Consider the following 103,126-nt stretch of genomic DNA (forward strand, 5'->3'; position numbering starts at 1 on the left):
CCCTAACCCTAACCCTAACCCTAACCCTAACCCTAACCCTAACCCTAACCCTAACCCTAACCCTAACCCTAACCCTAACCCTAACCCTAACCCTAACCCTAACCCTAACCCTAACCCTAACCCTAACCCTAACCCTAACCCTAACCCTAACCCTAACCCTAACCCTAACCCTAACCCTAACCCTAACCCTAACCCTAACCCTAACCCTAACCCTAACCCTAACCCTAACCCTAACCCTAACCCTAACCCTAACCCTAACCCTAACCCTAACCCTAACCCAACCCTAACCCTAACCCTAACCCTAACCCTAACCCTAACCCTAACCCTAACCCTAACCCTAACCCTAACCCTAACCCTAACCCTAACCCTAACCCTAACCCTAACCCTAACCCTAACCCTAACCTAACCCTAACCCTAACCCTAACCCTAACCCTAACCCTAACCCTAACCCTAACCCTAACCCTAACCCTAACCCTAACCCTAACCCTAACCCTAACCCTAACCCTAACCCTAACCCTAACCCTAACCCTAACCCTAACCCTAACCCTAACCCTAACCCTAACCCTAACCCTAACCCTAACCCTAACCCTAACCCTAACCCTAACCCTAACCCTAACCCTAACCCTAACCCTAACCCTAACCCTAACCCTAACCCTAACCCTAACCCTAACCCTAACCCTAACCCTAACCCTAACCCTAACCCTAACCCTAACCCTAACCCTAACCCTAACCCTAACCCTAACCCTAACCCTAACCCTAACCCTAACCCTAACCCTAACCCTAACCCTAACCCTAACCCTAACCCTAACCCTAACCCTAACCCTAACCCTAACCCTAACCCTAACCCTAACCCTAACCCTAACCCTAACCCTAACCCTAACCCTAACCCTAACCCTAACCCTAACCCTAACCCTAACCCTAACCCTAACCCTAACCCTAACCCTAACCCTAACCCTAACCCTAACCCTAACCCTAACCCTAACCCTAACCCTAACCCTAACCCTAACCCTAACCCTAACCCTAACCCTAACCCTAACCCTAACCCTAACCCTAACCCTAACCCTAACCCTAACCCTAACCCTAACCCTAACCCTAACCCTAACCCTAACCCTAACCCTAACCCTAACCCTAACCCTAACCCTAACCCTAACCCTAACCCTAACCCTAACCCTAACCCTAACCCTAACCCTAACCCTAACCCTAACCCTAACCCTAACCCTAACCTAACCCTAACCCTAACCCTAACCCTAACCCTAACCCTAACCCTAACCTAACCCTAACCCTAACCCTAACCCTAACCCTAACCCTAACCCTAACCCTAACCCTAACCCTAACCCTAACCCTAACCCTAACCCTAACCCTAACCCTAACCCTAACCCTAACCCTAACCCTAACCCTAACCCTAACCCTAACCCTAACCCTAACCCTAACCCTAACCCTAACCCTAACCCTAACCCTAACCCTAACCCTAACCCTAACCCTAACCCTAACCCTAACCCTAACCCTAACCCTAACCCTAACCCTAACCCTAACCCTAACCCTAACCCTAACCCTAACCCTAACCCTAACCCTAACCCTAACCCTAACCCTAACCCTAACCCTAACCCTAACCCTAACCCTAACCCTAACCCTAACCCTAACCCTAACCCTAACCCTAACCCTAACCCTAACCCTAACCCTAACCCTAACCCTAACCCTAACCCTAACCCTAACCCTAACCCTAACCCTAACCCTAACCCTAACCCTAACCCTAACCCTAACCCTAACCCTAACCCTAACCCTAACCCTAACCCTAACCCTAACCCTAACCCTAACCCTAACCCTAACCCTAACCCTAACCCTAACCCTAACCCTAACCCTAACCCTAACCCTAACCCTAACCCTAACCCTAACCCTAACCCTAACCCTAACCCTAACCCTAACCCTAACCCTAACCCTAACCCTAACCCTAACCCTAACCCTAACCCTAACCCTAACCCTAACCCTAACCCTAACCCTAACCCTAACCCTAACCCTAAACCCTAACCCTAACCCTAACCCTAACCCTAACCCTAACCCTAACCCTAACCCTAACCCTAACCCTAACCCTAACCCTAACCCTAACCCTAACCCTAACCCTAACCCTAACCCTAACCCCTAACCCTAACCCTAACCCTAACCCTAACCCTAACCCTAACCCTAACCCTAACCCTAACCCTAACCCTAACCCTAACCCTAACCCTAACCCTAACCCTAACCCTAACCTAACCCTAACCCTAACCCTAACCCTAACCCTAACCCTAACCCTAACCCTAACCCTAACCCTAACCCTAACCCTAACCCTAACCCTAACCCTAACCCTAACCCTAACCCTAACCCTAACCCTAACCCTAACCCTAACCCTAACCCTAACCCTAACCCTAACCCTAACCCTAACCCTAACCCTAACCCTAACCCTAACCCTAACCCTAACCCTAACCCTAACCCTAACCCTAACCCTAACCCTAACCCTAACCCTAACCCTAACCCTAACCCTAACCCTAACCCTAACCCTAACCCTAACCCTAACCCTAACCCTAACCCTAACCCTAACCCTAACCCTAACCCTAACCCTAACCCTAACCCTAACCCTAACCCTAACCCTAACCCTAACCCTAACCCTAACCCTAACCCTAACCCTAACCCTAACCCTAACCCTAACCCTAACCCTAACCCTAACCCTAACCCTAACCCTAACCCTAACCCTAACCCTAACCCTAACCCTAACCCTAACCCTAACCCTAACCCTAACCCTAACCCTAACCCTAACCCTAACCCTAACCCTAACCCTAACCCTAACCCTAACCCTAACCCTAACCCTAACCCTAACCCTAACCCTAACCCTAACCCTAACCCTAACCCTAACCCTAACCCTAACCCTAACCCTAACCCTAACCCTAACCCTAACCCTAACCCTAACCCTAACCCTAACCCTAACCCTAACCCTAACCCTAACCCTAACCCTAACCCTAACCCTAACCCTAACCCTAACCCTAACCCTAACCCTAACCCTAACCCTAACCCTAACCCTAACCCTAACCCTAACCCTAAACCCTAACCCTAACCCTAACCCTAACCCTAACCCTAACCCTAACCCTAACCCTAACCCTAACCCTAACCCTAACCCTAACCCTAACCCTAACCCTAACCCTAACCCTAACCCTAACCCTAACCCTAACCCTAACCCTAACCCTAACCCTAACCCTAACCCTAACCCTAACCCTAACCCTAACCCTAACCCTAACCCTAACCCTAACCCTAACCCTAACCCTAACCCTAACCCTAACCCTAACCCTAACCCTAACCCTAACCCTAACCCTAACCCTAACCCTAACCCTAACCCTAACCCTAACCCTAACCCTAACCCTAACCCTAACCCTAACCCTAACCCTAACCTAACCCTAACCCTAACCCTAACCCTAACCCTAACCCTAACCCTAACCCTAACCCTAACCCTAACCCTAACCCTAACCCTAACCCTAACCCTAACCCTAACCCTAACCCTAACCCTAACCCTAACCCTAACCCTAACCCTAACCCTAACCCTAACCCTAACCCTAACCCTAACCCTAACCCTAACCCTAACCCTAACCCTAACCCTAACCCTAACCCTAACCCTAACCCTAACCCTAACCCTAACCCTAACCCTAACCCTAACCCTAACCCTAACCCTAACCCTAACCCTAACCCTAACCCAACCCTAACCCTAACCCTAACCCTAACCCTAACCCTAACCCTAACCCTAACCCTAACCCTAACCCTAACCCTAACCCTAACCCTAACCCTAACCCTAACCCTAACCCTAACCCTAACCCTAACCCTAACCCTAACCCTAACCCTAACCCTAACCCTAACCCTAACCCTAACCCTAACCCTAACCCTAACCCTAACCCTAACCCTAACCCTAACCCTAACCCTAACCCTAACCCTAACCCTAACCCTAACCCTAACCCTAACCCTAACCCTAACCCTAACCCTAACCCTAACCCTAACCCTAACCCTAACCCTAACCCTAACCCTAACCCTAACCCTAACCCTAACCCTAACCCTAACCCTAACCCTAACCCTAACCCTAACCCTAACCCTAACCCTAACCCTAACCCTAACCCTAACCCTACCCTAACCCTAACCCTAACCCTAACCCTAACCCTAACCCTAACCCTAACCCTAACCCTAACCCTAACCCTAACCCTAACCCTAACCCTAACCCTAACCCTAACCCTAACCCTAACCCTAACCCTAACCCTAACCCTAACCCTAACCCTAACCCTAACCCTAACCCTAACCCTAACCCTAACCTAACCCTAACCCTAACCCTAACCCTAACCCTAACCCTAACCCTAACCCTAACCCTAACCCTAACCCTAACCCTAACCCTAACCCTAACCCTAACCCTAACCCTAACCCTAACCCTAACCCTAACCCTAACCCTAACCCTAACCCTAACCCTAACCCTAACCCTAACCCTAACCCTAACCCTAACCCTAACCCTAACCCTAACCCTAACCCTAACCCTAACCCTAAACCCTAACCCTAACCCTAACCCTAACCCTAACCTAACCCTAACCCTAACCCTAACCCTAACCCTAACCCTAACCCTAACCCTAACCCTAACCCTAACCCTAACCCTAACCCTAACCCTAACCCTAACCCTAACCCTAACCCTAACCCTAACCCTAACCCTAACCCTAACCCTAACCCTAACCCTAACCCTAACCCTAACCCTACCCTAACCCTAACCCTAACCCTAACCCTAACCCTAACCCTAACCCTAACCCTAACCCTAACCCTAACCCTAACCCTAACCCTAACCCTAACCCTAACCCTAACCCTAACCCTAACCCTAACCCTAACCCTAACCCTAAACCCTAACCCTAACCCTAACCCTAACCCTAACCCTAACCCTAACCCTAACCCTAACCCTAACCCTAACCCTAACCTAACCCTAACCCTAACCCTAACCCTAACCCTAACCCTAACCCTAACCCTAACCCTAACCCTAACCCTAACCCTAACCCTAACCCTAACCCTAACCCTAACCCTAACCCTAACCCTAACCCTAACCCTAACCCTAACCCTAACCCTAACCCTAACCCTAACCCTAACCCTAACCCTAACCCTAACCCTAACCCTAACCCTAACCCTAACCCTAACCCTAACCCTAACCCTAACCCTAACCCTAACCCTAACCCTAACCCTAACCCTAACCCTAACCCTAACCCTAACCCTAACCCTAACCCTAACCCTAACCCTAACCCTAACCCTAACCCTAACCCTAACCCTAACCCTAACCCTAACCCTAACCCTAACCCTAACCCTAACCCTAACCCTAACCCTAACCCTAACCCTAACCCTAACCCTAACCCTAACCCTAACCCTAACCCTAACCCTAACCCTAACCCTAACCCTAACCCTAACCCTAACCCTAACCCTAACCCTAACCCTAACCCTAACCCTAACCCTAACCCTAACCCTAACCCTAACCCTAACCCTAACCCTAACCCTAACCCTAACCCTAACCCTAACCCTAACCCTAACCCTAACCCTAACCCTAACCCTAACCCTAACCCTAACCCTAACCCTAACCCTAACCCTAACCCTAACCCTAACCCTAACCCTAACCCTAACCCTAACCCTAACCCTAACCCTAACCCTAACCCTAACCCTAACCCTAACCCTAACCCTAACCCTAACCCTAACCCTAACCCTAACCCTAACCCTAACCCTAACCCTAACCCTAACCCTAACCCTAACCCTAACCCTAACCCTAACCCTAACCCTAACCCTAACCCTAACCCTAACCCTAACCCTAACCCTAACCCTAACCCTAACCCTAACCCTAACCCTAACCCTAACCCTAACCCTAACCCTAACCCTAACCCTAACCCTAACCCTAACCCTAACCCTAACCCTAACCCTAACCCTAACCCTAACCCTAACCCTAACCCTAACCCTAACCCTAACCCTAACCCTAACCCTAACCCTAACCCTAACCCTAACCCTAACCCTAACCCTAACCCTAACCCTAACCCTAACCCTAACCCTAACCCTAACCCTAACCCTAACCCTAACCCTAACCCTAACCCTAACCCTAACCCTAACCCTAACCCTAACCCTAACCCTAACCCTAACCCTAACCCTAACCCTAACCCTAACCCTAACCCTAACCCTAACCCTAACCCTAACCCTAACCCTAACCCTAACCCTAACCCTAACCCTAACCCTAACCCTAACCCTAACCCTAACCCTAACCCTAACCCTAACCCTAACCCTAACCCTAACCCTAACCCTAACCCTAACCCTAACCCTAACCCTAACCCTAACCCTAACCCTAACCCTAACCCTAACCCTAACCCTAACCCTAACCCTAACCCTAACCCTAACCCTAACCCTAACCCTAACCCTAACCCTAACCCTAACCCTAACCCTAACCCTAACCCTAACCCTAACCCTAACCCTAACCCTAACCCTAACCCTAACCCTAACCCTAACCCTAACCCTAACCCTAACCCTAACCCTAACCCTAACCCTAACCCTAACCCTAACCCTAACCCTAACCCTAACCCTAACCCTAACCCTAACCCTAACCCTAACCCTAACCCTAACCCTAACCCTAACCCTAACCCTAACCCTAACCCTAACCCTAACCCTAACCCTAACCCTAACCCTAACCCTAACCCTAACCCTAACCCTAACCCTAACCCTAACCCTAACCCTAACCCTAACCCTAACCCTAACCCTAACCCTAACCCTAACCCTAACCCTAACCCTAACCCTAACCCTAACCCTAACCCTAACCCTAACCCTAACCCTAACCCTAACCCTAACCCTAACCCTAACCCTAACCCTAACCCTAACCCTAACCCTAACCCCTAACCCTAACCCTAACCCCTAACCCTAACCCTAACCCCTAACCCTAACCCTAACCCCTAACCCTAACCCTAACCCCTAACCCTAACCCTAACCCCTAACCCTAACCCTAACCCCTAACCCTAACCCTAACCCCTAACCCTAACCCTAACCCTAACCCTAACCCTAACCCTAACCCTAACCCTAGTTGTCGAGAACGACATCTCCCAGTATGCTCCGGGCACCCAGCATGGCCTCCCGGAAGTCCAGAGTCCAAGGACTTCATTTCCCGGTATGCTCTGGGCACCCAACATGGCCTCCCGGAAGTCCAGAGTCCAAGGACTACATCTCCCGTTATGCTCTGGGCACCCAACATGGCTTCCCGGAAGTCCGGAGTCCCAGAACTACATCTCCCGGTATGCTCTGGGCACCCAATATGGCCTCCCGGAAGTCCAGAATCCAAGGACTCCATTTCCCGGTATGCTCTGGGCACCCAACATGGCCTCCCGGAAGTCCACAGTCCAAGGACTACATCTCCCGGTATTCTCCGGGCACCCAACATGGCCTCCCGGAAGTCCAGAGTCCCAGAACTTCATTTCCCGGTATGCTCTGGGCACCCAACATGGCCTCCCGGAAGTCCAGAGTCCAAGGACTACATCTCCCGTTATGCTCTGGGCACCCAACATGGCTTCCCGGAAGTCCAGAGTCCCAGAACTACATCTCCCGGTATGCTCTGGGCACCCAACATGGCCTCCCGGAAGTCCAGAGTCCAAGGACTACATCTCCCGGTATGCTCTGGGCATCCAACATGGCCTCCCGGAAGTCCAGAGTCCAAGGACTACATCTCCCGTTATGCTCTGGGCACCCAACATGGCCTCCCGGAAGTCCAGAGTCCAAGGACTACATCTCCCGTTATGCTATGGGCACCCAACATGGCTTCCCGGAAGTCCAGAGTCCTAGAACTACATCTCCCGGTATGCTCTGGGCACCCAACATGGCTTCCCGGAAGTCCGGAGTCCAAGAACTACATCTCCCAGCACCGCTCAGGCCCCGGGCCGCGCGTGCGCGTGAATGCAGTCGCGCTTATAGACGTCACCGCCGGAAGCCCCGTCGCGTCGTTTCCGCCCGTTGCCGCCGGCCGGTGTCGCCGACCGCGATGAGCAAGCGGAAGGCCCCGTCCGGGAGCCCCAACCAGGGCATCACGGACCTGCTGACGGGTGGGCGGGCGCTGGGGGGGCCGTGCCGCGCCTCGGCCGCTCCAACCGCGTTTCTCCCCGCAGAGCTTGTGAACTACGAGCGGAACGTCAACCGGGCCATCCACAAGTACAATGCCTACAGATACCGCCTCCCCCCCCCCCCCCCGCCCTGCGTGGGGCTGCAGGGCCCCGCCGGGGCTGGGCGCTGAGCCCTGAGCCGAGCATTTCCACACGAAGGCTGCGTCCGTCATCGCCCTGTACCCCAGCGAGATACGGAGAGGGGCCGAAGCCAAGAAGCTGGTAGTAGTCCGCGCCTTGCCTCCCGGGGGGGGCCGGGGTGTCGCGGTGGGGGGAGGTTCCCGGGGGGGGGGGGTGGCTGCTGCGGGGGCCTCACAGAGCCAGCTGGGGCCTGCAACTGTCTGCGTGCCAAGGGCTTCTGTGGTGGCAGGTTTCCCCTTCGTTGCTTTACTGCCCTGCTCAACTTGGAGGGCAGCAGAAATCAAAGCCTTGTCTAGAGTAAGTAATGCAGTCGTCAAAGTGCTGTGTTTATGCTGTTTGTGTGGAACCCTGCGTGCTCTTGTTCCCTTATGGAGCAATGTTTTGTTGTGGTTTAAGTGACATCATAGTTCTTCCTGCGGGGCTTTCTTTTTTTCCTGGCTGTAAGTGATCTTGAGGTTAACTGGTGTTTCCTTCTCGCCCAATATTTAGGATGGAGTTGGTGCTAAAATAGCAGAGAAAACTGATGAGTTTTTATCTACTGGCAAACTACGCAAATTGGAAAAGGTGTGTTTCTTCCCTTGTACTGTATTTCTCAGTAGTTGATTTTCTTTGTACTTTGCAACGTAGCCTGCTTACTGTGTGCAATTTTTGATGCTCTCTGTGGTGAGACTCGAGTCAAGCATTAGAATCACAGAACGGTTTGGGTTGGAAGGAACCTTAAACATCATCTAGTTCTAACCCCCTTGCCGTGGCCAGGGACACCTTCCCCTAAACCAGGTTGCTCAAAGCTCCATCCAACCTGGCCTTGAGCACTTCTAGGGATGGGGCATCCACATCTCCTCTGGGCAGCCTGTTCCAGTGCCTCACCACCCTCTGAGTAAAGAACTTCTTTCTAACATCTAGTCTGAATCTATCATCTTTTAGCTTAAAGTCATTACCCCTTGTTCTATCACTACACTCTCTGACAAGGAGTCCCTCCACAGCTTTCCTGTAGGCCCCCTTTAGGTATTGGAAGGTCACTAGAAGGTGTGCCCAGAGCCTTCTCTTCTCCAGGCTGAACCACCCCAGCTCCCTCAGTCTGTCTTTGTAGATAGGTGTTCCAGCCCTCTGGTCATCCGCATGGATGTCCTCTGGACTCACTCTAATAGGTCCATGTCCTTTCTGTGCTGGGAGCCCCAGAGCTGAATGCAGGGCTCCAGCTGTGGTCTCAGGAGAGAGGAGCAGAGGGGGAGAATCACCTGCCTTGACCAGCTGGTCATGCTACTTTTGATGCAGCCCAGGACATGGGTGGCTTTCTGGGCTGCAAATGCACATTCCCAGCTCTTTTTGAGTTTCTCATCAACTGACACTCCCAGGTCCTTCTCTTTGCGGCTGCTCTGAATCCATTCTCCACCCAGCCTGTGCTTGTGCTTGGGATTGCCCCCACCCAGGTGCAGGACCTTGCACTTGGCCCTGTTGAATGGTTGACGTGGAGGCTGTGCCGAGTCCAAATTAAGGAGCTAGAAGTTCTGCCAAAGTTTCAGTATTATCTATGAATGTGAATATAGTTTGTGAATGTTGTCCCTGAGAAGTGGAATTATGACTCTGGAAGGCTGTTGAATTCTGAGTTTTAAGCATGCTGTTCACCTTCACATGGGAAGTTAAGATAGTTTGTAGGCATGGTACATATGGTACTGTAGTAACGCACAGTTCTACTGTTGGTGCTGTTTTGTTCCGATTTATAGTAGCTCTCCAAAGCAGAATCTGGCCAAGTTGTTTTATCTTCTTAAGCTTCCTTTTTGTACTACAAATGGAGCAAAGAAGATTTGGTTTGTGTTATTTTGTTTTTTTTGCAGATTCGACAAGATGATACAAGTGCATCTATCAACCTCCTGACACGAGTTACTGGCATTGGGTAAAGCTTAGTTATTTTGGTGGTGTTTTGTTGTTGCTTGTTCACTTGCTTGTTTGTTCTTGTTTGTTTTATTTGGTGGAGTTATAAACAGAAGTTGTGTGATTATAAATTCTGAAAAGAATGAGTTTGGGCTGATGCTGTAGTACCCACACCAAGACCTCAGAGTTGCAGAGACAATTGCACAAGAAGAAAAGGCAGTTGTCAATTACAGACTTTGCAGTAGAGGAATAGAAGTTGGAAAGCTCCTGTGTGCAAGCTGAAAAGGGAAGGAGAAAATAGGTGATCAAAAACCATGAAAAATAGAGAAGAGTAGAATTGTTTAGGTGAAGACTTGTAACAGGCCAGCAGCTGTGTATTTTCTGTGAAGCACCAGGTAGAGTATGAACCTGGATTGCACAGTTAATGGGGAAACAGGGGAGGGTCCTGGTGCCGGAAAACTACACCGACCAGCACTCCTTGGACAGCCAGCATAGCCGATCACAGGCCGAGTGTTCGAGAATTACATTTACCAGCACTCACTGTAACCCTAGCCCTTACCGCCCTTACACAAAAAAGCCTCAAGCCCTAACCCTAAAAATCCTCGAAACCCCTACAGACCTAACCCAAACTATTTACTACACTAAACCCCTGAAGACCTATGCCTAAAACACCTAACCCAATAAATTAAGACGCTCAAATCTCAAACCCACAAAATTAAGATGCTCAAATCCCAAACCCAAAAAAATAGGACTCTCAAATCCCAAACCCCCTTCCAAAAAAGAAAAAGAAAATAAGAAAAAAAAACAAACAAAACAAAAACAACAAAAGGGGTAGACCTGGTGGCATCTGCCCTGTAACCCTGCAAAAATCATGAGGGACCTAGAACAACAAAGCAAACACACAAAATAACTTTGACATCCTATCCATAAAAGTGCTATAACAATTAATCACCTCCAAAGAGCTTCATGCAATAAATGCACATACTACTAGATTGGTTTCCTCTAAAAGATCGTACAAGACTCTGACCCACTAAAAGAACCCTGCATGTAGCTAACAGAAGAATATACAAAGCACCGACCACAAAGAGCAGCCCAGGCAGAAGGAGCTCTCTGATAGAATGCCTAGGGCTCAACATTTGGCCCCGTCCAGCACCCAAACCCAATCACCTGGGAAAGAGGAGTGGGCAAACCACAAGAAAGAGCAGGAGCAGCAGCAGCTGTGTTCTTTTATTTATTTATTTATTTATTCACCTATCCCTAGTTTACAGCATGCGGAGTGCAGACAAAAGAACTGTGGTGTTTCTAGAAGCAAAATTTACCATATTTTTGCCTCAGCTTTGAACATAGAAAGGACAATACTACCAAGAAAGTTAATGAAATATTTTCAACGGGAATTAGCACGAACCTTTCATTTATGAAGAAAAATCTAGGAGTTTAGGAAATTACACATCAAAAAAAAAAAAGACGGAATAAGCAACGCGCATGCGCGGCGCCCGGCCGCCAGCAGTACCCCATTGTGTTCAGCAGGTGGCGGCAGAGGGTGCCCGCGGGCGCCACCGCGCATGCGCGGAGCCCGGCAGCCTGCAGTACTCGTTCTCCACCAGGAGGTGGCGGCAGAGGGCCCCCGCGGGCGCCACCGCGCATGCGCTGCCACCTTCCGCCTGCTGTACCCGATTACCACCAGCAGGTGGCGGCAGAGGGAGCCCGCAGGCGCCACCGCGCATTCGGGGAGCTCGGTTGCCTGCAGTACTGGATTGCCTCCAGAAGGTGGCGGCAGAGGGCGCCCGCGGGCGACACTGTGCATGCGCGCTCCCCGGCCGCCTGCAGTACTCGCTTTCCACCAGCTGGTGGCGGCAGAGAGCGCCCACGAGAGGGCTTGTCGGGCGGATTACAGCTCGCCTACTGTGCCATTCATTATGGCTGTATTTTTTCCAACGTATTTGCTACCCACACCACGCATGGCAGCTTGTCTTACAAAGAATTCTCTCTGTTAATATTCTCTTTAACACGGGCATGAAGCATCCACTGCTCTTCTAAGCAAGCAGCCTTCCTTCTGTGCTCCATTTGGGATGCAGGACTACATGCACTGAGATTTATTCCACTCATTTTTCTTCGTCTTTTCATTGGCACAGTCTCCAAAGACGTCTGGCTTTCTTCTCACAAGAACTTAAGTAAGAACCTACTAGAAGAAAGAAAGCTGTCTCCTCTTACCACCACCTATTTAAAAGATAGTGTAGTAGAGGCAGTTCTACGCGCATAACCTGGCATTTCCAAACCACATACACACAGCACACCTGACCTAAGTAAATTCCCTCTTAGAAGTCCACCATTAGGCAAGAGAGGTGTGTTGTGGTGACATACAGCTGCCGTGTAATGATCCTGAAGGGATGAATTGCCGTATGTATTCCAAGGTATTACTGTGGGGTTTTTTTAAGTATGTTCAACGGTACAGATAAGTACATTACTGCTAAGAAAAGAGTTCAGAATTGTTTATAACGAGTTCTTTCCATGTGTCACTTTCTCACTTAACATATGCTGCTTTTGGATTTTATTTCCTTCTTGAATCTCACTGGTGTAATTCCAATGGTCAAACCACCTCTTCCAGAAAGACAAGGCCACTGCTTCACAAGAGACGGAAAAGATGTCTCACAGGCTGGCTAGTACTAAAAATAGTAATAGGAAGAGAAGTTCAGGCCATCAACTTAAATATGTTTCCCTGTCTCTTCTGCTGGCTGATCAAGTGGAATCCTCAGGACAGTCGCAGTACTTTGTGAAGAGCTTGTTAACACGAGCACAACTTCAACCTGTCTTTTAAAAGAAAGCTGTTAAAGGAGCAGGAGAATGTTTTTAAATGAGAACAACTGAAAATAAAATTATCTGAAGAGCCACTTACTACTGGCATATTACTGTTTAAAATGAAAAAATTAATTACGTGCAGGTGCTTCAGCCTTCGTTGCATTTTCTGTGATTCGCAACATTACCTTTGAATATAAGTGTAACAGGAACGGAGGAGAGGATATTAACTCGGGTAACCAAGGATTTGGTAAGCTGGAACTTGGTGTCTTTAATATTTTAGCCTTGGAGCAAAAATGTACACCCTGTACAGGCTGAGCTGACTGATGAGGCAGGTGCTCCAGGGTACATGCTACTGGGAGGTAAGTACAAACACATTCTGCAGCTATTACCAGAAGTGGGGTTTCAGGATATGCAGACTGTTTTCACAAAAAATATTAGCGGTCTGTTGGTAACAGACAATTTAAGGAATTCGGCGCTGCCCATTACAGACTCCTCAGATCAGCACTTAATAAGAATTAATAAAACAGTTTATTTTATATATATATACACCTATGTTCAAAAAAATGTATACAGTTAAAATATCAAATTAGTGATCCAGTAACAATACTGTTCAAAAATAATCTCTTTTGTATGAACATTAAAATGCACACTTTTAAAAGCATTTTCTTTTTAGTGCTTCCAAAGCACAGCGTGTGCCCGTGTGCCAAGGCCACCTGAAGAATCTCCGTCCTCCTCACGGGATGAAAGAGAACTGAAGTCAGGGACCTGGGAAGCCTCAGGTGCACTTTCATAATGTCTGCAGACAAAAACAGAAGAGAGTCTGAGGTAGATTGTTTAGTAACCACCAAGTGGTAACAGTCACAGGGCTGTCTTTAGCTTTCATTAACACAATAGCAGTTTCTTTACTCTCAATCTACACTGAATCTCAAGTTTAAAGGAATGGCTAGCAGTTCTCGGGAACAAGACCCTTGTCTCTGTGCTGGCAACATGCAGTATTACCAGTGCAGGTGTTTCTGTGAGTTTTTGTTTTTGTTTTTGTTTTTTTTTTTATTGGGGGGTGGAACAACACATGGGATCTCTCCACAATGCAGACACTGTGTGCATTTGACAGTACCCCATTTTAGTGTGATCCACTGCCTATAGCACGTAAAACGGCTAATGACAGTATTCAAATGAGTAAATTCTCACCACCTGCAGGAGGGGCAGCAATGGTTATTTTCTTCAGCCTGTTGAGCAAATAGCATTCTCCACAGGAAAAAAGCCACACCTTTCATAGCCCATCCTTAAGGTTACAGCCCAGCTTCTGCCGATAGAGGTTCGTAAAGTTAAAGCTCTGCTGCTTCTTCTCAGACTCTGACAGTAAAATCACTTGACTGCCAGGATGGCGAGGGCAACAGCTACATCCTCTTCCACTCTTCTGTGGCACAGCAAACTCATTCCTGGTCCATATTCCTCCAGCTGGTACACTGTTATCTACTGTTCACCTGATTAACTCTGTTGGGTAGGCTGCTGAACTCTAGTTCCTCTAGTGTTCTCTCTAAGTGTTGTATTAAGACACGATTTTTAAACCTAGGGAAGAGAAGGGAAGTAATTTCATTTTTTCTTCCAAAAATAGCAGTTAAATAACTCAGTATTATTTTGCCACGACAAACAGTATTAGCAAAGGCTCTCTGTTTCCAGCATGGAAGAGCTTCCCTCATTTCTGACATCCGAATGGCAAATTTAATTTGATACAGCCATCTTTTCCCAACCCACGCAAATTCTGGGTCTTTCTTCCATAACCACCCATATCTTTCTATCTCACATTTCAGCTCTAGGTAACAACCATTTACTTCAGAAAATACAATGGCAGTTTGACCACTAAAACTGTAATAATTTAAGTATGTCAAAACAAAATACTTGTTTTGGAGAAGATTGAGATTTACTATCATGAACAATGTTAGCATTTAACTCTGAATCATTTGTATCTATACAAACCTTGCTCCTTCCTTTATAGCAAATTCAATGAAATACTTCTGAATTTCCATTGGTCCTTGTACCTCCTCAAGAAGAGAGAAGATTTTTTCATGATCTTAAAGAAGAGATCCAAACAGATATTAGAAACAGATCTTGTAAATGCATTTTCAATAAATCTTAACAGCCAAAGGAAAAATAACAAAGCCTAGAGTTTCCCATTTCTGCATACAGTAATGCACATAAGACAAGAAAAAAGCCAGCATACCAATAATCTGAAGTGATATTGATTAGCTGATATTCAAATGTAGCGCTGAATTTTGTTCTCTTAAAAGAGCAGTATCTAGAAACACCTGCCCTTGGAAAATGCAGTCTAGGTTTAATCAGCAGAGAAGCCTTGTATCTCCATGAACACACTGCCATGATTAGCAGTTAATAGAAACAAAGGGATACCAAGCCATGTTTCAACCTAGAGCTGTCAGTTTTGAAAGCAGAGGTTTAAGATAACTACTCTTTACAAGATGACTAATCTATGTGGAGCATGAGCACAATTAATATGATTGTCTCGTATAAAGTTTAACAAAAAAAAAAAGTAGTGCAAAAGAATGAACCGGACACCTTAGATGTGAAACAACAGTATTTTTTCATTGGTTTCTGTATTTTCTTATCTGAACCGTCTATGAAAACATGAATGGTGCTGTGACTAAGCCTGCTTAAGAGTGCTGCAGTAAGTATGGTGAGGATATAAAGTTGGACTGTGAATACATGTACTTACTTTCTTGTTCTTCCACTATTTGTACACGAGTAATCAAAAATCATTCAAAATCTGAGGTTTTATTTTCAAAATAGATCCTCATTTCAAGAAAAGTCTTCTGTATCCCTAGCCTATTTTTAATACACTAATAAAGAACTTACTTCTTCCAGGTTTGCGAACCTCTTTCATCACTCTAATTTTAATACCAGCATTGCTTCCCTCCAACATTGTAGGTGTTATTTTAAATGAATTTCACACAGATTCCGAAGTAGACTCCATCACTCGTTTTTGGTCATCTCCAGCCACACTGTAATTTAGAGGCCCTTGAACAAGTGCATTGGTACCAGGTTTATGATCCAAGCCATCTTTGCATCATTTAAGCAATTGAACTCATCATGTAGAGAGTCTAAGTCACCAGGTAACATTTCATCCTCTCCCATAACAGCTGGAACCAAAGAAGCCATTTGCACAGACAAGCCATCAATTTGCTTTTCCAGCAACTGACAATTTTCTGCTTTCTTCTCTCCATTACCGTCTTGGACAGTACTGTTACCAGTGTCTGAAAATTAAGAAGGAGCTTAGTAGTGCATAACTGCAGTATCAAAAACACAGAAGGAAATTATTCTGCATCCCTTCTTGTTTAAAGTACTGTGTAGAGAGTTACTCAGCACTGTCAGATCACTTCAGTAGTTTTATTCACCCTTTGACGCAACCACAGGAATACCTCCTTTTGGACTGCTACCGTCTCACATGACTGTCGTTAAGTTATTTTCTGTATTCCCATTTCAGTGTTATGACTTCCAAGGAAACTAAAGTTTCCCCTCCTTCCCCCAGTTCCAGCAAATTTTTCTTTTGACTCTGCTGCAACAGGTGGGTAAATTACTATTTGTGAGAAATTTAAAACTTTTTTTTTTTTTTACACTTTCCTTCCCCACTTCTCCCTTCCCCACTATAGAATACACAAATGAGAACTAAAAGCTGAAATGAAATCCTTGCTACCACCAAACCATCGTGGTGAAAGGTTTCAGCACTTTTTAAAAACAGTTCAAAATTATTGTTCATTCAGGACTTCATTAGCTATAGCAACAGCCTGTTTGTCTAAGCCAACCAAAGAAATTCAGTCCCAAATAACTCTTAAACTTATGTGCCCTTTTGAATTTACATAGAAAGCACAGAGACCTTTTTTTTTTTGCACACATATTTCCACTTATGACCACACAAGCTCCTGTACTACAACAACTCCAACAGACCTTTATTTGTTGGCATGCCTTTCAGGTTCAGATATGATGGAGATCCAGCAGCACAGGGTGGCCCTTTCCCACCAACATGGTTTGTCACAACAGGTAGTGACTGTGGCCGTCGCAATAGCGGTGACATGCTATGCCTTCTCTTTAGTGATGCTGGAGTATTGGGCTCTCCAGGACGCTTGACCTTATTCTGAGGCCCAGCAATAAATTTATCTGCTTCATCTATCATCATACCCTGAAAAGACATTTTTTTTTAAGTAAAAAATAATTGCTTTGTCAATTCACTACTGGAGTAATTGCCTCTGTGTTACAATTTAGTTACTTTTCAAATAATGATACAGCAGATAGCAAAACTTCTCCTGCCTTCTTATCCTGTTTGAATGGATTGCCAAATGTATGAAGCCTTTTTGGTTGATCTGGATCAATCTCCCGAAGGGGTGAAGGCATCATTTTCAACTACTCCTGATAATTTCCCATTTGAGCAACAGGAACGCTGTGAAGGCAGTCTGCAGCAGAACAAGGTATCTAAATTTAGTCTACCTTAAAACTAAGGAAATACAAGCCTCACATGCTTCCATTTCAAGTGTTAGCGTTTAAGAACTAGAAATCACTATTTCTTCCCTCTACAAAGGAAAAGCAAAAGGCAAATAAAGCCCCTCTTTCCTTTCACCACCACTACAAAAACATATACTGCATCCTGTTGCATAGGAAAGCTCACCCATGAAATTTATTTTTCAAATTCCAAGCATGTACAACATGTTTTGTGACAGAAGGCAGAAGTTTCATTCTTTTCCTTCAGAATTGAGAAAAGGACAACTGACCCAACAAATGATGCGAAGTCTACTTCCTCTCCCACACCGAGGACAGAAACACTACTTAGGTGAATCAAATAGCTGTACCAGACTGTTAATAAATAATTGTAGTGATTTACCTTCATCCTGCCCCACAATATGCCTGAGTGTTTTCAGAAGATTGGTTCTCATTCTAGTTAGCTGATCTAGAAGATTGCGACGAGGAGTATCATATGCATTTCTGAATGCCTGTGGCTTCAAATCCTAGTTTTATAATAAAACAAGTAACTTTCAGTTAACCCACGAGTTCTCATGCACAAAGAAATTGCTCTATGGACCGTAATACCATTAACTACTAAAAAAATATTCTGAAACAACTTCAGACCTTCCTAACTGGATACAGCAGACTCAACCCTTTTTAGCACAATCTTATTCAGCATTCTCTCTTTCAGCTTTATTAAAACTAACTAGATTAATTCCTGGACTAACAATATTAGCTGTCTTTTGGAGAGGTTGTCACTTTCATCACAGTTGTCTTTGACTACTACTGTGGGATTTTCAAACTCTGTCACAAAAACATATGCAAAAAATTGCATTTGCTCCTCTCACTACTTATGCCTATGGTACATTCTTCACAATTCAGCAAAAAGTACTTACTTCCTTACTTCTATGTTAAGTCCATAAAAGATACCCATTTAAAACAGATCAGCTGCTTAATCATGCAAGATCTCTATCCTGTTTACCTTGTTTAAGAGTCCTATGTGGAAGCCAGCAAATTCTTTAACATTAATTTCCGCCAGTTTCAGTGGAGATTCCCCAGTGATCCCTTGCAGCAGTTGCTGAAAATCCCTACTGTGTACCAAGGAGAGGCCACTGGAGAGATTTTTCACTTTTATTCCAATTTCTTGTGGAACTTTCTTACCCACTGAACCTATTATTCGTTCCAGCTCTATTTTTGTCTAAAATGGAATCACATTGTGAGTTAAAGAATCACCATGCATTGCAGATTTCCAGTATAAAACACATAGTACGTGAACAGAATAAAACTACAGTTTAGTTCCCAACCACTCAACTACCTGCCCAGGGATATATTGGATATAAAGTAGAATAAAATCCTTATGCTAGCATACAGAAAAAATATTTAGCCAGTGCATCTAAATTTATATGCCAGTAGGTGGTCTGTGAACATCCCTGATTTTGCTGCAAGTCTGTGACTTTCCTTATGTGCTCCTAAAAAATCATCTTTAAAAGGAAAGAAATAATGAAAAGGGTGATACCTTAGGTTACTGTCAAGCTACATCTAAAACCGTATTCAAATGCAGTAACATCAGATTTCATTTTGGAAACAATCTATGTACTAAGGTTTGCAACAAGATAAACAGTAGTAGAACCCACATGTAATTTGCTTCATCAGTAAGTTTCTAAAAATTGCTCTTCTTTGCATTGTTCCTAGCCATGACAGTTCTCATTGAACATGACTAGAGCGAGGGTGTGCTACGTTATTAGGTGAATCCATGTCCATGATAGTTCAGTACCTTGACTACAACCAGAACCGTAACAGTTAGTCAGCTACGCCCCTTAACGGGACAGCTTTTCATAGGGAAAAACATAAAGCCTAAGATTTCTCATGCCTAAGGCCCTGGGGAGCACACAGAGAAGGAACCCGAGACTCTTAGCCATGCGACGCCTGAGAATCGCAGCTTACAGTTAGTTACTCAGTGTCTTCTGGTCTCACAGGATGAGGCAGAGGTATAATTAATTCCTTTTCCATCTCTCTGGAAAGAACTTTCCTCCTATCTGTGACAAAGGAAAAAAAAGAAGTTGTGATCATGGAGTCGTTACACAAAGCCACACTCTGTGAATTCACTACTACAGTTAAGATCATTTTTAGTCAAAAATACATCGGCAGCAATGCTATCACTGCAAACATAGCGCTGCAAAAAAAAAAAAAACAGCTCAAGATACAGGAAAGGGCGAGCTAAAAGCACAAATTACATGACGGATGGAGTCTGCAACAACCACCTGGTAGATGGTTGTCCACAGCCCTCGGATTTTGTGGTTGTCTTTCCTGACAAATGAATACTGGAAGAACAGAAAAGATACACCATGTGTCCACAAAAGACTTCGGGGAGACTACTGAAAGGAAAACCAAACCAAAAAACTAGAAACAGCAAGTGGTGTGTACGTCGGTTTTGTTAGAGCTGTGAGGAATGTGTTAACAATTCGTGTCCATAAAGAACAGTCCTGTTTGCCTCTGGGCCCTGCACTGGCAGTTTAATTCTTGAACCACAGATGCAGTGTGTCCCAGTCTCCCCCTCATTCTAGTCAATTTATCATGTCTTCAGAAAACACTCCTTAAATTTGTGAACCTGTTTGCTTTTGTTATTCCAAACTTCTATTTCTAACAGTTACAGCCTTTTTTCCTGTCTTCTTCAAGATTAACTTAACACTGCTATAGATGTGTCTGTGAATGGCTGGGGAAGAATGTTTTAATTACTCGTGAAGCGTCAAATAAGAAAGCTGTTTGTGTTTGATGTCTGGGAGTTTCAGAACAACTGATAACAACTAGTGACTGTTATGGGATACTATGTGGATCTTTAGTATCTGGCCAGGGGGCCAAGAGATTTAGAAGAAGGAAAAAGAAGCTGAAGGAAGGTTGGGAGACAAGAACTGCAGAAAGTGTTCTATAAACTTGGAATTGTGCCGAGTGAGTACAAAGGTGAGAGGAAGACTACGAGCCTTCAGCATGAAAGACCCCTAGAGACCCCCAGAGGAGACTGATGCGCATGCTCCAGTAGGAGGGACTGGACCCCGGAAGCTAATTATAATAATCTATTTTTTTAGAAATAGTAATGAATATGTATTAGTCTAGGAACATAAAAATCAGCTGCTTGATGTAACTGGTGTGCGTCCTGGTGGAGGAGAGACTCCCGGTGCACCCAGCGCTGTTTGCTTACCTCTATTCCTTTATATTCTTTTAATAAATCCTATTTTTTTATTTAATCCTAATTTGAATCCTGAGCCATTTATAACAGAGCACCACTAACGTACAAGGAATTTCCACATTCTTTGTCCTCCTCTACCTTGAAAATGTCACCCAATTCTGTCAGTGTGTTCACCATCAGCATTTTTTTTTTTTTTAATTTTCACGTGGATATCCGAGGAAAACATTTCGAGTGCCTGTCATCGAGGGAGAAGAGAAAACAAAACAAACAAAAAAAAAATAGGGATGAGGGGGGAAGAAGCACAGCCATTCCTTTCCTCGGTAATGTGAGCAAAAAGCTCAGGCGCTCAGCAACAACGTGCTTTGAAAGATAAACACAGAAGAAACTGCACGTTATTTAATCTCAGCTATAGAGTCACGTGTATTTGTACCTGCTCATTTGTTCATCTGTCAGTGTATTTTGCTACAGACGCTACAGAACATAGAAACCGCAAGGTTACTACTACCTTTTGTGACCGATGCGATCTTCTGCAGGAACAGCTATCGAAACGAACCAACAAAATCCCCTTCGTCGACAGCCATCTGAACTTTTATTGTCTAACAACAGTCCTACAAACATCCCCCGGGATGCTCAACTTCTGAAACTTTCCATTCAACTTGAGGCAGAACAAGCCCTTACCCTGGGCACCTTCACCCGGCTCTCCACTGCTAGCAGAGTAGCACTCTGATACTGTCCAGCATGCGCTGCAGCCTACTCGCTTACGTATATTTACTGTAGCCTGGTTCGAGACACGCACAGAGAGACCCATGAAAAATCCACCCTTTCCTTCAGAGAAGTAAATAAATACATACATACAGACGACACAGTAAGGAAGAAAAGCTGAACATATGGCACATGGTCCTTTACCGAGGGGCAAATCCAGCATCAGCACGAGGAGCTTTGGGGCACGTGAGCGATCATCTACACCAGCCATCGGGACAAGCCAAATGCACACACACGAGCCTCGATTTAAAACAAAACAAAACAAAACACATTATGTGTTTTGCTGCCACAAAAGTAGCTTGCCACAAAAGTAGCTAACTGTATTCAGAACTGCATTATGTAAAGCATTGCCAGCAAGTTGAGGGAGGCGATCCTTCCCCTCTGCTCAGCACTGGTGAGGCCACACCTGGAGTGCTGGGTCCAGTTCTGGGCTCCCCGGTACAAGAGAGATATGGATGTACTGGAAATAATCCAACACAGATCTACCAAGATGATCAAGAGCCTGAAGCACCTCTCCTGTGAGGAGAGCCTGAGAGAGCTGGGACTTTTCAGCCTGGAGAAGAGGAGGCTCAGGGGGGGATCTTGCAACATCAGAAACAACTGAAGGGGAGGTGAAAAGAAGATGGAGCCAGGTTGTTTTCAGTGGTGCCCAGTGACAGGACAAGAGACAACAGGCACAAACTGGAAGACAAGAGAAGCCATCTGAAAGTCAGGAAGCATTTTGTTATTGTGAAGGATGACCAAGCACTGGTACAGGCTTCCCAGAGAAGTTGTGGAGTTTCCTTCTTTGGAGACCTTCAAAAGCTCTCTGGACATGGTCCTGGGCAACCTGCTCTAGGTGGCCCTGCTTGAATAGGTGGGGGTGGACCAGGTTACCTCCAGAGGTCCCTTCCAACCTCAATGATTCTATGATTCTGTGATACTGCCAGTTGCTGGACCACTCTCAAGCATATTAGCTTGCATCCTTCTTGCAGTGATCAACCAGCCCGCAGACACCATAATTCTCTGGGCAAATCCAGAATTAGCATTACCATATTCTCTAATTTTCCCTACAAAAATCAGAAAATGCATCCCAAGCTATCAATTTCCTTTTAAAAATGAGGAACCCCTCCATAAATAAGGAGCTCATTTGCAAAAATCCCTTCTTTAATCTACTTTTGAAATGTCACAAATACTCCTTCCCCACATCCATCCCTTCCTATCTTTGTGAAATATAGAAATGTTTGCCAACCTGTTGGAAAGAAAACCCAAATATAGGGACCAGAAATGCTTGAGTAGATACTGGCATCTAATCCTCAAGGACAATCATGGCTTAAGACATACCTTTTCCTTCAGCATACATGTGTATTAGTAGGTAGCTGAGACAGTTTCCCTGTTTATATAGTGGCCACTAAAAATCACACTTTTATAAGCCAAAGTGTCCTCATGTGTCTGCTAAATTAACACCAATTTAATTAAACGAAGAGCTTCACAGTCAGGCTTCACAACCAAGCCAGGAACTGAAAAGGCTCTGAGAATCTCACTACTGAACTTCTCTTGTGACTTCGCGGTATTTCATCACCATGGACACACACAGCTTACTAACACCACCATTGCTCAGTGATCACAGTTTAGCTATCTGCAAACGCCGTCTAGTAAACCAGAATCAGCAAGCCAGAAGGAGCTATCTGGAAACTCTGTGAAGACCACAAAAGCAGGAAAGGTCAGTATTGTTGTTGTTGTTTTGTTTTTAAACACTTTTTGTATAATAATTTTAGCAAGGCCTGTTTTTTTTTTCATGCAGATTTAGTCATTTCTCTAATATTTATACAGCTCTGCTATTTTCTTTCCCATAAAACCACATTAACTAGCATTAACTCAGTTCTACTACTTTTCATTGTGACACCCTTTTAACTCTTTGGAAACTCTGTTCCCCAAAGCACTACACTGATTTCTGTACACATTCTTATGTTTCCCTATGACTACCCTACTTCTGATGCAGCTGCCACATTCCTAGCTTGGACACTGTTCTGCTGTTACTATGACAATAGATTAATACATTTTTTCTATTTTGTTCACCTATCCACTCAAATTTTGCATATTTTCTTTAAAAGGGACTACCAGTTCTAGTAGGATACAGTAAGCTTTAGTTTAAAATGTTAATTAAAAACATTATACTTCTCAGACTTCTCTCCAGTTCTAAATACTTGATTGCACTGTTCCTCTTTTGAATAAGTATTTTAGAAATTCTGTATGTAAAGTACAATTCACTCCTTTATTTTCTGATTATATTTGTAAGGACCATTAATACTGGTGCTTTTTCCTTCCTTCGGTATCTGTTGTGGACTTAACTGACCCTCTTATATTGCAGGTATCTCAGCAGTTTTAAAACTTAATGTTGTATGTTAAAAAATGAAACCTCTGATAAAACGACTGCTGAAAAATTAGCAATTAGCTAATTAAGCTAGGTAAGCTTTAAGTAGAATTGTAGCATAGTGCTCAAACTGTCTGAATATATATTCAAATAACTATATTACCAATTACTGTTATTTCAACAGTTCTCTTCCTCACTGGTATCACAAAAATTGCGCATAATTTCTAGATATCTATTTCCTATGATGTATTCTCTTTTCATCATTGGATACATACAGAAGATGAATTTTTAAGAGCAATATAGGGCATTGACCATATCCCATCATCTTCACTTGGTATCTCCCAAACAGTACAAAACATGTCTTCTAACTTATTTCTCAGCTTCAGCATGTGCTCAGCTATACTTACTGGCGTGAACTTGTGCCACACAGACAAGATCAACAAAAAAAATTATTCTGAAATTAAAGGAAAAAGCGTAGATTTCAGACACATTTAGCTTCTATATTTCTATTGTGCCTCAACACTGTTATTCATGTTTGTCTCTTCTGGAGAAATATCCTCTGTTCCAAAAGTGCATATTACTCTGGTCAATTTTATTAACTTGATAAGTCTTATCTTTATTAGCACCGCACGTTTCCTCGCACTGGGCTCTGACCTGGGATGATGTTCTCTTTCCATGAAAACCTGGGTTTGTATCTAAGAATAAGAAGCACAGAGGTCCTATGCTCACATTTCTAGTACCCATTCCAGAACTGGCTCTTCCTCTCACCTGCAGCCCCAACCTGCCTGATTGGTCAAAGTAATCTCACTGTCTTTTGCACTCCATTACGTTACCCTCCTAATTTCACAGAATTCCAGAATGGTTGAGGTTGGAAGGGACATCTGGGGGTTCATCTGGTTCAATTCTCCTGCTCAAGCAGGGCCACGTAGAGCAGGTTGCCTGGAAGGGAGTGTGCAAAGATGAAGGAGCCACACTCTTTTTATTAGTGCACAATGACAGGACCAGAAGCCACAGGCACAGACTGGAAGACAGGAGGTTCTCTGAACGTCAGGAAACACTTGCTTACTGTGCAGGTACGGCAGCAAAGGTGTGATTTGGTCTCTATCCTGTAAGAGTGCAAGTTTGGCTGAAACTTCTGTGTGTCTTGATTACCCTGGTAGGGCTGCAAACCCCACAGGAACTGGAAAGGAAACTATCAGCCACAGTGCCTATGCATGCTCTAATAGTCACTGAGGACACACCTCATGGGGACACGAGTGTTGGCCTGTACTGCATATAGGGTGCCAGGATTCTGGAAAACTCAGGTGTTGTGCTTCAGTAGTACACAAGATGCTTTTTTTCCTTCCTTATGAAAGAATAAGGCTTAATCTGTATTTCTCTCCTTAATGTTTTCTATAGACTAATATAGACAGCTTCTAGTCTAGCATGATGACCTAGCAGTCACATTTTAGAATTTATCAACATTCATGTTTGTAAGCTTCAGGCATCCCTTTATTTAGCCTTCAGTGCTTACTTGCTGGCTGAAGTTTTATACAGAAGATCTTCCGCCTACAGAGAATGTACTCATGTAATAATTCCTCAGTGGACTTTGACTTTGTTCTCCAAAGTACAGAAATAACACAACATTATAAAACAACAACAATTTTAAAAAGATATGTATTTTTCAATTAGTAGAACTACTTCTCGTCAGTTACCTACTAATGTAAAAATGCACATGCACATTACGTGCCTGTGTTCTTCAACTCAACACACGGGTGAGATAAGAGAAATTTTAGGTCAAACATTTTGGCTGCTGTAATGAACAACTGAAAACAAAAGGATATAAGATGGCATGATTGGGGAGAAAAAACAAGGTGACACAAAAAAACATGTGACACAAATGCTCACTAAAAATTCATAATTTCCCTTTCCATTACAGTTTGCCAGAATTGGATACCCCATTGTGGAATATGGCATCCGTTACAAAGCAGATTAAACAAGACACCACTGGTGGTGGGAAAAATAAGCAAGGAGTAAGAACCAAGAATGGAGATATATCCAAAGGAATAAGTGACATGGAGACACTTGTCAAAGAGAGGAAGTCATACTTGCAGAAGGAATACAAAATACTTACCGAACATATGAACACATACATGGGAAAAGTGGAGTATTTCCTGCAGGAGAATAAATTCCTGGAAGAGGAAGCCCGACGGAATCGGGAAGAGAGTAACATTTACCTCTCCTACATAACAAAACACAGCCAGAAGTGCCAGAATCTAATAATAACACTAAATGACCAGAACCAAATTGATTTGTCTCAGGTCTGGATGCAGAAAGAGAAGCTAATCTCGCAGTATACAGAAAAAGAAAAGGAGGTAAAAACCAGTCTGATGAATATGGAGGAAAAGTATTCTCTTATGAACAAGGAAGTTGAAGACTTGCAGCCTTTCAAAGATCTGCAGTTAGAACAGATTAAAAAGATTAAAGAGCTGGAGAAGGAATTGTTGGTCACAAAGATCCAGCATTCAGAACAAATGCACAAAATCAAGAGCAGATTTTTGCAGGCCAAAGCTGACTGTGAGGTGGACTCTCATCAGAAGATCCAGGTTCTCACCAAGAGAGCAGAAGAAGCAGCAATACAATCTCTAATTCAGCATATCAAACAAGTAAAAGCTGAGAATTGGCAACTGCGCCAGGAGTTGCTCAGACTCATCCAATGCTCAAAAGTCCTTAAAGAAATCAGAGTTCAACTGAGAGAGCAGCAGCAGCAGCTTCTTCGGGAGAACCAATGCACTCAGGATATGGCATGCATGCGCCACAGGTTACATCGGCATGAGGCACACAATGCAAACTGGAAAACCCACAGCTCTGACAGCCCCTCCAGATGTGGCCATTAGCCTAAAGAAACATTTCTCTATTGCTCACTCATGACTCTGTATCACTAAACCTAGCTGGACCATCAACTGTTATTACAACTAGTTAAGTAACAGAGTATACATAAGTAACCTGAATAACTGACATGTTCTGTGGGTTGATGAAAGGATTCATTTACATAACTCATGCTCAGCATGCAATCTAGATGAGATCTTGAAAGCAACATCACCTTTTAACTTCCACAACATTTATACCAAGACAACTGGAACTGCACTCCTTTCATTCCCCAAAATAAACAATGACATTTTCTCTTTGAGATCAGACATCAATTAATAATTTTCCACACACAAATTATACTCTTACACATAGTGAGACAAACTCTATGTTAACCTTCACTGCAATCTACATCTACTGTTACCGTAAAATGAATTGATGTAGGCCAGCTCCGCCTTCCTGCACTTTTTTTTCCAAACCTTCAACACAGCAAAGACTTTATTAATTTTATCTTTTGTTAGTCTCCAAAAAAAGAGAAAATAAATAAGCAAGTAACCAAATGCTTTAAACAATAGATGCAGTTAAGGTATTTGATCTTTCGTCATAACTATCAATAAAATATATTCATACTATTTATAAATACCTGGAGACAGAGGGATTTGGCCAACCTCTTTTCAGTGCTTTGTGGGGATAGGACAAGGGGTAATGGCCACAAAATTGAGCCTGGGAAGTTCCGCACCAACATGTGAAAGAACTCCTTCATGGTGAAGGTGACGGAGCACTGGAACAGGCTGCCCAGGGAGGCTGTGGGATCTCCTTCTCTGGAAATATTCAAGGCCCATCTGGACGCCTACCTGGGCAGCCTGCTCTAAGGAACCTGCCTGGGCGGGGAGGTTGGACCCGATGATCTTTTGAGGTCCCTTCCAACCCCTACAATTCTGTCATTCTGTGATTCGATATAAATTTTTGCTTTTTTCTCATTCTTTTCTTGCTTCAGTGTTTCACTGGAGAAGCAAAATTCTAGTAGCCTGCTGTTACATTCACATTTCAAGCTGAACACTTCTGGATTGTGATTATCTCATCAGCAATGATATTAGAGGTCACCCTTACTCTAAGTTTGAGTAGGCACAAAGGGATATTTTATAAATAATCAAAATATAGTTGAGGATGCAATCTCACAGGAGTGTCAGAGCAGGGACACCTTCAGCAGCTTTTGAACATGTGCAAGGATGGAGACTCCACAGCCTCTTTGTGCAAACTGTTCCACTGCTTGACCATGGTCACAGAAGAAAAAAAAATCTTTCTTATGTTTAAATGGAATTTCTTAAATTTCAATTTCAGAAGAGTATGGCTCTGCCTCCCATCACCCTCTCCACCATTTAAACACATTGGTAAGATTCCCTGGAGCCTTCTACAGGCTAAACAATCACACTCTCCAATTATCACAGATGTTCTAAGGCTATATCTCTGTGGCCCCTCGCTGGGCACACTTCTTTATGTTCCTGTCTTTCTTGCACTTGGTAGGCCAGAACTGGACACAGTACTCAACAAGCGGTCTCACCAGTGGTCAGTAAAAGTGAAGAATTACTTGCCTCAACCAACTGGCAAGTCTCTTCTTAGTGCAGCCCAGGATCACAGAATCACAGAATCATCTAGGTTGGAAGAGATTCCAAGATCACCTAGTCCAACCTCTGACCTAACACTAACCAGTCCTCCACTAAAACATATCACTAAGCTCTACATCTAAGCATCTTTTAAAGACCTCCAGGGATGGTGACTCCACCACTTCCCTGGGCAGCCCATTCCAATGCCTAACAACCCTTTCAGTAAAGAAGTTCTTCCTAATATCCAGCCTAAACCTTCCCTGGCACAACTTTAGCCCATTCGCCAGGCACATGGGAGAATCAACCAACCCCCATCTTACTACAGCCTCCTTTAAGGTACCTGTAGAGAGCGAGAAGGTTGCCCCTGAGCCTCCTCTTCTCCAGGCTGAACAACCCCAGCTCCCTCAGCCGCTCCTCGCAGGACTTGTTCTCCAGGCCCCTCACCAGCTTCGTTGCCCTCCTCTGGACTCACTCAACCACCTCAATGTCCTATGGATGTTCTTGGCCTTCTTTACTGGAAGGTCACATTACTGGCTCATGGTCATCTTACTGTCCACGAGGACCTCCAGGTCCTTTCCTGCCACGCAGTTTTCGAGACCATCTGTTTCCAGCTTGTACTGGTGGAAACAATTACTCCTCCTCTAGTGCAGAACTAGGCATTTTTCAGTGCAGAACTTCATGTGATTCCTCTTGGCCTGGTTCTCCAGCCTGTCAGGGTCCCCCTGAATAGTAGCACAACTATCTGCTGTAATAACCTCTCCTCCTTGTTTCATATAATCTGCAAATTTGCTGAGACTGCGCTCTAGCCCGTTATCGAGGTGATTAATGACGAAGCCAAACAGTACTGGCCCCTGTATTTACCCCTACTTTAAAGCATTACAGTGACTGACCTCCAGCCGGTCTTTGTGTCACTGATGACAACTGTCTAATTCCAGCAGTTGAATTTTCACTCCACCTAACCATCCACTTAGCTAATCCATACTTAGATCAGTTTGTCAGCATCGATATTATGGGAAACAATATCTGCCAGAGCATACTGGAAGGAAGGAACGACTTGCATTGTAGGCATTTACACTAACAACTGATAGATTAAAAAAAAAAAAAAAAAAAAAAAGAGAGAGAGAGAGAGAGAAACGTTACTGTGCATTGGAACAGGTGCAGCGAGCAAGTCGGACAGCTCCCGCTCACACCGGCACGCTCATTACAAGTTTGTAAGACGAAGGCGCAGGGCGGGATACGCTGAAGACCTTTTACACTCCTCCGCCGCACCCCTGGGAGCCGCGAGCGGCACCACGGCCGCAACCCGCCGCTGCCTGAGGGGAGCCCTCCGCCGGCGGCCGCGCTGCGCTCCACCAGCCGCCCCCTCAACCAGCAGCCGCGGCGCAGCCACGGCCCAGCCCGCGGCAGCTCCTCGCGGCCACACCGCCGAGGGGCAGCGCGGAGGAACGGAGGCAGCCTGACCGCCACAGCAGCCGCTGCCCGCCGGCCGGCCGGGGTCGCGCTCTGCGCCTGCGCCGTGCGGCGCGGCTGTTTCCATAGCAGCGGAAAACAACGGGGCGGGCGCGGCGCGGCGCCGTTTGCTGCCTCGGCTGCCCCGCCATGAGCGTGCCGGAGGTGGAGGCGCTCGTCTCCCAGAAGTACGAGATCAAGAGGCGGCTGGGCAAAGGGGTGAGCGCCTCGGGGGCCCTTGGGAGCCTGGGGAGATGCGCGGCGGGGTCCTGCGTTGCAGCGCGGGCACGCCCCCCTAGGCCGGTGCCCAGGCCGGTGGCGGCTTTGGCTTCGGTCTCGCTTCCGGCCCCGGTCCGTGCCGCTGACCGGAACCGCGCCTGGTGTTGGATGCCTCAGAGTGTACCAGTTGGAAAAAAAAAGGGCTTTGTAATGCTTATTAAACCTTAAAAATCACAAATCGTATTGCAAATAACAAATCGAGAACTTTCTGGGGCTTCTTTTTTCTCTTTTTGTTCTTAAAAAAATCAGCAATTAAAATGTTGTGATTGTAGCATATGAAACTGAAGATAGGTGTAAATTTCGCACCAGATTTTTTGTTTTGTACTTTACTGAGAACCATTCCCATGTTTTATGCTATACTTCTGTGTTTCCACACAAAGCAATGCTAGTACACTTAGTACACCTTAGTACACCTAGTTTATTAGTGAAATGAGTCTGAGCCTCAAAAAGATTTTCTGTTTGTGTCTGTCAAATTCTTTCACATTTACTGTAAATCGACTATTTAAGGTACAATGCCACATCAAGTAATTTTTTTCACATAAAATTACATATTTTTATGTGAGCCAAAGCTCGTTTGTAGGCTCTTTCTCCTCAGTCTCTAAGCCTTTATTGATTTAGCTGTTTTTCTCTATTCTAGCAACTCTTTGCCGTTGTTTAGCTGTGTCGATACCAGTAGTTACAGATTTCATGTGCAATTACATGGGGGCACTTGAGAGAGGCACATTGTCATCCTTATCCACTAAGACAATGCTTTGTCTGTTCTCATTTTGAAATCAAGATCTTTCCTGTGGCTGTATTTCATTCCAGGTTTGCCTCTGACTTGAGGTTTGCTGCCATACTTTCAGTGCTTATCAGCTTTCTCCCTCTGACTGAATGTAATATATCTTTTAAGGTGTTACGTTCTTTGAACAAAATTGGCATTATTCTTTCATCTGAAAAATTAAATTGAGGATTCCATTTGGAAACTGTTTCACAAGAATACAGTGGCATCCTTAAAGGATCTTAGTGGCTTCAGGCCACCACTGACATTATGAAAACTGCTTGTCAAGCTCTTAACTCAGGTAGTGCCAGTCTCCTAAATGCTTGCATTTCCTGCCTCTCATATGCAGAAAGCTCTATATGTATTGGCAAAATTCCACAGCTGATGAACTTATGTGAGTGTTTAAAAGACTGTCAAAAGGCCCTGAAACACGTGAGCACTGCCCAGAAAAATAGAGCAGAGAAGTGCAGCAGCAAGGGGGATAAGCTTCACAGTAAGGGAATTCAAACTGTTCATAATCTTTTCAAGTTAAAGGCTGTGTTGTCTGCTGAGGCAACAGGAAATTTAACTTGAGTTTTCCTTATTCTAGATGACTGTTTTAACTAGTATGATACTTGCAAATGGTGATTACTCAGTTTACCTTGTGGTACAGATCCATTTCCATAGAATCATAGAATATCCCAAGTTTGAAGGGACCCATAAGGATCATCAAGTCCAACTCCTGCCACCACACAGGTCTACGCAAAATTTCAGACCATGTGATTAAGTGCGCAGTCCAAACGCTTCTTAAACTCCGACAGGCTTGGTGCAGTGACTACTTCCCTGAGGAGCCTGTACCAGTGTGCGACCACCCTCTCAGTGAAGAACCTCTTCCTGATGTCTAGCCTAAACCTCCCCTGCCTTAGCTTGACACCATTCCCTCGGGTCCTACCACTGGTGACTAAAGAGAATAGATTGGTGCCTTCCCCTCCACTCCCCCTCGTGAGGAAGCTGTAGACTGCGATGAGGTCTCCCCTCAGCCTCCTCTTTTCCAGGCTGAACAGGCCAAGTGATCTCAGCCGCTCCTCACACGTCTTCCCCTTTACGCCTTTCACCATCTTTTATTTATTTATTTATTTATTTATTTATTTGGGGGTCATAGATTTAAATCTTAAGTTTCCACATTCTAGGGAATGCCTTATGTCTTCACATCAGGGTCATTTGTCACTCAGTTGCCCAGTTAATGTTTAAATATTTTTACAAAGTAAAACAGCTCCAATATACGATAGTGAGTGATTTTTGTACTTAAATACTCAGTTAGTGACATCAAGGCAGACTCCCAAGAATATTTGTGGTTCTGCAGTATGGGTTCAGGTCCTTGGCTATGCATCATGAAGTGCAAGCCACTGGAGTATATGTACATCAAATAAGTGTTTTAGTGCTAGGTTTTTAGTACTAGGTTGTTGGTGATTGTATCTTTTTTTTTTTTTTTTTCCATTTAATTTTCAGGAGAGGATATGTTTGTTCAGGATCTTAAGCAGACAAACTTTTTTGTATGCATGACAGATGTCTATTTCTGGTCACATCAGCTGTGTAATTGGAAGTATCCTTTCTGTTTTCTTATATTATTTTAACTTCATTTTGCTATACTCTAGATTTCTCTCCTTTTGCCTGGTTCCTGCAAATAGGAAGTTCAACTGTTTTAGGAAAGACATTCTTAATATGGCAAACCTGTGTCTTGCAGCAGAAGTTCCATTAGTTGATAGGGCAGTTTAGGATTAGCCATAGCAGTGCTGAAACAGAACAGCGATAAGTACTTCTGAAAATACAGTGCATGGACACCTGTTTAATACAATACAGCTAATGAGATGTATTGCTATTGTTGTGTGTGTTTGCTGTATGTCATGGGTCTGATGGTTGAAGATGATTTCTTAACCAGCAGACACTAAGAAGATATTTCCCATACAATGAAGTTATTCCACAAGTTTTTACCTCGTGGTTGTTTTATAGTCACTAGAATCATCTTTTTATGTCTTTATTTAAGATCATAACCCAGAAATAGGAAGAACATTCTATTGTGATCTGATCTAGTGATTCCTATGTCACAACAAGGTTTCTTTCTTAAAGGTGAAAACATTCTCCTTGGAACAGCATGTTGTTGTTGATATTTCAGCATGGGGTGAAGAGGAAGTTGTCATGTTAATGGAAGACACATCTATGGAGACTTTGTCAAATACACTGAAACCATCTCTGGCTCAGGTAGAGCCTCAGCCAAAAATAACTAGAGGCCAGGAAGCTGTAAAGGGGGATCATTGTTATATATTTACTCATATACATCTGCTATTGGCTGCTTTGGGGGCCAGGATGCTGGACCTTGTGGTCCTTTGGTCAGACACAATATGGATGTTCGTAGTTCTCAAATCAACCAAGTAGTACTTATTGGCCTAGTTTCTCTTTCTTCTAGGTAGCTGGTGATTTGAAGCTCTGTTGAGTTCATTCTGCTTCTGTGCTGAAGGTTTGAACTCAGTGTAAGATGTTGTAGTACACTATTAATCTGTCCTTCTTCCCTCCCTAGGCTTATGGCATTGTATGGAAAGCAATTGATCGCAGGACAGGAGAAATAGTTGCTGTTAAAAAGATTTTTGATGCCTTCAGGAACAGAACAGATGCTCAGGTGAGGTATCATTCTTATAACATGTCCTGAGGGAAAAGGAATTCATCATTACTTTCAGGATTTATGTCTCCAAAAGATACTAGTTATTTGACAATTATGTAGTAGTATAGTCTACAGCTGCAATAGGATAAAAAGGAGCAATAAATGTCAGGCTTTGTATATCTTAATAGCTATAGACTACTTTTTAATGTCACTGAGGAAAAAGTGTCTTTATAGGCATGCACAATTTGATTCTCCCTTATAATGATGTTCTGTAGTGTCCAGACTTCCATAGCCCACTTGTGACTCTATAGAGAGCAAACAGTTTTTTCCAAGCCTGTCTACCACATGGAGCTTCCATTTACTGTAGAAATGAGAATGGGTTTGTCTCTGTCATTGGAAGTCCATACTCTCTTTTGTCATTCTGTTGATGTTATAATAAATGTTTTTTGTTTATTTCTAGAGAACATTTCGAGAGATTATGTTCCTACGGGTAAGGTCCATTTTTCCCTCCTACTCTTTGATTTTTAATTATCTCTGTTCACATATTTTCTTCCCATCCTTTTTCAAAATGATCATCACTGACGTTTCTTTTCCCTTCTTTTCTGCAATGTCTTGACAAGCAGTCTTTCCATGACTGGGCAAAAGCACCGGAATGAAATGGAGAGTTGGTCTTGTTTTTCCCTTGAGACATGCCCTGCTTTTTCACTTTTTTTAGCAATATACCTTCTTTGTGATCGGCATATAGACTAGCACTTTCTGTCACTTCTTCCTTCCTTGTCGATGGAAAGTATTTTTCTTAAATTTTAAATGCCACTACTCAGAGATGGGGCTGGGGCATTTAAGAAGATTACATGACAAAATGTTTTTCCTCCATCACATGGAAAGAACACATCACATTGCCTGAAGCATCTTCCCAATGAGGAAAGACTGAGAGACCTGGGTCTGTTCAGCCTTGAGAAGAGAAGACTGAGAGGGGATCTTATCAATGTTTACAAATATCATAAGTGTGTAAGACAGTGGGATTTAGCCAACCACTTTTCAGTGGTTTGTGGGGATAAGACAAGGGGCAATGGTTAAAAAATGGAGCACAGGAAGTTCTGCACCAACATGCAAAAGAACTTCTTCACGGCGAGGGTGATAGAGCACTGGGACAGGCTGCCCAGGGAGGTTGTGGAGTCTCCTTCTCTGGAGATATTCAAGGCCCATCTGGACGCCTACTTGGGCAACGTGCTCTAAGGAACCTGCTTTGGCAGGGCGGTTGGACCCAGTGAGCTCTTAAGGTCCCTTCAAACCCCTACAATTCTGTCATTCTGTGGTTCTGTGTGAAAGAAACTTGACCACTTGAAGTAATCAAAGCAAAACTGAAAATGTAAGTTCTGTATGAAATTACTTACAGCTGCTCATGTTTGAATATAGTTAACCACACGCTGGGCCTAATTACCTTAGCAGTGGCATTAAAATTACTTGTCCATTCCTCCATGGACTTACCATGTAGAAACATCAATGTTTTGGAATAGTGATAATGTTGTTAAAATATGATTAGCTAAAGACACAAGCAAAGCAGGGCTCACAGGCTGTTTCCTGTGACTGTCAAGTTTAAGTACAGAAGATATGAGATTTTTAAGTTTCCTATTATTCTTTAAGCCTGAAGTAAAAGCAACAGTCTTAAGAGCAAAGTGAGAAAGTGTTCTCACAAACGTGAGAACAGTTCCTAAGAGGTTGATTCTGAGTTAAATCATCTCTGAAAGTGTAGCACTTCTGGAGTAGATGGGTGGAGAAAGAGCTGTGAGAAGAAAGAGAAGGTTATCTCTCCTGAATGAAAGACCGAGATGTTTTGGGAGAAGGTGGTTAATGTACCATTAAGCCCTGACTTTCATGGCTTTTGGTTCTCAATAGTCTTAAGAATTTGAGTTTACACCTTCTCTTTTTGAAGGTTTTTTAAGCTCTAACTTAAAATTCAGGACTGAGAGAGCACAGGGTGAAAGTTGTAAAAAATATTCTTTCATTGGTAACTGGATGTTTTTCTTAAATTGTTTGCCTCTGCAAATTCCTTCCTGTACGTAATGATTCCTTAGTTTCATCTGTATGTTTATCATAAAGACAGTTAATGCACTTGATGAAGTTCATTATATTTGAGAAATGTTGATTCACAATCTGGGCATTTTGATGATTCTTTTCTAAGTGGTAAGTACTATTTTCTACAATGGGTAGCTCATGAAAATATTGGCATATTGTGAAGTGCTCACAGTGTCTCTGGCTGTGAAGAGGTGTTAGAGAGGTGTTAGCTATAGGAAGTAAAAGCTGTAAGGTTGAGGACAAAGTAAATGGTCTTGACAGTATTGTCAATCTGCAAGTGTGAATTCATTCCCAGTTTAAAATACTTGTATTTCTGTATCTCTGAGTATGGTAGCTGCCTGATCTCCCATTACAATCAGTTCAATCACTGCAGTCTGTGTAGTGCTTCAGCCTGCCTTCAAGTAAACCCTTTCTGGTTAGTTAGGATTTTTAATTATGAATGGTGATGGCACCTCTGTTAAATTTGCACTACCACAATAATTCTTTACATTCAGTAGGAAATATAAGATGCATAATGTTGACTGGATTTTATCCATACATGCTGTAGAGGGATTTATAGTACTAATGTATATATCATACAGAGTTTTAGACTGATTGGTTTCATACTGGAGCAAGCTTAAATACATTTTCAGTATTACAGTAGAAGCATAATGAAGGAAATAACATGTTAATGTTTCTGCTAGAGAATTATACAAAATGAAATGAATTACAGTACTTCTGGTGATTCACGAGAAAAACACTTGATTTTGACAGTTGGGTCTCTTCCCTCTGCAGGAATTTGGAGAACATCCAAATATCATCAAGCTGCTTGATGTTATCCGTGCTCAGAATGACAAAGACATCTACCTCATCTTTGAGTCCATGGGTGAGACTTAGTGTTGTGTCAGCCATTTAAATGCATCCTGTCTTATGAGTTATCTTTGTTCCTGCCTGTGGTAGTAATGTGTTAATGATTAACATGAATATTCATGTAAGTAGACTTGTAAGTTGGAGCAATACAGGTTTTTTGTGTATACCTGTTGTGATTAGGTGGGAATAGCAGTGAACCTTTGAAGGGAATAATAATGAGAGAACTAGCTAGTTGAGATGGAAGAAGGAAGGCAGCGAGCAACTGATTAGAAGACTTACAGAGACAGAAAGGATAATAGAATAGAATATAGAAGAGACTACATGCAGTTTTACTGTAAGAAAAATATGCAATAATGGAACAATTACTGTGGCATAAGCGGCAAGTTGAACTGACAATACAGAGACTGCAGTCACTGACTCATACTGATTCCAGTCCCTAGTGAGGTTCCTCAGGGCTCCTTTTTAGGGCCAGTTCTCTTTAATGTTTTCATAAATGACTTGGGTGCTGGACTCGAAGGTGTACTAAGTTTGTGGACAACACTAAATTAGGAGGAGCTGTTAACTCCACTGAGGGTAAAGAGGCCTTGCAGAGAGATCTCGACAAATTAAAGGTCTGGGCAATTACCAACTGCATGAAGTTCGACAAGAGTAAGTGTCAGATTCTGCACCTGAATATATGTACAGACTGAGGGATGATAAGCCTGGAGAGCAATCCCATGGAAAGCAATATGGGCATTCTGGTTGACAGCGAGTTGAATATGAGTCAACAGCGTGCTCTGGCAGCCAAAGGGGCAATTGTATCCTGAGGTGCATCAGGCACAGCATTACTACACACCTAGTCAAAGGAAGTGATTGTCCCACTCTACTCAGTGCTGGTGCAGCCTCACCTTGAGTACTGTGTGCAGTTTTGGAAGAAGGACATAAAGATATAAGAAGGACATAAAACAGAGAGTGTCCAAAGGAGGGCTGCAAAGACGGCGAAGCATCTGGAGGGCAAGATATTCGAGGGGCGGCTGAGGTCGTTTGGTTTGTTCAGCCTACAGAAGAGGAGACTGGGGAGCAACCTCATCGTGGTCTACAGTTTCATCGTGGGGGGGAGTGGAGGGGATGACCAGTTGATAAGGACTGGAAGGAACAGCATGAGGCTGCATCAGGGGAGGTTTAGATTGTATATTAGGAAAAGTTTCTTCACTGAGAGGGTGTTTGAGCACTGGAACAGGCTCTCCAGGGACATCCAGTGTTAGAACATTTAGACAATGCTCTGAAAGATGTGGTTTCATTTTTGGGTGGTCCCATGCGGAACCAGGAGTTGGACTTAATGATCCTTGTGGGTCCCTTCCAACTCAGGAGAGTCTATGATTCTGTGGTTCTGTTGGGGTACTATCAGTCATGTTAACTTCCACTGAGAATGCACTCGGGAGGTTACAGTTTGTACAATGGTCTATTCTGGCCTTGTTTTGAGGTACATATTCATAACTTTATAATCCTTTACTGATGTGTATTACAGAGACAGATTTACATGCTGTGATTAAGAAGGGAAATTTACTGAAAGACATCCACAAGTGTTACATTCTCTACCAACTTCTGAAAGCAACTAAATTCATCCACTCAGGAAATGTTATTCACAGAGATCAGAAGGTATATTTCAGTCACTAGTCTTTATCCTTCACTCAAGTTTTGTGTTAAACACTAAATGGAAAAGTATGAAAAGAATTAGACTAGTATAAGAACTTTGATAATAACCTAATGCAATTCAGAGAGTAAAGAGCTTATTAGTTTTCCTTTGTTCAATTCAGCCTTCCAATATCTTGCTGGATGCAGACTGCTTTGTAAAACTTTGTGATTTTGGACTGGCCCGTTCTCTGTGTCACATGAATGAGGATCAAGGCAACCCTGCCTTAACAGAGTATGTGGCAACACGCTGGTACCGAGCCCCTGAGATCTTACTTTCCTCTCGGAGGTAACTGCTTGTTATGAGTAAAGGGATGGGACTGTATAATTTCTTCACTGCTGGGAAAAGTAATTGACTGGGAAGTCTTAAATCTGTTAATTTCAAATGTTCTCAGATGCAATGTCTTATCACAGGTTCAGTTCCTCAGCATGCATTTAAACTTCTGTTCTGCAACAGAAAAATCTCTCATTTCATGTACATTTCCCCTCTGGCCTCTTAGATTGCCAATTTACCTACATTATCAGCTCATCTGTTTGTTGTCCTTTCTCCCACCAGACTTACTCTTTATCCCATTTAAATCTGCATCTTTACAAAATTTTTAATACTTCAGTCCTCTTTTTCCAATTTTTTCTTTAAGGACTCCGGGAAGCAGGTTTTTCCTCTTCATTTTGTTGCTTGTTTTCAAGCACTACTTTTCTTTTCCCTGCCAACGGAGTTGCAAGTTTTAGCCTATTCTACTTTTCCCTAAAGAGGATTTTCCCTAGAGTATTGCTGATACTTCTCTATTGTTGTAGGTTTTTGTTTGTTTGTTTTTGAGGGGGAGTGTGGGTGGTTGGGGAAGGTTGTTTTTTTTTTCTTTTGAGTTTTTGCTTGTTCATACTGTCTTTTATGTTTGGTTGCTCACTTGCTTAAAGAACTCTGCAGTTTCTGCTCTCCTTCTAGGACTAGGGAAAGAAACATGAAGTGAAAATAAGTTTGTCTCAGCTGTAACAGCTGATATGGCAAGAAGACTGCAGATACAATCTCTATCAATTTCAAATGAGGGTGATGCATAGCTAGCTGAGGGAAATTGGAATTATTAATCTTTTGCTTTCGTTGTAGATGCTTCATTTGGGATGATACCACTCCTTCTCTGCTTGCTGCAGCAACAACAGAAAGCAGAATAAGCATTATGGGATGTTCCCATTCTGTTATGTGATGCATGGGCACACAGCATAACTGTCTTTTTCTTTACAACTCACTGAAGCATATTTAGCCATCAAGCTATGAGAACAGACCTACTACTAACACTTCAGAGTTTCTCATCCCATTTCTAGAAGTGGTATTTAGTCTTCCAGAACTCTTCATACATATTTTGGCTTTGTTGGATGACTGCATAGTCATCCACAGTCCAAATGTCTTTTTGAGTTGGCTGACATAAGCTAGCTTCTCTTTATCAACTTCTCATTTGAAAGAGCTTTTGCTAGGTTATGTTACAGAACATTTGAAGATTCTTACTTTCTAGGAAAGAAGTGAGCTGCCTGCCTTAAAGGTAGGTAAGATGTGAGATATGAATCTATACATGGACAGTTACTGCAGACCAGTTACTGTATAGTACCTAATTGGTCCATCATATGATCTGTAGCATCTAAGTCAGTATCAGATCTCATATTTCCAGATGAGCATATGTAGTCCAGCATGTAGCAGAAAAAAGAAAAAACACACACACACACAAAAAAAAAAAAAAAAAAAAAAAAAAAGTGAGAGGGTAAGCACAGAACAGAGAATCTAAAGTATGTAGGAGAGTGTGGGAGAAAATGGTCATCAATTCTGAGTCTTCACTTGGAGAGATGGAGAGTTTGAGAGCAGAAAGTATATAATGAGATGGCATTCAAAAAAGAAGAGCAGACTGCATGGAGCTGAAATCGTGTGTGTGTGCAGCTTGGTACAAATACTGCTAGGACATATGAATATATCTAGTAGGCAAAGAGGTAGGATCATTGCCTTATATAAGGTAGCTTTCACCTTTCATTTTCTTAATGATTTCTGTTTCAGAAATTTCCTCCTTCGGGTGCAGATCTATGTTTCAGATTATATCTCTGTATAGCTTTTGAGCATGATACAGCCTTTAGACTATTACCCACTTCTCCTCTTTCATGTGGGTGCCAACGATGTAACCTGGCGGGATCCACTTCTGTCAATGGGCGAAATGTTTCTTGGCCTGTAACCTGGCAAGACCGATTGAGAAGGCTTTAAACTAGGATTGATGTGGGAGTACCATTAGGAATACTGTGGTTAAGCCAAGTAATGGCACAGCACTGTTTTAGGGTGGCAAGGTTAATAGGAGCATCTATGCCACTCCAGGGAGCACTGCAAGTTCAGGAACACATCTGAAATGCTTGTAGAAGAGTGCACACAGTAACAAGAAAAAATGGGATGAACTGGAAGCTTTGGACCTTTCGTAGAGTTATGATATCGTCGATATTAGTGAGACTTGGTGGGATGAGCTCCATGACTGGAGTGCTGGGATGGAGGGCTATTGGCTGTTCAGGAGGGATAGGCAGGGCAGGCAATGTGGAGTTCAAAATTTTGGGGGTAAGGAGAAGAAAGGTCAGCAGACTTGCCACTCTGGACTTTAAGAGAGCAGACATTAAGCTTCTTAGAGAGCTAGTTAGCAGTGTTCCCTGGGAATCGGATTTAGAGAGTCCAGGGGCCCATGAGAGCTTCTTCCACAGTCACCTTTTAAAATCCCATTGTGCCACAAGTCAAGTAAATGGGGCAGAAGACCGGCCTGGCTGAACAGGGGATTCCTTCAGGAAGTAGGGCAGAAAAAGAAAATACATGAGCTCTGGAAGCAAGGTCGGCTTTACAGAGAGAGTGCAGAGGTGCAGTCTGCATCTGCAGGGAGAAACCAAGCAAAGCCAAACCTTTCTATGATTCTTACCAGTTGTTTCTAAACAGCAGCTTATATCTTCACTATTGATCATGTGAAATGTATATATTCCCTTATCCTATTATTCACCTTTAATATAGTTCCTTTTCTGGTTTTATAGAGTATACTTTTAATGGGATAAGCCTTTTTTTTTCTGTTTTGCTCTTGCCACTTTCATAATTCACCAGTGTCATTCACTCTATAATCAAAACCTGTTCATACTCAAGGAGTAATCAAGCTTATTTTTCTAGCAAAATAAGGTAATGTAGACAATATGAATACCAAGTACTGGAAAAATAAACCTAACTCTGTTCTTCTTTTATTTGTAGCTACACTAAAGGGGTAGATATGTGGAGCATTGGCTGTATTCTGGGGGAACTGCTACTTGGGAAGCCTCTTTTTCCTGGAACATCAACAGTGAATCAAATAGAGCAGATCTTGAGGGTCATTCCTGCCCCATCCCGAGAAGGTAAGACTCTTCTATGGAGAAAGGTATGTAGAGAAGAGATAAAAAGAGTGAAAGCAAGCAGCCTGGCTGGATCAGGAAAAATATATCTGTGGTAGGTTATTCTACCATCTTCCCAATGAAGCTGAAGATTATCTGTGAAATGTTAGTGTTGGAGGAACATAGGCCTGTACTTGATTAGATGAGAAACAAGAACCAGGGCTTGAAAACATTTTTGAGATTTGTAAGATGGTAACAGTTTAAAACAGAGTATCATACTGCAGAGGGACTTCTGTAATAACAGTAAATTGGGCTTTTTGGTCTGGAAGTCTAAATACAGAATTGAAAGCTGGAGAAAGTATATTTTAAATCCAAAATTGATTATTATTATGATTGTCTTCTATAGCTTCTAGTCTAACAGTCCATACAGTTTACTAACTTTTGCAACATAACGTTCTGACTGAACTAACAAACAGTTTTTAGAAAGATAGCTAACTTTATTTTAAGAACATGTTTTGGATAATTCTATTCTAGTTTAAATGTATGTATGTTTTTTCTTGGAGATTTCATTGCTGTGAATAAAATATGGATGAAAATGTATATGAAAATACCAAAACTAAAGTTAGAATAGCCTGCACTAATAACAAAAATGTGAATAGCATTTTAGGACCATTCTCAGCAATATAATTGAAAAGTGTGTTGCTAATGTTATGACCGGAAGGCTTGCACTCTGATAAGACCACAGGGCAAGTGACTCACTATCAGAAAGTCCTGTATCCTAAACACAGCAAGAAGGTTGTGAGACACATTTCTTTTTTTGCTAGACAAACAAGTACAAAATAGACATATGTTCAGAGTATTCCAAATGTGGAAAATCAAGCTAATAACAGCAACTTAACCTAAAATCCCCTTGCAACTGTTCATTGTAACCCCAATGGTGCAATGAAGAAATTGATAGCTGGTATTCCTCGTAGTCTGTTTAAAACACAAGTGATTCAGGCCAGATCATTTTGCCTCAGATATCCTAGTGTTTCTAAGTATGTAGGTATAAGAGTACACGTTTCTGAAATCTACAGAGAAGTAAATAGGAACCATGAAAGAGCGTTTTTAAGTCAATATTCCACCCCCCTTCCATAGGATTTCCTACTGAGCTTTCTTAGGCTAATTTCTTCTTTCAACGTGTACATGGGCAGAGGCCAGTGGGATGAGGTTCAACATGGCTAAGTGCTGATTCCTGCACTTTGGTCACAACAACCCCATGCAATGCTACAGGCATGGGGCAGAGTGGCTGGAAAGCTGTGCAGAGGAAGAGGACCTGGAGGTGTTGGTTGACGCTCACCTGAACACGAGCCTGCAGTGTGCCCAGGTAGCCAAGGAGGCCAACGGCATCCTGGCTTGTATCAGGAACAGTGCAGCCAGCAGGACCAGGGAGGTGATCGGTCCCCTGTGCTCAGCTCTGATGAGGCCACACCTCGAGTATGGTGTTCAGTTTTGGGCGCCTCACTTCAGGAAAGACATCAAGGCCCTGGAACATGTCCAGAGAAGGACTACGAAGCTGGTGAAGGGCCTGGAACACAAGTCCTGTGAGGAGCAGCTCAGGAAACTGAGGTTGTTTACCCCGGAGGGTCAGGGGAGACCTCATTGCTCTCTACAACTACCTGAAAGGAAGGTGTGGGGAGCTGGGGGTCGGCCTCTTCTTGCAGATAACTAGCGATAGGCCTAGAGGGAATGGCCTCAAGTTGTGCCAGGGGAGGTTTAGGTTGGAAATTAGGAGAAATTTCTTCTCAGAAAGAGCAGTCAGGTATTGGGACGGGTTGCCCAGGGAGGTGGTGGGGTCACCGTCGCCGGCGGTGTTTAGGGAAAGGTTGGACGTGGTGCTTGGGGACATGGTCTAGTGGGTGATATCGGTGGTGGGAATATGGTTGAACCAGATGATCTTGGAGGCCTTTTCCAACCTTAATGATTCTATGATTCTTATGTTAATGTCAAACACTTGCTTTCCTTCATAAACTGTATAGCTCTGGTAACCCTAATCTTGGCATTAATGGTATCTTTTCATTATTCCAGATATTTTGGCTATGCAATCAGATTACAGGGCCTCAGTTATTAGCCGCATGAGTTCCTGGTAAGCTGGGTATATTAAATATGTCTCAGAAGTCAACAATCTACTGTATAATGTGGACAAAAAAATCACCTGTTGTTCACCTTCCAGAGTTCACCAGTAGAAATGCTTTCTGCTCTCTGCACATTCACCTGACTTTAGGGAGGGGATGTAAAGTTTAAAAAGAAAAGAGTGATGAGAAGAGTGATGACATTGTAATCTGGGAGTAACAAAGCAAAAATGAGGTTGGACCTACATTCCAAGCTATTGTCATGTGTACTTTCTCAAAATTATAAATTTTTCTATCCTGACTTTTTTAGGTATCTAATGTCATTGATTCACACATGGAAAGCCTGATAATTCTGCTTAAGTAAATTAGTCAGTTATTACATACCTGATTAGTAAAAGTTAGGAAACTTAACACTCTTAAAGCCATAGCAAGTTAGTCACGATTCTCTGTACTCAGAGAGGCTACTTCAAAGATCCAAAAGGGTACCAGTGTGCTTTTGGTGTAGCTGATATGGTTACAGAGATTAAACAACTGTCTACAACTTCCTAGCCTCTCAGTGAATCCTGTAATGGGGCTGCTGCATGTCAATAAGCAGGAAGTGTAGAGGTGGGGATGTGAGTAAGCAAGCAAGGGACTTAGCTGCCAACTAGGGTCAACCCAATGCAGTACCTCTGAGCTGTCTTGTTTCTATAACCCTTCTCCACAGTGGAATAAAACTACTGGAAAACTCCATTCATTCCTAGCTGAAATGCACTTTTTTTTGACAGTCCTGCTCCTAGATTTTATGCTTCTTTTTTTTCACCTGAAAATATGGAATACAAATGGCTAGGTTCTGATAGACAGATCCAGCTAGGTAAAAGAACAAGTGAAATCTTGTTCATGATTTTTTCTGAGCCATTCAATCCAAATCCAAATTCCGTGTTGGATCATTTTTCTAAACTAAAAATAATGTTGTCATGGAGTAATAAAATGTTTTAAAATATGAGTAAAAATAATGTTTTAAAACAGTTTTTTCAAATGATTCTATGATTCTATGAAATGCATTAAATATTTTCATGTTTGTTATGTTAATAAATATCTTCAGGATTTAAAAAATGCAAAACCAGATTTTTAAACTTCATCTTTTCATTGCAAATGATATAGAAATATATTTATGTGGTCTTAGGGTTGGATTCATGGAATCAGCATTTAAACTGAAACATGCAAGTTAGGAGTTTGGGCTTCCTGCATTGTCAAAAGAAGAACAGAAGTACTTCCACAACACTGATCATTACTCTGTGTTCTGGCATACTGACCTGTATCTCTCTTTCCACTGAAACAAGAGAAAGACTAGTCTTAAAAGTTAGGCAGGCACTTCACATAGGTTCATAGCACTGAGAGGAAGGAATCCAAACCTAATCAAAGAGGTAAAAGTCTTTGTCATACTCACAGACCTGTGCTTTTGAGTGTTCCAGAATTATGACACACTATTTGTGAGTGAACTCTGGAGACAGGTGTCACCTTGATGAGATTCCCAGAACTATAATTCATGACTTACCTGTGAGTTAGACATTGGGTTCTTATATCATTGTTTCCTGACTTCTAGGCAACGAGTAACTTTTGAGGAGATTTTACCATCCTCTACTCCTTTGCCTGCCTTGGATCTTCTGAAGAAACTTTTAGTGTTTAACCCTGATAAACGGCTGACAGCAGAGGAGGCCCTTCAGCATCCTTACGTGAAAAGGTGAGACTAATATCATAGAATAATAGAACAGTTTGAGTTGGAAGGAACCTTAAAGATCATCTAGATCCAACCTCCCTGCCATGGACAGGGACATCTCCCACTAGACCAGGTTGCTCAAAGCCCCACCCAACCTGGCCTTGAACACCTCCAGGGATGGGGCATCCACAGCTTATCTGGGCAACCTGTTCCACTGCCTCACCACCCTCAGAGTAAAGAATTTCTTCCTTACATCTAATATAAATCCACCCTCCTCTAGTTTACTCCTTGTCCTATCACTCCACTCCCTGACAAAGAGTTCCTCCCCAGCTTTCCTGTAGACCTCCTTTAGATATTGGAAAGTTGTTATAAGGTCTCCTTGGCACTTTCTCTTCTCCAGGCTGAACTATCCCAACTCCCTCAGCCTGTCTTCTGAGGAGAGGTGCTCCAGACCCCTGATCATCTTTGTGGCCCTGCTCTGGACTCGTTTTAATACTTCTGTGCCCTTGTGCTGGGGGCCCTAATGCTGAATGCAGTACTCCAGATGGGGTCTCAAGAGAATAGAGCAGAGGGGAAGAATCACCTCCCTTGATCTGCTGGCCATGCTTCTTTTGATGCAGCCCAGGATATGGTTGACTTTCTGGGCTGTAAGCGCACATGTATCAATTCGCCGTTTCTTCTGCTGTCTGCTGAAATGGTATAGAGCTGCTTTTGGCACAAGTTTCCTTTATATCCATGGTAGAAAAAAAGACAAAGCTAAATCCTAACTGTCTCTAACCCTATTTAGACTAGAGAGAACACTAGGTGATCTGACAATCCTTTGTAATACTGTATTAAACTGTAGAGCTGTTTTTAGTCTTAGTGACTTATGTTGTGTTGTCATCTTAGGTTTCATTGTCCTGCCAGGGAGCCCTCTTTGGATTATGATGTGATTCTTCCTTTAGTTGATGATATCCAGCTATCTGTGGCAGAATATCGAAATAAATTGTATGAGGTACATTCTTCTATTTTCTGAAATCTCAATCCTCCAGGTAACCTGTAATTCTTGACACACTGATTTCTGTCATTTTCTTCTATTTCCATTCCCCTTCCATGCTTACTTACAGGTACAGCTTGGTGCTTCTTATCATACTGTCATAATTTTTTAGAGAAGTGTTTAAATCTAGATTCCCACTGGGAAAAGTCTGTAAAGCCTGGTGTCTGAGAAAGACTGTGTTAGAGGAAAATATATTAGGCTGGATCCAACAGCCTAAGAAATGAGGCTGTTGCCACTTGGTGTCCCCAGGTCCAGACACTAGAAAGCCTCAAAGTATTCCGTGTAGGCTCAGGCATACAGAGAACGTAGGCACACTACATATATACATACATAAATGGACAGCCACACAGGTCACAGACAGACAGAGCACTCACACAAACATAGCACCAATAGCCTCATCCTGCTCACTTCTCTGGCTGAGCAACTGGTCTCAAGCACTGTCTGACCAGTAGCTGTCCCCTCCATCCCAGGCCCCCCAGTTACTGCACTTGAACATATGAGCCCCCAAGAGAGCAGCCCTACACAGATTGCTGGTATAGACCATGCAAGCATACATATACAGCTGCCCTGGATTTTCTAGGCCCTTTAGCTGATGTTCCTTGTGCTCTCACACCTAGAGATACAGAGGTGCTCTCATCCCCTTAGAGACCCACTCACCTCTGTGCTCCCAGACTATTTGAGCCATTCACTGACTAGACTAGACTGGCTTGATCTGCTAGCCATTACATCACCATTAAAGGCTGATGGCTTTGCTGAGACAGCTCTTGGAGTGGCCCAGTCAAGGTGTCTGCTTCCCCAGAGTCCTTAATTTGAGTTCCCATTTGCCATTGTGCACTTGTGTTCCTCTCAGTTTGTGCAGATGTGTCTTTGACTGGCTGGTGGTTCCTGTGAATTGGCTTGAGAGCAGCTTGGCATGGTATTATTTGGGGTCCCCATCCTGGTTCTCTTTCTGAGCTCCTTTATGGATTTACATGTAAGCTTTTATGACATATTTATGTTTATTGCTCAAGAGTAGTCAAGTGCCATTGCATGATGCACCACATACACAGAACAGTCAGGTTTCAGAATTACAGAATCACAGAATATCCCATGATGAAAATGACCTACAGTGAACATTAAGTCCCTGGCTCCACACAAGACCACCCAGAAGTCAAACCATGTGTCTCAGAGTGTTGTCCTAATGCTTTTTAAACTCTGGCAGGCTTGGTGCCACAATGACTTCACTAGGGAGCCTGTTCCAGTTCCCAAAAACTCTCTCAGTGAAGAACCTTTTTCTAATATCTAACCTGAACGTTCCCTGATGCAGCTTCAAGCCATTCCCTTGGGTACTGTTGCTGGTCACCAGAGAGAAGAGATCAGTGCCTCCCCATTCCCCCAGTGAAGATTAAGCATAGATGAAGTGCTAATAATAAAAGACAGTGATATTTTAGTAGCCATATTGTGAATGCATTAATGTGGGAAAATAGTAGTACTTGAAAAATCAGAAAATAGTGTAATAATCAGGGAAGAAAAAAAAAAGCTGATACTGGACTTTTAGCTGTACGGGGGAGAAAGGAAAGGTAGTATTTTGATGCTATTTGGCAGACATGTTAAGATCAAAAGGAAAATAAAAAGCTGACAGTAATTTGGCAGTGGAGCTGATTTGGCATCTTCAGTGAAATAATATGAGTAGATGAGATCTGCTTTAAAAAAACAAAGCAAGAGAGAAAAGATGAGAAAGACTTAGAGAAACTTCTGCAGAGAACAGAAGTAACTAAAGTAACCGTTTAAATGTAATGTTTAAAGGAATGAAAGAAGATCAAAATTAAGATAAATCAGATTTAATTGTCGGACACAATGGACTGAATTGAATGGTGGTGTGAGGCAGTAGGAGGAGGATAGCAACAGTGAATGCTCTAACAATGAAATAAAACGAGCAGCAAAAGTGGAAGTAAGTCAAGACTTCAGGATAAGAAATTGTTTTGGGCTTTTTTCCTTATTTTTTTTCAGTGAATATTTTGTGAATATTATGAGGCAAAGTATCTGGAAGATGGTGAGAAAAGCAGGAGCTGGAAAGTGAATGTAGTAAAACAGGCATTGGAAAGAATGTCAGTGGGAAGAAAAGGTTGAGAAGGAAGCTTAGAGATCAGAAAATCTCAGAATGAGAAAGATTGATAAGGGTGACCAGCTTGCCAGGGAGAGAGAAAAAGCATTACTGCTTCTATGAACAGCAATTAAAATTTTTAAAAAGGAAAAAGAAAGTTGTTTTTTTAAAAAAGGTGAACATAGTGAACATTTCTTTTAAGGTCTTTAAAGGAAAAAAAAACTCTACTGTGAAAAAGTGTTAGGAGTCATGAGCAGATGACTGAGAAAAATGAGTACTGAGCATAAGTAGGAAAGGTATTACAAACATCAGTAGATCATTCACAGATAATCTAGGTACAAGGTTAAGAAACACATTTTGACTAATCCTAATGATAGTGTGCCAAGTTCGGCATGACTGTGATCAGAGGAGGGTGAGAGCAGGTTGTCTGTACCAAGACTCCAAACCTCAGCAAGGATTCTAATGCTAGATAATAGCCATGTAGAGGTAGGTGAGATTATGAACTAACTGCAATGTATGTTCCTCTGACAATTTAGAAATTGACTTGGCAAAATTCTAGAAAGAAATGGTAAGAAACAGCATAGTGTTAACCATCTTTTGCCATATAGATTCTGCCTTTCCTGTAGCTAATGGCAACTTTATGTAGTGGTATTCTCCCTAAAGATGCATTGAAGTTGCCTGTTGACCCAATCCTTTTTCTTAAGGCTTCAGCCCATTCTTTCTTTCCACTAAGAATATTATTTCTATCTTCTTTCCAACCCTAAATTACTTTTAAAATTATAATTTTTACATATCCCATGAAATAAATTATTTGCATGTTTCTCTCTTTTTTTTTTTTCTTTTTTTTTTTATTCCTCTGCTTTGCTGTGTAGAGTGTTAAGTCTAACTGACTTTTCCTTTCTGTAGATGATCCTTGAAACGAAAGTAAATAGCCATCCAAAGGAGCAAATGCAGAGAGAAAACATTCAACTAAGTCAATCTCAGTCCAGGCCATTTCTTCCATATTCCAATTCTATGACTTTACCCACCAGGAAGAGCCAGAAAGAACCAACACCACCTCTTCTAAAAAATCCACAAATGCATAGTGGAACTACAACTGCTGTCCAGCCAGAAGTATCCATCCAGAGTGAAGATTTAGCAAGATCTTTATGTCAGAGATCAAGGATCAATGTGATATACAATCCCATAACACACATTGCTATTCAAAGTAGGTACTACCATCCTGCAGTTGGATGCAATGCACCATAATGAGGCATTATTATGGAGAAGAAAGAGGAAAATAGATTGAATGAGGAAAAAGAATAAACAGGGCAAAATGAGAGTGAAACTGTGGGAGGAAAATGACATAAGAGCAAAACACTGTTGAATGACTTTTGAGTGTGTAATGTTCTTTTTAGCTCTTGGCTGCCTCAGTCTTGACCCTTTACCTTTTCTGTTTTCTCTTCAGTTACTTCTCTGGTGCTGTTTTCTTTTCCCCTGCTCTTTTGAACTGGTTTTGTTTGCAACTTCTTTCTAATTTTATTCGGAATATTTTTGTCCAGTTAGTGAGATTAAGTGTTGTGGCTGAGGCTGACTCACTGTTTATACTCTGTCCCTGCTTCAGTTAGTGTGTTCTGTGTCCTCATGATTTTCCTACTTTCTCTCATGTTTTTTTTTCTCCTGCAGGTAATGCAAATTCTGGTGCTGTGATCAGGAACCATTCTGCACCACATCATCAACAGGCAAAAACTTCTAACAACGGAAAACCAGGGAGACAAATCACATGGACAAATGCAAATACTCAGCTACTTCCTAGAAGTGTACAGAACCTCTGTAATGTAAGTAGCAGTCTTGCACAGAAAACAGATAACTTTTCAGGGACCGAAATGATGTAGACAAAAAATATCTTGATTTGCAGCTTCGTAAAGATACTTACATGAGAGGCAAGTCATATTGCTCTGATAGTTACTAAATTACTGTCCATCAGTTAAAATTACTTATGATAAAGATACACACTGCAATTTCACTGCCTGTATCTAGTGTCAGTCAAATGGTATAGGTCTTGTACTGAGTATGTTCCCTTTACTAGAGCACTGAGGAGTGTGCTAACTGATGTTTCTGGAAATAACTGGTCATAACTTACCTCTAATATGCAGTGGATTGAGACGGAAGCTTGAATATTCTAGTCGTCTGTGTTGCAATACCTACATTTCCAGTGTTATGTCTACTAATGAAGTTTACAACCCTCAGTTAAGTTCTGTACAAAAGGCAGCATGTTGAGAGGAAGACCATGTAATGACCAGGAAACACCAAAGACAGAGATGTGTCTTAAACCTTACATCTCCAACATATGTAATGCTGATCTTCAGCTACTCTGGGTTTATAAACACAAACTTTCTCCTGGAATTTTAAGTCTAACCGCAGTCTTTCAAATGAATCCATTGTCATCTCTGAATTGAATAAGAGCATTTCAGTGCTTATAGGTTCATGCAGGAGTTCTGTGAATGACCGTTGAACTTAAATAAAGGATTTAGGCACTTTAGAGAACATAAAGTAACACAGCCTTTTGTAATACTAGGTTTCTGCTTCATAATCAGGACTTTTTTTATAATCAGCAATGTGTACTGGCAGCCAAGAGGGCAAACTGCATTTTTGGGGTGCATTGAATGTAGCATAGCCAGCCAGCCAGAAGAGGCATTTCTCCCACTATACTTGGCATTGATGCAGCCTCACCGTGAATATTGTGTACACTTCTATGCTCCACAATATACAAAATCTATTAAGATACTTGAAAGCGACTAAAGCCACTAAAAGGGCTGGAAGGCATGTCCTGTGAGGACACTTGGGTTGTCTAGTCTGGAGAAAAGAAGGCTAAGAGGTGACTTCATTGCTCTCTACAACTTCCTGAGCAGGAGAAATGGAAAGGGAGGTATAGGTTTCTTCTCCCTGGTAACCAGTGATAGAATGCAAGGGAACAGCACAGAAGTTCACCAGTGGACGTTCAGACTGGATATTAAGAAAAATTAACCACCATGAGGGTGGCCAAACACTGGAGCAGACTTTCTGGACAGGTGGTTAACATGCCAGTCTGTGTTCAAGAGACATTTGGATAATGCCCTCTCTAATTATAGGATCATAGAACACCTTGGGTTGGAAGGAACCTTAAGATCATCTAGTTCCAACCCCCCTGCCATGGGCAGGGATGCCACAGGAGGTGGCAGATCAGATTACTCAGGGCCTCATCCAGCCTGGTCTTGAACACCTCCAGGGTTGGGGCATCCACAGCTTCTCTGGGCAACCTGTTCCAGTTCCTCGCCACCCTCTGAATGAAAAATTTCCTCCAAACATCCAATCTAAATGTCCTCTTTTTTAGTTTAAAACCATTCCCTCTTGCTCTGTCATTGTCTGACCGAGCAAAAAGTTGCTCTCCATCCTTTTTATAAGCCCCCTCTAAGTATTGAAAAGCTGCAATAAGGTCACCTTGGAGCCTTCTCCAGGCTGAACATCCCCAGATCTCTCAGCCTTTTTTCATAGGGGAGTAATATGCTTTAACTTCTGGTTATCCCTGAAGTGGTCAGGTGGTTGAACTTGATGATCTTTGAAGGTCCCTTCCAAGTGAACTATTCTATTCCATTCTAAATCTTAATCACAATGGATCATAACTATCAGATAACTGTAATAAAAAAGGTAGAAATTTCTCTGCAAATTCTCTTCCTGTTTCTTTTTTCCATCTTGAATTTTTAATGCAACTTCTTTTGAGATGTGCTGAGATCAATGACCATACTTTCCTTTGCCCTTTTTGTAGAGGACAGGCTAATTTTGACTCCATTCTGCTTTCAATTTTATCACTTCAGACAAGTGGGAATTTGAATACCATTTCAAATCATTGCATTGTTCAGGTTATCATCAACTCCCTTTGACTTCAAGAATCACAGATCAGTTGCTTTTAAATTCTCTTCAATAATGGTGTGTGAAGTCCAGAGCATGTAGGTAGCATACTCCTTTTTTAACCTGATTGTCACAGTTGGATATTCCAAATTTAGCTGGAGAATTTGTACTACCTTTATTGTCAGCCTAACGGACTGCTGTTGCTTAACAATGAAGGTTTCAGTCCTGTCCCCTGCTTCTTCCTCTTCTCTCTTCCTTGCTTTGCTTCTTTGTGCAAATTCCCATGTTCATTGGGTTCTTAAATGACTCTGTGCCCGTGCTTTTTCTTTATCCTTGAGCTAGTTGTCTGCTGACAAACTCAAGGAGAGCCTAGCCAACACAAGGTGATCATGGCAAAAGAAGATGGAATAAGGCACCACAAATTACCCTTTTTGTGACAGTAAAGATTGAATTATTTATTGTGAGACTTTCTCACATCCCCACAAAAGAATACTTGAATATCTACATGCTGGAGCTCCAAACCATTCAAAATGTATGCTGAGTGCAGTTCAGTTGGATGAAGAGACTTCTGACAGAAATTCTGACAGATGACACTGTCAAAGAAGAGTCAGGTGTGATCAGCTGCTTTGTATCAGCATGCAGTATCATACCTTAAAAGAGACTATTTCCCTGAACACAGCTCTGAAAGATTAGAACTATTTCAACCTAGAAACAAGCTGAGGACAATGTTAAGCATCAAGCTTGTTCTTATTAATAGCATCGATAGGTGATTACTCCCAGGCCTATGGAACTGTATGTAATTCTGCAGTGCGGAGTCTTCCAATTTCAAATTCCTCCCAGCAATATGAGTAGCAAATATGAAAGAGTTCTAACCAAGTGAAATACAGCTTGTCTCATCAGTCCCCTAACCTAGCCAGTAACAGCAATCTGTTGTGATTGATTCAAAAATATATACGAGTAGTTGCTCAAAGGAGACATGATTTCTACAAAGTTCAATGTAAGTCCACATGTGCACACTAACAACCCACCTTTCAGCCTTTCTGCCTTGGAATCCCATTCAAAGCTTTTTGAGATTAGTAGAGAACTATTTATTCCACATGTGAGGAACAAGTGTGGAACCATTAATGCCACAATGTGAGATTGTGGAGATTATTGCATGTGCAAATATGTATATAAACAATGCGTTTTGAAGATTCTCTAGGCACTTGTGACTAACTTCATGCTACTGGAAGCACATAAGAGGGAGAAGATCATGCTACACGTGCTTTGTATTTGTTCCCTGAGAGGCTAACACTGACCATTGCCAGAGACAAGATATTGTGGTGGGTGCTCATCAGCATTGTGGCTAATCATGTGTTAAGTGAATTTTGATTTTTCCATCTTTCTTGGTCAGCCTCAGCAGGAGCTGAAAAGTTCTGACATTCCAGCTTGCTCTGCATTCATTTTGCATTCATTTCTAGTATCAAGTCAGGCTCATGAAACTCTTGTTCTCTGCCATTTGACTCCTATAATGGCTGGGATGACAGCAGTCAGTGCCACTCTTAGTGTCTTCCAGTTAACTAAAGCGGTTCACTAAGCATAAGCTGCAGTGAGACAGCTGTCCTTTAAAGCTGCAGTAATATATACAGTAATGTATTATGCATTTTAAAGCATTAATACTTGGTTAACTTTCCCCCACATGGGCTAATGTCCATAAGCAATTTCCAACTCAGACACTTACCAAGCCATTTGACTGGCAGAAGCCAGGAGGATGTACTGGGGAATGATGAGGATGACCTGTCTTTTGTACATTTATTTAAACCATTCACTACCACTGAAAACAAAATACTAGCCAAACAGACCTTTGAACTTTTGCTCCAGTGCTCCAATGCTGCTAACTCATTCCTGATACTCCCATTTTAAAACCCTTCTCCCTCACATCATTCTTGCCACCCTGTTCCTAATACTATGAAACACTCTATTTTGTTAGTTAGTCAATTAACATTCAAGATCTGTTCTACTCCACAGCCGAAGCAAATTCTTTGTTCCTTACTTGTATTTTAGAATGCCGATTACAGATTTCTAGCTGTCTTTGTTTTTCTTTCTCACACAGAATCCAAGAAATACTCAGTTTCACAGCAAAGATGTCCGTCCCCTTCTGAAATCCAGTAAAAAGATGTTCCAGGTTACTGCAAATATGGGAGCTGCTGGTGATCCAAAAGCATCAATGGGCAGTTACTCCCAGGCCTATGGAACTATATGTAAATCTGCACTGCAGAGTCTTCCAATATCAAATTCTGCACAACAACATGAATAGTGAATATGAAGAGTCCTAAACAGGTGAAATACAGCTTATCTCATCAATCCCCTAACTCAGCCAGTAACAACAAGTAAGAGCCAAATATAACAGGCATTTGACAGTTACCCCAGCTGAAGAGAAATGCTTTATTCATTGCATGGAACAATGTACCACCTTCCTTTGGACAAACCAACAGGGAAAAGAATCTAATCTCTTTGCCTTACAGTCTTCCCAGACAAGGACACAGAACTATTTGCTCCCCTAATCTGAGAACACTGAATACTGTCAGTTCATATTCCTCATTTTAATTATTGCAAAAAAATTACAGAAGGTTGCAATGTTTTAATGCTTGACTATCTTTAGACATATTCAGCTTTCTTTAGCAGCTTCAGGTGCACTGCCTAAGTCCAGACTTTTTTTGAGCAGAATAAGTAACTAACTGTTTGCTGAAGGCCAAGAAGACTGAACAAACCCTTCGCAGGTAACATTAAAGCCCTTCATACACTAATTTCTATAGGACTCTTTCATGGTAAATGAATGAACCTGAATAAACAAAAAGTTAATGGTGGCCTACTTCAACAAAATCAAGTAGATAAGTATTTTAAATATATGTGGATTCTGTTAGAATATTGAATACCCTACCTACCATGCATTAATATATTTTGTAAGTGTTGCAATAATAAATTCTTTATATTGCACTACAGAAAAAAACCTGTCTTTTAATTGATGTTTGCAGTCTGTTGAAGGGGGAGAAATACAAGGGTAATTTTGTTCAGTGAATAAGATTATGGTATTTTTTTTCTTACAGAAAGCAATGTTCCAAGGGATGTTATTGCTGCAACATCGTTAAGCTGTCATCAGGCAGCAGTAGGAATACAGTAAACTTTAAAACTGTTTTTGTGGTTTAATGCTGATTTTTAATATATTCTTTTTATTTAACTCCTAAATTCTTATAAGAAGTCTCTGTCCCTGAAACTTCACTTCACCTTTGATAAGTGATTGCTATTCCAGAACTTTGGGACAGGGGTTACAGTGGGGATTCAGGCACTAAACTGCAAGATATGAGTATTATTGCCATCGATAGCATATCCATTTTATCTTTTAGTACATAAACACCAAAGTCTAATTAAATTAAAAAAAAAAAGTAACGGGTTCACTTCTGCTATGTAGTGTGCACATTTAAATCTGGTAATACTAGGGAGCTGGGACTGCAACTCACTGGGAAGCCCTGGTTTATATTCATAAAATAGGCATTTCCTGTCTGTCTCAGGTACAGACAGAAATAGTAAATGACAATGACAGGGTTGTATGGGCAGCACTTTGCACAATGTGTTGGCTCTTGTGAGTTTAAGATGACAGTTCTCATTCACTGAAAAGTCAGCCTAATGCTTATTTCAGGTTTGTGAGTTCCACTGAAAGCCTAGCACCTATCAGTTTCATGGTACAGTGAAACATGTAAGACCCTCTGTGAACCAGGTCTTAGACTGACAAGTGATGGGCTGTAACACTAACTTTTTATCCTTAAAATAGCTTTTGTTATTACCAAGTGAATTAGTTATTCTGCAACATTTGTATATACACCACAACAGCTGGTAATCAATTTACCGCTAAAAGAGATGAGTCATTCTGGTTCTAGTCAGGAACATACTGTTACACTGAAAACACTATGCTGATCAAGATAAAATTCTAACAGTCTAAACAAATGAAGAAAAATTCTAAAATGTTCATGTAATTTGTCATTACAGAAATAACTACATTTCCAACATGTCTATTACAGAACGATACTAGAGCAGGTAGGTTTGTCAAAGGCTGGTGAAGCAAGAGATTATATGAATTACACAAAATAGGGCTTGCATATATTACTTATAAGATATATAACTATGAAGAGTGTAGAGTAGGATTAATATCTGAATCACTGGACACAGAACAATTGATAACTTTAGTAAGAACCTATCTGTGACTGGATCTGATTCAATATGAAAATGAAATAAGCATACATACAGTATCAATTTATGAATTTGTGCCTGTGTAACTGATTATAGTTTGTATCTGAAATAGTATACATATATGGAATGTGGAATAAGATCCACTTCAGCTTTTTTTCCAGATTTGGTTGATTCCTCCCTCCTTATTTATTTACAGGGAAGTTTATTTTTAGGTTTAATTTCTCATGTTAAAAAAATTCTTTTGTTTCTTGCAAATTTATCCATACCATCTATAATAGTATGGAAATTGGCTTATTTTCTTTCAGATCAGCATCTTCATTTCCCAAGATTTTCAACAAACCATAAAACTATCATTAATTGTTAAAGATACGCAAATTATATAAAGCCTGCTACCATGGGAGCTGGCATCCTAAAAAAAAAATCTCTGAGTTTTAAATACCCTACTGATTTACCTTCAGGAACTGTTGCAGCCTTCTGCTTCCATCTGTCAGCTACATACCTGAAGAGGTTTGCTGAGCTTGCAGCCAACACCACAAGTGGATAGTCATGAAACCAAAGCTTATGGAAAGAAGAAATTCAGAAGTCTAGTTCCATAGAATCATAGAATCATTAAGGTTGGAAAAGACCTCCAAGATCATCTGGTTCAACCATATTCCCACCACCGATATCACCCACTAGACCATGTCCCCAAGCACCACGTCCAACCTTTCCCTAAACACCGCCGGCGACGGTGACCCCACCACCTCCCTGGGCAACCCGTCCCAATACCTGACTGCTCTTTCTGAGAAGAAATTTCTCCTAATTTCCAACCTAAACCTCCCCTGGCACAACTTGAGGCCATTCCCTCTAGGCCTATCGCTGGTTATCTGCAAGAAGAGGCCGACCCCCAGCTCCCCACACCTTCCTTTCAGGTAGTTGTAGAGAGCAATGAGGTCTCCTCTGAGCCTCCTCTTCTCCAGGGTAAACAACCCCAGTGCCCTCAGCCGCTCCTCGCAGGACTTGTGCTCCAGGCCCTTCACCAGCTTCATAGCCCTTCTCTGGACACGTTCCAGGGCCTCGATGTCCTTCTGGTACTGAGGGACCCAAAGCTGAACACAGCACCCGAGGTGTGGCCTCACCAGAGCAGAGCGCAGGACGATCACCTCCCTGGTCCTGCTGGCTGCACTGTTCCTGATACAAGCCAGGATGCCGTTGGCCTCCTTGGCCACCTGGGCACACTGCAGGCTCGTGTTCAGGTGAGCGTCAACCAACACCTCCAGGTCCTCTTCCTCTGCACAGCTTTCCAGCCACTCTGCCCCATGCCTGTAGCATTGCATGGGGTTGTTGTGACCAAAGTGCAGGAATCAGCACTTAGCCATGTTGAACCTCATCCCACTGGCCTCTGCCCATCGATCCAACCTGTCCAGGTCCCTCTGCAGGGCCTTTCTACCATCTGGCAGATCCTTCTCATTCATCTCTTTAGATCGAAAAACAAACAAACAAGCAGTTTGGCAATCCTGAGTAATGCCAAGCAGAGGCAGTCCAAGTTAAGGAAAAAAAAACAAAACTTTATGTTCAATGGTTTCTTGGCCTCTGACTCTAACTTCGATCTTGTGAGACAGTATAACACATCAGCATGAACCTACAGATTAATCTGGACTGTGTCTAATACCACGTGCTTAAGCTTGCTACCAAAGCCATACAAGAAAGTTGGGTGATAACACACTTCTGAGTTCGAACATTCCATCAGGATTGCCAAACTGGGAAGGTGTGCTAACAAATGACCCTCCCCCTCCTCCTTTAAGGTATTGGAGTTACATAGTCAAGTAAGTTACTGCTTGACTAAAGCAGCGTTTTACAGGCTATAACACCCAACTCAGCTGAAAAGTAGTTCTAAAACCATCTCTTTCTCCATTAATAAATTGTCAGTTTCTTCTTTTATGGCTTTCCAGCTTCTTCTCTCAGCTCAACTTCTGATGCAATGCTTCCATTATACATAAGGATACAAACCAATAACAAAGCACAACCAATAGGCTTGTAAAATGGTAAATATAAAAACTGGGCATGTTCTGCCAGACAAGATCATTAACCATAAGTAAAGGAAAAAAGTTGCTTATGATTTTTTTTTTTGTCCTGTAAATCTTCAAAAAGGTGCCTCCTGTATTAGATTAGGCATTAGATTCAAAGAACCTGAAAAACACCTGTTTTTTTAAATACATGTATATGTATATTTTTCTTTCTTTGATTGAATTCAAGTATTGATTTTCCTATTTTTTGAATTTTTCTTTACTGAAAGAGGAATTCTTTTTTCATCTACTGAAAACATTCCCTGAGCCTGACATAAAGAGACTCTACTTTATTTCCATGGTTTAAGCATGTTGGCAATTTAATAACTTTATTTTAAACATATTGCAATAAAGTTGACTGTTAGCACATGACTTTACTGGGCAAAGTGTGCCATAGGAGTCATAGGAACATATTTCCACTCACTACCCCCAAAGAGCATTGCCTATGGTATTATAGCCATCATAAATGTGTTACCTCCTCATTTGGTTTTGACAGTCAGTGATTATATGGTATTAAATAGTATTTCTATGATCATTTTTTGGTCTTGAAGGTCCCCAGGATTTTGGGCATGAATTTTCCCATCTTCTTATCTTTGGCATCTGTGTCATACTCCTCTTCGCTCTGACTTGTATGTTCATCCTTTTTGCAGAAAACCTCAAATCTGCTGTAGACTCTCTTCTCCTTCCGCATGTTCTCCATTTTTTTCAGAAGGGTATCTCTATCTTCTGATGGTTGCCGCTGAAGATTTCGTTTTTGGCTTCCAAAACTCTCTGACCTATGGATGTTACAGCTTTTCTCCTTCTCACCTTTCCTTTCCAAGCTCGTAGTTGACTTAGAAAGATCAGGATTACTAGTGGATGGTAGTTGCTTGGCGAGTTCAGCTCTGTTCTTCTGACTGTTTGCAGAGATTTGTTCCAAAATTACCTTTGTATCATCACGGAGATTGCTGCTGTACAGGATATTAGCTGTGGAGGAAGGAAATCTCCCCTGTGTTGGTTGGCTGCTTTTGGGAGGAAGTGGTGTTGCAAATTTATGGTTTTTTTCTTCCTCCATCATTTCCTGACAGTCCCCTATGGAAGATCTTTTGAGCCCCACAGGCTGTTTGTCAGATTTTCCACTCTCAGAAGTGGGTTCTTCCTCCAATTTCTTATCACCTTTTGGGTTCAAAAGCTGCTTCAAACGTAGTGATCCTTTTCTTAAAAACTCAATTGGATTTTGTTCCTGTTTTGAACAGTCTTCCTCAGATTTATTGAGAGAGCTGTCAGATCCTTGACTTTTAGATAAGTTTTCAAGAGCTGATGCAGTACTTGTCCTAATCTGTGGTTTCTTCAGTTCTGTACTGACTAATTTTTGAGTGTCTTCTTTGAATGTCACTCTTTCCTTCTTTTCTGGAAGAGTCAATTTCTGAGTGTCTCCTACAAATATAAGACTCTCCTTCTCTGGAAGAGTGGGTTTATTCTCTATTGGGTAAAACCGAGATGATAATTTGTCCACCTTACTGCTAATATGTGCTAGGGGATCTTTATTCAATGTGTCAACGAGCTGGGGGGTTGATGAAGCCATTCCAAATGATCTGTCAGCCTCTCCATGCATTTTGTAAGTACTGCAGGAGTCTTTGGCGTCTAGTACCCTACTCTCCAGAATCTTATATTGCACAGATTTGGTACATTTCTTTTCTGTGTTCTGTGATTCTTCCTGGAGAAAACTGGAAACAGCTTTGGTGTGAGTGACTGTAGCTCGCTCTGTGTCTTTGCCCACAGCTTTGTACTTCTCTAAAAGTTCTGCCACTTTAGATGAGGTGGCTGTCTTTATAGTTTCATTATCTTTTGTCAGTTCACTAGACATTTGTTCTTTTTGGATCATCTGAACCTTTTCTATTGTTGTGTTAGGCTGATCTAACTTGGCAGCACTAAAAATCAGAGAGGACCTGAGTCTTGAGCTCCTCTGGATCAAAGGATTTATTCTGGACCTAAAGGCATCTTGTTTCATTATAGGGGTTTCTTCACCTACTCTATCAGGATCTGCAAATTCTTTGGCACTGTCAACTCCCAGTGACTTGCTATTAAAAGACATAGGGGATTTGAATGCTGAGATGAGGTCAGTGGAGTGCTTTGTGAGGTTATCCCCCAGAACATCATTATATGCTTCTGATTCCATAGGCATTGGGAGACCTTCTTCTGGTTCTGACTGATATGCACTAAGGTATGACGAAATCCTCCAGTTACGTAAACCTGTTCTATTTTCCTGGGTGTTCTTGTCCTGATCTTGGTCCTCATCTTTGTCTTGTAGGAACAGGCGCTGTTCCAGGCTTTGCTTCTGTGTAGGAGAAGTTTGGCAAATAAATTTCTGTCCTATATTCTGCCTTCTTAACATCATTCCCATTGGACCATTGCCTGCAGGGTTCAGCTGATCAGAGCCATGTCTCACTTCCCTGGAAGAATTTGAAGGTACATAATCCAGCCTTAAGGGGAAACCCTCCTGTGGAAAACTGGATTCAAGTTCAGGGTATCTGGGTCCCTCTCCATAGGAAAGAGGTCCTCCCTCTTCCAGTTCATTGAATCCTGGCCTACCACCTCGGATTCTCTCAAAGAGTCCCTGAGGTCTGCCAGAAAGATGGGGATGGTCAAACTGATACTGGTAGAACTGATCCTTCTGAAAATGGCTAGACTGAATTTTAAATTCATCCATATTGTTCATGAACATCTGCCTGGCATACTGTTTAGAAGAAGCAAAATTTTCATATGTTCCTTCTGCAAAACTGTGTCTCTTAAAAGCATCTAACTCTAACTGCTTGGAACGGAGAAAACCCCTGACAGGATCCATTTGGGCATTCTCCATTTCTACCTTTTTATACATTCGCATGGCTGACCCCTCCACAGTATGGCGCAACATGTCATCCCGCCTGAAATTTGACAGGAAGTACCTGTCTGGATCAACTCTGTCCATAAAGGAGGGAAAAAGATTGTCATCCCTCTGGAACATCAGGGGTGCTTTTTTTGGAAAGAAGGGCATGTTATTGCCAAAGGGAGTCATGGCAAATGGGTTCTCTGCCTTTGCCAAGACATTGGCTGGAGGAACAAGAGGTTCTGACTGTGCAAACAGAATTCGGAATTCTTCATCAAAGCTGGCCACTAGCTCTCCCTGGAAGATGTGTGCAATGCTTCTGTGAATCTTCTCAAAAGACCACATAAAACTACAAAGAGAAACAGAAGTAAAAATACTGTTAGCATCAAGTAACTCAGCTGTACTACTTCACATTAAATGATAAACTTGTCTGAAAAAAATTCTCCCGATACTATGTACTGCTCAGGCAGCCATTCATTACACACTATTGTTCCCAACCTCTGTAGTTATAAATTTATTGGGCATCACAGCTTGGAAGAGTATTTTATCAGGCAATAAGTGACTTCTGTTCTAAAAAACAAAAACAAAAACAAAACAAACAAAAAAAAAAAACAATTATCACTAACAACAGCAAGACATCTGATGATAATCCATATCAGTGATGTGAAGTAGATGTTCTTGCAAATACTTTTATTTTTTTTTAACATCTAAAATGTTGTGCCCATCTTTAAAAAGGGCAACGGGATGAACTATGGAACTATATCCAGTCACCCTTACCTCAGTCAGAGGGAAGATTGTTGTCATGGTTTTGGCTGGGATAAAGCTTATTTTCCTCACAGAGGCTTCAATGATGCTGTGTTTTGGGTTTTTGATGAAAATAGTGGTGATAACACATTGATGTTTTTAGTTGATGCAAAATACTGCTTTCACTTAGTCAAGGATTTTTCTATTTATGCTGCCCTGCCAGTGAGGAGGCTGGGGGTGCACAGGAAGCTGGGAGAGGACACAGACAGGACAGCTGACCCAGACTAACCAAAGATACCATATCGTATGGTGTCATGCTCAACAATAAAAGCTGGGAGAAAGAAGGAGGTAAGGGGAGACATTTTGAGTGATGGCATTTGTGATGAGCCCCACTTTCACTGAAGTGACTGAACATCTGCCTGCCTATAGGAAGTAGTGAATTAAGTAGTGATCAGGTTGCTCAAAGCTCCATCGAACCTGGCCTTGAGCACTTCCAGGGATGAGGCACCCACAGCTTCTCTAGGCAACCTCTCCCAGTGTCTCAATATCCTTATCATGAAAAATTTCTTCCTTAAATCCAATTGAAGTCTATCATCACTCATTTTAAAACCATTGCCCCTTGTAATGTCATTACAGGCCCTGGCAAAAAGTCTTTCTCCAACTTTTTTATGAGCCCTGCCTTTAGTTCATCAGCCAATAACCCCAGTTCCTTCTCCTCCCGACTGCTCTCATTCCAGCCACGGCCCAGCCTGTATTTGTGTTTGGGATTGCCCTGACCCAGTTGCAGGACCTTGCACTTGGCCTTGTAGAATTCCAGGAGGTTCACACAAGCCCAACTCTCAAGCCTGTCAAGGTCCTCAGTAGTGGCCTCAACAATATGGTTTAATTTTTGGTTAGCCCTGAAGTGGTCAGGCAGTTGGACTAGATGACCTTCTTTGAAGGTCCCTTCCAACTCAACTCAACTCTTCTATTCTATTCTGTTCTGTTCTGTTCTGTTCTAATTTACTCTGAGACTGAATTACAAATGGTTTCTAATTTCAGCATAATAAAGGTTTACAACTGCCTTGCTATATGACGCTATTTGAGGAGGTTTTTGAGGCTGTGGTAGGGTAATATTAAAAGACTAAAGTAAATTTTGGTTATGAGCAAAGATGTAACATAGGTTTCCCTCTAAGAACAGGAAATGGGATACAGTAACATACAACTCTTGATTGATATACTTGGGTATAACATGATTATAGTCAAGTCATTAATAAAGAAGACATGGGTAATTCCGTTAAAGTAACTTGCTCTTGAAATGTAAAGGCATACTCCTTGGTCTCTTTAACTTTTCTGCTTTGGAATGAGTTGTTGGGTTAGGATTGGTTTGTTGGTTCGGATGGCTTTTTTTGTTGACACTTTTTTTTTGAGGCAGGTTTAAAAATTCCTCATTTGAAAGTCTAAAATACTGCTTTACCCACCAAACAGCCTATTACTCACTGAGATTGAGATATAACATTGCAGGGATTCTCACCTGTAGTTGCCGCTCAGCACCACCATGCAGTCCACCAAGAGGAATTTCTCTTTCACATGACCTTTGAAAGACATCCCTGTGCGGCAGTAGTAGGTTGGGCCAGAAACTGTCCTCACCCTTAGGAACTGGAAACCAGACAAGGCACTGACTCAGTTGCAGGCTGTTACTTCACTCCCCCTGTCCCTCTTTCTTCCCCTTGCTCTTATAATGTCCCTCCTGCCACCATGGTTGTACTTCAGCACTAGCAATTCTGTCTGCATACACAGTGGTTAAACAACCCTCTTTATCACTGTGTCCCCAGTCTTCAGTCCTGTATTGTTGTGCCATCTCTCCTGGCTCCTCTTATATTTCTCTAGCCTCTGGCTCAGCTTTCCCCCTTCTCAGGTCTTTACTGTATTGACAGCACAGTGTCCCAGGACATACCCTCCTCAGGATGGGAATTGGCGGTGGGGAGGGGTCTTTGGTTTTCTCACCTCTATGTAGTTAAGATTGACTCTGCATTTAGCAGCTGTATCAAGGAAAAGCTGAGAATTCATTTCATCAAGCAAGATGTACACGGGCACTCTGCGGGCAGCAGCATCCAACACCTCAAACAGCAGATCCACATCAGTGAAAATGTCCATCACTATGGCTACCACCTAGGAAAAGAATGCAAGAAAGTCTTCAGAGAGCTGTGCCTGTCTATGGCCTGCCTATTCATGTCCCACAGCCCTCACATTCCAAGGCTGCACTGCTGCAATGGCTCCACTTCAACTTCCTATTTAAACACTGTGGGCTCCAGAACTGGAAACAGAATTGTTATCTGATGTACATATTGTGTATATAAAGGTGCGAGGTGACAGTAAAACCTCACTGCAACGGATCATTCCCTTACTTGTTAATCCCATGATCACAGCAGGCATTTTCCGGCACCAGAACCACATTGGAAGGATCTATTGATCTGCTTGGCCACTACCTCCTCATTCCCTCAAACACATAAGTCATTTTTAAATAACTACCTCACCAATGTTTATTCAGTCACGTTATAGCTACCTCTAAGTGCTGTTAGATGGGAAGTAGCTTCAAAAACCAAATAGCTTTAGAAAGCTACTAGTAGCTTTTCTAGCAGTTTTTAATAGCTGCTTTTCTATACGCTTTAGAAAACAAGACATATGAGGAGTGGCTGAGGGAGCTGGTGCTATTTAGTCTTGAGAAAAGGATGCTGAAGGGAGACTTCATCACTCTATACTACTACTGCTTGAAAGGAAGTTGCAGCAAGGAGGGTGTTGGTTTCTTTTTCTGAGATGACAAGAGCTATGAAGTGAGGCAATGGCCTCAAGCTGTGCTATGGGAGGTTTAGACTGGATACAGGAAGTATTTCCTCATGGAAAGAGTGGATGGGCATTGGAACAGGCTGCCCAGGCAGGTGGTGGAGTCCCCATCCCTGGAGGTATTTAAGAGACATGCAGATATGGTTTCGCAGTGGACTTAGTATTAGGTGGATCGTTGGACTTGATGATCTTATGGGTCTTTTCCCATAAATGACTAAATGACTCTGTGACTCTATGATTCAAAGCTCTGTAGGATCTCCCTGTACTTCCCAACTCTTATCAATGGATATAAATACCTGACGGGAAGAAGTAAGGAAGATAGAGTCAAACTCTTCTCAGTGATACCCAGTGACATACCCAGATACAAGACACATTGGACACCATTGAAGTATAGGAAATTCCAGTTATAGATAAGAAAAAACTCTTTCACTGTAAGGGTGATTGAAGACTGCAACAGGTTACCCAGACAGATAGTGGAGTCTCCACCCCTGGAGATACTCAAGGACACATTCTAAGTAACTTTCTCTAATTCACCCTTCTTTGAGCAGAGGAGATGGACTAGATGATCTCCAGAGGTCACTTTCCAACCTCAGCTACTGTGATTCTATAAACTCTTATTATGCTTTATGTGTGTCCTTACACACTTTTCCATGGATCCAGAGAGCAAAGACTCAAAGACTAGCTTTGATGCAGTAAATAGTAGTTTTAGAATCATCATTTCCCTCTGTCAGGTCCTCAGAGCATAGTTAAGGAAATTAGCAGTGTATCTGATGCATCCTTTTGCACATAGCTCTAGTTGGACTGTTTCATGTCTCACCTGTTGAGCTGCTCGAATCATTCTGCGAGCTTCCTCCTTAATGCTGGGATTGTCTGGGGGTGGTGGTTGCACAAGGGTCGTCACTTCTGTTCCCCTGAACCCAAAGACCATTGGCCAGCCTAGGTCAAGTTCAGGAACAGCAAGGTCCGAATTCATAGGCCAGTATGTCCCAGAGGATCCATCCATGTCATTGTCACCTGTGGTGTCTGTGCTACCTTCCTGATTGGCATACTGGGGTTTCTGGAGATTCTGTATGATGTGATCCACCTCTGAGTTGCAAAGAAAATCAGGGGCTGCTTCTTCTGCCAGGAAGCGTTCGTAACTTTCTTTGCCCTCTTCAGTAAGGACATCCAGAGCTAAGCGGTAATACTCCTTGTAATGTGGGGGAAGGTAGTTAGGGTCAAGGGGATTGTCCCCCTGTGAGGAGCTTTGAGATCGACGAGCCATGAGGGGAGGGAGAGCTGTAAGGAAAAAAAGCCAACAATGAGAACAGCAGTCAGGCCAGGAGTTTCAGTCCAGTGACACACCCGTCCTCATAAATGGTGAAGATTGAGGGGTCATGATGGCAAAATCAAAAGAGAAGAGAATCAAAGTGCAGAGTAATGTTGGAGATGATAGTTCATTTATAACCAATGAACACCTTAAATTAGGCAAAGGTGGTAATCACTTAAAGAATTACTTTAACATGGTTACACGTAACATGGGCAAAGTAAGGAACAAATCAATTAGGACATCACAGCAATGAACAAAGATGATGCATATAACAGAATGCCCAGCTTTCTCTTTCAGGCTGCTGATAGCTAAGCTTAGATTTTTTGTTTGTTTGTTTTAAACATACCTTTTTTTTTCTCTGAAGAGCAATGTTGTTGATTATTATCTGAACTCCACTAAACTCATTTCCAAATGCTATTAAAAATGTTATTGTGTGCAATATGGTAGTAAATTCAAATGCACATACATGCCTACAAATGCACCCATTGGACCCTTGGTAATTGTGTGTTACAATCACCTCAGCATATGAATAGAAGCAAGATTTTAAGGGGAATGCAGGCAGGTATAAGGATTTCTTACTGTTGTAGCATGGTCAGAAATCAGACAAGTCCTCAAGATATCCATGAAGAAATGAAAACAAGTGATATGATTGCTTCTTCAATCTCCTGATGTTTATGTTGGGAAAATCTGAGGTGAAGGGGCTTATATCCAACATTTGACAAATACTTGCCTGTAGGGAACCCATTACTTGAGACTCAAGACAAACCAGTGATTTAAACCAGTTTTTGGAAGAAAAGCTTGTCATGGCACAAATATAACTCTCATAATAACAACCAACTGATCTGCAAAGAGCTCCAAGGCTCTTTGGCTTTTGACCCTCAATTAATGCCAGTATTCAGACACGCTTTTTCTGCACCATCACTGACACAAGAACAGAAGCTTCCTCAAAGTCAAAAAAAAAGAAAAAGTCAGTCCTACATCTAGACAAAGTTGCTTTAATAGGAACTGTGAGTACAGAGGGTGAAAGTGGCTCCTATTGCCATTCCCATTCAACAGAAACGACACCTCCCAAAACAGAAAGGATTGCCATTGATGTGGGAAGAAGGAAAATGATTTCAGACCCATACTATCACTATCATTAATCATTTTAACAGAAAACCTACAATAGTTTTGAGATAAAGCCTTGGAGGACTTTCCCGTCCTAGTACCTGCAGAACACAGATCAGTGAATATCACAAGTTACTCCTGCCTTAGACTGTAATTCTTGGTAGAGCTGCATGATACAACAGGAAAGAATATGGTCTTACTATAACAGACTGGATCTAGCAGGTACCTGTGTAAACTACTCCAACAGTCTTTACAGTCCACACTAGCTATTTGTAATCTGAAATACCCAGCTTTATCTTCCCAGTCTAATTCTCATTTTGTCTTTTTTTCTCTTAGAATAAAAAGCAGACTACTATATACCTCCATTTTGGTGTGCTCATGTCAGTTATATACTAGCTCTTAACTAGCTCTTAATTTTAAGGAAATGTTCCCAGAGTTAAATTCATTCTTAGACTTTCCCTTGTTTAACATTCTTCCTGAAACAGGCCACAACATTGAAGCAATGAAATAATTAATACTTCAAATAGCAGCATCCTCATTTTTCTTCTCTTAGCTGACATAATCCACTTTTGTAGTACAAAATTCTTAGTCACAGCATTACAGTGGAATTTAATGCTTAGACTCCGTGCCCAATGGAGTTCCACAGCTCCACAGGGGTCCCAAGGGCTATGCTGGAGTCTATGCTGTTCAACATATTCAGAAACAATCCATAAAGGGGATGAATAGGCATGCAGATGACAAACTCCTAATAATGCTAGCTTGCCCAGAACAGTGACAGCCAACTGCAAAAACTAAAAGAAAGATGAAACAGAAGAACCTCATCATACTAACTGGACAATAAAAATGGCAAAAGGGAATATAACACTGATAAATGCAAAGTGGCAAAACAAACTTAATTTTACATTTTATCGATTAATATATGAATACTGTTATAAATCAAAGATGACAAAGATTTTAACCCTTTAATTTAAAGACCTTTAAATGAAAAGTGTCAGCTAATACTAAGCATTGTTTAATAAAGAATACAGATTCAGAGGAACTTGCAACCTGAACATGTTGCAAATATGAATCTCATTCTTCCCATCTCAAAAAGGCTATTATAAATGTGAATTATGATTCTTTAGCCTAGAGAAGAGGCCTACAAAATATGAGCAGGGACAGCTGTCTATTTCCTCCTCCACTACAAGAACTAAAAGGGCTTCAACTGAAACTAGCAGGGAGTGGGTTCAAATTGAACACCAGGAAAGCTTTTGCTCAATTGTTCTTACTCTGCAGAACTCCTTCCCACAGGATGTTTTAGACACCAAAATTTTGCCAGTGTTCAAAAAACAATTAACATCTCAATGGAAACGAAGAAAACCCTTTGAAGACCATTAACTATACAGATATCACTATGGATCTACTCTGACTGACTACTCTGGAGTATTGCTACTCTTCCCTATGCATCTGTGCTTGCCATGCTTGGCAAGAAAAATACTAGATGTACACATACCAGTGTTTTCCCTCTTATTTTGACTCTTTTGTTGTTGCCATCATCACTGCACTCTAGGATGTAGAATTCTGTTTTCACTTCAACACAGCATCCAGCTGTATTGAAATGCACACAGACCATATGAGTCTACTTAAACATGTGATTCATATTCTTTAGCAACAAACATTTCACCATGTTGTTCAGTTTCTGATTGCTGACAAAGTATCTCTGAGTCAAGAACTAATCACTGAAAAGCTGTCTTAGAAAGGCCTTTTCCCAACTGCATGAAAAAATACCCACTTAGAACTAAACAGTAGAATTAGAAAAACAGTTGGACCCATCCCCATGCAAATCATGAGCCACTGGTATTATCTCCTATGTCTCTCATAAACTGTGGGTGTGTAAGTTGTCATTTCCCACCAGCAAAGTAAGCCTCATTGTTGAGGCATATGTGTACCACAGAGTCTCTGTGTGAAGCTCAAGCGGGTAAGTGTTGCTGAACCTGGATTGACTTAATGCAGAGACTGCCTGGATACATATGTGCATCATTTCTGGAGCAGGAAGCACAGGGCACATTGTGCAGGGTAACAAATAACCAGGTTGGGATGGACTTATGCAGGTACAGTTGGGCTTGTAAGCATGGCTTCAGCACCACTGCTGCAGTAGGTGAGCTCGTAGTGATGGGGCTGAGGAGATAGTGATGGCAGCAGGAGATGGTGATGGTGCCTGTGGTAAGGGGAATTCAGCAGAGCAGCTGTGGCTGTGGCCTGGGCAGGAGAGAATTAGTGCAGGAAGTTGGATACAAAAAGATGAGGAAAATTGCCACTTTTCTTGAAGTGGACATTCTTGTCAGCTCCAAAGTTTGCTTGTCCCTTGTACCTCTGATAGCAGGCAACACTATGTGCCCAAGGAAGCATATATGGGCACAACAGACATACCATACTTTGCCAGAACACTTTTCCACTATCCAACAATTTGTGGGTGAAAAGGTAGGTCAGGAAACAAAGGGAAGGGTAAGTAGGGTCGTTTTTACAATAGGGGAAGTCACATTCCCCAAGGATTTGCAGTAGTCAAATGTATTCAGGAACAAGCAAGAACACACCAGTGAAAAAATACTTTTGATGAAAAACCATCCTCATGCTTTTCTTTAAGCCATTGGCCACAGGGAGAAAACAGAGCTGGAGGAACTCCTGGTGTGACCGAATAAAGTGATCACAGGTGAGATGGGAGAGCCAGTCCCAGGAGGGTCAGTGGTCTGTTAGAGGCATTCAGAAGGGGACTCGTGCTTCTCATGTAACAGGGAAAGACATCTGCACTCGGCTGTGCTGGCACGCTAAAAACAGCCTCTTACGAGGGCGTTGCCTCCGCCCATCCGTGTCGGAGGCTATCATTTCGCTGCGTGTGCATTAAGGAGTGTCGGCCTCGGCTGCGAACGCACAGGGTGTCTGCTAAGCCAGGCTCTGCGCAGGCTGGGCAGAGGGTGTGGTGTGGCCGGAGGGCAGGCACGGAGCAGGTTTGTCAGCACCCAGCCGCGGACACGTGTTGGGCCGTCAGCTTTCCTGCTGCCAGCCCTGGCTATCTCCCACCCAGCGCCAGGCTGAGGAGCCTCCAGCCCGCGGAGGATCGCCACAGAGACCGGCGCTGGCCGCAGCGCGCCGGGGCCGGGCCCACCAGGCCCAACCCGAGCACCCCGGGCACAGCTCGGGGGGGCGGGGCCAGGGCGGTTTCCGACGTCACCTTTACCTGAGAAAACAGAGCCCGAAGGCCGCAGCAAACACCTGAACTGGACTAGCCCAAACACCGGAGCGTGAACAGTCCTGTGGCTGAGTAACAAGGCTGGAAAATCTGCACCGTCACCCTCTTTGGCTAGCAAGGCGAGGACTGAGGGCGATGCTGTGTCTTATTTCAGCCAGCTCCTTCTGCTTACAAGTTAATGCTGAGAAAGCACCGCTAAATTCCACTTGGAGAGAACTTGCAGCTCGCTGAGTGTGCCATTCCTGTCTTTGCCCGGGCAAAGCTCTAGTCATTCACCTCCTCACTTCCTACAGGCACTTTTAATCTCTTCCCAAATACATGCACAAATCTGAGAACTGTGAAATAAAACCCAGAAATTATGTCTGCCACTATAAACATAAGTACCTCTGAGCTGCAAGGATAGAAGAACAAGTCCCTCACAAGTGGGAACAATAAATTTAAGCATAGCTATGGTGTTTGACCATTATGCTGTTCCCAAGGAAAGGCAGAAAAGCTGTAAAGCAGTATCTTCCGCCGCCCCACCCAAGGATTCCCTAGGTTATGCAGAGCCTGAGTGTGAGGAAATTTTAGATTTGGCTCACTTTTAAGTATGGCTACCATGTACTCTGATTTCCCTGAACAGATTTTTTTTTCCTCCTCTTTTTCCTTTTCCTTTCCATTTTCTTTTTTTTTTCTCCCTTCCCCTTCCCCTTCCCCTTCCCCTTCCCCTTCCCCTTCCCCTTCCCCTTCCCCTTCCCCTTCCCCTTCCCCTTCCCTTCAGATATGAAGTTCAGGAAGGTTCTGAAGATTTCATATTTCTGTCTGGATTGTCTGACAAGTGGTTTGCAGCACCAGCTGTAACTGAGCAGCCTGCTATATAGAGGGAGGATTCATAGATAAATGCTATATTACTTCACAGAAGCCCAGTGCCCCCAGGTAGTGCCAGACTACTAGCGCAAGGGCTGCACAGAAAGTTGTGCACATGCAATGTGGCTGATACACTTAGGACACTTTCACAGCTGCATGGGTAGTACATGTAAGCAGAGCAGCAATTTCAACTACCTGTACACACTTTGCTTGCTGTGCATGCAATAAAGTATTTCTCTTCACAGAATCATAGACAAATATGTTTTGAAACAGCTTACACAATACCTAAGCAGGAGTTTATTTAAAAAGTCTCTTAAATATTCTGCAACACTTAAAAATAACTTATTAAATAGGATTCTGGAGCGTGAAAGCAGTAGGGTAGTTCCTGGGAAGGCATTCAAAAAGATAGGATTCTGTTGCATGAGTGATGCAATTGCTGGTATATCAGAAGTGGAACAAGTCTCTGCACTTAATGTTTGTGCAAGATGGAAAACTGACAGTCTAATGATACAGATTTAGTTTATGGGGAATATATACAGTCTCAAGAGCAACTGGTTGTATATACATCTGTAAAGATTACAGCAGCTTTTGGATCCAGCCAAAAATTGAAGAGGTTGAAATTTCTGCATACAAGGAGAAGAAGCTTCAACAAATCAAGATCTCTGTATCTGTTGCATCAGAAACATAGGTAGCTGATTTCCTGGCCCAAAAGGATACTACACAGGCATTTCTGTTCATGTGAGAAGAGAGGTGTGTGATAATATACACTTATATTCTATATGGCATTTTTCCTTAAGGCTGCTAATGTAGAGTGCTTTCTAGTTAATAGCTGTAAGCATTTATATGACTACAAGAATGTTTAAATGGGTAAGGTTATGTGCTGTGCTTTGTATGTTTTTTGAATGTTGTAGAATTGGCTGCCATTCTTCAATTCCCTGTTCTGTGGCAACAACATAATATGTTGATGAATTCTCAGCTTGCATGAATAATGCTTTTTCTCCACCTGTATCATTGATATGGTGTATATGCACTACACCATTTATAAGCCCCCAAAAGTATGGGTAGTTTCAGTGAAGAAATATCCCAGGAACACTCAGCAATGGCATCATCCCAATAATCTCCCTTTGGCATTTCACATGATGCTATCTACAATCAACATATCCCATGCTGTATAGGGCAAAAGATGCACAAAAAGACTGTTACCCTTTCAGTAGTCTTTAAAACTACTTTCCTGTCTGGGTAAGCAGGAGGAAAGAAGTTAGCTGCAACTTCAAATGTCATTATCTTTTGTCATATGGTAAACATGAGCTGATCTCAAATCAGTGAATAAGTAAAAGTTCACAAAAGTCATTTAGGTAGCTCCTGGGCAGAAACTCTGCTAGGAATGGTAATTCAATACAGTACAGCACAGTCACCAGAGGTTTTGGATTCCATGCAATTGCAATCTTAGCAAGCATACTCCTGTTACAGTCCATCTTGCAGAATTTCTCTAGGCCCTTATAGAATTTTAGTTAATATATTAGTGATTTTTTTTCTTAAAGTTACAACTCCTGGGAATAGCTATCCAAAACTTGCAGAACTCTGAGATACTGTTTCAAATTTGGTGTGGTTAAGCTGCCATCTCCAGCATTCAATGAGCAATTCCCCTACAAATTAGTGGAAATGATTACATACCATTTATGGCTAATGCTGGTTTCCCACAGTACGGTTTCCTATCTCTATAATCTATATCTATATCTATATCTATATCTATATCTACTGTCTCTTACAAAATAAAAGGATACTAAGATACTTGAAAGCATCCAGAGGAAGGCAACAAAGCTGGTAAAAGGGCTGGAATGCATGTCCTCTGAGGACACTTGGGTTGTCTAGTCTGGAGAAAAGAATGCTAAGAGGCAACCTCATTGCTTCCTGCAGCTTCCCGAGGAACTGAAATGGAGAGGGAGGTGTTGGTTCTTCTCCCTAGTAACCAATGATAAAATGTGAGGGAATGGCACGATGTTATGTCAAGGGAAGTTCAGACTGGACATAAGGAAAAATTTCTTTACTGTGAGGGATGTAGAACACTGGAACAGGCTTTCACGCAAAGTGAATGATGCCCCATGCGTGTCTGTATTCAGGAGGCATTTAGACAATGCCCTCAGAAATATGCTCTAACTTTGGTTAGCCCTGAAGTGGTCAGGCAGTTGGACTAGATGATCTCTGTAGGTCCTTTGCAATTGTTCCTAATAATATGTTTTAACTTTGGATTGGCCCTGAAGTAGTCTGAAATGGACTTGATCTTTGCAGGTCCCTTGCAACTATTCTATTCTTTCTATTCTATTCTATTCTATTCTATTCTATTCTATTCTATTCTATTCTATTCTATTCTATTCTATTCTATTCTATTCTATTCTATTCTATTCTATTCTATTCTTCTTACTCTACTCTACCCTACTCTATTCTACTCTATGCTATCCTATCCTATCTCCATTCCATTCCATTCCATTCCATTCCTCTTCTTCTGTTCTGTTAATTAGTTTTGATCCATTCAAAATGTTAGCTGTCACAGTGTAATGCTGCGCAGTAATGTTGTTCAGTATCAATTCACATGCCACAGAGATGATTAGAGATATTACTAAATATGAAGTATTACCTCGTTATTGTTTGACTCCAGAACTGGGTATTTTGTTACTTATTTTGTAGGGCATTCAGCACCTAGAATGCCAGGAGGGGCAGCTAAGAACAAGCAGTTCCTCATTCTATCTTAAATCTGTGGCAGTTATCATGTAGGAGTTCTGGAAAAAAAAAAAATAAAGGAAGTATTTAGCAGAAGAAGCAAAATCAGGGAGAGAGCTCTATGAAATGGACAGCCCATCTGGGTCCTTACTTCCTTAGAACTCATTATCAAAGACTCTTATTAAAGTTAGATGGCTACTCTTTGCTTTTATGCCTTTGTTCCTTTAATGGGAATTCACCAGATACCTTGTGAGATTTCCTGAATCCATAGTAATGGAAGATTAGGGCACACGTTTTTTATTAGTATTCTTGCATGAGGCTGGATTTTCCCAGAAGATTATGGTAACATCCAAAACAAAAGAGGAACACCAAGAAGTGGATTGTCCTGTTGCTTGATCTTCAGTTGCACATCTCTTTTTAGCAGCTTCTTTTACCCCAGGGGACAAAAAAAAAAAAAAAAAAAAAAAAGACACCATATATTTGGAAATCTGAACTACTGTAACTGCCGAAGAAACCAAGTCACAAACTGAAAATGTACCAAATGTATATGGAAACCTGTAACTACTGTTATTAGAGAACTTTACTTATTTATATGTTTATTTATTCAATTACATTAGGAATTTCACTTTATTCAATTTGCTAGTCGCTGTTTAAAAAATTTAATGACACAAGTTGTGGGGAATCTAGTGAAAAATTAAGTTGCTAAAAAAAGTAATGTGGCACCACCATGATGTTCTTGAGGGTATTTATACAGGGTAATGTGATGTTCTGTATTGGAGTTATAGTTCAGCAACTGAATTGTATATGTTTACAGTAGAAGAGCTCATATAAATCAGTTATTCCAGCTTTCAGAGTTGTGAGCAGCCATGTGACAAACAATCAGTTTGAGAAGAGCCACTGAAAGCATCCTTTCTTCCATTCATAGGACAATTACTGAGAAAAGTTAAGAACCTTAGTACCGAAGCCACAAAGCCATAAAACCTGCAACATACTATCAGAAGGGAACTGGAAAGATCAAGCACACCACCAAAGTCCTTCACACCTTCAGCAGCTGCAACTTTATCTGGAAAAAATATCTCAGGAAGCATACTGCCCCTACACTGTACAAGAAAGTAAAGGACCCCTCTTATATCCTGCCAGTATGACCTGGGAGAAAATTTCAGCAAACGTTTCAAACTTGATTTTATGAGCAGAACATACCAGTATGGGATGTGAGAAGTTCTTTCAAGCCATTAAACATGCTGGCATATGCCACCAATTAATTTCCTGTGTAATCCCTGTTGTCTTAGAAAATCCCAAGCCATATTAGGTAGCAAGAGGAAAAGTTCAAACTTCTTCCCCGTAATGAGTCCTTAAGCATTGGGTAAACTGAACATAAATAAAGTACAAACTATAACCAGGGGAGCAATTCAGGGGTCTACATACAGCTGTTGAATGTCACTCTGGATGCCCTAAGGTACCTTGCCTGGCTTCCATCTGCTGGTCAAGAAGGGTGCAAGTCTCTCACAGGTCTTGTGCCACATCTGCCATGTTTCAGATACCTTAAAGCACCTAAGAAGACACTAACCATCCAAGTTTAGGAAAAAGGATTGCTCCCCAACAGTCAGATTTGTTAACTAAATGCCAGTGTATAAAATGTCCACATGCAAAATAATTGCTTTGTAATCCCCTCAATAAAATGGATAAAATTGAATGAGTATGGGACAAGATTCATTTCTTAATACAGACACATTTGGTCAAGTCTTCTCTTAATCTTTCTCCTAGACACATTAAAAATCGGTCTTCCAAAATTTCACTTCTTAGTCTTCAGTTTTTAACTCCAAGATTACCTTTATCCTGTCATATACAAAGGGTTGTTGTGAATGGAGTTAAATACAGTTCATGGCCAGTCACAAGTGGCGTTCCCTGAAGCTCAGTACTTGGTTTTGTTTAATATTTTTATCCATGATATTGGTAAGAGGATTGAGTGCACCCTCAGTACATTAGCAGATGACACCAAGTTGACTGGGATTGTTGATTTGCTTGAGAATAAGAAAGTTCTGAAGAGGGATCTGGACAAGCTAGATCGATGGGCCGCATCTGCGTGTATGGCATTCAGCAAGGCTAAATGCCGTGAGCTGCACTTGGGTCATAACAACCCCATGCAGCAGTACAGGCCTGGGGAAAAGTGTCTGGAAAAGGCCCTGGGGGTGCTGTTAGACAGCTGACCGAATGGGAGCTGGCAGTGTGCACAGGTGGCCAAAAGGCCAATGCCATCCTGGCCTGCATCACAACTAGTGTGGCCAGCAGGACAAGGGAAGTGACGGCCCTCTGTGCTCAGCTCTGGTGAGACAGCACCTCGAGTATTGTGTTTGGTTTTGGGCCCCCCTCAGTACTTTAAGGACATTGAGTTGCTCAAGGGTGTGCAGAAAAGAGCAACGAAGCTGGTGAGGGAACTGGAAAAAAAGAGGTGAGGGGCAGCTGAGGGGCCTGGGGCTGTTTGGTCTAGAGGAGGCTGAGGGGGAGACCTCATCGCTCTCCACAATTGCCTGAAAGGATGCTGCAGTGAGGAGGAGGTCGGTCTCTTTTCTCAGGTGGCAAGTGAAAGCATACAAGGGTAGGTTTAAATTAGTTTTCAGGAAGAATTTCTTCATGGAAGGGGTGGTTAGGCTTTGGAACAAACTGCCCAAGAAGGTGGTAGAGCCCCCATTCTTGCAGGTGGATATGACATTAGGGGTATGGGTTAGTGGTGACTTGTAGTTTTAGGTGGAAGGTGGATGGTTGGACTTGATGATCTTAAAGGTCTTTTCCAACCTGCTTCTGTGATTCTTTACAATCCACTGTCAAGATTCAGCTTGAACCCTTCAATACATTATACCAGAACCTTCTGAGCATGTGGTTTCAGCATTTTCAAACTTTAAACAACTGATAAAGAAATTAGAGCAGGTTTTTCACTTTTTCAGTTATATTTTCACACATCTACAGTAGGGCAGAATGCTCCCACCTAACTTCAGGCCTCTCTACTGTAGGCATCTCCATAAATGACTGGTGTCCATACTCCTATTACCAACCACCAAAATCTGTCAATACGGTGAAGTGAGGAATTGTCTCACATTAAAGTAGACTACCACATCAAGGCTGATGAATCCTACAATCACTGTATGACATTTTGCGAGCCTCCAAACTGTAGTAATAGCTCTCCTGCACTTTGTTCATGGTCTGTTATAAAATGCACCCAGGATGGCTGAACACAGCATTTTGATTGTTGTCTTACCAATGCTGTATTTAAGATAAAACTGCCTCCCTACTCCTGTGTACATCTGTGGATATTGCCATGGCATTACACTTGACCTCATTGGTTATTCTGATATTCATGAGGTTTTGAAATGGTTGTTGGGATACAATCTCCTTTTTCTAAACAATAAATGGATTCTTAGTATGTGTAAAAACTAACTGTGATCCATCTGTTTATCAAGTGACCCAAGGTGTTCTGTATACATGCCCTATTATTTTTATTGACCTCCCCAATAATCAAGTATCTAAAGGCTTTATCACAAGTGCTTTTATTTTATTGGTCAAAATACTAAATAGAGAAAAACCCTAACATTGAAATTTTTGAAAATCTGCTAAAAACAAACCTATCCAATGATGACTATTTTTTGAAACAATATTTTAAAGTGTGCATTTTAATTTTCAAAAGTCTATTGTCTAGTCAATATCATAACTGTTTTTTAATAAGTTAAGAGTACATGAAGGGGGGTTAGCTTAGCACTGAATATTGCCAGCCATTAAAAATCTGCCTTGAATTTTGCAACTCATCATTCCACTGTCTCATTCTACCTGTAGCTGTGGTCAGCTGTATCAAAGGAACATGAAAAGCTCTAAATACATTTATCTAGTTGCACCATGAGGAAAAGTACTTGCTGATTCCTTCAGACAAGTCACAGAATCACAGAATCACAGAATCACAGAATTTCTAGGTTGGAAGAGACCTCAAGATCATTGAGTTCAACCTCTGATCTAACACTAACAGTCCCCACTAAACCATATCCCTAAGCTCTACATCTAAACGTCTTTTAAAGACTTCCAGGGATGGTGACTCCAAGTCCTGCAATATCAGAAGTGATTATCATTTTTATTTTAATATATGCATGGAAGAGCAATAACCATGCAGCACACAATACTAGACAGAAATTCTGACTGGTAGAATCCAGCAGAGCAGAGTGGGTAGAGTAGAGAAGTACAAACACAAAGGGCGGAAAAAGAGCAAAACTATCAGCCTGCACAATGCAGGCTTTTTCACACAGGTGAATACATTCCTCCCAGTAACTGTACTTAAATATATATTAGATAGATTTTATTTTAAAAATACCAGATATCTCTGAGTAACCATTTTCTTAGCAAGGTACTTCAGCAATCATTTACTTTTCCTTCTGTGACAATGCATCTCTTTTCAAAGTCAAATTAATCTTTATCTTCAGATTTTAACTGTTAGAATGTCTCCATGAGCAAAACTGAAAAATTACCTATTACCAGATCTTCTGTGTCTTCAAGTAAATCACTTCTCAGCTTTCTCCATGATAAGCTGAACTTTCTATCTTGTTAGGGCCTGTTTACTACCCCTGGACAATGTTTGGGGCTTTTCCTTATGAATTATCTGAACTTTGGAAATGTAATCCATCTTTGTATCACAATACCAAAACAAGGAACAGTGTACTCCCAGTGACTTTCATCTTACGCTACATTTCATGGTAAAATGACTAAATCTTCAATTCTAACCTTTATTCTGGTTTATGTGTATTGTTTTACATCTTACTATTAAAAACACTTAACAGAATCACAGAATGGTGAGGTTGGAAAGAGATCATGTAGTCCAACCTCCCTGTTCAAGCAGGGTCACCTAAAGCACATTGTACAGGATCATGTCAAAGCAGGTTTTGAATACCTCCAGAGAAGGAGACTCTACAACCTCTGGGTAACCTGTTCCAGTGCTCTGTCACTCTCACAGTAAAGAATTTTTTCCTCATATTCAGACGGAACTTCCTGTGTTTCAGATTGTGCCCACTGTTTCCTGTCCTATTGCTGGGCACCACTGAAAAGAGTCTGGCCCCAACATCTTGTCACCCTCCCTCAAGATACTTAAATACATTTATAAGATCCCCTTTCAACTTTGTCTTCTCCAGGCTAAACTGGCCCAGCTCCCTCAGCCTTTCCTCCTATGAGATGCTCCAGCCCCCTATGCACCTTCATAGCCCTTTGCTGGACTCTCTTCAGGAACTCCAGTAATCAGATTGTGATGTTGTACTTAATATATATATGATATTTACTATTTCAACTTAATATATAATGATATTTACTGTTTTGACCAATTTTACATTAACCTTGAATGTTACCAGGTTATTTACTGATTACCTAAACTCCTTATCAAACTCCTGAGCAGCACTGGACAAAGACTCAATTGCTGGGAAGTCTGATAACAATGAACATTGTTAATACCTTCTCTTTAATGATCAATAGTAATAAATTACTATTTCATTATCTACCTAACACACAAAACCTGTTAACATAATGTAGGATTTTTAATCATATTTCAGAAAGTAGTCATTTAGATTATTTGAAGAAATTTGGGCTCATTATAATAAACATACTCACACCATCACCAACCCAAACTGCATATTCACTTGAATGCCAGAGGGTATATAATTATATCATTATATCATTTTTTTCTTTTGTATAAATTACCTTGCACCAGCAACACGTGGTTTCATTTGCATTATGCTGGTTAATATGCATCATGCTGGTGCTCTTTCACCTAGGTTTGTTAGTTTCTTTTCCAAAGTTACCTGCATTTCTCCCCAATTTCAGTGTTTATTTATCTTCAGTAAATTTTGTGAGAGATCTTATCAATGGCCTTTTGAAAGTAATGTACTTTTATCCACTGAATGATTTTAGCATATTCATCCAACTAACAACTAGCCATTAGGGTACAGATTCAAGATACAATTACTGTGAAGTAAACTGTTTTTGTGGAAACCTAATGATCCACTGTACCTATCATGCACTTTTATTGTCATGAGTGAAAGGCAATTACTTCTTCAACACAAGTGAACTGTAATACCTTGCATTTACAACAGAGAACATTACAGTATGGGTACATGCATATAGGTAGCTGCTATGAAATAGTTACTCTGTGATGATGTGTTATAGTACAAAGCATTTTTGTGTGCAGCCATGTCCTTAATCTGAAACTGTGTTCAAAACAACATATTTCAAGCAATTTTCTCTCTGTAAATTACTGAGATGACTTTTCCTCATCTAAAGGATGCTGATTTAGATCATAATCCTCCAGAAAGGTTATTTTTCCCAATCCCATTCCATATGGTGTACTGTACTATACTCCTATGTATTGTGTTCTTTAGCACTAAACATCTCTACTATAAAAGCCCCTCTACACATCTCTGCACTTCACCTGTCCTTTCCTCATCTCTATTTATTTATTTACTTTCTGGCTTCTCTAGATAAAGAATCCCAAAATTCTCAGTCTCTCCAGAATTCATTCTCACTATGTCTGAACCCTCTCTTTAATATATATTTCTGAAATTGAATGACCAAGGGAGAACAGAGCATAAAAACAGCTGTACAGGTTCAGGTTAAATGTCTTGGTAGCCTAGAATCTAATCTCCAGTGGGGTCTGACAGCAGATGACATGAAAAATATATAGGGACAGGCCAAGCATTTATAATGCTTCACCAGCTTCTCTAATTCAACGTTAGCTTCTTGAGATTCAAGAACTTCCTGAGCCAGATATGCTTTAATGACTGTAGACAGCTTCAAAGGATTTTACTGTCATAAACTCACATACAGTTTTCCCAAACCCATATATAATTTCAGCATCTACAACAGCCAGAGGCAAGGAGTTCTACAGCTCAGCTATAAAGAACAGTCTCCTTTATTTTAGAATCTGCTTCTTGCTCTTTGTCTTTTTCTTTTGATAAAAAAACAGTATCTACTGAACTTCATCATGCCCCTCTGATTTTATATGTTAACTCCTGCCTCAGTCATCACTTTTCTAAATGGAGAACTCTAACTTATTAAACTGTTTATTACATGTTTGCAGTTCTATGTCTCTAGTCTACTCTCTTCTCTGAATTTTTCAGTTCTACTGTGTAATTTTTTGAGATGATGGGAATGGAGCTGCAAGATTAAAGTGAAATATGGCTTTATATACAGTGGTGTAATCATAGAATATCCCAAGTTGGAAGGGACCCACAAGGATCATCAAGTCCAACTCCTGGTTCCACACAGGACCATCCAAAAATCAAACCACCTGTCTCAGCATTGTCCAAACGCTTCTTGAACTCCAGTAGGCTTGGGGCCATGATGACTTCCCTGGGAAGCCTGTTCCACTGCCCAAAAACCCTCTCAGTGAGGAACCATCTCCTAATATCCACCCTGACCCTCCCCTGTCACAGCTCCATGCTGTTCCCTTGGCTCCCGTTGCTGTTACCAGAGAGAAGAGATCAATGCCTGTCCCTCTGCTCCCCAAGTGAGGAAACTGCAGCAATGAGGTTGCCCCCGAGTTTCCTCTTTTCTAGGCTGAACAAATGAAGTGAACAAACCTCAGCTAATCCTCATACATCTTCCTTCACCATCTTTCTTGTCCTCCTTTGGACACTCTCTAATTGTTTTGTATCCTTCTTATATTGTGGCACCCAAAACCATACACAGTACTCAAGGTGAGGCTGCACCAGCACAGAGTAATGTTTTACGTTGTGTTCCTTTCATAATATTCTATTTTATTTTGGACCACTAAGAAGCAATGACTATCCTGCTGATTTATAGGACAGGATTACTATGTTTTGTTTCTTTCTTTCAGTCCTGCTGTTGCTGAATGGTCCTAGCGGCAAGAAACTAATTTTCCTGAATCCCAAGTGGATACAGGCAAGTATACTTGCTGGTTTCAATCATTTTTCAGCCATAATAAAAGATTCTGATTGGGAGTCAGAATCCCGTTGTTGCTAGATGCAATTATTAAACTGGTGCTTGCTTAAGAAGATTTCATAACCTAGACCCCATTAGACATGATAAACAGATGGAAAACAAGTAAAGGGTGCAAAGGAACAACAGGGAGATGTGCAAATTTAGCATTGTACATATCAATAGTTTTGGAATTATGTGGTTTATAGGCAGTGTACTACAGCTAGCTTCTACAGGGAGACAGGAAAAACGTTTTTTGATGGAGTTTTTTAATACAAGAACCATCACAATGCCTAAAGAAAAGGCAAAGTAATACTTTTGCATGCATGAGACAGATAAAGTCTTATGAAGAACATCACGGTCCACGATAAAGAGTAAATGAATAAAGAGAAAGCAAGTTGTGAATTTACTTTTACAGAGATTCCAGACTAGCTTTCATTTATCATTTGACAATTCACCACACTGGATCCCATTTTCCCCATACAAAGCTGCAATGTCACATAGAATTGGCATTTCATTAAGTCTGTAAAAAAATAGTGTTGATTCACAGTGTCCTCTATTTTTTTGTTCTAGAAGGCAGTTGTTATTACTTGGAATTTCATGCAGTTCTCTGTTTTCCTAAATTGTTTATTATTCATCGAGCCTGAGGAAATGGCTTGAAGCTACAACTGGTGCAGTTCATGCTGGGTATCAGGAAAAGGTTCTTCACTGAGAGGGTTGTCTGGCATTGGAGCTGGCTCCCCTGGGAAGTGGCCACAGCACTGAGCCTGCTGGAGTTCAAGAAGCGTTTGGACAAGGCTCTCTGACACAAAGTCTGATTTTTTGGGTGGTCCTTTGGAGACCCAGGAGTTGGATTCAATGATCCTTGTGGCTCCCTTCCAACTCAGGATATTCTATGATTTCATAAAATCATGCTCACAAATTTGTAAGTATCAAGAGCATCAGTCATGAATGAGACCTTTACTATATTAGGCACAGAATGAACCCAAACTACAGAAGTCCCTTCCCAAGAAATTCTTTCACTAAGTATAGTAGAACACAGACAGGTACAAAGAGGCAGTATAAAGAAACAAGTATTCAGTACACTGGCTCCTCAGAAGTTACTTTTTAGCATGGTAATATGGGACTCTTGTTTTTCTTCAGGAGGAAGCTGAAGGAGAAAAGGAAGGCAGACTTTGTAGCTGTTTATGAGTAACTCCTCCCATGCTTAGGGGCAGTGGATAAAGGAAAGCACGAAGGAGCGTTTTGAAAACTTAACAAGTAGGAGATGAAGGCAGATAAAATGGACTGATGAGAGACGGGATTCAATCTCTCAACAGCAAAGATTTCCCCCACCCATCTGCTTAGGCTTTCCCAAAGACACTGCATTGGTTGCTCCTGTGCCAGTGCACCTCTGTACATGTAGTTACCAATGTAATTACTCCCCTCCCCAGCCAAAACACACTGGCAGAGGAGAAACAGGAGGAGAGAAAGGAGCATGCAGCTATCCCTTTGCAGTTATCAGGACCTGATGATTTGAGGAGAGAGTCTCCTTGGGAAATTTCCTTCTGGCTTGGCCTGAGGTCTGGTTCTGTTCACACTGGTGTAATTGGGAGTGACTTTGTTTGATACTTAACACTAGCAATCAGTTTTGTGATCCAGTAAAGCTATCAGATCAGAGAATGTCACCCACTTAATACTGAAAACAGTATGAGATGATGTGATCACAGTCTACAAGTACCTCTGCAGAGAAAAAAGTTGTCATAAGGAAATCTTTAATCAAGGCAGAGGAGGGAAAAGTGACAGATAAAGCTAGCTATGTAAAAAACCTCCCTTCAGACTAAAACTAAGATCAGAAAATGGAAAAAATACAGACCTTGTTGGTTTGTGCATCATTGAATGCCTTTTGACATTGTTCCATTTCATTGGACTTTTTTTTTTTTTTTCTAGAAGAGCACCATGAAATTCTAGTCTCAACAATGCTGTCTGAATGATCACTGTAAGACCATAAAGCCCTACAATTAAAAAAAAAAAAAAAAAAAAAAAGAAAAAGAAAAACAGACCTGCATTTTTCTTCATTCTCCTCTGTGCCAGGTGTGAATCAAAAGTGGTGGATTGTATTTCTCCAGTCTAAGCAAAAGTAAACTGGCTCAGTGTTTCCTTTCCCTCTCATCTGCTGCTGCCTGATGTCAGCCCCCGGTGATGCCTCAGCACCTCAAGCTGTCTCTATCTTCCTTTCCAGTGCTGACTCCAGTGCTTGTTGTTACGTGTTTTGCCTGCATGGCAAGTTCTTAGTCTGCCTCTCTCAAATGATGACTTCCCTGGCTGGACCTGCTTCTCTGCTTTAAGACACTCCCAAAAGCTGAGGTCTTTACAGTGTTCTATACACCAGCATAGGAAACTGCCTGAGAGGAAGCAAAGGCTGTCTCATATTGGTTGGAAAGGGGTAGTAAGATCTGATCTCTGCCCAAGACCCCACATTTATATGCAAGTATATGCACAATTTGCTGAGCTTTTGAACACCTTGTCTTTTCATTGCCCTGGATAACAGCAAGAAAAGAAGGGCAACTTAAAAGAATTTACGTTAGCCTGCTAGTCTCCAAACACAGACACAAAACCTCTCTCAACAATCAGTATTTGCCAAACTCAGGTGAAGAAATGAATCAGTGATTTTGAGCGTCATCAAAATTATATCCTGTAGAAAAATGTGAAGCAGTGATTTTCAAACTGTGATCCAGAAGGCAAGAATGAGCAGGCCACAGCTGGCCCATACAGTCATGTTAAATGACATCACATATTTCCTTATGGTGGGCTGTGAAAAATTTTCACATTTCCAAAATATTCTGAACCCCCAAAGTCTACAAACAAACTATTTAAAAATTATATTTGGCTTGATAAAAAGGAAGATAGGAAAACAGGTTGCTAACATTCTGGGAGGGTCAGCTTTAGGAGAGAACAGTATTGCCTACGGTAAAACTACTTGGGCTGGCATTGTGGTAACATGACATGGAAAATGTTGGTTTGCTCTCAAGAAAATGCTGTAGTAAGTAAACGACTGGGGGGTGGACCTGTCTCCTGGAATACTGTTTGAGGTGTTTCTGTCTTTTTGTTTGTTTGTTTTTAATTCTGCATTGTGTAATGGAGGGATGGCTAGTGCTTTGTAATCCTGCTGCAGCAGTCAATTAATAGTGACAGCTATGCTCATCCTTTCCAAGAGCTACTCCTGTGTGTGCTAGCTTTCTATACTAAGTATTAAACTTCTTCTGAGAAAGGGTTTCTCAATTTAAGGCCTCTTACTTGCCAATCTCATTGTGATGTTCTTGTAGATCAGAAACTTGATGTAGAGATCTTTCAGTTTTCAAGGATACTCCAGAATTTCCTGGTTTAGAAATAATGTATTGCCATGGAAATTTTACAAGAGCTGTGGCTGGAAAAACACTGGATTCTGGACCACACTGGAGACTTAATTACCTTCCTATTAACTGCTCTTCTCACCAAGTAAGGCTTAGATATGTTCCGCAGAACAGTCTCGTGAAATGTGGGCAGTACATTAACTAATTCACACTAAGTGAATTAGACACTTTCTCAGCCACAGTTGCATCTGCTAAATCCTCACAGCAATTATCCTTCCTCTTTCAATCTTCCTTTCTGCATTTTCTGCTGAAGTCTCTGTGTTCACATTCTAAAGTTCTCTTGGTTGTAGGCTCAAAGCCTGGGTTACTGTTAAACTTTCTGTTTAGAATATAAAAATATGAAATTTGTTATTCCTATTACAATGCCATATGTATAACTATAGGCTTTCTCTTCTGGTTATCTGAGCAGCCCCTACTATCACCCTATGTCAAAGCATCTGAGTGAATGTGATCAAATTCTTTACTCTATATGGTTTTATATGAATCACAGTCCTCGTTTTAAAAAACACTGTATTAGCCTGCTGTGGTCTAGGAGTTTAATTTCATCTGAAGTCACAGTCACTAGATAAAACACTGCTTCGACTCATTTAATCAGTTTGTTCACTGAGCTTCCACAGATTACAACTTTATCTTCCGTATTACATATGTTTGCTAGCTCACCCTATGAACTGATATAATGACCAAGGTGAGTAGTAAACATACTGTGTGCTACCAGCATGTGGCAGAGCAGAACTGGGAACCTGGTCAGCACTTCAGACCACCTGCTGGACTCCCATTCCCCTCTGCTTGCTACTCTGTGCAAGGGATCCCACAAAATATTCTTTGCTGTAGCCATACATTTGGAATGTCCATGGGATCTTCCTACAGCACAATGGAAAGGAAAAGTAAAAGAAAAATTACATGTCATAATTTTCCTTGTGAAGTGGTTATTGAGACAGCATGTCAATCTTAACTGTCTTATGCAATAAAGAGCATGAAGTGGTATGTGTAAATCCAGCCTGCAGAAAGTTACTAGGCCGAAATTCAATGTTTACAGCTACTTACGTATGCTAACACAAACCGAAAACTGAAGTGTGATTCTGCATGCAAAAGGGGCCTCTACAGAGAGATTACCTGAAGCACTGGCAACACTTATGCCGAATTTACTCTCGTTCGGTCAATCCTTTTGCTTCTTTCTTTATGTACTAGTGAACGTGTATAACTTCAAGAAAAAGGCCAAATAATGTAACACATAATTTGGAGAACTGCATGCAACCCGTGGCCTTTACTCTACCCCATACCATGACTTAGATTTTAGAAATCTATTCACAAAACTGTTCTTCCTCATTAAGACCTGCCAAATGAGGCATGATAAGCAGTCCAAAAGTGTTCCACTTATAAAATAGAAAAAAGTCCAATACTACAAGGTTTGGGGCTAAATTTTTGTTGCTCAGAAAATTCAGATTGCCTGAACACTGAGAAAGAAAAGACAGGTATCTTTTTCCTGTTTCACGATCCTACACTGTCACAATCAAACCAGACTCTGGTATGACATTTTTGGTTTTTCTTTTGGCATGCAATTTTCCCTGCAGACACACAATAAGCATAACTTTTTTCTTCCTCAATATACTCCTATTTGCATTGCCACGCGACAAGCAAATACAGCTCTCAGTAATTCATACACATCTCTGAAGCCCACCAGATCAATGGGAGTTAGGCCAAAATTAAAATAACTTTGCCTCACCAAACTGCAACCCTGTGCCCCTGCAAAGGGGTGAAGAATTGCTATCTTTTTTCTGACTGCTTGTCTCTTTCTTTACTCACTGTTCAATGAAAACACATGCTATTGTAAGCTGTGCAAAGGGATACCGACCACCTGTGTTCTGCAGTGTGTCACTGCTCTGCTTGGGGGCTGGTTTGTTACCTAGAGTTGTTACTCCTGTATTTACAGCTGAGCTTATTGTAACTTTCATGCATTAATTTATTTCAGCAGAATAAGGTTTTTAAAGGCTTCTGTCCCTCTCCAAGTGTCTCCTTCCCCTTTAACTGTTTTAGAAGATAGAGAACGTTGGTCCTTAGGCCAGACAAAAGCCATAATTGAATTCTGTTGACCTCAGTCATTTTAGTGCCACGAATACAAGACCTTCCCCTTCCTCTCTGTGCACACACAAAACCAGAAGGCTCACATCTGTGGAAAAAATTAGCTATATGCGTGTGTGCCTGTGCATGCATGTGTCCACACGCATCTGTCTGTGCTTTTACATGTACGTGCATGAACGTCTGTGTCGCTGCTTGCAAGCCATGTCAGCAGACAGCTACACACCCATGCATGCGGAGTGAGGTCAAAGCAAGTATGGGTGCAGTGGGCCTCAACAGATGTCTCATGGCTCTTTGCCTGCTGCAGACCTTGGCTCTTCCAGCCGTACAACCAGCAAAGTCCTCATCCCAGTCATCTGAGCACACATGCCTACAGGGTTTTCTGTCCAAGGAGATGGCCAGCTCAGACTCTGTCGTGGGAAGCTGAGTCAAGCTGTGAGATCTCTTCCTGAGGACAGGGCTAAGTCTGGAAATGTACCCTCCCTGGGGCTTTCTCAAAGGAGATGGGCCACAGGCTCAGCGAAGCATTCACTGATAAGTTTTGATCAGGCTACCTAAGAAACAACAGGTCTCTTCCCTCACTAGCCACAGTGCTGTCCGACTGTGCTGGAGCACTCTCCCTCCCCACTCACCTCTTCTGTCTCCTACTGGGTTTCTCCTCCTACTGCAGTCATGGCACAGATGGGAGCTCCTGCTACTAGAACCTTTCGGCCCCACAAAGTAGCCATCTCCTGCCCACAAACTACCTGCAGAAAGTCCCTGCCCCAAATCCTGAGCACTGAGTCCTGCGCAGAAGAGCAGGAGAGGACCTCCCCAGCCCCTGCCCACCACTTCACGAAGCCATTCAGGTACCCCAGGAGGTGCCTGAACTTCTCCTACCTTCCCAGGTGAGCCAGGGCAGGTGGTGGGTCGTGCTCTCCAGCTCTCCGCTCCCCTGGACGTGCCTGCAGCCTGATTCACGGGCACCTCCAATCCAGCGAGAATCAAGCTCCACCCAGGGCAGAGGGTGAGTAAGAGCGAGAGAAAGGCAAACTCCGGAGAGTTATTCCCTCCCCAGGATTGCAGGGGAGCCAGAGATAAGGGCTGCACATTCCTGAGCCGCAGGCGGCCTCTCCCTTCCGTCTGCCCGGAGCCTGTCAGACCAGCTCAGGCCTGGGCCTTGGAGCAGGCCTGGGAAGCAGGCTCAGTACTGACAGCCGTGCAGGGACCCTGGCTGCCAGTCCCAGGTTTAGCTCATGCACACCGTAGTCCAGTAGCTGCCCTGGAATTGAGGGTTTGGGCTCTGGAGGGACTTGTCATGCTCAGGGGTCCATGCTGGGGAGACCGTTGTGTTGTGCACTGTGCGCCCATAGGGCCTGGGCCATGGCACCATCCCAACAGGAGTGACTGGAGTGCTGGACCCTCGGCCTCCCTCTTCCACAGCAGGGCACTGGCATGCCTCTGAAAGGTACCAGAGGCCATGCCCACGCACCCCCATCTTCCTGGGAGTGCCCTTAAAGAGTACCTGAGGCTGTACCCGCGGCCCCTCCTGTCTCCCTGGGGGTGCTGTGCGGAAGTGTATCTGAGGCCATAGCCGTGCCTCCCCCGTCTCCCTGCGCGGCCCCCCCGCCCCGTACACTGTCATTTGCACCCCGGCCCCGCTGGCAGAGGGGCTGTCCTGCTGGCACTGCAGCCGCGCGTGGAGTTGGAGCCAGCTTCAAGCGCAGGCTGAGAAGGGTTAAGCGAGATTCCCCGCAGCCCCGGGCGTGGCAGCTCCTGTTATTTCGCCTTTCATGTTCTATCTTATTCAGCCTGGCAACCGCCGCGGCTGCTGTGTGCCGGGCGGTGCCCGGGCGGCTGGGAGGGCGCGGCGGGAGGCGGCTCCGCGGGAGGCGGCGGTGACTCAGGCCTGGCAGCCCGGTTCTGGCGGGCCCGGGCACCGCGGCGGGCGGGGGCGGGGGCGGGGCTGGGGCCGGGGCCGGGGCCCGGGCCGGGGCGACGCGGGCGCCATGTTCCAGAGGCGGGGAACGTGGCCTCGGCGCTCGTTGAGCTTATCCTGCTGGCGGCGCCTGGGTGCCCGCGCAGCGCAAGGACGGCGGGACGGGGCCCTGCAGCGAGGGCGCGGGGGGAGGCCGGGCGCTGTGGCCGAGGGCGAGCGGCACAGGAAGGCCGGGCGCGGCCGGGTGAGCCGTGATGCGTGGTGCATGTGCACGCACAGCGCGGTCAGGGCGTGCCCGCGCATCCCGTACCGTCCATTCCTGGGTCTTGCTTCCTTCTGTATGGTCATGTGTTGTATGATAATTTCGTGTAAGCGTTACAAAGCGTAATTTAATATTAAGGAGCCAAGACAGGAGGGGATGTCTTCAGAGCTTGGAAATGTGCACGGTTGTACAGACATCAGTAGCGTCCTTGTGGGAAATTTTTCAGAAGGAGCTTATTTCACTCAATGCAAAAGGACGGAGAGAGTTCCAACTGAGGAGGTAACCAGTAAATACAGCTTTTAATCATCCTTCACTGTGTTGCCCAGGGCATTATTCACCACACGCCACTTAAGCACCAGACTGAATGGAGTTATTAACTTCCATGTAGGTGTTGCCGTGCTATTCATCAGTATACTGCTGGAATGCTCAACAAACATCAATTAATTTCTAAGTACTCAATTGGGCTGTGATGGTGTGATTATCTCTATTTTGGAGGAAAGGAACTGGAGCAGGAATATTCTATTTACAATGCCCCACTTACTTTGAGTGCTTAGTTGAAGACTTCAAGAATTACACCTTTTAGGGATACAAAGAATGCAGGATGGATGGCCATCCATGGAGGTAAAACAATCTGAACTCTGTAGTTTCTTATCTGTCAGTGGTTTCAGCTGCAAGTAGATGTTTCCAGCAGCAATCATCCATCCATCACGTGACTTATCTCTGCTTTGTCTTGCTGTTTTCCTCTTCTCTGGTGTAATTGTGTATGTCTTGGAATATTTTCCTTTGATAAAGTTTTTATGTTGTTCTTGTTTTCAACGTGTAGGTTGCTATCTTTGTTAGAAAAGGCAAGATCAAATAAATGTTTTGAAATACAAGTAAGCCTAAGCAAATTTGCTTTCTGGTGGAAAGTTCTGTTGTGCCATTGGGATGGTTATGACAATCTCCATCAAAATTTAGATCTTCAGATGATCTTTGTATTTTCCATGTGCACACCCTGGAGGTAAGAAGCATAACTTAGAATTTATCCAAAGGTGTTTATCCAAAGAAGCCAGTGTAAGGAGTACTTGGTCAGTTTGATGCTCTTGTGGTTAACACATTGCTGAGGAGATACTCTGCTGTATTATGTAAAGTTGAAGCATGGTTGGTTAATGCAGTTGTTCAAAAGCATGAATAACTGTGGTCATCATCTACTGGGATAAGATTGAATCTTATAGATAATAAAAGACAGCTGAATGTATTAGTTGTTACTGTTATCTGAGTATAGAAAGACTGTTATCTGAGTATAGAAAGAAATCATAGAATAATTTTGGTTTGAAAAGTCACCTTGGAAACAAATAGTCCAGCATCCCCATTCAATTCAGAATCCATTAGATCATGTTATTCAGTAGTATTTTCTGTGTTTTTTTTTAGTATCTCCAAAGACAGTGATCCGACAGCTTCATTCAGTTCCTGTTCCTAAGCTTGACCACCCTCATGGTGATTTGCTTTTTCTAACTTGTAATTGATTTTTTTATTGCCGCTGATGCCTGTGAGTCTGATAATATGTCTAAACAACACTGACTGCTCCAATTGTGTGTACCTTCAGCCAAAGGAAGGTATATGTGATAGAAGGCTTTCCAAAATACTTTATTTAACATTATGACCATGACTCAGGTTCTGCTTTGACCGGCTGGTTTTCATCCATGAGGTGATCTGAACCTTCTGTGCTGTCTTGATGATGTACACAGGTTGTGCCAAGAGATGCACAGGGCTGTGTGCTATTTGTAAGCTGCTTGGCTTCGAGTCCGGGTCATCTGGCATTTTCCCTAATGGCAAAGAAAACTAACATTGTAAGTAAAGGGTCTCTTGCAAAGATGAAGTTGATTCCTTCCCTGACTGGTTATCAGCAGTTCAGTCATAACTCACTCCAGTTATAATACGGCATCTTTAAGAAGTGAAGGTTGTTTGTGAGATTCACAGACAGGAGTACAGCCTAGAGTGTGCTTCCTGAAGTACCTAATACTCTGTTGACAATGTTAAAGAAGCAGGTTTAGCACATTTGTTGTAAAGAAATTTCAAAGCTCTTTCATATCTATTTGTTAGTCTAAGAAATTACATTGTCTCCTTTTTTTAAGTGAATAGTTTAAGATACAGTTCTGTCTTTATTTGTCCTTCCATTTAATTGTAACTCAAACACCATTCCAAAGGAGGCCAAAAAAGTGATGATACTGCCAATAGCATCCTGGTAATGATATATGTATGTAAGGCAGAATTTATTTGACTCAACATTGTTGATTACAATGTAGGTGTCCACAACACAGCAAGTTACCCATGATCATTTTATAGTCTTTGGAGGGCTTTTTACTATGTCAATGGAGTCTAGGATGCTATTCAGATCTTCGAAAACAGAGGTGAACTACAGCTAAACCCCACTGAGTACAGAGGGAGATGAATCAGCTATCTTATATAGAAACACCTAAATTTAGATGGGATAAATAGCACTTCTAATCTGAAGATGACATTTAGGTTGAGCTGAACCAAAGATGACTGTAAGGAGAGCAAGTTTCATTTAGTTTAGGTCTTTTTCATGTATGATACTGAAACATGAATTTTCAAATCCCCCTAAAGGTCAAATAAAGATTGGTTCACAAATTATTTTTTTTGTGATTGTTTCACAAAAATTTTCAACAAGGTTTCAGTGTGTGGCCTTACAAACCTTTTATTCCTTAAATAATAATTATTTGTAATAAAGTTTAAAATTATCTGTCAAGGAATGTAAAATCCACATAAACTCTGGCTCTAATTTCTACCAGCAAGCAAGATCCCTTTTGAAGTATTCTTCCTGGATACCGTATTTGAGGCGAATGTCAGTGTAGTGTCACTTGCCTTCATAAAGCTTATGGCCAGAAAAAACTATCGCTCTTCTGCTACAGTCTACTATGTTATAATGTACATAGAATTTAGTCTTCTGCATTGAGTCTAGTAACCTATATTTGACTTAAATATTTGTCAATAATTCAGCTAACATAAACACATCACCTTTCAGTCTTCTCTTCAGTAAATTAAATAAACAACATTTTTAAATCTCTTCTCCCATCCTTTAAACTGTATTTATTGACTTTTTTTTCTTCTAGCTTAAAAATCTATCAAACTGTAGAGATACTTTTGTCAGGCACACTACTGCTGTATATACAAATGAATCAGCAACATTATGTTACCATTATCAGCTCTTCCACGTTTTCTGAACTTTAAATAGGTTTGATGTTTCCTGAGCCAGTGTCTGTTTTACTCTAGAGTGAAAATTATCTAGAATGCCTGATTTTAAGAAGGGAGTTCATGACAGAGGTGATCTCATTGCTAATGGTCTAAAAAATACTTCTTCATCACACTTACAGAATTAGGATATTACCTTTCCAATCATATAATAAGTTTCCAATAACTAGAATCATAGAATATCCTGAGTTGGAAGGGACCCATAAGGATTAAGTCCAACTCCTGGCACCACACCAGTCTACCCAAAAATTCAATCCATGTGACTAAGTGCACAGTCCAAATGCTTCTTAAACTCCGACAGGCTTGGTGCAGTGACTACTTCCCTGAGGAGCCTGTACCAGTGTGCGACCACCCTCTCAGTGAAGAACCTCTTCCTGATGTCTAGCCTAAACCTTCCCTGTCTCAGCTTGACACCATTCCCTCAGGTCCTATTACTGGTGACTAAAGAGAATAGATTGGTGCCTTCCCCTCCACTCCCCCTCGTGAGGAAGCTGTAGATTGCGATGAGATCTCCCCTCAGCCTTCTCTTTCCCAGGCTGAACAGGCCAAGTGACCTCAGCTGCCTATCATGCATCTTCCCCTCTAGACCCTTCACCATCTTTGTAGCCCTTCTCTGGATACTCTCTGACATTTTATGTCCTTTTTATACTGTGGTGCCCAGAACTGCACACAGTACTCGAGGTGAGGCCACACCAGCACAGAGTAGAGCAGGACAATCCCTTCCCTTGACCGACTAGAAATGCCGTGCTTGATGCACCCCAGGATACGGTTGGCCTTCCTGGCTGCCAGGGCACACTGCTGGCTCGTATTCAACTTGCTGTCAACCAAAACCCCCGGATCCCTCTGCGGGGCTGCTCTCCGGCGTCTCATTGCCCAGTCTGTATGTATAGCCAGGGTCGCCCCGTCTCAAGTGCAGGACTTAGCACCTGCTCTTGTTAACCATGCGGTTGGTGATCGCCCAGCTCTCCAATCTGTCCAGATCTCTCTGCAAGGCCTTTCCACCCTCAACAGAGTCCACAACTCCTCCAAGTTTAGTGTTACTGGCAAATTTGCTCTAAACACCTTCTAGTCCTACATCCAAATCATTTATAAAAACATTGAAGAGGACTGGCCCTAAAATGGAGCCTTGGGGGATCCCACTGGTGACCGTCCACCAGCCAGATGTGGCCCCATTTACCACAACCCTTTGAGCCCTGCCCGTCAGCCAATTGCTCGCCCATCGTATGATGTTTTTGTTTAGCTGTATGGTGGACATTTTGTCCAGTAGGATCCTATGGGAAACTGTGTCAAAAGCTTTACTGAAATCCAAAAAGATCACATAAGCTGGTTTCCCTTGATTGACTAGATGGGTGATCTTACCATAAAAGGAAATCAGATTTGTTAAACAGGACCTGCCCCTCATGAACCCATGTTGTCTGGGACCAATGACTGCATTGTCCCTCAGGTACGCTTCAGTAACTTCAAGGATAATCTTCTCCATAATTTTATCAGGCACTGATGTGAGACTGACAGGCCTATAATTGCCAGGGTCTTCTTTCTTGCCCTTCTTGAAAATTGGTACATTTGCCAGCTTCCAGTCTACTGGGACCACTCCAAATTCCCAAGACCATTGAAAAATAATTGAGAGAGGTTCCATGATGATGTCAGCCAGCTCTCTAAGCACCCTGGGATGAATCCCATCTGGACCCATGGACCTGTACTGATCCAAGTGGAGCAGCAAATCCCACACATGTTCAGGGGCAGTTGGGAGTTTATCATTCCCACTGTCATGGTTCTCTAGCTCAGGGCACCCTGGGTCCTGAAGCCCATCATCAGCGTTGAAGACAGAGGCAAAGAAGGCATTAAACATCTCTGCTTTGCCTATGTCCTTGTCTGTGAGGTGACCTTCCCCATCAAGCAGCAGACCTATGTTTTCTTTGGCCCTCTTTTTTTCTGTCACATATCTAAAAAAAAAAACCTTTTTATTGCCTCCCACTGACCTGGCCAGCTTCAACTCTAATTGGGCTTTGGCCACATGAATTTTCTCCATACAAACAGTGTCCCTGTATTTCTTCCACATCGCCTGACCCTCCTTCCAGCAGTCGCACATTTTCTTTTTCTGCCTAAGCTCCAGAAGAGGATCCCTGGTCAGCTAGGCTAGCCTTCTGCCCCACCTGCTTGACTTCCGATATTTTGGAATTGCCTGATCCTGTGCTTTTAGGAGGCAGTGCTTAAAAGACTGACCAGCACTGATCAATGCCAATGCCTTCAGAAGCAGTTTCCCAGGGGACCTTGCTGACTAGTTCCCTGAGCAGCCTGAAGTCTGCTTTCCCCATATCCAGTGATGAAGTTTTGGTGGCAGTTCTCCTTCTGTCACCATAAATTCTAAACTCAACCACTTCATGGTCACTATGACTGAGACGGCTGCCAATTGCCATGTCTACCACAAGACCCTCTCTGTTTTCCAGCAACACATCAAGGAGGGCATCTTTCCTAGTTGGCTTAGCACCTGCACCAAGAAGTTATCATCTAGGTGCTTTATGAACCTCCTGGACTTGCTACTGTCAGCCGTGTGGTAATCCCAGTTGATGTCTGGCAAGTTGAAGTCACCCATAAGTACAAGGGGAGTTGATCTCAAGGTATCTCTTAGTTCCGCAAAGAATAATTCATTGGTGTTGTCATCCCGGCCGGATGGTCTGTAATAGACTCCCACGACATCCTTTTTATTTGTTCGTCCCTTAATCCTTACCCAGAGGCTCTCTACTTTGCCATCGCTAACTTTAAGTTCCACACAGTCTAGCCCCTGCTTCACGTACATCACCACCCCCCAACTATTAATAATGTTTTGCTGCTTTATTATTCAGAAGGTTGGTTATGTTTATTTTTCCTTATTATTTCCAATATAATACTAGTTATTTTTAAGGAATTGTCAGCCGATGCATTTCTTAATTTTTTTTTACTAATTTTATTGTCATACTGGATTAATTTAGTAATACCCGTAGATAATTACGATTTGTGACTAATGTCTTCGCCAGGGCTCTTTTATGCTGACTACCTTTAAACAAAGAGCCAATAGGAAAGAGACATTTGCTGGCCCAGATTGCTTATAATATGGGTTAATGACATGATGCTACAGTGGGATAAAACAAAGTAATCAGAATTAAGTGTACCTAATTTCAGATTGCAGCAGTTGTTACAGCTGTTAGACTTCAACACCCAGAGAGAAAGCAGCAAACAAAGTAACAGTGACCCTGCTTGAAAAGATGGGCAGGCTATTCTGCATTCTGCTTACACAGAATGCACACAGCATTCTGTCCACAGCAGCTTTCTATTCCCTATCCTAGGAAATTTTGTCTGTAGCTGTATTTCAACTAGGTGATACAGTAGGCTGAACCAACGCATAGCACAAACATCTGTGTGATCAGTAATGGATATGGCTGATTGCTGCTCACTGAGCCACAGAGTGAATGAAGATAAAACAGGTATACGAACTTTGTGATTGTAGTGGCTTTTGGCTTGAAATAATGATATTCCCACATGCAGGGCTCAGTAAGCTCTTTTCTACTCTTAAGGCAGGACTTTGATGATACTTGACTATTGATTAGGTATCATTTTTTTCCTCCAGTTAGATCTTGTGAATACATGCTGTATCAGTTTTATCGGTTCAGATCAATGGTTCTGCAGCCTATTTAATCTGTGAATGAGTTTCTCACCACTTGTATGAGTAAACATATGAATAAATGGCTGCAAAACGTTACATAATAGGTCATATTTTTCTACACATATAATTGCATACACCATGTTTTGGTCCAACTGTCCTGTTTTTCTTCCTGTCCGAGGAGGTTAATATTAAGGAATGTTCTAAGTAGCTGTGTCCTTCAGCTATCTGGGGCCTTGGGATTCCTTCTGCCTTCCTGCTGGAACCAAACTTGGTGCCTTCAGCTGGGGTTGTTATCAACAGCAGTCATATTTAACACTACAAGAAGTAACCTCAATACAGGCAGTCAAGTCTTGTTTTTCCTATTTGGCTGATCAGTATATATGTTCTCAAGGGAAAGCACTTACACTCCCCGCTCTCAAGACTTACAAACACACGCATGCTTTCATGGAACCCTTAAGTATCAGCATGTCTCCAATGTCTGTCCAATACCCCAGCCAGATCTGGAGCCCATATACCCACCCTACCTGTTTCCCACCTACTGGCTAGTCCAGCTTGTTGTTCACTAGTGAACAAATGCATGCAGTCACACTCTTGTCTCAGATACATGGTAGCCTGTGGTCCCATTCCTGCATATTTATGTATTTATTTATTTATTTATTTTGATGTGCCCCATGGTGGACACTTGGTTCTTAGAAATTTGTACCCATTCGGGAAAGTGACTCTGCTTTTCCTTATTGCTTAAGGACATTCAGGCTTCTGACCTGCAAAAGAGTGCATGTCATAAATTACACATATATTCACCAGTATGAATTTAAATAGCAGCACTGACAGATGCATGAACAGAAGTGATGCTATGGCATCAAGTCATTTTGATGAAATTATATAAAGTTATTTCTCTTATAAAACTAATGTATATAAAAACACTATCTTATGCAAGGGAGATATACAACTAAAGTATCCATGAAGCCACAAAAGTTCAATTTCTGGCTGCAGACCTGCAGCACATAGGCTTACCAGGGATGAGGAGGATACTGAAAACAAAGAAGAAGTTAAAGAGCTGAGATGACAACATTATGCATATGCTGAGAATTAATGCAGGAAACACAGACTAGAATAACTGGTGGAAGAGACAAGAACTTACCCAGAACTTGAGGGAGCTGCTTAAAGTATGATTATTCCATGAAAAATGTTACTGGCTTTCCTTGGGTAGTCCACAGTAATGAAGATGCTCGGCATTATCGTGAACTTGTTTGCATCTTGTATTTTAACTGTTGTGTTTTTTTTTTTTTTTCTTTTTATTTCTGACATTTGTACCTATACCTTTGCCACTTCACCATAAACTGAGAAAGATAACATTTTCTCTTTAAACTTACTAAATTTTTGAATTGTTTCTGGATCCATTTCATATAGTGGCTCAGCAAATTAGTGCATTGACACAATTGGCAGGAAAGGGCAGAAGTGTACTGTAATATGGAAAGGCATGTCCGAGGCTGTATTGTCCTCAGCCCAATTCTAGGATTTTGTTGGCATAGCACGTAGACAAACCTTGCCAAAATACACAAGAAGGACATAAATACCTGCCTCCTGTATATCAGTGTTCATCCTTCTCCTCTGGAAATCACAAAGGACTGGAAGAAAGTGACAGCCTGTGCTTGGAAGGACTTCTGCCTCTAGCTGATCAATGTGAAATCTATGGTCAGGAAGCCAGCTGTTGAGAACCATTCTCATCTGTGATTTATTCAGGCTGGATTATAACTTGAAAACATGGCCTAACAGAATCTTATCTTTCATTATGTCCTCACTCCCTACGTACACCTCTCATGCGTCAGGGACTGAAGCTTTATTTTGTCTGCCTGTCCTGGTCAAAACTGTTAGCAAGTTAAAAGGGAAGTAAAAAATGAAAAGGCATTAGTTTTATTTGCAACATTATTGATATTGCTTATCCAACCATTTTACTTCTCTTATAATTTGATTATCTTTGTTCTTCTTTGAAGGTATTATCTGTGCCATTGCTCACACTAGCAAAGACGTTAGTGTTTGTTCTTAGGAAAGACAGTTGCTGCTTTCATTCTACAACAGTATGCTGGCTAGTAGCTTGTTTATAGCTGTGGGGAAATAAGATTTAATAAGAGCAAGTGTAGAGTCCTGCACCTGGGAAGGAACAACCGCATGTATCAGTACAGGCTGGGGGACGACCTGCTGGAGTGGAGCTCTGAGAAGAAGGACCTGGGGGTCCTGGTGGATGACAGGTTGACCATGAGCCAGCACTGTGCCCTCGTGGCCAAGAGGGCTAATGGGATCCTGGCGTGCATTAAAAGGAGTGTGGCCAGCAAGTCAAGGGAGGTGATCCTCCCCCTCTCCTCTGCCCTGGTCAGGCCTCACCTGGAGTACTGTGTCCAGTTCTGGGCTCCCCGGTACAAGAAAGACAGGGATCTCCTGGAAGGAGTCCAGCGGAGGGCCACGAAGATGATACAGGGCCTGGAGCATCTTCCCTATGAAGAAAGGCAGAGAGACCTGGGTCTGTTCAGCCTGGAGAAGAGAAGACTGAGAGGGGTCGCCTCAATGAATATAAATATCTGAGGGGTGGGGGACAGAAGGATGTAGCCAACCTCTTCTCAGTGGTTTGTGGGGATAGGACAAGGGGCAATAGCTACAAGTTAGAGCACAGGAAGTTCTGCACTGACATGCGAAAGAACTTCTTCACAGTGAGGGTGATAGAGCATTGGGACAGGCTGCCCAGGGAGGTTGTGGAGTCTCCTTCTCTGGAGATATTCAAGGCCTGTCTGGACGCCTACCTGGGCAGCCTGCTCTGAGGAACCTGCTTTGGCATGGGGGTTGGACCCGATGATCTCCTGAGGTCCCTTCCAACCCCTAATGTTCTATAATATATTTCCCAGAAGAGAAATTGGAGAGAAGTAAAGTTTGGAGATCGTCAGTGTTATTAGAAGATAGGATGGAACAAGCTCAACTGTTTTCTCATTTGGACTGTCTGAGAATATTTATTTCTAAAGCACTGACTAAGGTGACCTGCAGAAAGGGCTTGTTTTGTCCTGACAAAGCACAAAAACACTTCCTAGTTTGCATTTCTAGCTGGTGTATGATCCCACTCTACAAGTTGCGTCATTCAAGTCAAATTAGGAAGGAACAAGATTCTTAGTAATCAGCGGTGACAAGGGCAGTCCAGAAGAATTCTATGATTCTGTGCTTGGTTGTCTCTCCAAATCTTTTTCATTTCTCTAAAATTATTTAGCCATATCAGTAACTGTTAGAATCATCATTTTATAAATGGCTAGCAATGATAATGGAATAAATCTCAGATGAATGACAAATGTCATAGAGTTTGCAGAGGAGAAACGCAGGAAGAGACAGGACTAAACATGATCATCCAGTGTAAATATCAGGGCCCTAAGTGCACTAGCAGGCTATAATGGCCCTCACTAGCCTTCAGTCCATGGGCCCCAGGATCTCCATTTCACCTTCAGCCGATGCCTTCTGTCCTGCTTGAGCTACATCAGAAGAATATTGCTTTCCATCCCAGCTACAGCCATGCCCATGCCTGCTTATCTGGGCCCTGAACCGTGACTGACTACCCATCTTCATCTCAGACCTGTTTTGTCATTATGGACCTGCCCAGCAATCAGCTGTGTCTGAACCTGGTCACCATCACTGGACCTGACCCTGACCAGTGGTCAGACTTCCTAATTTGACCTCAGATCTACCTTGCCACCACAAGCTTGTCTTGTTGTCTGGACTCTCAGCTGACCCTGTCTCCATCACTGTTCAGTCATTATGGGACTGAGTTCTGGTTGGTGACACTCCTAACCTGGCTTAGGAGATCTTACTGTCATGCTTTGCCCCAGCTCTCCATCCTGTAAAGAGCAGTTGGCCTTCTATGATCACTATCAGTATACCAGGAACAGAGACACAGCATCTCCACCGAAGACGATGAACTGACATGACCCAGGACCTGGAGGAGAATAGTAACACATCTTTCTTGATCTCTTGAGTTGCTTACTTTAGCATTTCAGATCCCCTGGACTACTATAATAGGAGAGAAGACAGTGAAGGCTCCTTTTGACTTAACATCTGTGACTAACCCTTTCTGCCCCTTCCATTTTTGATCTATTCCAGACACTTCATTTGTATACATTACCTTATCTGGGTTAAGTGTAACTTTGCTTTCTCCTATCTATCTAGTCTGAAGCTGTTTAACAAGATCTTCCTGTTCTTATTCCAGCTCAGTATCAAGAAGTAATAGCTACCAGCAGGCACTCAGCATAGAACTTATTTTTTATGCAGCGAACACATGCTTGTGTATCATTGAAGAATTCATTGTACTCCAGTCTTTGACTTCTCAGCCTTGCTTTGCTCACAGATACTGGAGGAGTCTCTTCAGAAACTTGCCTCCTTCATTCCCCTCCCAGTTCTTCATGGTAATTTTTCATTGTAAAGATTATTTTTTTCAAGTGTGGCTATGGAGAAATCTGACATTATTATAACAGGACTGACATCTGAAAAGAAGTATGGAAGTGGGAACATTAATATAAATTTAGTCCTGCCTAATTTCACTATTATGCTTATAGTGTTTTTTGTTTGTTTGTTTGTTTTTCTGATTTTAGTGAAAAAATGCATTAAATTAACAATCTAAAATGGGGAATAAGAGGAAGAATCATTACAGTCAATATTGTTGTCAGCATAGGGTGGCATTCAAATTCAGTGTGGCTGAACTTTCAGTATGATCTGACATGCATATGCTTGGCCTGGCCAGTTAAAGTCTCCCCCCAGAAAAAAGGCTGGATCCCCTATGATCTGAGCTCATCACACCATTTGCCAGGGTCTCTAGCTTCAGTAGTAAAAGTTGCATTTTAATTTCTAATGTAGATTCTATTTACATAAATCAGTATTGTAGCACGTAGAGAAGACGCAGAGTGTAAAGTCATAGAATATCCTGAGTTGGAAGGGACCCTTAAGGATCATCAAGTCCAACTCTTGACACCGCACAGGTCTACCCAAAAGTTCAGACCATGTGACTAAGTGCACAGTCCAATCTCTTAAGTCAGTTTAAATGCAGTTGTCTTGCATGAGAAGACCAGAAAAACTAATCATCATTTTGCAGTGAAAACATATTAGAAGAATGTTTGCTTCGATTGACTGAGAATTCAGCAAAACCGCAGGTAAGTAGTTTCTGTAGTTGAAGAACTGCACCTTTTTATTGTCTGAAGTTGTCGAACTTCAGCTTCCAAACATGTAGCTCAGTCTCTGTTGCAGACGTTGCTAGGCGCCTTTGCACATTTAAGCACCCACTGTTACATCCCGTGATCTTATTAATTTAGGCTGACTTGTTTTCTGTGAGTGCTGCCCCCAGATTTTCCAATAAGCTTTAAAGAATACTGTACATTCATTGCAGACATGTCTTTACTCTTCACAGGTACGTACCTTGCATTTGAGTTTCTTAAAGCACTTTTGTTCAAACATGCTCCCACTGTCAGGATTCGCGCGGCTGAGCACGAATGTGCCACTCTCGCAGTGCCTCCTCCCCCCTCGGTTCTGCTCCATTCAGAGCCGCTGGAATAAGTCTGTGTTCGCTGGAAGGAACGCCCCCGCCGGACAGCGACCCAGCGCCCCGCGGGTCGGCGCCTGCCCGCTGAGGGGTTCGCGGCTGAGGGCGCGGGCGGAGCTGGGCGCTGGGGCGGTGTCACCGGGCGGCGTCACCGGGCGGCCTCGCGCTGCCGCCGGGTCCAGCACGGAGGCAGCGGCCGTGCCGAGACGGGGCGACCGCGCCGTACGGCCGCGGCTCCCGTCCACTCGAGGTGGCGGAACGGCTCCGTGCCTCGCTGTTGGGGCCGTTCGTCGTCGAGCTCTTGCGTCGTCAAAGCAATTCAAGCAAGATTTAAGGACCTGGCTCCTGTGGCCCGGCCCGTCTCCTGCGGCCGGGAGCGGGTTTGCGCTGCGGAGCCGGTGACCCGCGAAGGAACGGCGGTGCCCGGCCACGGCGGGTGACACCGCCGCTGCAGCCCGGCGGCCCGCGCCTGAGCGGTCCCGGCCGCCCCCCTGCCGGCAGCACTAAGCAGCTCTTTGCCCCGCGCGGCGGCAGCGGCCAGCTGTCGGGACTGTCGGGACATAGTGACTGACTCAGCCTGCGAGTTGCTTCGTGTCCTTCAGCTACCACTGACTTGAGGATGTTCTGACAGAGCTGGATCGGTGGTGATACAGTATGCACTGTATCAGGAGAACAGAGCCAGTTTAATGTGTATTCCTTAGTGTGTGTACCCATACAGCTTAGTACCTGATTTTCTTCTTACATTTTGATTTAGTTGTGACATTTTACCTATGTTTCTTTCCTTTTCGTGGTGTGCCTTTAAATCGTTCTAATGTTCATTCTCAGGCTTAGTTCTAGGTACTTAAATCTTGCTTGAATTGCTTGTTTAAGGCCTTAACCAGAAGTGAACTTAAAAGTTAGCTAGTCTTTTCACACATTTGCAGAGCTGTGCCAATGGATCTTGGGGTTGTAAAAGCAGGTGTTATATGTGAATGGAATGGAATGGAATGAACAATTGCAAGGGACCTATAGAGATCATGAAGTCCAACTGCTTGACCCCTTCAGGGCTAACCAAAGTTAAAGCGTATTATTGAGGGCATTGTCTAAATGCCTCTTGAACACAGAG

General features: G+C 42.6%; 3 protein-coding genes, 3 long non-coding RNA genes and 1 pseudogene across 16 annotated transcripts; 4 read left to right on the forward strand and 3 right to left on the reverse strand.

Moving 5' to 3' along the window:
* Positions 1-7,926: 7,926 nt before the first annotated feature.
* Positions 7,927-13,046, forward strand: LOC113841970 (uncharacterized). Its single transcript, XR_003494323.3, has 4 exons — positions 7,927-8,084; positions 8,148-8,363; positions 8,772-8,846; positions 10,118-13,046. It is a non-coding gene; the product is annotated as an uncharacterized lncRNA (long non-coding RNA).
* A 413-nt stretch (positions 13,047-13,459) lies between these two features.
* On the reverse strand, positions 13,460-24,648 carry LOC113842959 (integrator complex subunit 6-like; annotated as a pseudogene).
* On the forward strand, positions 22,919-26,924 carry CCDC166 (coiled-coil domain containing 166). Its single transcript, XM_005026036.6, has 2 exons — positions 22,919-23,104; positions 25,674-26,924. Exon 2 carries the CDS (start codon positions 25,705-25,707, stop codon positions 26,629-26,631), a length of 927 nt encoding a protein of 308 aa, XP_005026093.1. The 5' UTR covers positions 22,919-23,104; positions 25,674-25,704; the 3' UTR covers positions 26,632-26,924.
* Positions 26,925-29,626: 2,702 nt separating this feature from the next.
* MAPK15 (mitogen-activated protein kinase 15) lies at positions 29,627-55,177 on the forward strand. Of its 9 annotated transcripts, none has more exons than XM_027452846.3 (13): positions 29,632-29,874; positions 33,249-33,347; positions 33,790-33,819; positions 36,180-36,270; positions 37,762-37,892; positions 38,051-38,214; positions 41,167-41,306; positions 43,350-43,407; positions 44,979-45,116; positions 45,981-46,086; positions 49,118-49,418; positions 49,877-50,028; positions 54,171-55,176. In XM_027452846.3, exons 1-13 carry the CDS (start codon positions 29,806-29,808, stop codon positions 54,372-54,374), a joined length of 1,683 nt encoding a protein of 560 aa, XP_027308647.1. In that variant the 5' UTR covers positions 29,632-29,805; the 3' UTR covers positions 54,375-55,176. The 9 variants fall into 9 exon arrangements, with proteins under 9 accessions (XP_071890240.1, XP_071890242.1, XP_027308649.1 ...); XM_027452849.3 differs by having other exon boundaries at positions 29,811-29,843; XM_072034138.1 differs by lacking the exon at positions 29,632-29,874 and adding an exon at positions 32,823-32,932.
* A 3,445-nt stretch (positions 55,178-58,622) lies between these two features.
* FAM83H (family with sequence similarity 83 member H) lies at positions 58,623-89,106 on the reverse strand. 2 transcript variants are annotated; one of them, XM_005026032.6, is made up of 6 exons: positions 88,269-89,106; positions 73,883-74,024; positions 65,577-66,037; positions 63,923-64,087; positions 63,450-63,574; positions 58,623-61,541 (listed from the first exon to the last, which is right to left on the reverse strand). In XM_005026032.6, the coding sequence occupies exons 3-6, from the start codon at positions 66,021-66,023 to the stop codon at positions 58,880-58,882; spliced, it is 3,399 nt and encodes a 1,132-aa protein (XP_005026089.1). In that variant the 5' UTR covers positions 66,024-66,037; positions 73,883-74,024; positions 88,269-89,106; the 3' UTR covers positions 58,623-58,879. The 2 variants fall into 2 exon arrangements, with proteins under 2 accessions (XP_005026089.1, XP_005026090.1); XM_005026033.6 differs by lacking the exon at positions 73,883-74,024.
* A 290-nt stretch (positions 89,107-89,396) lies between these two features.
* On the forward strand, positions 89,397-92,636 carry LOC140001770 (uncharacterized). Its single transcript, XR_011807302.1, has 2 exons — positions 89,397-91,045; positions 91,223-92,636. It is a non-coding gene; the product is annotated as an uncharacterized lncRNA (long non-coding RNA).
* LOC140001771 (uncharacterized) lies at positions 91,217-102,738 on the reverse strand. Of its 2 annotated transcripts, none has more exons than XR_011807304.1 (3): positions 101,898-102,738; positions 98,844-98,953; positions 91,217-91,374 (listed from the first exon to the last, which is right to left on the reverse strand). It is a non-coding gene; the product is annotated as an uncharacterized lncRNA (long non-coding RNA). The 2 variants fall into 2 exon arrangements; XR_011807303.1 differs by lacking the exon at positions 91,217-91,374 and adding an exon at positions 92,782-97,222.
* Positions 102,739-103,126: the final 388 nt, after the last annotated feature.

This window comes from Anas platyrhynchos, chromosome 2, assembly GCF_047663525.1.
Source record: "Anas platyrhynchos isolate ZD024472 breed Pekin duck chromosome 2, IASCAAS_PekinDuck_T2T, whole genome shotgun sequence".
Taxonomy (NCBI): Eukaryota; Metazoa; Chordata; class Aves; order Anseriformes; family Anatidae; genus Anas; species Anas platyrhynchos.

Bases quoted from the DNA above. Each gene is read 5' to 3' on its own strand.
- FAM83H (XM_005026033.6), bottom strand. From the start codon at position 66,023: ATGGCTCGTCGATCTCAAAGCTCCTCACAGGGGGACAATCCCCTTGAC. The intron at 64,088-65,576 runs GTGAGACATGAA...TTCTTTTCCTAG, and splicing joins TGATTCGAGCAGCTCAACAG to GTGGTAGCCATAGTGATGGA. The intron at 61,542-63,449 runs GTGAGAATCCCT...TTCTCTTTGTAG, and splicing joins GTGCTGAGCGGCAACTACAG to TTTTATGTGGTCTTTTGAGA.
- MAPK15 (XM_027452846.3), top strand. From the start codon at position 29,806: ATGAGCGTGCCGGAGGTGGAGGCGCTCGTCTCCCAGAAGTACGAGATC. The intron at 38,215-41,166 runs GTAACTGCTTGT...TTTTATTTGTAG, and splicing joins ATCTTACTTTCCTCTCGGAG to CTACACTAAAGGGGTAGATA. The intron at 50,029-54,170 runs GTAAGTAGCAGT...TTTCTCACACAG, and splicing joins GTGTACAGAACCTCTGTAAT to AATCCAAGAAATACTCAGTT.
- CCDC166 (XM_005026036.6), top strand. From the start codon at position 25,705: ATGGCATCCGTTACAAAGCAGATTAAACAAGACACCACTGGTGGTGGG.